The sequence below is a fragment of the Sapajus apella genome, unplaced genomic scaffold (assembly GCF_009761245.1).
Source record: "Sapajus apella isolate SASKATOON/1434 unplaced genomic scaffold, GSC_monkey_1.0 scaffold11, whole genome shotgun sequence".
NCBI classification, from domain to species: domain Eukaryota; kingdom Metazoa; phylum Chordata; class Mammalia; order Primates; family Cebidae; genus Sapajus; species Sapajus apella.
The window spans coordinates 9,599,913-9,742,902 of NW_022436951.1; the positions used below are offsets into that span (position 1 = coordinate 9,599,913).

Genomic DNA, 142,990 nt, shown 5'->3' on the forward strand with positions numbered 1-142,990 from the left:
GTCTCCAAGAGCTGTTCGGACACCCATGTTCATAGAAGCATTATTCACAATAGTCAAGAGGCGAAAACAACCCAGCTGTCTATCAACAGATAAATCAATAAACAAAGTGTGGCATATACATACAGTGGAATATTACTTAGCCTTAAAAAGGAAGGATATACTGTCACATGCTGCAACGTGGATGAATCTTAAGGACATTATACTAAGTGAAATAAGCCAGACACAAAAGGACAAACATGTTATGATTCCACTTATATGAAATCTCTAAAGCAGTCAAATTCATAGAAACAGAAAGTAGAGTGGTGATTACCAGGGGCTAGAGGCAGAAGGAAAAGGCGAGTTATTGAATGGGTATAAAATTCCAGGTTTGCAAAACAAAAAAAGTTCTGGAGATCTGTTTCACAACAATGTAAATATGCTTAACACTACTAAACTATACACTGAAAATGGTTAAGATGGTAAATTTTATGTTATGTATCTATTCCCATAATATAACAGAGAGAGAAAGAAAGAAAAGCATTGCCAATGTTTCTGTTGACAGTTCACTTCAAGAGAGATAGGGTGGGGAACTTCCTCACAAACAACAGAAAAATGGGTAGGAGAAGGAACACAGAGTTTTAAGGGGTCGAGATTGTCTCTCCCAGTAATGTAAGAGCTACTGGGACTTCAGAGTATAAATGCAGATAGAGCTAAAGTGAGAACCTCAGGGTATCAGAGGGACTGAATAGCGTTGTATAAGTCCTCCTTTCTGATAATTTCAAGTCTCCTCAATTCTCAATATCTTGATACAGCCACATCTTTTGGCAACACAGACTTACTCTCTCTTCCTTAGAATATATACTACTTGAACTTTCAAGGCAGAATCTTCATATGATTTGCCCCTGTTTATTTTGGGGAGACACCTAAGAGAAAGTGTTACCCCCCAGGAGCTAACAAACAAGAGTGGATTGGGTCTGGGGCAGGAGGAAACCTGGGTTTCAGGTGAACCGTCTAAAGATGGATATGCACGGTTCTTCAGGTTGGAGCAAGGCGACAGCTCGCAACAATCAGACAGTGAGAAACCGCGTGACAGCAGTGAACCAAAAACAAGGTGAGTCAGTGGGTCTGAGCCTCAGAAACAGAGATCATGAGTGTGGACTCTTGGCATGAATCGGAGCCCAGGTGGGAAGTAAGAGAGGTTTCAGGATTCAGACAGGTGATCCAGGCAGCAGACCCCAGAGCCCTGCAGCAAAATGTCACCTGCTGCCCCCATCAGACGGCTCCTCCCAAGAGTAGCACAGACCACCCCATGCAAAAACTCATAACACTCACAAACCCTGATGCAGGACTGTGGCAATGCCTAACACTTCCTACTAGTGAAGAAAGGAATCTGCTGCGGATCTTGTTCAGATTACATCAGATCACAAAATCTTATTGTCTGGCAGCATGGAGGACATGATTACCTGGACACTGCCCACTACAGAACAGCTAGAAATGCTGGATGAATATAGCAAACATTCTTGTGTTATAATGCATAGCTTTTTATATAATCCATATAAAAATGCATAGCTGAGCTCACAAAAAATTAAGGGAAAGCTCCAGGGGTCCGAAATGCAGAAGGAACTAAATGAACACCAGCATAGTAAGAGCAGGAGCCAAAGGGCTGTTGTTCCAGGTACTGAGCGAGTGGGGAGGTGACCAATCCACATAAATCAATACTTGGGTTTTCACGGCCTTGCGGGAACAGAGAATAAACACTTCGGGGAAAATTTACCATGACTAAGTACCTCTCTTGGGTGTACCTGGGTGACTCTCAGCCTCCCAGTCAGAACCAGCCCCAGATCTTTCTTCCCATTGGCTAGTCCTGAGGAATAACAATATAAACTTACCTCAGTGCTTCTCTGGATACATTTGTCCTTATCAGGAAGCAGAGGACTCTAAAGTCACTTGACTCCAATGACAGATCCTGGAGAATCTTGGGGTCCTCAAGCCTTAGCAGCATTTAGTCCCCTCCAGGTCTTCAGCTACCCCTCTGCTCGCTTAGGTTCACAAAGACTACAAATACATCTTCTACTCTCCCTGCATGCCCCATTCCAAGACTAATGGATTCAGAATCTACAGTCTAGAAGACCCCTAGCCCAAAACCTACCTTACCTTAAAGAGAACAGTCAAGCTCTGAGCGTTCTTTCAAAAATGAAACAGTTCTTCCTTTTAGAGGGAAGGAGTTTACCTTTTTTAAAGCCAAATATGATGTCTTTCCTTTAACAAGTCTCTATGGTGACAGCTTTGGTCATGGCTACCTCAAGTCTGGGACCAGTACCTGGGAGGAGAATTGGAGGTCTTTGGAAACGGCATTGAGCTGTAAAGTCAGGGAACTAGCAGGTACCTGGATGGGGCGTGCAGGTGGAAAAGAGCACATGGTTACAGTAAAAACAGAGCTTCTTGTCAGTAGTGTCCATTTCCCTCAAATAGGGAATTCCACGTTTTCCTCAGAAGGTGAGTACAAAAAGGTCAGCTAGCTCTGCGATGATTCACTGAAATGCACCCAGAGTAGCTGTAGTTCACTGGGAGACCCCCAATGGCATTGCAGGCTGTAAATTATGGTCATTCCTACGAGGTAACAAGAGAGGCTCTGTCAGCTGTGCAATTACTTTGTTTTGGCAGGACATTTTGGAGTCAAGAAAACATTGGCTGGAGTTCAAGGCCAAGATTTTGGATCAGCTGCCACCACAATTTTTCAGAAATGTGATGACTGTTCCTCAAGAAATAGTTTCCTAAGTAGACTGCAGGAATGTCTCCTGTACATACTCGAAAGGGATTTAAAGAATGAAGCCCTTGGGGACCCACCAGTGCAGCTGAGTTACCATGGACTTTTCAAGCAAAGGGTGAGAAGTCCAAGTTGCATCACAAATCCTCTTCACCAAATGTAGTGAAGGAATTAGAGAGTGGCTTTCGATGGAGCTAGGACATGCTGGACTCTGTATCTTCTACATGATAGATGAGCACAATGATATATAATAAAATCTGTCTAGATAACCTATATAGAACTTCTCTTTTCTTCATTGCAAGACCTGTGCTAAACTAAACAGTGTAAGCTCCCTACAATGCCCAGTATCCTGTTTGAATGTAATGATAATGAAGAGAACAGTCATGTGAACCTCTAACCTATGCTCCAACTCTCGAGAGGGCCACTGAAGTCCTGGTTTCTCTCATTTTCTCTTTATTGTCTATTTCCAATCCTTTATTTGTATATCACAAAGCATCACTCATACTTTAAAAATTCAGAGGATCGGCCGGGTGTGGTGGCTTGCTCCCATAATCCCAGCACTTTTGGAGGCCAAGGTGGGTGGATCACGAGGTCAAAAGATCAAGACCATCCTGACCAACATGGTGAAACTCTGTCTCTACTAAAAATACAAAAATTAGCTGGGCGTGGTGGCATGCACCTGTGGTTCCAGCTACTTCGGAATCTGAGGCAGGAGAATCGCTTGAACTTGGGAAGCAGAAGTTACAGTGAGCCGAGATCACACTATTGCACTCCAGCCTGGTGACAGAGCAAGATTCCATCTCACAATAAATAAATAAATAAATAAATAAATAAAATCAGAGGATCATTGCAAGTTGAATATCCAAGTCTATGACTTAGCGTGAAGAACATTCCCTACTCTTTTTTATTTAGTGTAATATTGCAACTAAACACTCTGTAATTAACACCGTATATTGTGGTTGTCAAGGGAAAGATTTACAACGTACCTAACTGAGGTAGAAAAGATAGAAAAGAAGATAAACTTTAGGTAATGGAAGATTGGGTGTGAAATAGAATCTGTGTTGAGTCAGAAATACTATTCTGGAAGTACAGCTATAATGCCTCGGGAGACACTGAGCACGCTCAGCCAATAGGGAGGAAGAGAGAAAACGTTAGTGCTTCGAGGGCAGTAGTTGGGCCATGCAGATCATATCCTGAAAAGATAAGACATTAATTTATTGGGCCAGGTGCAGTGGCTCGTGCCTGTAATCCTAGCACTTTGAGAGTTCAAGGTGGACGGATCATTTGAGGTCAGGAGTTCAAGACCAGCCTGGTTTCATGGTGAAACACCATCTCTACTAAAAATACAAAAAAATTAGCTGGACATGGTGGTGAGCACCTGTAGTCCCAACTACACAGGAGGTTGAGCAGGAGAATCACTTGAACCTGGGAGGTGGAGGTTGCAGTAAGCCAGGATCACACCACTGCACTCCAGCCTGGGAGTTAGAGCAATATTCCATCTCAAAAAAAAAAAAGACATTAATTTATTATCAATTATTACATTCCTTTTAGAAATTGTATAGGAATAAAATTAAGTATATTAAAATACTGCTCTATAGGAGATTTTAAAAGATAGCATCTGATCTCTGAAGGTTTATATAGTTAACACAAATGACTTCCAAAGTGGAAGCTGATGCTGAATTCTTCATTCTATTTAGAAAATTATAATCATTATTCTTGGAGAAGCCTGTATAAATTCCTCTGTTTTAATATAAATGTGCTTAGATTGGTTCTACCTTATAAATATAATATTTTAAATGTCACAAGAGATAATATCATGGAAATCGATATGGACAGAAGTCTTACATGGAAGGCCTACAGTTTCAATTGTTTACAATTGAATTTTTATGTTCCATATATTTTATGTTTCTACCTTCGCCACGTGTGCCATGCATTTGTAAGTGGTGTAGGAGTAGGGGCAGTAAATTTAGGAGGAGGTAAGAGTCCTGGAAGGTTCAATAGCAGAGCTTCCAGTTGTCAGATTCCTAGTGATTCTCTTCCATTTGTGTCCCCTTCCCTTCCCCATACAAATTGTGTCCCCTTCCCCTCTCCAAATTACAATGCACACAAAACCCTCACTAAAATACTTAAGGTTTCTGGTGAGAAAACAATTTGGACTTTCAGCTGAGGCCATAAAAGCATTTTTGTATTTTAAGGATTTCTATTACAGGAATCAAGATCTCTGATCTCTGGGCAGACCTCAGAACAGAACTTTCTTCAGGACCATTATGAAGCTGGAAAGTTCATCCTAAAATTCAAGATACTTTTCAGGGTCAGAGGCGTCCTCAATTCTCTAGCAAAAAAGAGCACTAGTTAGGTTTTTTAAGCTCTGGGTTCTAGTCCTGGGTTGGCCATTTTTCTGCTATGATACTTAACATCACAGAATATCAAATTCCTTATCTCTGAAAGAGAAGCATTATTGATGGGCTGGGTTCTGGGTCTACTTAGTAGGAAGAAGAGAATGGGAGGCAGTGGTGTGCTGGTAAGCACCTAACAACCAAGTCTAAGGAAAATGTGCCATGATTTGTAGCATCTGTTGATTTCCATGATGTAAACACTCGTACCATGGCCGATTTCAAGCTATCGACATGAAATCATGGAACGGAGTTGGAAAGAGATGCACAGAGCCCATTATCACATAGGATTTCCATTGAACAAAAAGGCAAATGTAAATAACCTCAACAACACAGATAACAGTAATATGTAAAGTCATTAGGAAGCGATGTTTTGCATATACAAAAATCAACTCAAGATGGATTAAAGAGTCAAATGTCAAACCCATAACTATTAAAAAAAAAAAAAAAAACTCTGGAAGACAGCCTGGGCAATAGCATTCTGGACAAAGGAACAGACAAAAATTTGATGAGGAAGACGCCAAAAGCAATTGCAACAGAAGCAAAAATTGACAAATAGTATCTAATTAAACTAAATACCTTCTACAGAGCAAAAGAAACTATCAACAGAGTAAAGGGACAACCTACACAACGGAAGAAAATAACCATAAACTACACATCTGACAAAGGTCTAATATCCAGCATCTGTAAGAAACAATAACAAATTTAAAAGAAAAAAAACAAACCCCTTTAAAAAAGGGGCAGAGGACATGAACAGACGTTTTTCAAAAGAAGACATGTATGTGGCCAGCATATAAAAAAAAAAAACTTAACATCATTGATCATTAGAGAAATGCAAATGAAAACTACAGTGAGATACCATCTCACACTTGTCAGAATGGCTATTATAAAAAAGCTAAAAAACAACAGATGCTGGTGAAGTTGCAGAGCAAAAGGAATGTTTATACGTTCCTTTAAGTATATTCAATGAGTTTAAGTTAATTCACCCATTGTGGAAGAAAGTGTGATAATTCCTCAAAGATCTGAAAACAGAAATACCATTTGACCCAGCAATCCCATTACTGGGTATATAACCAAAGGAATATAAATTATTCTACCATAAAGACATATGCATGCATATATTCACTGCAGCACTATTCACAATAGCAAAGACATGGAATCAACCCACATGCCCATCAATGGTAGACTGGATAAAGAAATTGTTCTATATATACACCATGGAATACTATACAGCCATAAAAAAGAATGAGATCATGTAATTTGCAGGGATGTGGATGGGGCTGGAGGCCATTAACTTTAGTAAACTAACATAGGAACAGAAAACCAACTACCACATGATCTTACTCATAAGTGGGAACTGAGCAATGAGATCACATGGACACATAGGGGAGAACAACACACACTGAGTCCTACTGGAGGGCAGAGGGTGACAGAAGGGAGAGGATCAGGACTTAATACCTCAGCAGTGAAATAATCTATACAACAAACCCCCAGGACATGAGTTTACCTATGTAACAAATCCGCACACGAACTTCTGGACTTAAAAGTTTTTTTTAAAAAAAAAGGAAGTGGTGCTTTGAGTATTCATTACCTTTGCTTTTCAGAAAACTTATTTAATTATAAGTTTTTGTAATTTTGTTTTCAAGGATGGCTTATTTCCCAACCAGCTCACAAAATTTCTGACAATTTAATCATTTGTTCTCACAAGCCAGTCAGAGCCCACTCCAGCACACTCCCAATGGGTTGCTTTCTTTTATATGAGAGAGATGAAACAGAGAATGCCAATTCATTCTTAATTAAAATAGAAGAATAGCTCTGAGCCAAGGGTTACTTGAATGAGAAGATACAGGATCTTGGGTGGGTAGAAATGAGAATAAAATGCAAAAAGTATCCCTGATATGCTGTCATTTGGAGTCAGAGGCTTTTCTTGCTTTCTCTCTCAAGTCAAAGCAGCTAAGTTTAGAAAAGTCTTAAAGTTAGAAAAAAAAATATTTTAGTGTCACAGTGTGGAAGGATCCACTAAGTAAATATCTCTAATGGGCTGTCACATTATTATACTCTCATTATTGCTGTTGTTATAATAAGCTGGTGAGTAGTGATCTGTTTCACTATAGAGGCTGTTTGGAAATGCAGCTGAAAGTTCAGCCTTGGGGCCTGGTTTTAAGAAGCAGCTCTGAAAACCTTTCAAGGAAAGAGCAGTGGTCTGATATGTTTGTTTTGCCAACGGTTTTGGTTTAAGGATGACTTGTTCATCACTCAACTATAGGCAGAATGTGAGAGATCTTTCACAGGAGGACAGAGATACACTATTAGGAAGCTGGGCTGGGACACAGGTTTTGTGTGGCCCTTAGAAGAATCAGCCAGCAGGGATTTACTGAACAGCTAGCTCTAAGTCACTGGGATACGAAAAGAGGGGAAAGCTGAATCCTGATGCCCAGAAGACAAGACACAGTCTCATGTTACAATGAGTAAGCAAGCAGACATGATGTCATTGCATGCAGCAAAAACCTGAAGCGATGTTTCTAGATTCATTATTTTATGAATTTCATCCATGTCCAAAAAAAGTAAGTTTGCCAACTTTTTATTTTGTCAAATAAAACATTTTTATTATAAAAGAGAAACCCACTATTATCACTACCATTTTTAACAGAAAGGGTATTTTCATAATTCATACACAAAATCATGAAGTTATAAAGTGAGAAAAAATCTTTACATACTGTTTTGAGTACTGATGTTTAATATTTGATATTTAAGACTGGGTGTGGTGGCTCACCCTGTAATCCCAGCACCTTGGGAGGCTGAGGTGGGAGGGCCACTTGAACCCAGGAGTTTGAGACCAGCCTGGGCAACGTGGCAAAACCCCATCTCCACCCCCTAAAAAAAAAATGCAAAAATTTGCCAGGTATGTGTCATGCACCTGTAGTCCCACCTACTCAGGAAGCTGAGGTGGGAGGATCACTTGAGCCTGGGAAAGACGGAGGTTGCAGTGAGCTGAGATCACACCACTGCACTCCAGTCTGGGCGACAGAGCAAGACTGTCTCAAAAAAAATTATATTTAAATATTGAATCAGTTTATGTTTATGAACACTTCCCTACATCATCTTAATTCATCTTAATTTTTCTTTATTTCAGCACAGACTGGTAAAACTCTGAATTGGTACCAATCTAGGAAGCCCTGAAGTGCGATCCTCAATTCTGCTGTAAAGGCGCTCTTTTCCTCTCATCATGATTGATGTACCATAGGGCAGCAGGCAACAGGGGATGAAAGGCGGCAGGGCCTCCAGAGGGTCCTCCAGTTATTCTTAAGGCATGCGCCATGGAGACCCCCAGTGGTGCCACTGCAGCCGTCAGAGTGGAGGAGCACCTGGGCTCTGCCGCCAGACTCCCTGCCGTCATGTTCTGGCCCTGTCATTTCCTGGCTGGGTGACCAGGGCAAGCTGTTTAACCACTCTGTGTCTCAGAGATGACCACAGTGCCTGCCACAGTGAGGATTGTGTGAGACCTGAGGCTTAGCCCGGTGTGTGGAAGCTCTCATCCTTGCTCCAGAGAGGAGCCTCACACCCACAACCTTGGGTGTGCCTCAGTGTCCTCATCTGTGGAATGAGGATGAGAATGAGAATGTTCCTGCCCTGAGCCACTCACTAAAGAGGCCCCAGGTCCTCTGTTATGGGCCAGTCTTAACACCAGGGATCTGGCAGTTTGGATAATAAGGTTTACCTCACGAAAATATTAATGGCTCCCATCTATTGAGTTTCTGGTGCATATCAGTCACTACTTGAAAACCCTACAAAGAAGTTATTATCCTCCTGATTTATTGTACAAGGGCAGAAACTGAGGCCTAGAAAGGTCTTATGGTTTGCAGAGGCCACAGAGCTAGCAAATAGAAAAGCAGGGATTTACCATCTCTTAGAGTCCTTCTTGTGGGAGGCCACTTAATAATAATCCAGTTTTCGGCCGGGCGCGGTGGCTCACGCCTGTAATCCCAGCACTTTGGGAGGCCGAGGCGGGTGGATCACGAGGTCAAGAGATCGAGACCATCCTGGTCAAAATGGTGAAACCCCGTCTCTACTAAAAATACAAAAAATTAGCTGGGCATGGTGGCGTGTGCCTGTAATCCCAGCTACTCAGGAGGCTGAGGCAGGAGAATTGCCTGAACCCAGGAGGCGGAGGTTGCGGTGAGCCGAGATCGTGCCATTGCACTCCAGCCTGGGTAACAAGAGCGAAACTCCGACTTGCTAAAAAAAAAAAAAAATAAAAAGAATAATCCAGTTTTCAGAAAATCTGATTTCACAGTGCAGACTTATGGAGTGTTAGCATTACAAAAATGCTATGGAGTTTCTCTTCAAGTAATAATTCCCCTGGTACGGCAAATATTTTGTTTTGGAATCACTTATTGCTTGATAAAGAAGCTAAACAGAAAGAAAGACAAATCTACAGTGTCATGGAATTCTCTGAAGACCAGCGACGTGGAAATTATAATGTTGAAAGGATAAAGCCGCAATAAAGAGAAGACTCACCAATTAGCTGTACACACAGGGTTTGCAAAGCCCTAAAATAAGTTGGTGAAGAGAGCTGGGCTTAAGATAATCAGGAGCGTAGGGAGACTGGCAAATCAAAAGCATTTATCCCATCCTAAGACATTCACATTCCGTTTTTTTCTAAAAACTGGTTGACCAAACAAAACACATCTGCCAACCACCCACTCATAGCCCCTGAGACACAAAATAAGGTAGAGTTCAATTGAGGTTAGGGGGAACAGGGAAGCTTACAGAGGAAATAGGATTTTAAACTGTAGATGAGTGGACTCAATTAGAAAGCAAAGGATTTTTCAGGCAGGAGAAACGATGGGAATTGAGAGTGTCAGGCAGGAAAGGGCAGGGAAATAAATCAATTTCAGTTAAGTCAAATGCAGCACAATTTAACTGCATCAAAGCAATCATGAATGATAATAAATCAATGCAGCAAGACTGAGGTTGTAGGGCTTTGGACATCAGGCATAGAATATGGAGCTTGATCTGTGGGAAATGGAGTACTTAAAGGTTTTTGAGCAAGGGAGTGAAACGGCTACATTCTCTGGGATGTGTACTCGGGTTCATTGTCAAGCATTGAGAAAGAATTCAGGACATGGACACGTGGGTGGGTTAAGGAGTGGAAAGTTTAATAGACAGGAGAAAGGAAAGAGGAGAGCAGCTCCTTGCCAAAGAGAAAGAGATGTCCAAAAAGGGGAGAAGCCACAGACTGCAGCAGATTTTATAGGCAGGCTGGAAAAGACAGCGTCTGCTTTACATAGGACTCACAGATTGGTTCAATCAGGTATGACGCCTACATAGTCCGAGAGGAAGGCTGGTCTAAACTTCTTATGCAAATGAATTTTCCAGTTGATTGGCACCTTCTTCTCTGCTCCTTTACAGTACACGTGGCTGGCAGAGAAGGGAAGACGGAGCCACCATCTTGAACATGTATAGTCCTTAGTTCCTGCTGGCATTCACCCGGGCAAGCTCCTAGCTTGCAAGCTGCTCTCTGTTAGAAAATGATTTGGAGTTGCTTTTAATTAAAAAGAAAAGTCTTACCGAGGACTCCCATACCCTTACTATCTGCCTAAGTAATTTCTTCTTAATTCCTCTATCAGGAGTAACATTATCAGTGCAGTATTTCAGGAAGGATGAGACGGCAGTTGTATGAAAGAGAAGAGCTTAGAAGGAGCAGAGATAGGAGGCTGCTTCCTCTCATTTGGAGATAAGGTGATGAGGACCTTGTTTAGGGGCAGTGAAAATGGAGAGGGAAAGATGGATGTGAGGTGATGAAAAGGAAGGGAGGTCACTTATAGAAGACTGAAAGTGACCACTAATGGATTGAGCCATTTGGCGTAGCCACTGCCTACAGCCAGCAGCCTGACTCCAAATCCCAGCTCTGCCACGATGTAACCGTGAGACCTTGGGCAAGTCACTTAACCTCTCTGTGCTTAGTTTACACATTTCTAAGATGAAGAAGATAACCACAGTCCTAGCTCATAGGGGTGCTGTGAGATTGTAATACATGTGCACATCTAAGGTGCTTAAGCCCAACCCTGGCATGCAGAAGGCTGTCAATAAGTAGCGAGTGTCATCAAATTGAGAATGGCATATATTCTGCTGTCTTCATTTTCCTTCTGAATAAAATGCTGAGAATAGTCATAAAGCAGTACACGGTTAAGATGCAGGTGGCGAGTTCTGTTGAGATTCAGCCTCTTGCTGGATATTTGCCTAAAAGCGTATCTTCAGTATCACCGGAGAGGTTCCCACTGGGGGAACTCCAGTCTCTTCATGCATCACTGGTCCTTCTCAAGCATTCCACAGAACCAGTCTATGTGCCACCAGAGTGGACCTAGCAAGGGTCACTGTGCAAGGGATGGAGGGGATGGCAGCCTAGAGTAAGCCTCCCAGATCTGCTTTGTCCCATCCTCATTCTGAACTGAACTGTCAGAGGCCCTTCCAGAAGAGAGGGTGTCATTTCTTTCCTGGTCTCTGTAGCTGCTAGCACTGGGAGGAGGAGGATCCTGTGGGCACCAGGAACTTCACGTCCTCTAGTCCAGAAAGGTCACTTTAATGCAGCATTCTCTGCCAGCCTATGTGACGCCTGGTCTCTCTTGGGCCATTGGAGTAGGAGTGGAATAAAAACCTCCTTTGTCTCCACTGGGAAATCCCCTACCCACCAACACCCTTAATGAGGTGCTACTGTTGCATTTAGGACAAAATGCCAGCATTCTGGGGAAAGCCCTGGGCTGAGGGCAGCGAGGTGGGAGGCTCTTCTTTAGGACACATGAGTCCTCTGTGTCATGGCAGGTATTGCTCTGACCGATCACAGCAGTCGGGGGATGAATTCCAAAGAGCAGTCCCCAGGCCTATCTCCACTGGGGGAGAAAGCAGGGGGTAGAAGGCGGGTACAGCAGGTGTGGCCCACTGCTCCAGAGTTGGTGCCTACACTCTAAGGAGGAAGCTGCGCAGGCCTTCTGAAAGCTTCAGAGGCAATGTGGCCATTGCTGTTCCTTTCCTGGCCCTTGTCAGGACCCTTTGGAGAGGGACGGTGTACAGGAAAGGGACCTCTTGCATTTCATCTCATCCTCCGAGAGGTTGAGGCTACTTGTCATCAAGCCAAAATGAAAAGAAAGAAATGTGGGCTGCCAGGCTTTCAACAGTAGAAATTCCTTTGGCCTTAAAGGCCTCAAAAATTGCCAACTAAGAGGTTTGTCTCCTTATCCAAGGAGACAGGAGAGTGTAGTAGTAATTCCACTGAATGTTTCACCACATGCCAGGTAGAATCCTAAGTGTAAAGTTCTCACAGTAGCCTAGTGAGGCTAGAATTAGTATTATCCTCATTTTCACACAAGGATCAGAGCCGGGCTATGAACCCCAGGAGTCTGACTCCAGAGTGTCCCCAACTATGAAATGGAAATGACTGGAAGGGCATGAGAAAATGGCATGACGGGTTACTACAAAGCACATAGCACATCATGCCCTGCTCACCTTCCTCCTTCTCTCCACTCCTCAAAAACTTCAGCAGCTAATGATCGCCAGGGTTGCACAAGGCCTGCAAAGGGAATTTTTTTCTGAACTCTAGTTTGATGCTAATGGGTGGTTTATAAAATTGCTATTTTTTGGCCAGGCGTGGTCGCTCATGCCTGTAATCCCAGCAGTTTGGGAGGCTGAGGTGGGTAGATCACCTGAGGTCAGGAGTTTAAGACCACCCTGACCAACATGGTGAAACCCCATCTCTACTAAAAATACAAAAATTAGCTGGGTGTGGTGGCACATGCCTGTAATTCCCACCTAGTCAGGAGGCTGAGGCAGGAGAATCGTTTTAACCTGGGAGGCAGAGGTTGCAGTGAGCCGAGATTGCACCATTGCACTCCAGCCTGAGCAATAGAACAAGACTTCATCCCCCCAAAAAAATAACTATTTTTTTTTAAACACATGGCCATTGGTACCTCCCACCATAGTAGTTGCTATTTAAGTCAATGCCAGATGCCCCTGATTTAGGGTTACATCAGAGCTCAAAATCAATGGTGTTTGGAGCTTCCTAGGGCCCCTTCAGTGGGCACAGCCCCAAGAGCCAGTCATGAGGCATCTTTGGCCTATCCTGGGATGTTGGTTATGCATGAAATGAAATTCAGAGGGAACTGGGGAGGTAGCAAGGGGGTGCAGAGATTCAAGGAGGTCAGGTTTCCCAAAACGGAGATGGGAAAGTCACAGCGGGAGAGCTTGTTTTGCAGAGGAGGTGTCCTGGCTCTACCCTTCATTCCTGCCATACCCTCCTACCCTACCCCACCCCACCCCGAGTCAGCAGAATCTCCTCAAACATGGGGAGTTTGAGTGGCATTTGTGGTGTTGTCTGGGGACCTCATTGGTGGTGGCGGCGGCAGTGGCAGCAGGACCAGGGGAACAGTGCTCCAACCATGCACATCGCTACATGTTTCTTGGGCTTAAAATAAATCATGGTGAAGCAGCTTTTTACAACCCAGAGGCAACTGGAGATGCTGGAGGCTGGTTAATCTGCTTAGTATGCTGGAACCTGGGGAGGTCTTTAAAGTGACAAAATTGACTTAGGATCTCTTTAAAGTGGCAAAGGGCTTAATAACATGAGTCGATAAGGTCAACCATGAAGTGCTCTCGGGCTGTACTGACTCGAGATGCAGGTTACTATTCATGAAGATTTCTTCCCTTACCTGCCAATTCAAGGTTTGCTGTCTTTTTAAAATTCTGTAGGTTTGCCTTTACTTGGCAGAAATTCTTGAGTCTTTTCTTGGGTATCCCCCTCAAACATTACAGTTGATCGGACCCACCGATTGCTCTTTTACTTAAACAAGTCCCAGGAGAGCACAAAGACCTCGAAGAATATGGATATGTGCAGTGTATGCTGGTTGAATTATAAACTGGAAAAGGTTTCCGTGGGATGTATTGTTTAATGAGCACACATTGTTATATTCTGAGTATGTGGCATTCTTGCTTAATAGAAACATTTACAAGGACACGTACACATTTATATCCAAACACCAAATGAAGTAGATATTTTAAATGACAAGTTTGCACAAGAAATAAAATATATTATACAAAACAGGGGTTTTATCCACGGTCATTAGTTCTCCTTTCCTACACAAAACAACAATAAATTAAATCACATTATATGCAGATAGTTGTACATTAGAATAATAAACTGTATGTAACTTGTGCAGTTTTTACTTTTACGTTTCTACCAGACTCATGATAGGTTTGTACTGTTTGGCAGTCCTGTATTTAAATGAACAATGAATAATGTGGCCAGAAGACAGAGGTCACAGAATTGATCTGTCACAGGGTCTATCCCAGGTTCTCTTGGTTTCAGTTATCAGCCATGCACAGGAAACAAAACTCAGATTCCCAGGACCCCTCACAAAGGTCTGCAATAAACAAACTCACAACAGTCGCATGCTATTGACAGGCTACTTCATCGCCATCTTAGAAGACACTGAAGATTTTCAGATCTTGGCATTAAACAATAAACAGGACACCCTGTTTCAAAACCTGAATTTGCCTCTTTTTTAGCCATCTTTGTCCAACTCTTACACACTGTGACAGCTTTGTTCTCCTAGCAAAGAAGAAATATTTTGGTGGTAGCCTATGTTGTGATTTACACTTGGTAAGTGGGCCCTTTATTCCCTGTGCATAGAAATGTAGGTCTTTAAACATGAATAAAGCAATGCAGCATTTTTGCTAACACGTAATTCTACTTGCTCAAATCTCTCCCCTACGAATCATCTTGCACCTGATACATCACAGAGCTATTATAAAATGGATTTTTACTCGCGAGACTTGGCTCCCATTGAAACCTCTTCGGTGCGTTTGAAGTAGCTTGAAACGTGACATTAACAGCATCAGCTGGTTTAGAATACTTTGCATTTGGTATGAATTAACATTAGTGGTTAATGAGAAATTTGAACAAGCTCCAATCCAGCACTTTTTGGAGGTTATTTAAATCCTGCAGTCTAGCTGTGGGGTACGCCTGCAAGAGACATTTATGGAATCAGCGTGCTGAACACCAAAGCCAGGCTTGTTGGAGTTTCTGCACATAGCAGGCTCGAACTTCCCCGAGAGCAGGTGTGGTCAAGTTAGCATAAGGGTTCTGATGAAAAGCCAGCTACATTCTTAGAACCAGCACTAGTTTGTCTTTCTTCCCCCGAGGAAGTATGGAGGCCTACTCCCAAATTTCTACCTGCATGGGCAAGATGCTGACGCATCCTTGGAGCAATGCTGGATGTGGATGTGGGGGGCAGAGGGGCAGTAAAGACAGTGGCAGTGGGCAAAGATACCCTCTTCTGTTTCTTTTAGAAGATCAAGCTTCTGATTCTCCTTGCTCAGTATGTCCCAAGCTCCTTGCTGAGTACTGTTGAAGGGGGACTAAATTATTGATTATTCTTCAGTTCTAGAGACAACTGAAAAAGAAGCAGGTCCCTCAGAACAGCATCATCTCATTCTCTCTGCTTTCACAATTGCCCCTAAAACATATCCTGTGTTTTTAGACAGTTTCAGTTTTTTCCACCGAATAAGAAATTCAGCTCGTTACCAGCTTCCTCGTGTAGCCCCAAACCATGGGTTATGATTAAATGAAACCCATGAAATGTACATAGGTCAAGGGGCCTAATTTGGGCTGGCATTTACCCTTGTGTCTGCATCCACTCAGGATCTGAGTGCTTTGTGTCCCAAGAAACACAGGTGCTTGTTCTTTCCAGTCTAAAACCACTCCCAGGGGCATAATACTCTATTTGGTCTCCCAAAGAGACTTCCACGAATAGCCATTGTATACTTGCTTACAAGAAGGTAAAAATGCCACTGGAACCTACTTTCTGAATCCATCACTATCTGCATGAGATCTATGCAATGGCCTTCATCTCATCGCTGACTGCGTATCATACACACAGGCACCCAAAATCCCCCATAACTAAAAGGAAAGTGGTGCATTTGGGGCAAAGAAGGCGCAGGTGCCTTGAGTAAATTAATGATTCTAAAAGCCTGTAAATAGGGAGAAGTGGGGGCATTCCAAGCAAACGTCTTTGAATTTAAGAGAAAGGAGAAAAGGAGGTGTTCTTATTCCATGCATTTCTCTCTTCCCTCCATTAAACACAGGCTCTGAAATGTAAAGAATTACAGTAGGGCCTGTGGAACCATGCCTGTGGTTCAGGAAAAGACAAGTTGATGGTTCTTCAGAGAAATGTGATGTTTTCAGGGGCTTCCTCATGAAACCTGTGGTCAGTCTTGGGAGAGAGATGGACTCTATACAGAAAATTCTTTCCAGATAGTTTTCTGGGGAATGCTTTCATTTCTGAGTCTCCCCCTACCTGGCACCCCTACCCAAAAATCTAAGAAGACGATGATGACCATAAGACAACATCAAAAAGTGTCTACACATGTTGACCTGTACAGTGTCAGCTGAAGTTTGGATGAGAAAATACATTTCGAAATCTGTATTTAAAGTATCACTTTTGAAATCTGAACACCCTAGATTTCAGGGTAAAAATGTATAAGATGACTTAAGAACTAAGACCCTATTTATTTTACTATGTGACAAAGGACTACCAGTAGAGTATAAATCACTAGTTGTCAAAGATGTGGCTTAGCAGTTAGGAACATAAATCCCCAAAACTAATCTTGAGATCTGAAACCAGGATAACCTTGGGCCAAGCACCTGCACTTTTAACCAATGTTTCCAACTTAATGGAATTTTCCAAACTTAACAGAGTTTTTGTAATTCATATGCCGATTTCAAGGAAGAAAAAGTAGATGACTGACATGTAAATAAGCAATCAATCTTAACATGAGAATTGATTTTACATTGGTATGGCATCCAGAAACCTCATGATTTGTTCTGCCATTTTTAGAATACTAAATTCTCACTTATCTTAGACTTTATCTAGAGCTATCATATTAAGTTTAGGACTATTCCTCTACCTGACGTTAAAATGGAATATATTTGTTCTAAAAATGTTAGCGTTAATGGACTTCTATATAAATTTTAAAAAGGTTAGATGTGGTTATACTCAAAGACTGCAACCAGGTAGATTATTTTTCCCCCTGTAATAAGCACACAGACTTGAAGTGTAAGTGTTTTTTTACAAGCACAAGAGAAAATGAATATCTCTAAAATATAAAGAAAACATCATTGAAAAGTAAAAATGAGAGAGAAACAAGCTCTCCAATTCAAGTAACTAAAGTGGATACAGTCCTTCCATGCTTTTTCACTCTGGGGAGTCCCAAGCTGTCCAGTGCTTTGCTTTCCTGGATTTTACTTCTCAAACTCTTCCTGCACTAGAATTTCTGGAGTTTGTGCTTCTTGCCCTCTTCTATCCTTTTTGGAATTCAACACTGTTCCCTTTGCATCCGGCATAGAGAACTACAACAGAGTTGTTTCACTTGCTTATACTTAATTTATCACACCCTCTCAGCTGCCTCCCAGCTCTCATTTTTTAAACAACAGAGGAGAAATGTGCCTCACAGAGAAATAATCTGTTAACTGTGACTCAAGTGGGAGCAACAGAAGCAGACTTCTCCAGGGAAGCACACACACATGGGCCAGCTCTAGGACAGGCAGCTTGCGCTTACCTTTGCCTCCACTGTTACTTGTGTGAACCACCTTCATCACCACCAAGGGATTGCTCAAACTCTCCTGTTTCCTGCATAGACATGGCCTTTAATAGATATTAAGATAATTTTTAAACTATTTTTCAGCTGCTCAAAATGTTATTGAGGAAAGATCCCAGTTATGTAATTCCAAGACAGTGCACTGACATGATAGCTTCCCCTTCCTCCCTCACGGTCTATCTTCTCCATAAAGTATAAGTGAAAGTGGTGACCTGCATTTAAACTCATGTGCAGACTACTGGGTGCAAAGCAGATACCCAGTAAAAACTTACTCAACTTTATCCAAATTCCTTATCTGCACACCTAACCCACTCTTACCGTTATTCATAGACGACTACAAAGTTCTGTGGCGTTAACTGAGAGGGAATAGAGTAGATATTTAGGTTCCCTCTGTTAACCAAAATCGTCACTGGGAATTTTGGCAAATGCCATGTGTAAAAGTTTTACATTTGTCATTTCGGTACTTGCTGTCAAGTTAACTCTCAACAAAGTTGTTCTTGAGAGAAAAGGGCTGCCTTCCTTTATAAAGATCTGTTTAATTCTAATAACTTTTCACTCTTGATCTTGAAACTCATCATTTGGCCAGAATTGGAAGGAGTGGCACCCTAAAATAACTTGCATTTAAAACAGTTAAACAGTAAAAATGCCAAAGACTTAAAATTTTGATGTATTCCTGGAAAGTTTGTCATCTGAATACATTTCCACATCTCTGTAATTAAAGCAGCAATTAGCATTTGGCTGTGGCCAAAGGAAAGAGGGAAACAGGGAGAAAAAGAGAAGTATTTTTCATCATCATTGGTTTGTTGTACGCTTGACCCATGCTTTTAAAATATAAGCAAAAGTTAATCTTCAAAATGAAAAAATAGACAAATTTTTCTAATACCAAAACATAAGATTAAAATACTTGTAAAATAAAATGTTAGTGTGAAATAGGATTTTTTTTACATCGAAAACATTTTAGACTTGCTTTTCATTTGTAAATCCTCCCACCTCTCACTAATATTTACAACTTTCCAGAGTAGCTTTTATGAGACACTGAAAAAGACAGGGAGGAAATCCTTTTTCAAGATATGAAGTCAGAACCTGAATGTAGACATTGGACAGAGAATTCTTCAACCATCTGTCCTCCAGCTCTAGGGAGAGTAAGGCAGTATTTCCAACCTTGAGATTTTTTCATTACATTTTCCCCTTATTGGGCGTTGAATTCTTTCCAAGAATGTTCTACTTGTAAAAATATTTTATTCTAGCTACAAAACATTTCATTTAAGTAAATCGTGTTTTATACCCTTGTGTGAAATGCTCCCAAAAGCCATCAAGATATGGAGACATCAGATTTTAAAAGCATAAACCTAATCATATGCCCTTGAAACAGTATGAACATTTAGCAGAGTGACACGATATCATGATTATATTTGTTTGTCATGAGATGAAAGGCCTGGAGGCAGATGGTGATTAATAATAGTTCCTGAGCTTCTAAAGAAATTTTAAAATGAAATGACTAACAGCTTAAAATAATGAATTCTTCAAGAACGCCCCTTCTATTTCATTGATTTCTTTCCTCCCCTCTATGTCCTTAAAGAATCTCAGGCAGAAAAAAAAGTGTCGGGGGAGGGGGAGCCTTCCCTTAAGCCACTGAAAAATGGGATCTGATGGAATCTTCCCGTAACTCCCGATGTTTTCCAAGATTACTTTCTTCTTGCTGGTTTCGCCTCTCAATGGTTATTCTGTATTTCTTCCTGGGTAAAGAAAAAGTGAATGTCGTAATAAAACTTGGCTACAAAATACCATGGTTTCTCTTACAAAGAGTGCCCTCAAGGGACATCTGGGTTTGAGTTGATAAATGAGAAGTGACAGAATATGAAACCCTGGTTAGAGATTAAAGTAGTGTGCCCCCAGGCGTGATGCCCTGATTCAAGAGAGAAAATTGGCATGCTTTCCCAAATACCACAGAACAAGCCTTCCCCTTCTTCCCTGGGTGCCTTGGGGGTTAAGTCTGTCTATTCGGCCACAAAAGTTCTCCCTGCCTCCCAGGATATGTCCTAGATAAAAATCAAACTACGTGTACTGTGACCAAAGGAACAGTAATACAATTGTTCCCACAAAGGGTCACATACGCCCAGTTACAATTTCATGTAGAAATAAAGAAACCTTGCTCTATCTAATAACTTATGAATAAACCACAAACTCAACCACCAAAGATTACAAAGGAATGGGCCACCCTCTCGGGGCAGAACAATCAGTACCTTGAACACGCGTACATTATTACAAATTTGCAAGCCTTGGGGCTTAACCACAGTGCTGAGTGAGAATGTGAGCTCTCCAAATACTGAGCACAGATCAGCCTGAGAGCACAGGCTCTGCAGAGCTCCCTCCTTGTCTTTAAGGTGGGCCCAGGCACCTATTTCCGAATTGGAGAAAGCCTGAGAAAGGGGAAGTTGATTTCCCTCCTTTATCCAGATTCCCTCCTCACTGCTTCACTTGGTGGGCGGTAGGAATTCTTGTGAGAATATCTGTGATCAAAGGATGGTGGCTCAGACCTATAATCCCAGCACTTTGGGACGCTAAGGCAGATGGATCACTTGAGGTCAAGAGTTCAAGACCAGCCTGGCCAACATGGTAAAACCCTGTCTCTACTAAAAATATAAAAAATTAGCCAGGCATGGTGGCCTGCACCCGTAGCCCCAGTTACTGATGAGGTTGAGGAAGGAGAATCGCTTGAGCCCAGGAGGATCGCTTGAGCCCAGGAGGTGAAATTGCAGTGAGCAGAGATCCTGCCACTGCACTCCAGCCCGGGCAAGACTGAGTGAGACTCCATCTCAAAAAAATAAAAATAAAAATCTGTGATCAAAGTACGGCAGCAGCTCTCTGTCCCACAGTGAGATGTAATCGAAACCGATGACCCGAGCACCCAGTATGTTAACCCACTGACTACCAAACCTGGGGTCACGCCAAAAGAATGGCTTAGATTTTTTAACCACCGTGCTTCTTGGGTAAAAGAAGAATGTGGACAAGTCACAAAGAGAATCATGCAAAAACAAATGACAAAGACAGTAGAGAAGAGTGAATTGTACCTTTACAAATGGTCCTCACCTGAAAAAGTAGAAGGCCATTAGCAAGCCAGCTCCTAGTAAGGCCCCCACAACAATTCCTGTCACTGCTGATTCTTCTAGGCCACCTGCTTGAAAAAGAAGCATAGATAACTAGGGTTCATTTTGAGATACAATTGGAAATGCCTCAAATTTCATTCATTGCAAGATGTTCCTCGATTTCCCACTGGAGGCAACTTTTCCTTTTTTTTCAGGAGTATTTTCTAAGGAACCCTACACTTAGCTTTTTTGGGGGGGGTTGTTGTTGTTGTTTTGGTTTGGTTTGGTTCGGTTTGATTTGCCTAGTGCAAAGCTTAAAAAGCATTTGAGAAAGTGCCAGAGAAACAAGCACACTATTAAGAGAGTGGACACAATGAGAACAGAAGCAAATTCAAGAATCAGAGGAAAACTAGAACAGAAGATTTCAGGTATAGCCACTCTCTTTTGAGCTTAAAGTCAAAGAATTGGGAGGCCAAAGTGGGTGGATCGTCTGAGGTCAGGAGTTCGAGACCAGCCGGCCAACATGGTGAAACCCCATCTCTACTAAAAATACAAAAATTAGCTGGATGTGGTGACAAGCACCTTTAATCCCAGCTACTCAGGAGGCTGAGGCAGGAGAATCACTCGAACCCAAGAGGTAGAGGTTGCAGTGAGCCAAAATCACGCCACTGCACTCCAGCCTGAGTGACATAGTGAGACTCCATCTCAAAAATAAAAAAATAAAGTCAAAGAAGACAACCAGCTGGACCAGGACACTGACCCAGGGCTTCTTATTTTCACAGATGGATGATGGCACTTCAAAATGCTAGAAGATTTGATGAAAAATTCATTGGGTCAATGTTCTGTTTTTAGATATTCTCTCACCAAAGCCAGAGTCTCATGTCAAAATGTGAAAATGTGGATAACAATTTGAAACAATCAAGTTCAGTAGTGTCCCAGTTATATAAATATGATAAATAGTTAACTTGTAACTAGAGTTTAGTATGAGGTTTTCAATGCATCATAGTGTGTAATCCTCAAAACAGCCTTATGCGTTGGGCACATTTCTTTCTCTTTACACTGGAAAACTGAGGGTTAAAATGCTGAAGGAACACTCCTAGGGTCACAAAGTCAGCAAGTGACAACAGTGGGATTTCAAATACAGGCTCAATCTCTCCAGAGTGTTCTTAACACACTTCCTCCTTCATTCCTTCCCATAATTACTGCATAGACATAAATGTCTAACAGTTTAAAAGATGCTTTCAGAAGCACACATATATTAGCCTGAAATGACCAACTGGCCTCCTGAAAGACCTGTATTCGCCTTGTTCTCCCTCATTACCTTATTCTCTGAAACAATGATTTCTAACAACTTTCCCATTTGTAAGCTACATATGAGAACATCCACTTGTTTCTCTACTTACATACAAAGCTGTTCATAACTAATACATTTTATCCTTATTTGCCAATGTGTACATGTTCAGATGTTTAAGGGGTGTTATCTCTTTGGTTCTAAGGAGCTGGAAAGTAACCACAAACTTGGAAAATCAGAACGAGACTTGTTATGAGAGAAGAATAAATGAATGACATTTACTAACTGATATTTTGATTTTCCCTAAAAGTGGAAACATGAACTAGCCAAGAGATTACAGTAAGAGATGTACAAATAGGGAGAAACATTCTCCCATTGTGGAAGAGAAGTCTGGAAGGGAATGAAAACCTGAAAGCCTCTGATAAGGGCAAAATACCAGTTCGTGAACTGTTCCCATGCATTTTACCACATCAGGGAAAGAAATGTGAACTTCCAAAATGTAAGCCCCCAGAAACACTTGGGTTTTAAACTTATATTACGCTGAGCTTAGAGGTGATGGCATGAATAGCAAATTAAGGCTCTGGACTTACATGATTTGCAGGGAGAGCTGTTTGTGTGCTCTACAATCCGGGTTTCATCTATTCTCAGTTTTAAGGGTCCCCAAGGATATTTGACATTCGGCCGCATTTCAAAACGACCTTCTTTTCCAAAGTAATCACCAATAACCTATATAGAAGCAAAAAACAAATATACCAACCGAACGGTCAAAGGAGGCACAAAGCTCACAGCCTTCCACAACTCCTCCCCAAAATGCACAGCCTGATCTAAACCAGCTGCCTCTGTGCCTGTCATCAAATCACTGTCTCCAGCGCAAGGACAGCAGGTGCTTCAGAAAATCGGGATACATTGGGCAGGTTCCTCTGTCTTCCACACTGATGGTCATGGTGTGTGTTCTGGGGACCTTGTAAGTCAACGTTTGAGTTTGCTAATGGTGCTTTCAAGAGGGCATGAAGAGTGGTCATGCCAGAGCAGAAGGATGTGGGAAGCAGGGAGAGTGGTGCCCCTGGGGCCTGCCCTCACTAAAAGCCCAGCCCTGCCAGAGATGCCCCTAGGGTTCTTCAGTCACTACCACCTAGTGGAAAGGGAGGATTTTTTTCCCCTAGGAAAACAACAGTCTCGGAATTCTTGGCTTTTGTTTTGTTCATCGGATAGGGAACCGCCCCACCCATCTGACCCAGAGCAGCCCACCGCCAGCCATTATTGTAAGGCCCAAGTTACTTTCACGGGCATGTGAAGGACAGCCAGGGTCCGCTGTGTACCAGAGTTAAGCATATGACAGGTACCCAGCCTCACGGCCCTCAATTGTTCAACATATAATTAAAGTGCGTCTTTCAGGAACCTCCTGTTTCACCACTTCCAGGGGGCAGACTATTCTTTCAAGAGTTGCACTTTCAGGCCTGTAATCCCAGCACTTTGGGAGGCGGGTGGATCATGAGGTCAGGAGATCAAGACCAGCCTGGCCAACATGGTGAAACCCTGTCTCTACTAAAAATATAAAAATTAGCAGGGCATGGTGGTGGGTGCCTATAATCCCAGCTACTCAGGAGGCTGAGGCAGGAGAATCACTTGAACCCAGGAGGCAGAGGTTGCACTGAGCTGAGATAGTGCCACTGCACTCCAGCCTGGGCGACAAAGTAAAACTCTGTCTCAAAAAAAAAAAAAAAAAGAGTTGCACTCTCCTCTCTGATGAATCCACCCTATTTGCACTCCAATTTCCAGGCCGAATTCTCTCTCTCTTAACTGACTCCTCTGACCCCTGGAAAATCGTTATTCTGTTGTGGTTTAATTCCATGGCCATCCCTCACTTTCTGGTTAAAATAATTGTTTGATCAGCTCCTCAACCCTGATCTAGAAGTGCCTTCCCACCCAGGTTCTCGGGAGTCATTTCTCTTTTGTCTGAAAACAAGCACATGGCTCCAAAGTGGCTGGTGACGTCTCTTCCCCCTCTCCTGGCCGAGGCCCAGCAGGTTCTAGCAGGCCATGTCAGGTCATAGTAAGAGGAAGTCTGGATCACCACCAAAATATAACCATCACTGGTGTATACTGGGCACTTGCCAAGGGCTTTATACACCTTCTCCCCTGCAACCTCACAATGGACTCTACGGAACTGTCTCAACCCACCTTTCCCAGGGGGGAACCAGGAATACAGATGAGACCCAGACCACTCAGTGAGCAAAAAAAAATCATTCATTAAACATAGTAAGGGTGAGTCCCGCTGCTTCAGCACTCCCCACAAGAGCCAGGCATCTATTAGGTTGATGCAAAGTAATTGAGGTTTTGGCCATTAAAAATAAATGATTAAAAATAGTGACAAAAAAGCCATAGTTACTTTTGCAACAACCTGATACACAGGAAAAACAAAGAGGAAAACAGCAAGTCCCATATGCCAGGTCCCATGAAGGGCACTGGAACGATGACCCTGGGAGCTGGCAATCAAGGAAACAGAGGAAGTGGCGTTCTTTGCTGAAGCACTGCACATCTGTATAATTTTATATGCATATTTATAATTTAAAATGTAGATAGTACTTTTCTAGGCTTCATTTGCTCTGAACAGAGGAAGTGGCATTCTTTGCTGAAGTACTGCATATTTGTATAATTTTATAGTATATTTATAATTTAAAATGTAGATAGTACTTTTCTGGGCTTCATTTGATCTGTTCCCATGACAATAATCATTATGATTTGTATGTTACAGCTAAGGAAACTGAAGCAGAGAGTTCACACTCCCAAGCACAGGAGGCTCATCTTTGTGTCCAGGGCACTCTTTTCTCTTCACGATGTTATCCTGAAGCTACATCATCTTTTGAAACATTAACACATGTTAAGTTTGTAACCACCCACGCTCCCACCCTTCCCCCAAAAAAGCTCAAATCTTAAGGGAGAGAATGCAGCTTCACTTTACTGATTTCACCCGATGACCCTCATGCATAAGACTAGGGTGTGATTCTTGGCCACTTGAAAGGTAGGATTTCCTCACTTACAATAAACATGGAACCATCTCCTGAAGTCTTCCTTGATACCCTCAACTAAAAGTTAAGGTTTTTCAACTCATTTTTATTTGGAAGCTGCATGGAGACAGCTCTGTGGCCATGAGAACAAATGCATTCCTCAGAGTACCCACGAGCAGAAAGAGCAACTGGAGAGGAGGTCTCGCGTGCTCACCTCCTGGGTGCCCGCCTCCACGTCAGTCATGGCGATCACAGAGAAATCCCCGTATCGGTCTCCGTTGGCATCTATGGACACCTGCCCGGCGATACCTACAGGACCAGAAGTGAAGAACTCAATGTTGGTTACTTAAAATACCTCTGTCTGCCAACAAAAACAAGAGAATGAATGGAAAGGATTTTTTAAACAAACTCATGCCACAGGGAATCTCATCAGACTCTGAGCATTTTTGTTGGCATTTTGGAAAGACATTGTAATTTCATCTGCGTCTGCATTCCTAAATTCTTAACATTTCTCCATTTAAAAATGAAAAGAAAAAGAAATAAATGATCTTCTTTGGGGTTATGTTTGAAAAAAGATTAAGGCTAATCCTGGAAGCAGCATGCTTATCCCAGAGTTTTGTATTAATTTTTTTTAATTGCAGAGTTAGAAGTGAAGGTGGGGCACATTTATAGATTTGTCATGGGTTTGCATTATCGTTGGATGAATATTATAAAAGAAAAATCATTCCAGGCCTAGGACTCAGGGAATGTGCTTTTCTCCAGGCTGCTTTAATACACAGGAGAGCAACAGGCCTGCTTCGTGGGTCACCGGGGCCAATACCTAAGAAGAGCCATTCTTCTTTTTCCCAGTTGAGCTCTTCACTGATTGTTTATCCAAACGTTCTCTGGACGCTTAGTGCCGAATTAGTGCTGCAGCTGAAGCAAAGATGAATCGAACACATTCTCTGCTCAAGAAAGGGGCAGCCTGGACTGGGAATTTAGCTTGTTCACACCAGAATCTAACCACTTGCATTCAAATCCCAGATTTTACATCTACATAGCTCCATGACCTTGGACAAGGTACTTAGCCCTCTAGGCCTCAGTCTCCACAACTGTAAAATGAGCATAATAGTACCTCCCTACCAAGAGGCCACACAGATTAAATGAGATAAAACAAATACAGCACTTTCAACACTTTTAAGAGAAGTTAATTGTTTTCATCTACTGTTGTTATTACAATCACTATTATTACTACAATTTATTTTATAATTACTCTTGGTAAAGAACACCTGACCATGCCCACATCACTCAGAGGAGTAGCCAGAACATCAATTTGGAGAATCAGGGAGGATTCAGTGAAAGAGCAGGAATTTTATAGGGATGTTGGAGGAAGTCTAAGACTGGGCAAGCAGTAATCAAGAAATGAAAGAGAGGCTGAAAGCCCGTCCTAGGTGTATCTACCAAGGCACAGAGGCCCAAAGAGACCAGAGGAATTGTGAGATTTCTGGGAAGATGGTCCATCAGGATAAAGGGAGTCAGTGATACAGAAGGCCAGAACGCGGTGGCCTGTCTATATCAGCCTGCGCAGTGGCTCATGCCTGTAATCCCAGCACTTTGGAAGGCCGAGGAGGGCAGATCATGAGGTCAGGAGATCGAGACTACCCTGGCCAACATGGTGAAACCCCACCTCTACTAAAGATACAAAACATTAGCTGGAGATGGTGGTGTGCACCTGTAATCCCACCTACTTGGGAGGCTGAGGCAGGAGAATCACTTGAATCAGAGAGGTGGAGGTTGCAGTGAGCTGAGATCACGCCACTGCACACCAGCCTAGGCAACAGGGTGAGACTCCATCTCAAGAAAAAATATATATATGTCTATATCATAATTTTCTTTCACTAAATAAGAGAATGCATACATCAGTCCCATTCTAATTAACTAAAGCTATTTCCTTTTCAACAGGGGAGAGTTCAGTGTAATTTTTAATTGGCCTTTCTATTGATTTGGTTCTCTCTGGAAGTACTGACTCTTCAAGTAAAATGAATGTCTGGGAAAAAGGATCCCAAGGGAAAGTTCCATCCTCCAGTGTGGCTTGGAGAGGGCAGGTATTTGGGTTTACTGTCCTTTGGGTTGTGGTTTGAAGGCCCACTGATTTTTCCAGACTTTGGTTTACTTTGCCGGAAACAGAATGGAAGTTACCATTGACTTTGATTTTTTTGTCTTCTTAATATAGACTGGTTACAAAGGGTCACCGATCATAAACTTGTGCATCCTTGACAGCCTATAAAACTCTTAAGTGATAAATACATTAAAAAAAAAAAAAACTTATTGACCATCCACAACCATATGTCATTCTGTTGAGAGTTGTTTGTGATGTTGTGTCCTGCTAAGTATTTTGCAGAGTATTTTATAAGATGAGATGGTCCTCGTAATTTACGACCTCATTATACCTTTAAGCTATTGCAATTCTGCCAAGAAATGGGGTGAGAATCCTCAGCGTGGCCAATTAGCATAGTGAGACTTCACCTAAGAGTATCATACATACGGTGAGATTGTCAGTCTTACAGCAGAATTTTCCTGCACATAAGTAATGAGACTTTCCACTCTCATTTCTATTTGCCTGTAGTGGGGCTCAAAGTTTAAGCCACAGTCCTATTTACCTTGTCACTCTGACCTCTCACACAGAGGAAATCCAGTCTCTTCGCAGGCCATTTATTGAAATGAGAGTTGATCACAGGTTTCATGGCAATAAAAGCCAAATTTGTCAAATCACAGCCAGAGTATTTTTCCCCTTGACAACTTAATGGTCACTTAAAGGTGACTATTAAAGTTAAAATTGTTTTTAATTTTAGGAAGGTTTGGGTTTTTCTTCATACAGATACCTTAGAGTTCCTTTTAGGCCTACAATCCAATGGACCACTGTTTAGCAAATAAAATGGGCTCTCTAAGCAATTCAAGCCGAAAACTTACTTTAGTCTCAATTATCTTTACATTCGAACAGATGAGATTCTAATTGTAGACTGAACTACACAGTTGATTGGTTCAGGACGAAACTGATCCCTTATACTGATATCCCTAATTCTCTTTATTGCACGTGTAGACCTGGCCATAGAATAGGGACATTAAGATGGCCTATGGGAAAACTAAGCCCAGGCCCTGGCTCTAACTAAAATACATTCCAGCCATCATGGCCATCTACCCTTCCCTTAACGACCTCCCTCAGTGGCGCCCTCCAGCATCCCCCACCTCTGGCTCCTGTCCCTCTGTCAGAAGACCAAGAACAAATGACCACACCATGGAGTGAGTAATAGCTAAGAATGGGATGTGGCCGACCGAGGTTGTGTCCACAGATGCCATGTTCTCAGTGTATTGTGCAAAACTTCTGGGAAATTTGGCTTTGTCCTAATATGACCCCTGAATTTTCCTGTTGGATTCCAGCTCCTCAACTGAAGCAGTCAGAAGTAAAGCGAGATAGTCCTGGAGGCCTACTCACCCATGGACTACAATCTGGCTAACGCTAAGGAAGGTGTCACTCTGGTTTTGAGTAAGACATGGCATCCACTAAAACCACCAGAGAGAAATGAAATCCAATTGCCCAAGGTAGCCATTGCCCAGACAACTCCAGCAGGAGCTCAACCTCTCCCTACTGCCTGTCCTGCCCTCTCTAAGAACTGAGGACAACCTGAGGGAGTGGAGGCCCAGGAGTCCCATCTGAAAAAACACATGCCCCAAATCTAAACTTGGCAGTACTTGCTCCCGCCATTGAAAAACGTCACTAGTTGGATTACAAATAGATACAGGCATACCCCAATGCATGAAAGGGCGCAAAGGAAGAGCGAGCATGATGTAAAACGGAAAGAGCTCTTGTTAGTCATTAACTGGCCTAACCTCCTCATCATACAGGTAAAGAAAGAGAAGCTCAGAGGACAAGGTTACTAGTTAGTGGGGGATGCAGGTTTTTCTGAACCCCAGTTCAGCAATTTTTACTGTTACCACTTCTCAAGTGATACCCATAAGCATATATAGTTTATTTTCCACAGAGCAGCCATAAGAACCCCTTTTAAACATAGAAGGCAGATCATGTCACTCAAAAGCCTCAGGTGACTTTCTGTCTCACTCAGGTAGAGCCCAAAGACGTCAGCGAGGCTCCCAGGTCTGCATGATCTGGCCCCATTACCTCTTGGGCTTTGGCAACGATCACGCTGCCTCTCACACGTGGTGTCCACGCTGGCCATGTTGCTCTATCGGGACACTCCACAGTCTCCCAGATGCACTCATCTTCATGTTTGCCACTCCCTCTGGAATTCTCTCTCCTAAACATCTACAGAGCTTCCCCCTCACTTCCCTTGGGTCTCTTCTCAACTTTGTTCTCACAGAGACCTTCCCCGACCACTCGAAACTAGCAGTCCCACTCCTCCTTGCTGGCACTTTCCAGCTCCCTATCCTACCTTATTTTATAGCCCTGAAAGGTGTACTGTATTCATTGTTTGTTGCTTTTCCCCCTCACTAGCATGTAAGCTCAAATGATTGCATGAAATGTCTTTAGTTCACTGCTGAATCCTCAGCACCTTGAACAGCACCTGGCATATAGTAGGTGCTCAATGAACATTGTTGAATGAATAAATGAATATGAAGTTGATATCTGTGTTATCCCTGCTTTACAGCTGAGAAAAGCAAGATGTTGGAAAGGCCCCACAGCTGCAACAGAAAAAAACAGAACCAGAAAAGAAGCAGCTCAATTGGCCCCATGTCATTGCCTTATAGATGGAATCCCCACCTTCAAAAGTTCTGTTCCATGTCTGCTGGATAATTTTCCCTCCATCCTTCTTGCTGTAACCAGCTCTGAGTACTTCATGTAGAGCCAAGACATAGAGGAGGATGGCATCGTGGAATCCTTCAACAAACATGTTAACCTGTAAAGAAAACCACAGATGGGTGAGCCAAAGCACCACATGACTCATGTCAGAAATAAGATGAGCAATCCAAAGGATTAACGAGTTATACTTGAAGTCTGTTAGCCTTGGCACAGGTGGGCAGAGGGGGCACTAACAAGAATCATGCCATGAATTTCCTGGCATGGCTCAGGGGAGAAACCCTTCCTCAGTTGGGGAATTTGGAGAGCCTATTTCATAAGTCAAGAAAACTGTACCCATTGGCCAGGTCAAGTATTTCAAGTGTGCCCACCTTTGCCAATGGTCCCATTTGGACAAGTCCCCTCCTCCTTCCCTACATCTGCCTCTATCTCAAGCTTATATGAGTTCAGCCTCCCCCTTGAAGTCTACCCCACCTTTAACAGCCCCACAATCTCTCCATTCTCTGAATGTGGAGCATAACTAAGAAACAGTAGGGATCCATTCGCTTATATTTAGCAACTGTTGATACCTACCAGAGTGCTGATGCTTTGGGTGCAAAGAAGAGTGGACGCTGTAACTTCTGCCTGCCTGCCTAGCATTTGTGTGCTGTCTAACATTAGTAATAATGTCTCAGTCTCTCTTTCCAATTTGTGTTTTGGGTACATCTAACCGCTCCCCATCCCTATCTAAGGACAGGAGTGGAAAATAGGCTTGGACTATTGGGTTATCCCACTTGAGCCCTGACTCAAATAATACAGCCCTTGCCCTCAGAAAACCTAAAGTTTTATAATGTAAACACTGGTCATGTGGACTTAGGGAAGTCACTTCATCTCTTTGAGCTTTGCTCTTATCATCTGTATATTGACCATGAGACTAGTACCTTATTTTAAGAGGTAGTTGCAAGAATGCTGTTAAATAAAATGCTTGGTATTATCATGCCTGGCACACATCAAATTCTCAACAAATAGAAGCGAAGGCTATCATGATATTTCATAAGCTCTAAAGTATTGGAGTCTCTGCTGTGCTCGTGGTCTGTTCAGAATATAGTATAAATACCAGAAAGGGAGTGGTCCATCTGACGGGCTGGAGAACAGCAAGAGAGGCTTAAAAGCAGTGACAAAAGCTGAACTGAGTTTTGAAGATGAAGAGATGTTTCTCAGGTGCAGGCAAAGACACAGTCAGGGCACATTTTCACAGCCTGATATATTTGGGGAACTGTAAATGTTTTACTAGGATGGGAGCAGGAGAAATAGGGTCACACCAAGAGACAGGGATGGAGAGGTAAGGAGAGTCAGATCATCGAGAATCCAGAGACCACGCTGAGGAACTTGGACTGTCTTCAGCAGGCACCCAATCACGTTAGTTCACCCCTTACCTACATTAACAGCAGACTTTGGTAAATTCCAGTACCACATTTAAACCCATTATAACATTCATTGGATATGAAATGAGCAAATACAATCTTGAAACACCAAAAGGCTTACAAACAAACTCTATACAAAAAGTACAAAAAATCCAAGACTTCTTATATCAGAAAAAAGTGTCAATAATGAAATGCCAATGATGCAGAATGAACTGGGCATTCTGTAGATGACCACCTGACACGGCTTAGTGGGGAAAACCCACTAACTGCTGCATCTCTAGAAGGAAGCCTTGTGGGAAGAGAGGCGCAACTGACCTTCTGCATCACCTGATTCAGAGGCACAGACATTCACAACAGACAGAGCTCAGCTACTGGATCTACTTGACCTTATCCCACCCCTAGGATGGGGAGTCCTGTTTGCATCACAGAAGCAGGTATTTCAGGTTTGCCAAAACCTAGTGCTGAGAAGCAGTCTAAAATAATGGTTAAAAATCCTGGGCCACCTTTCCAGCTCTGCCACTTCTAGTTGTGTTCTGGTTTCCTCATCTGGAAAATGAGAAAAATAACAGTACCTATCTTATGGGGATGTCATTAGGTTGAAACACATTAATAAATGTAAAAGACTTCAAATAGTGTCTGGCAGAGTCAGCATTCACTGTCGGCTTTCGAAACTAAGCAGGATCTCTAAGGTCTAGAGATAGAGAATTATTCACTTAGAGATCCTGCTCAGTTCCAAATTCTTACCGGCAGTATTCAAAAAACAAGTGGTTTTCTTACAGGTATCACATATGTTATTGGTCCCTTTTACACTCGGTGGGAGAGAAGGCTACTGTTCATGCTGTTTGTACCCTAGACAGTTCTCTTTCTTCCACAACACCAAGCTCTTTATTCCACTCTAGTATGGCAGGTGCAGTTCAAGTGGTCATCTGCTGACCCTCTGCAAGAGGCGGAGGGTGGTGGGAAGGGGAGCTGGTTTGCAAGAGAGCTTGGAGTTAGCTGGCTGGACACACAGTCCAGTCCTAGCCCTGACAGGCTACTTAATCTCTCTAATCTTCAGTTTCCTCATCTGTTAAGTGGGGGTTTAGTACCATCAGAGAGCTCTTCTGAGGATTAAATGAACTAGTGCATGTAAAACACCGAAAATAGTTCCTGGGACCATAGAAGCAACTGATAGATTCTGGCTCTTACTCTTAGCTGTTGAGCTTAAATGTCAGGGTGATTATTTCTTCAGTCAAAGAAAAATAAAGTAGAAATAACATCTACTAGTTAAAGAGTTTTCTGCTCATTTAGCTATGCCACTTTGATTTTCCAGAGGAATATGCAATTTCCACTTAGGCCATGAAGTCGTTATGGCTTGAGAAAGTCTACATGCTGATGAATTCTAATAAGCAAACTTTAGCGGTGTAATTTCATTCTCAGGCCACAGTTCTTTTAAAGTTTAAGGTCTATCTTCTCTTTGATAATTTTATAGCAGCCGGCCTGCTACAGGGGGAAGTCAGAGAATCACAGATTCATGGCCTGTGGGTGATGCCAGGTGCCCTCGAAAAGCTCTGATCAAATCCCCTTCTTACTCTGAAGATTGAAAGAGCATTCATTGCTCTCCTCAGTCTTCCTGCATTCTGCACTTCTTGTACAAAGGTTGTGCCCTGCAAGCTCCTTGTTCCTGGGGTTCTCAAGACAGGCCTTGCTTAAATTCTGAAGCACCAGCCACTGGGCATCACCCATCCACTTCTCATCCTACTCCTTCCGTTCCCTCCTCGAAATTCTAACCCAGGACCAAAGGGTTGATGTTGATCGCCAAAGGACTGACTATGCGCCCAGCACCACATCCTGTCTAGCCCTTCCCCTTCCTTCCTCCTTGACATGCCATCTGAGCTGCCCCCTCTACAATCCAGGATAGGAAGAAAGATTACGTGGTGGAGAACAATGAACTTGAGTTACTTTTGTCCTTACAGGTTTGATAGTAGAAGAAAATAGACAGGCCCTGAATACGTGCCCAGGTCTGAAAACGCATTCTAGCTTCATTTGCAGATGGATCGCAAAATTTACCTTCTTTCTTCTCAGGGTGGCTGAGTGTCTCCCTCTCCTGCCAAAATTAGCAGGAGAGCTGCTGACCCCACTGAGGTTTGCTGGCACCCACCCACTGCGGGGGAGGTTTCATAACACCTACCTCATAGGACCTCAAGCCAGAAGCAAAGCCCAAAAGACTGGTTTTTCTCAAGAAGAACATTCGCATTCTACACGTGATTCTTAGTGGGAGGAAAGCCCATTAACATGTTGTAGACAATGAAAATTAAATGTGCAAATTAAGAAAATATAAGAGAGGGAAAAAAAGTATGAAGTTGCCTTAGGAACACTTTCTATGGAACCTCCAGGCTGAAAGGAGCAAGATCAGCTGATGTGTCCCCTGCCTGTGGACAGAACAACACTTGAACCTCAACGTCCAAGTCCTGACTAACACAGGTCATGCTGTCATTACCTACACAGGTAACAGGTGGGATTCCCACAAGGAGCATCCTGTTCTAGTAATTAGCATCGTTTATTGCCAGGAAGTTTTCCTTACCGTCATCAGCCCTAAGTCCTAATTAAATTCCTACATGCAGCCATTTCCTCTACTAGATGCTCCGAAAACTGGGAGAAGAGAACAATGCAGTTTCCAATCTCCACCAAACAGCACCTCTGTTACCTATGAACACACCGATGGGCTCTGCGCATGCGAGTTGCAAAGTTGTGACATGGGCCTCGCTGGGAGCCAAGCTCCGGGGTAATCATTATTGGTGCCGTTTATCAAACAAAGTAGACTTCCAACGAGATGAAAAGCATTCACCATTTTCCACTCATTCTTGCCAGAACAAGGTAGCATGACAAGAGGGCATTAACTTTCTTTCATTTCTACTTCCTTTTTTTTGAAACAGAGTCTCACTTTGTCACCCAGGCTGGAGTGCAGTGATGCAATCTCAGCTCACTGCAGCCTTGGCCTCCCCTGTTCAAGTGATCCTCCTGCTTCAGCCCCCAAAAGTAGCTGGGATTACAGGCATGCACCAGCAAATCTGGTTAATTTTTGTATTTTTTGTAGAGACGTGGTTTCGCCATGTTGCCCAGGCTGGCCTCAAACTGAAGCTCAAGTGATCCGCACACCTCAGCCTCCCCAAGTGCTGAGATTACAGGCATGAGCCACTGTGCCAGGCCTATCATCTCCATTCTCTTGATTCTGTCCTCTGCAGCTGGTCAGAATGGAAGAACACTGTTTTTGCCCCGGCCTTCCTGTCTGAAAGCACCCGCCAGCCACATCTATTTATTAGTGATTTTTTTAGATCCTCTATCATGAGGACAGCTGAATAGAAATCATGTTGTTGCTGCTTTTATTTTCTAACTGATCATAAAGGGTCGCTGCTCATGGCCTGGCTCCCAACTGTGGCAGCAAGCCATGGTGCTCTCACTTCTCTCTGAAGACACAAATTCATAGTGAGATCAATTCCTCAGTGCCTGTGCTCCAAACAAGTCAGTGTAGAATGCTGCGGGCCTCAGCTGTTCTGTAAAGTGAGAGTGATCCAGCTCTCGCAGATGCCTGGATATCTGAGAAAGCCTGTCGAGCTCTCAGATAGAGGCTGCTGGAAGAAAATCACCACGTTCAAAGCTCAGCGAGGCTATCCTGGCACTTTGCCTGTGGTGTTCACAGGAACTCAAGCATAGCACACAGTAGTTCTACCTTCCCTACCACAGACCAGTGGTTCCCAGGGCAAAGGAGGGAAGCTGAGGGTGCCTGGCAGCATTTCTCAAGAGTCCCTTGGAAAAGACATGCCATCTAACCACCCGTTTGGTTGAAGGGGAGATGGGGAAAAGGGAAATTTGGATGGAAAGTAGGTAAGAGAGGAGATGGGCCCATCACAGGCTTGTCCCCTATCATAGTGAACAATGATCGAACCACCTTCTCTGACTATGAAATGAAACTGGTCCAGCCCGCCTGGACCATTAGAGGTGGTAGATAGCAGAAGGAAGTGGTCTGGGAATGCTGTGTGCATAGCGTAAAGGTTAAAGAATATTCTGCATTTGATGAACACTTTACAAATGCAATACAGTACCTAGACTTCAATTTCCTTTTAAATCATTAAATTAAGTGTACAATTTATGGTCACAGCAGCAACTGCCATAAACCAAGTAGCATCACAACCTCCTCATCACCAAACAGAGGGAGGTCTCTTTCTTACTGACAGTGACCCCAATGTCTGTTCTATAATGCACCTAACTTCGTGGAATTCACACTTGGCCACTTGACTTATTTTAGCCTTGAGGAAAGTTCAGCTGAAAATCTGCACCCTTATCCCAGTGGAACTCTGGGAAAATGCAAAGGGCAGGTGGCTGACAGTCAGGAAGCACAGCAGGGAGAGAACCGGGGTCTTCATCTACAGCTCTGTGCACAGCAGAAGCATCGCTGAACCCCTGGCATACTTCTTGCTCCCCATACTGAAGTTAGAACTTACTTGGGGTGGGGTCTGATGTAAGTTTCCCAAATAACTGTCCCCATCATGGGCTCAGCTCTGCACCAGCAGCAATTCCCTGGGCTGGCAAATTAACATGGACCTTCTTGAAGTGTGGCTGCCTACAGGCTGTTCTCTCTCTCATCGCCTAGAACAGACTGGATCATTAAACAAAAACAGTCTTAGGAAGATCATTAGGTAGAGTTAGGGCCCTCACTCACCTCCTATAATGACAGGGAGAGCAGAGGATCACAGAGCTGGCACATGGAACCTGGAGGCACAAGCACAGCCTCAGCAAGGACCGCTGGTCCTGTTCGTGAGAAGCAATGAGATCTCTGTGGGCACCGATGTTTGGAATTTGTAGGTCTGGAGCACAGGTAAGTGAGAATGACTTTTGAAAACTCTCCCAAGGCTCACGCAGGGAATATGGTCATCTGATATATTTGCCCTTTAGATGTGTCATGCATGCATCTTATACAGATGCTTCTCATCCTATCACCCTCTTGAAGGCTTAGTTGAGAAATGCACACACGTACTGACATAATAGTTCCTGGCCTTCAGATGAGCAAGTGCGTGACGTCTGTCCTAGGCCTGGATGATTCACTGCCAACCAGATATGCCTCTGGAAGGCTGGTGACCCAACCCCCACAAGACCTCTCGGGACACATGCAGGCCTCTCTTCCCAGGGGCTGTGTCCTGTCAAGGCACGAAGTTGAAGTGGGCAAAGGCATAAACCAAAACTCAATAGGAGAAGGGTGGGAGCAGGAGCAGGAGCTGCATCCCACTCACCCTGAAGCTGTGCTGGGCAGAGATGCGGACAGGAAGAGGGGTGACCGGGTCCAAGGAGATGGAGACAGGGAGAAAGGAGAGGGACAATCTCTGGCCTCATTAGTTCTGATAGGCCAAAATCAGAAGGAGCATGTAATTCTAATTTCTCTGACTTGATGATACCCTCTTAAACCAGTCCTGAGAACTTCAGACAGCTTCCCTTGAATTTCTTGGGTCACCTAGAGATATGTTTACAAAGAAGAGATGAACAAAAATACAGGTTTTTATAAGGGTGACTTTTTTTCATTTCTGTTTTATACCCTAAAATGAAACTTCCCTGTTTTTATTTAAGCAATTTCAAGGTGTGGTGAGGACTGAACTAAGATCCAGAGCCCCAACTCCGACAGTTTAATTTTGTCCAATTCTTAATTCAGAGTTTCCCAAGCTGCACTCCACAGGACAGTAGCATTCCCTGAAATGTTAATGAATGGTTCTAGAAATAGCAGTATTTTGGTTAAACAGGTTTACAAAATGCTAAATTAAACAAAGTCAAGCAGTTCTCTTCACTGCTGGGCAATAATTATAATAGCCAACTTTTATTGAACACCTAATATATGCTAGGAGTTATGTAAACATAGATTGAGTTCTGCTGCACCTTACAAAACATTCGTAGATGGGTACTGTTATTCTCCTATGACAGAGACTGTGACTAACATCCTAACAGGAAAAAGAGATCTTGGTCAGTGGACGGGGTCAAAACTCAAGAACACGTTGAGTGGGCAAGTTTTTAGGAGTCTAAAGCTGACTTGCCTGGTTATAACATTCATTCTATTGACACATTTGTTCAGCCAACCAATATGAGAAAACAGTTTTGTGCTCCAGTTTCTATTTTTAATTGGCCAATAATTGGGTGGCTCTGCAAGTGAGCATGTACGCTGGGGGAGACAAATGACACAGGACTAAGACTGACAATGTCCTTCAGTTCCTGTGACTGAGTCGACCTCCAACCCATCATCAGGGTAAGCAAGGGACAGAACCTGCGCCTGGAGAGGGAATGAGAGGGCAGAAAATGGAAGAGAAAGGACAAGACAGGACATGAGACAATAAGCTAATTGTCCCTTGTCTCAACCTGGTCTTTAAGCTAGCAGCTAACAACATCTTGACTCCGGAATCAGCTCAAGTGAATAAGGATTTCTGCTAAGTTGCAAACTCACCAAAGATGCCTTTAAATAAGCCAGATATGAAGGATGAGTGCCCAACCTCACATAGCAGCTAAACACATCAGCAACTCCACCGGGTAATAAAAGATCTACTGATTACATGTTTTCCAACTAGCACTTACTGTGAATAAGATGACTTTGGTTTCGAAGGGTCTTTATTTCAGAGTGATAATCATAATAATAACCTTGATAAATAACAATAATAATAAAGGTAGCGAAACTTCATTTATCCAGCCTCATCCAGAAAAAAAAGATGTTTCATATAAGCAAATTTTCCAGGTTCCTTAATGTCATTTCTCTAAGTATCAAAACTTTTTATACAATCCAAAGACCTTTGATTGGAAATGCTTCTAAAATGAACCACAGACGTTGCTGCCTTGGTAACAGAAATATGCTGCCTGTGATATGTAAGGCCATGATCATGAACGTTCCAGTCGCTTCCATCACTATTGAGGTGGGGACTGTGCTGTCTACACAATGCTGACATCAGACTTGTGTTTTTCAGATATTATTTCTTCGTCCGCGCTGGTGGAACATGAGCTGAGGACCCTCACTCCTTCCTGCCACGCTTTCTCCCCTTGGCTGCTGGTCCCTTTCCTGCTGGGGATCTCTAGGGTTCTCAACAGCTCACAAATCCAGTCTAAATGCTTCAGGAGGGAGAGGAACACTGTCCATTGCTAGCCATCCCCCAGATGAACTCTGTGCTTCACTTCTTACAAAACCACTTGGATTTTCTGAGCGTGTCTTGAAGTACTTCACACCTTAGCCCTGGGGCTTGAACTGCCCTCCCAGAGGGCTACATGTCACCTAAAACAAAATTCTACTCAACTTTGCTGGATATTCTCAGGTTACCCCTCCGGTACACTTCTCACCTGTCTCCAGCCAGCCCTGTGCCCTGGGAAGCTGACATATACACACAGCACCAATGGTGGTCCCCTCTCCGTCCTCTGGCTTCTGGTGGGATTGGCAGGAGGTGAGAGGATATAGGAGACACAGGTGGGATGCCAGGAGCCTGCTCTCCCAGACCAGATGCCACAGGCAGTCCCCCCCAGCGGCCACAGGCCTTGCAGGCTCTGGAAACATTTCCTCCTCTTGCTCCTTCCAGTCTAGGGGTGATAACAGCTTCCTACCATGTTCATAAGCCCTGGGGTTCTTAGCCATCTTTTGTAGATTTTTCTTAACATAGCTTTGTAAATAGTGCCTTTATTTATAGGTTGCATTTGATTTCCTTTCAACATGTCGTCTGTATCCTCCAAAGACCCTTAGGGACAGAGACCAACCGTATGTGAGCCGCTCGAACCCCTCGCTGAAGCCTTCTCTGAACCATCCAGTTCCTCCTTCCTTCCGTAACTGCACTCACTGAAAGTTCGTGATAATCTCACTCACCAGTACATTTTGCACTTTTGCACATCTGTGTACCTTGATACCGCACAAGCTCCTTGATGCACAAGCCAAACCTCAGGTATCTTTGTTAGCCTGGGACCTAGCCCTATGTCAAATACAGAGACTGCACTCACTGAAATTAATGCCACTGTCACCAGTCACTATTCCTGCCACTGTCATTGTGCCTGCCTGTAGCATGCCGTCATCCCCTCTCTGTCGCTCCCTCTAACGTTCTATAAGCTAGGGGAAGAAATCACAAGGCCTCTTATGCTTGTACTTAAAATTGGGGTAAATAGGCTCTGAGTGAGGATTTGAAAGATTCCCCTGTGATAAAATTAATTGATTATGTGTCTATTTTAGCTGCTCAGAGGCTTTTGTCACAGACTTCTTTGCTCTTGACTGTGTCCTGAATACCTGAGATTACCGTAAAACTGGCTCAGCAGCTGCTGTGAAGGGGAAGGCATCCAGGCTTTAATACCGAGACAGGGATGCTCAACCTATAACAATTAGTAATTGCAGTTTTTGCCATTACTTTTAATGGCAAAAACCTACAAAGGATGGTTAAGAACCCCCGGGCCAGTGAACACGGTGGGAAGCTGTTACCACCCCTAGACCATCAAAAGTAATGGCAAAAACTGCAATTACTTCTGCACCAACCTACCTAATAACAATATGCTTCTCAGCCAGTGAATAAGCAAACTCATTTTTTTAGAAGCCTTTCCTATCAAGTTTGCTCTAACAAAAAGAAAAAAGCTAAACTAAATATTATCTCCCTCATGAGAACCTTAATTCTCTACATTTGGAATACTGATTATGGGTGAAATTATTGGCAACTTTTGGGTGTCATTAGTACAAATATTGTTATTTTTAAAAAGAGAGTTCCAGTTGTGGCGGCACCATTTGTATTAGGTTAACTCTTTTCAAATATATTTCTATCTATGTGGAGGCATAGCTTGTATCAGGTTAACTCTTCAAAAATATTTCTATCCTGGAAAAATTCTTTTTTTTTTTTTTTTGATATGGATTCTCCCTCTTGTTCCCAAGGCTGGAGTGCAGTGGCATGATCTTGGCTCACTGCAACCTCCGCCTCCCAGGTTCAAGTGATTTTCCCGCCTCAGCCTCCCGAGTAGCTGGGACTACACGCACCTGCCACCACACCTGGCTAATTTTTGTACTTTTAGTAGAGACCAGGTTTCACCATGTTGGCCATGCTGATCTCAAACTCCTGACCTCAGGTAATCTGCCCTCCTTGGTCTCCCAAAATGCTAGGATTAACAGACATGAACCGCTGGGCCCAGCCAAATTTTTTGAAGAACTAGTTGAAGGCACTAGAAATTGACCAAAGGCAGACAGTAGCTAGCAGAGATTTGACCCTCAAAGTAAGAGATGATACTACTTGGAAACTAAATTGACAGGGCTTTCCCCTGAGGGTAGGGGGCAGCTAACACTCAAGGAGGTCACAAGCTTCTTGGCTTTAAAGATCAGAAGACACAGGTGAGAGCTGATATCAAGGGAGTAAATCCTGGGAAGAATAGAGCCACAGAGAAAGGAGCATCCAAGTCTTTTCATAAACTTCTGTTGTCCGTGGTTAATTCCTAAGCTGTACAAGCACAAAGGGGACATCAGAAGTCCAGGAGACAGGGGGTAGGCTGAGAAGCTGAGGAACATCTGAACTGCTGCCCTCTGCACAGAAGAGAGTTTGGAGTTTGAACCCCACAGAGCTAAAGAAAATTGGGGAATGCCTCAGACTTTCCACTAAAACCCTACAAAAGGACCACACATTAGGAGTCAAGACTATGTCCAAAGACTAACAATTCATCCTAAGACTAAAAGCAAAACCAAAACAGAGCAACCCTAAGAAAGAACAAAACCAAGTTTCCAAAAGTTCAAAGATGTCCATCAGTAATTTATCCACCTGCTAGAACAAAATTTACTCTTCATATAAACACTACGAATACAATCTTTATAACATATCCAGTATAAAATCAAAATATACTGGACATGGGGGGCTGGAGAGGTGACTTATACTCGAGAAAAATATCGTGAATAGAAAGTAGCCTGGAGATGATTTAAATGTTGAAATTAGCAGATAAGAGCTTTAAAGTGGCTATAATAAATATGTTTAGAGACTTTTTAAAAAGATGTCCAAAGAGGCCAGGCACGATGGCTCATGTCGGTAATCCCAGCACTTTGGGAGACCAAGGCAGGTAGGTCACTTGAGGTCAGGAGTTCAAGACCAGCCTGGCCAACATGGTGAAACCCCGTCTCTACTCAAAAAGAAAACAAATACAAAAATTAGCTGGGCAAAGTGGTCATTGCCTGTAATCCCAGCTACTTGGGAAGATGAGTCAGGGTAACTGTTTGAACCCAGGAGGCAGAATTGCAATGAGCTGAAAGTGAGCCATGGAACTCCAGCCTAGGCAACAGAATAAGACTCTGTCTCAAAAAATAAATAAAAGATGGCTAAAGAACAAAGCTGGAGGCATCACGCTACCTGATTTCAAACTATACTACAAGGCTACAGTAACCAAAACAGCATGGTACTGATACCAAAACAGATATATAGATCAATGGAACAGAACAGAGGCCTCAGAAATAATGCCACACATCTACAACCATTTGATCTTTGACAAACCTGATAAAAACAAGCAAAGGGAAAAGGATTCCCTATTTAATAAATGGTGTTGGGAAAACTGGCTAGCCATATGCAGAAAACTGAAACTGGACCTCTTCCTTACATCTTATACAAAAATTTACTCAAGATGGATTTAAGACTTAAATGTTAAGACACAACTCTTTCAAACAACAACAAGACAGCCTAATTTTTAAATGGGCAAAGTATTTCAACAGACAGGTCACAAAAGTGAAGTAGCCAACAAGCACATGAAAAGCAGCTCCAAACCGCTTGTCATCAGGGGAGTACAATTTAAACCACAGCAAGGTAGCATTTCACATCCATCAAAATAACTAAAATTAAAAAGCTGACGACAGCAAATGTAGATAAGGTTGTAGAACAACTGTAACTCCTTAAGTTGCTGGTGGGAATGTAAAATTATACTACTTTGACACCTTCTTACAAAGTTAAACATGCATCTATGCTATGATGCAGCAATTTGATTCCTGGATATTTACTCAACAGAAATGAAAGCATGGATCCACAAAAAGACTTCTACAAGAATGTTCGTTGCAGCTATGGTCACAATAGCTCCAAACTGGAAAAAATCCAAATGTCCATCAACGGAAGAATAAACAAACAAATTGTGGTGTATTTGTACACTGTAGTAGTTCTCAGCAACTTTTTTAAAAAGAATGAACTACTAATATATGCATCACCATGCAAAATCTCAAAAGCAGCATATAAAGTAAAAGAAGCCAGCACAAGAGTATAAACCACATGATACAATATGTGCTGTATGAATTCAAAACTGGACAAAACTAATGCATAGTAATAGAAACAAGAATGGCTGCTTATGGAGATGGTAATTGATTGGAAAGGGACATGAACAAACAGTATATGATCCTGCAAATATCCTATATCTTGATTGGAGTGGTGCTTACAAGGACATATACTTCTATCAAAGTTGATCAAATTTTACAATTAAGATCTACATATTTCATTGCATACAAATTTTGACAAAATAATAAAAAGCCTTATCTTTTAGATATATACCAAAATATTTACAGGTGAAATATGATGCCTTAGATCTGCCTCAAAATTATCAGGATGTGAGAGTACGGGAAAGGTTATAAATCAAATTAGAATTAGACTGAGCCGATAATTGTAGGATCTGAGTGATAGGGGCATGGAGTTTCCCTTTACTGGACTTTCTATTCATGTATATTTGAAATTTGCCATGTTTAAAAGTTTTGTTTATGAATCAATTCCCTAAATGAACAACCCACACCTGGAAAATCATAGATTTTTCACAGTCAGTGCATTTAGAACATATGAAAACCCATTAATAATAAGGTCAACATTTATATTTCTGTTCAGTCCAGTACTGTTTTCTCATCATTTAACCAAAATAATTCTTTTAAAGAAACAAATTAAATAAAAAGACATTTGCTGCTTTTCTAAACTCTTAGAGAAAAAAAAATATGTTTTAAAAAAAAAAGACAGTTGTAGATCTCAAATGTCAACCTAAAAGGGTGGGGCAACACACCAAATGATCAACACTCTCTTATTCTCATTTGCGATCCATCATAATGAACTGATCTAAATCATTCTGGAACCCATTTTAAAAGTCTTTGGAAACTATGGAAATAGTGAATTTAATATGCTTATAAACTATCAGGAAAAATAATAATTCCTTGTAATTATCCTGAAAGTATCTCTTCAGTTTGAGAATTCCATTGTCTTCAAATTTCAAGAAATGCCCCATAGTCTTCACAAGGTTGGATCATGCTATCTCATATATTTTAAAGAGACTGATCTTTTTAGCCTGTTTCATAAGAAAATTGTTTTACTCCTTTGGGCAATTAAAAGGTACTCTATTTCTTTTTTGAAGCCTTTAAGGCTAACATACTCTACTAATGTGGTGAGACTTACTTCTCTTAAGAAATTTACCAAAACCATACAGAGTATTCCAGATGCAGATGTATCATGATTTGGAATCATAAAGATATTCTCAATTTTTTGAAAGGTAGAATGACCAGAGCCCAATAAATACACTGGCCACCATCCAAGAGAGACTCCTGGGTACACGTCTTAGGGGGGTGCATTATCTCAACCTTATCGGCATTTTTAACAGCCTCAGAAAATTACAGATCACAAAATTTTACAACTGGAAGGGAATTTAGACCTCAAACAGTACAGCTAGTAAACTGTAAATGAAAAAAGCCCACAACAGTTGCCTGATTCATCCAACATGATGCAGAGGGAAGGATGGAGCTGCAACTAGAACTGAAGTTACCTAACGCCAAACAAGCACCTTTATCATCAGCGTCCCTGTGTTTATCAAGCAATACATCTCCCTAAACAGCTAACTTACCCCCAGGGATAGAATTCCAAGTATATCAGCCTCTTCTTTAGAAGACTTAATATGACTTCTCTAGCAAGTATAAAGAGTTCCAAGATGTTATCTGCATATCAGTAGGGATTAAAAGAAAGAAAGAAAGTTTGCCCTAGCAAACACAACCTTTAATTAACTGTCAGGAAAATATGAGCCATGAAAAGAACAAAAAAAAAAAGGTAACACTGGATACTAGATTGTTAAAGTCAGTCTTAGGGTTGTTGAAAAGAATTTTGTAAACTGACATAAAGCCAGAAAAGAAGGCTTAATCTCTTTAGATCCACTGCTGATAAAGCCAATTCATCATTATTTAAGGATCTGCTATAACTTTTTAAGACCTGAGATGCAGAATTTAAGGGAAAAAAATCTTAACCAGAGCGTTCTCAAAGAACTGAGTCATCAAAATCTTTTATGTCAAATATCACTCTATTATCTGATGCAAGGGCCCTCCCTCGCTCTCAGGGCATAATGAATACATTACGGAGGTCAGCAGTCAGCTCACATTCTTCCTCTCCATTCATTCAACACCACCGGAGCCTCTTGGTTCCTTGCCTGCCATTATTTTATCTCCATTCAATTTCATCAACTCACTTTTTTGCACATACTCTCTACCAATGTCTCTCTGACTTTAACATGCAAACAGTGCCTCCTGAGGATTTTGTTCAAATGCAGATTATGATTCAGTAGGTCTAAGGAATGGGGGACTAAGATTCATTTCTACAATCTCCCACGTGATGCTAATGCCACTGTTCCATAGATCACCCTTCGAGCAGCAAACCCATAGAAGTTATTATCGCTTGGAATGGCTCGATTTTCAAAATCCTTGGAAAAGATTATGAAATCCCTACTATCCCCTTGCCTTCCTACACTCTTCTCTGGGCAAAATAAGTTCTTTGAACTCAGACTTTTGTCTCCCTTGATTCCTCTTCTAGGCTTGGTCACAGAGCTCTGAATGGAGCAGTCTCCAATATGAGATGCCGTAGATAGACATAGTGCTGTTCAAGCAGAGGTGCCAGTGGGAAACCGGAAGTGGGGGCTGTCACTCAGGAGAGAGGTTGGAGTCAGAGATGGAAAGTTAGGTGTTATCCACATAAAGGTGAACATCCTGCTCAGGCAAGCAGATGTGTTACCCAGAAATGGTGTTTAGAGAAAAGGGCCAAGGGAAAAACCTTGGGAAGCATCAATATTTGTGGAGCAAGTGAAAAAGAGGCGTCATCAAAGAATACTAAGAAGGACACAGCAATGTAGGTAGAGAACTTGGAGATGATGGTGTTTTGGCAGTCAAGGAAGTAACAAATTTCAAAAAGACACAGATCTTTCCAAACTGCTCCTCTAAGAAATCCCTCCACTCAAGCGGGGTTATTTCACTATTCCTTAAATGTGTCTAATGCATCTGTAATTCTAAGCTTGGATTCCCCATATTTGCCTCGCTTAAGAGGCTCATCTCTACTCATTATTTTGACCCACCATGGGCCCCCAACACCGGTGCTAAATTGTCCTCACAGCACATAGTATAATACCTTACCCAGAGGAGAAGTTCAGTGAGTACCGGATGGTGTGTGTACAGGTTCAATCACCAACCATCTTCAGGTTTAACTATAAGCATGCTGATAGAGAGAGTCAAGTGGTCAGCAAAATATATGTGCACTGAAAGGGCAAATAAACCACACCTGAAATCCGTTCAATCCAAGGAATTCTAATTATATGGTTGCCATAAATACGTGTCACCACTGAGTACAGAAAAGGGAAAATAACCTGAGATCGAAATAAACATAACACGTGTGGCAACAGTGGGAAAATTGGTATATCAATCTCACACAGAATTGTTGACTAACAAATAAATTAAATCTCTTTAAGATCTTTAAGATAGGATAGAAACACAACTATCCGACACCAGTGATTTCATAATTATCCCACATAGAGATATCTGCGTAGAAGAAATAATTAATAAAGGTCTTCATCTGAGCTGAAGAGTCAGTTAAAAAAAGAAAACAAAAAAATTAAAAAATAAAAAAGGTCTTCAAATTTAGGCCAATAGTCATATTATTACACAAAAAATAATCTTCTGTGCACCCCCTTCCCCACCTCCAAATCACAGTCTGTGGGGCAAGATTTTCTAAGATCTTTATAGAGGAAGCAATTTCACTCCAGAGGAAAAAGAAAAAATCAGAAGATAAATACTAATCCAAACTAATTTCCTACAGCTTGAGCTCCTTTGAAATTTTATAAACAGTAAGAGGGTTGAATCCCCAACAGTATATTATATTCTATTTCCTCTCTTTTAACAATTAGCTGGACCCCAGGAAGGATATCACTTCAAACTGTTACTGCATGCACTCTGCTTACAGGGACACAGGGGTGTCCTGCACTCGGCTACTGAGGCTGTTTTCTTTGGATACTGTCACTCAAAGTGCTTGAGATTTAAAAAAGAAAAAAAAAAAAAAAAACCTTTACAATCATTTTTCGTAACTCCTAAGAGCAACTCACTGTGGTTTACTTCATTTAACAGATTAGTCTCTGGCACACGAGGCAGCACGGCCTTGGGTCATCAATTGTTTTAATGCCCATCAATTAACATGTATTGAACCACTACCTTGGGCTCCCCCACCACATCTACCCACATGGATGGCATCATCAATGGCCAGGCCTTATGAACCAGAACTCTGCCCTAAGAATTTAAAAATCTGTGGCTGCTGTCAGCATCAAACACCAGAGTCTTTGGTTTGTGCAGTGGCCAAGGAAGCTGGCAGTGGCCTGTCAGCCTCTCTTCTTCCAAGTTGGAAGACTGACTACATGGGTGTGCCTCTCTGGGTCCTGTCAAATGATCTAAAATGCAGAGTAATTTTGCTTCTGCTTTACTAGTGCAACGCAAAACTTCATACAAGGGAGTTTAAGTTGTGAACGTAGCCATCAGGTGGTCTGACTGAAGACATGTCTCATGAGCACAGCTCTCTTAACGCAGGAGTAAATCAACTCCTATAACTGACGGCAAAATCTCACCTTTAAATTCATTTACTTTAAGACCTCCTTTTCCAGGTTCCTCCTTTAAATGCAATGTCCTCGTAAAGCTAATCTACTGAACCTCTAATATTTTGCGCAAAAGAGTTCCTCATCAAGTTGAGAAAAAAAAAAATGTTGAGACCCTGAGGTGCTCAGAGGCATGGGAAGGAGTGAGAAAGGGAGGGAAAAAAAAAAAAAAAGGGAAATCTGAGCTTTTATCCTCTGCAGTTCTGCCTCAGACTCCTTCAGTTACACCGATGGGTACAGCCATGGAGCAGATGCATGTTCCTTCTACAGGCTGAACTGGTAGTGTGTCTGTAGTTCAAATTTTAAGTGATTGGACTATTCTAACAAGAATTTAAATTGTGTTTCGATTGTGAAGAAGTTGGCCAAATTAACTGAAGCGCCCTTCTCCTTCCTACAGGAAAAAAAAATAAAGAAACCAGCATAGCATTTCCATTATGAAGCATATTTCCACACTGTATTGCTACTTTAGCCATGCATATTTAAGTGTATTGTCACCATTATCACAAAACATGTTTCTAACTGAAAGTAATTACATTATCACACACAATAGAAAAAAACAGTGACTGTCTTTCAGAAGGACAAAATGAAGTGCATTGCTTGGAAAAGGCCTTTTTCATAGGTATTGTGGCTCTCCACATTTTCAGACTGTACCACTTCAATAGTATTTTTGCAATTAATAAATCCACACCTGCCAATATGTGCCAACGGAAAGCAAATACTTATTTACAAACAAAAAACACTCTACTCAGGAGATTCCCAAGTTCTTCAAATATTCTAATTTAGGACGACTAAAGCTAATTAAAGATTACAGGAATAAACAAGTTTCCCATTTATTCCAAGAAAATGGGAGTTGTGTATTTTTTTAGATTTTAATACCTCTTTATTTCAATGTGTTCTGAAAGCCAACTAATAGTTCTTTTGGTAGAGAAAACGAATGGCCTTTAATCAGCCATTCCTCGAGCAGCACCTCAATTCACTTGATTACATTTTCCTAATAAAACTAATCTTATTAAACATGTTGCCATGAGAACTCATTATTTTTCTGTTGTTAAAAGCCGATGTGTGGTTTACCTTTATTCTCTCAGATACAATTAGCAAAGCCCTCCAGTGCTTGAAAGGACCTTTTTATCTGGACAAATTATTCCCTGGCTGACTTTAAAGAAAGGGAGGGAGGGCAAAGGACGGGAGGGGCAAGACTCCTTCTATCCAGATGTAGCTTCCCCACAAAAGCCCAGCCTTGCAGTCTCACCGGAAGTGGAGCAAATACAGCTTCATTTTATTTCTCCCACTAGGTTGATTGAATAGTCAACTTAAAAAATTTTCTGTAGGAGTATACAACTCCAATTAAATGACATCATATAAGACAAGAGGATCAGAAGTGTCTGGCCAAGATTTTATTGATGATCTGATAACTTTTCAAATAATGTCACCTCCCATACTGCTTCTGTGCAAAACTAGTGTCAAAATCCAAGTTGGTTTTTGGTTTTTTCACTTTTTGGTGTTTGTTTGTTTGTTTGGAGGCAGAGTCTCGCTCTTGTTGCCTAGGCTGGAGTGCAGTGGCATGATCTTGGCTCACTGCAACCTCAGCCTTCCAGGTTCAAGCAATTCTCCTGCCTCAGCCTCCTGAGTAGCTGCAATTACAGGCTCCCAACACCATGCCAGCTAACTTTTTTGTATTTTTAGTAGAGACGGGGTTTCACCATGTTGGCCTGGCTGGTCTTGAACTCCTGACCTCAGGTGATCCACCCACCTCGGCCTCCCAAGGTGCTGGGATTACAGGCGTGAGCCACCACACTTGGCCCTAAGTTGGTTTAAACAACTTTAATGCTGGGCCTTCTCCCTCATTTAAGGAAATTAAAGCATTGTTTTTCAACATTTTAGACTTTCCAACACATAATGTCTGGGCCATTCTAAACAATTACTTATTAAACCCAGTCCCTTTCAAATACATTGGCTCAATAAACCACCTGCTCCTCAACCTCTTGTTTCATATTTGAGTGTCAGAGGGAGACCTTGAGAGAGGGGATGCCCAAATACACACCCCACCTCCCCAACAATACTGCTGTGCATTGGTTACTACTGGGGTATTTGTTTAATTAGTTAAATTTTCAACTTTAAATAAGGGGAAAAAAAACAAGCTATGGGTGGCCTGCTAACCTCAAATGAGCAAATATCCACGGTTACAAAATCACCCCCTGCTCAGAATACCTGGTTAGAAATAAAAACAGCAGTTACAAAATTCTACCCCAAAACAAGAACAGAGGTCTCATTAAGAAGTATAAAGCTGAATTTGAAAGCCAAAGTACTAAGGATGCAGCATTATTTTATTTTAAATGTACTTTACATGTTCTTTGCAAGTAACACAACTCTCTTTAATGAAATAAAACCCAAAAAAATCCAATCCCTGAAATTCACTGGAGAAATTCTGACCCACATTTAAAAACTAGGCTCTAATTTTATGTTTGCAAAACTACACTTGCAGCTGTATCTTTGCAAACACAAATTGGACACAGAACATTGCAATTACTTAATTTGTGTATACAACGGTGGGTTTTGCATGGAGAGACAGTTACACACCATAGAACAGTGACAGTTTAGAGCTAAAGAAAAGCTAGTCCTTTGTATTTTAAAGCCAGAGTAATGAAAATTTCCAAGAGACATTCCTGATGTAGTGTGACAAGCAGCACAATACTTGATGGTAACAACATTCTCCTCCTCAAATAGGGGATGAGAAGGAGTAGCTGTAATTATAAGGGCTAAGTACATTCCATATCCAGATAATGACAATGAAACTCAGCCTCTGAATTTAGCCTATAGGAAAACACTGTTTGTCTGCATGTAACAACAAAATCCTGAGGAAGGGAAGGCTCCTTATGGTGGGGGTTCAAATCTCTGACTGCACAACAGAGGAAACACCAGGAAGACGAGGGACCTCGCCAAGGGCTTTCTCAGCCCAAGTCTGCTGTGCTTGGCCACAGTCAGGACCCTGCATTTCTCCTTTGGAACTAGAAGGATGCTGTCTGCAACCATGGAGATTACTACAAGGTGGATCCATTTCAGAGGAATTGGTCTCTGCTCTCTAAGGGTACACTGGAAGGTAAGTGGGGCCCTTTCAACAAATTTATATCCTCAAATGTTTTTCAGCTTTTTTCTATCTTATTTTATAACAAAAGAGCTCTAACAGATTCTAGAAAGGGTATAAAATTGCTATATTACATTATGATAAACTACAAATAACCTGCCAGGACACAAATAGCTTCGATTATTTTTATGTAAATATCCCCTTTTTTTTTTCACCTTAAAATTGAGTCAGCTCAATTTTTTAAAATCTACTTAAGACTAAAGTCTAATTACACTGGGAACAGGATCTCCAGATTATGTTCCTGTCCATGTACAAAAGACGCATTTTTAAAAGTCAGCAAAGAGCTATGTTAGAGGAAGAGCCCCAGACATAAAGTAAAATCAACAGTCTTCATATACCAAGATGACAAACCTGCAAGAGACCACCCTTTTTGTTGTTACCTGGCAAAGCAATTGGTATGCATTATTGTTCATGTGTTTTGCTTATGTGTAATAGCTTTTAAAGAATAACAGAAGTCAGGTATGTCCACAAGGGTAAAAGAATGCACTGAGCTAGTAAATCAAGAAAAGCAGCCATTAAAAGGAAACTATAACCAAATGGGAAGTTTTAAAGGAGCTAGAGCATTTTAGACCAAAACATATGTTTACTTGCTCTCTCAAACATATACTCTCAGGCCGGGCGCGGTGGCTCACGCCTGTAATCCCAGCACTTTGGGAGGCCGAGGCGGGTGGATCACAAGGTCAAGAGATCGAGACCATCCTGGTCAACATGGTGAAACCCCGTCTCTACTAAAAACTACAAAAAATTAGCTGGGCATGGTGGCGCATGCCTGTAATCCCAGCTACTCAGGAGGCTGAGGCAGGAGAATTGCCTGAACCCAGGAGGCGGAGGTTGCGGTGAGCCGAGATCGCGCCATTGCACTCCAGCCTGGGTAACAAGAGTGAAACTCCGTCTCAAAAAAAAAAAAAAAAAAAAAAAATATACTCTCTCTTTCCCTTGCTTTGATAAGATTATTTCCCACCCCATCTCCACCCCTCAAAAAATGACACCACCATCTTGGAACACTTGCATGGTACTGAGATTCAACAATACAGAAGAGACTTCCATTAAATCACAGCCGTGATTTAATGATATAAACATAGATTTCCTCTAAAATCCCCACTAAAATTAAATAAATAAAAATTTTAAGGCATAAACCTACAAGTCTAAAGAGTAGAGAAAGGAAATAGCAGATGAGAAATATCAACAAAATGCTGGAAGTTGGGAAGGGGTAACTGACTCAATAGAGCTGAAAAACTGCAACCTACAACTGAAATGTACACAGGAGGGAGGCAGGAACTCCAACAAGAAGCAAAGTCACTCCAGTTCAGAAGCTCTAGAATTGGAGTCACCATTAGCTTTGGAGGTGGGGGGTGCAGTGGCACTGAAAGTAGCAAGATTAGTTGAAAGTCTGTATAAAGAGCTCTCCTAATTATTTTTATGTAAATATCCCATTTTTCACCCTTAAATTGAGTCAGATCTCCTTCCCAACCTTATACAGAGAAGAAAGTGCCCTATCCTATCTAGGTAAAAGGCAGTAGTTTTATTGTATGAAGATGCTGAAGCAAAGATGATCTGAACAGGAAGATACCAGGCACAGCTCAAGATTGGGTGAAGCATAAAACTGAAAATTGTGTTTAAGTAATAAGTCTGAAGTCCTAAAAGTAACACTCTTACTCCCTAGGTCCCCAGAACAGAGGGAAGCCTTACAGCCCTCAAGAAGGTATTTGGAGGAGAAGTTTGAAACGGACCAACCTAACATAAGCAACTTCCAGATATTCAAATTTGGGATAACCTTTTGAAAAACAAGCTTGATACATTATTATAAAGTTCACTACTATAACAAGTTTCACTTATACACAGAGAGCTTCTGGAGAATTCCATAGTGGCTCACACTTAAATACAGACAGCAAAGGATTACCAAAAGTTTAAGAAATGTTTATAATATAAAAGAGAAAGAGATCAAAATTAGTAGAAAAAAAGAAAGACATACACTATGCAGAAAGTAAAAGAAAATTAAAAAAAAACAAACATCTCTTTTTTTCCTTCTGATTTAGTTCTCAGAGAAAAATACTTTATCTCAACAAATGTAATATATCTGCAATTGTAAGAAGCACCATTTTTTCTAAGCTGCCCTTAGAAAGAAAAATTTATACTTATTAAATTATGACAGTCACCAATTATAAAATGAATCTCAACTTTGGATAAGTAAAAATATTTTTTTAAAATGTATTCTACAACTGATGAAAGCATGTACTCAGAAAGATAAAATATTGTATACAGGAAACAAGACAAGGTGCTATGTTTTAAAAGGGGGCATAGAAAACAAAAGAGAGCTCTTGGAAATTAAAAATATGATAGCAAAAATTTAAAATTCAATAAACAGGCTGGAAGATAAAGTTGAGTCAACTTCTCAGAAAATAAAAGAAAAAAGAAGAGTCAGAAAATAGGAGAAAAAAATTAGAGAATCAACTGAAAAGAGCCAACATCTCGTTTTAAAATTCCAGAAAAAGCAAGCAAAAAGTGCCCAGAACAGGGATGTAAAAACACATCATTGTGAAATTTCAAAACACCCATAAGTCCAATTGTCTGCCTATTTCACCCCCTCCAATTCATTCCCCTCCCTTCATCTGCTTTCCTCTTCCCTATATCATATGAAAATGACTCCTCCAGGTGCCTTTCCCTGTCAGCTGACATCTATTTGATTCAGGCAAGTAGAAGCATTGATGGGAAACTAGTGCCAGAAAGAAGAAAAAAGCAAGAATATTTTCCCCACTTTCTCTTTGCCTTGGGCAGCATTTCTAGAAGAAGCTGCATTTACTCCATCATTGTAGCTCCCATGGACAACCCTAACTTTGAGTCTTGGGAAAACTATCTCTTCCTTGGTCTTTCCAGCTCCTCAGGTAGTAATGGCTTTCTGTTGTTGCTAATCTCTGTCTTGCCTTATTCTTCCACTTGTCATCTCAACTCTTTCTACCCCTTAAAGATAATTCCTCATATGAAATCCCTGTTGAATCACCTGGCATAGGCTCTATTTTCCTGACTAGATCCTGACTGATACAGTCAACAATACAGAGAAAATACTAAAAGCTTCTAGACATAGAGAGAAAGAAAGCATGAAAAAGATAAAGGATCAGAATGGTAACACCAAAAACTACATAACAGTACAGTAATAGCATCAAAATATTGAGGGAAAATAATCTTCAAAGAAAATTTTATACCCAGCTAAACTGTCGATTAAATGTAAGACTAAAACAAAATGTTTCTGATACTCAAAGTCGCAAAAGATTTTCCACTGGGTGTCGTGGCATATGCCTGTAGCCCCAGCTACTCGGGAGACTGAGATAGGAGGATCGCTTGAGCCCAGGAGTTCTGGGCTGTAATGCACTATCCCAATCAGGTGTCCACACTAAGTTTGACATCAATATGGTGACTTCCTGGGATCAGGAACCACCAGATTGCCTAAGGAGGGGTGAACCAGCCCAGGTTGGAAATGGAGCAGGTCAAAACTCCTGTGCTGATCAGTAGTGAGATCACACCTGTGAATAGCCAATGCACTCCAGCCTGAGCAACATGGCAAGACCCCATCTCTAAAAAAATAAAAATAAAAGATTTTCCTGCCAGACATAATGGCTCACACCTATAATCCCAGAAATTTGGGATGCCAAGGTGTTTGGATTGCTTGAGCCCAGGAATTTAAGACCAGCTTGGGCAACATGATGAAACTCTGTCTCTACTAAAAATACAAGAAGCTCTCAAGTGTCAGTGGGGCTCTTGTTATGGAGAGCATGCCTATAGTCCTAGCTACACAGAAGGTTGAGGTGGGAGGATCTCTTAGGTCCAGGAGGTGGATGTTGCAGTGAGCCAAGATGGCACCATTGCTCTCCAGCCTGGATGACAGAGTGAGACCCCATCTCAAAAAAACAAAAAATTTGATGTATGCCTCCTATCTTCTTCAAAACCAAGGGTAAATTTAAGAAAGATTTAATACCTAAGAAAAGAGATGTAAGAGAGAACTGAAGAACATTTCCAGGTGGTATTGGAGGAAGAAATTACTCTAGAGCAGGAAGATAAAGGGTTAAAAATTAACATTATCTAAAATGTTTGGCTGAGAGAATGAAAATGAAACAGTAAGAACTACACAGAAGCAAATGAAAAACTAAGACAATTAGTAAGCCCAGAGGAAACAAAAAGCTATACTGGAAAGGATATGTAATTAGAGAATATTATATGGTTCTACTATAAATATTTATGTGGTCCTAATAACAAAAGCTCTGAATTTTTTTAGCTTTTCTTCACATTTTATTTTGTGAATGTATTTTTAACCAGAAACTATGTTATAAAATATTGGGAAGATAGAAGGAAAAGGAAGAACTGGCAGAGAAAGAGTATGTAAAAGAGCTAGCTAAATCTTTTTCCACTTTAAGAATTCAAGAGATAATATCAAAATTTTTACTATCAAAAACAGCAATATGAATAAGCAATTTTACAAACTTGGAGAGAAACAGCAGAATAGCAGATAAAACATTAATGATGATTATCTCTAGCGAAATGGAAGTTAGAAGTAGAGAAGAGCCGAAAAGGAGATTCACGCTCACCTATTACTCTTTAGTACTATGAATATATTTTTTAAATTCAGTGTGGGGTTTTTTAAAAATTCATTATATCAGGCCCTTTCAATCTAGAAATTTGTGTATCATTTTGACTTAAATAACAACAATATGAGGGAAAGAATGTGAACTTCACCCAAAGACAGAACCAACTGTTAAAGGGCCAGTCAGTGAATGGGTCTCAAAAGTTCCAAACACAATCAGGAGAGTGGGTCAAACCAAAAGTGGGATTTACAGGGCAGAAAAGCCAAATAAGCTGACTGAGGGGAAAATGTGTCTCCAACACTGACTCAGTCTAACACAGGAAATAGTAACAGGGACAAATTTAAGTCTACTATTAAAAGCATAATGCGAAAACACTGGGAATTGAAAAGACTGAACAGTCTCCACAGTCCAGAATAAATAAATGAATATGTCTAATGGTTTTTATCATGTAAAATAAGGTAGAATTTGAGCATTTAGGTCTTTCTTTAGTTTCTTCCAAGGGAGTGATTTTTCAGTGCAACCTGACATACACAATGTTGTAGTACCCTATCCATGTGAATAAACAGGGCTCAGAACAGTAACTGGATGAATGGAATTCTGACAAGGCATGGTCTAGTTCAATGATTTTCTACTTTTTGCACTCTGACCCCCATTAACAATCAGATGATGGGTGACGACCCTTCTCTTCAAAAGTATATACATGTGCACTTACACACATTTTGTACATAATTATAAAGAGTTAAAACATCCTACATCAAGAAACCCTCATCTACCTAACAAGCTCATGAAAACATGAATGAACTTGAAAGGTATCTCTTACTAAACAAAGTGAACTCACTGTTTAATTTCAATTCTCCAGAAACGAATATTTTCACATATATACTACATTTGATCTGCTACAAGATAAACTGTCCAGACTCCTGTGATTATCACCAGCATGTCAGAGTGCTTTACGCTAAGGTATGTGGTGTTTTATGTGCATGCTGGCATAGGAATGCAGCTCTCATGGGCCCCTCAAGCTTACAGCCATGGGTATTTATGTACTTGCTCAAGTATTTTTAGGGAGTGAGGATCCCACCCCAGGTGGGACTACTCATTGTCCAGGATCAGGCTCACAGCCATACTTCCTGGAGCTCTCAGTAAACAGCATCTGATGATCAAGGGAATGATGGTTTACGCTACAGAAAAAAATAGGAAAAACAGGTCATTGAGGATGAAACGGAGATGAAGTCCTAGCCAGACTTTGTCAAGTGTCTGAAAGAGGAAAGAGAAACCAGTATCTTACAAATGTGTATTTGGGCAGGTGGGGAGCAGGGAAAGGAAGGAAATATGTCAGCCTGTGTTGCCTTCCAGGCTCATTTGTAGAGCCTGAGACACATAATCTTCAGGTCATGGGTTTGCCCTTTTATGGGATACATTGTTGTTAAAAGGGTCAGACTGATGTAGTGGAAAAAGAAAGTCACTGACCCAGGCAGGAGTCAGGGGATGCAACTAATCTTGGCTTGGCTACCACACAGTGCATTCTAAAACCAAATACCAGTGCTCTGGAATTGGAACCGCTCGTAGGCAGAGGCCAAGCACCTCCATTAAGATGTCCTTGAGTGAGGGCCACTGCACATATGGGCAACCCAAAAGAAACCACCAGAAAAGGCCAGGCAGGCACTTGGCAAAAACTTGTCTGAGCCATATCTAGAGCCCCACTGACACTTGAGAGCCTCTGCAGCTGGGCTTTACTTCTTCAGATTTCAGATGATCTCCAGATGGTCCTCAGAACCCCCACCGTGAAACCCCGTTACTATCCCCACACTATCTCCCATAGTATAAGTGAAACTGAATACTTACTTGGCTTTGTGTGCCCAATAAAGTCTAAGCATAGGACTCCACCACCAGCCAACATCACTGTACTGACTGCAGTATACTGGCTACATTTGGAAAGTCCACCCCACCTTTCTCAGCCTCAGTCTCCGCCACTGTACGGGAAGTTGGTTTGATTTGATGTCCTTTCTATTCAATAATAACAAAACAATAAGCATAATAATAGTAATAGGTACTTTGACCACTTCCTATGCGTCATGTACACAGTAAAGGAATGCAAGAGTGGGCAGAAACGAAAGTAGTTCCTGCTGTCGTAGAGTTTACTAGAGGAGAAAAGGGTTAATCAGAAAATCCCACGTATCAGTGTATAATTACAACCTGAGAGGTGTGCTGTGATGGAAAAGAACAGAGTGCCATGAGATTGTCTGGAGTGTCAGGAAAGTCGTGTTTGAGGAAGTCATGTTTGAGTTACAGTCTGAAGAATGGGTAAGAGTTCTGGGTGCAGTAGGCACACTAGAGTATCATACACATCATCCTGGGATACAAGAAACAAGAGTAAGAGAAATGACAGCTACCATCCGATGAATGCTTACCAAGTATTTAACATGGTAGGTATTCATCGTGAGTAAGCACCAATGAAGGCATACCATCCAATGAATGTGTGGCATTGTGGTGAATATTATCTTTATACAATTCTTGAGTTACTTCAACAACTTTGTCAGTTAAAAATTGTTATCCCCATTTGATAGCCAATAAACTAACACACTAAGTCTCAGAAAGGTGCCCAAGATAAGAATTGTAAGAGGCAGCCAGGTTTATGAAATCCCAAGCCTGCGTTTGTAACCACTGAGCTATACTGCCTCCAGTGGTGGCCATTGGGCCTCATTAAAACATAATGCATCAGAATGGAATAGATTTCCCCTAGGTTCACTAGTAAAAGGGCAAATGCATTTTTTAATATTATATTACCCATAGGAATGGTGGGGACACTGTCATGAGATACACATACTCTCAGCATTTAGATCATAAGAAAAAAAATACACCTATTAATAACTAGACAATTATAGTATATGCAACATTTACAGCCCCAGTGATAGACCAGCCCTAAACAACCCTATTTTCTATCATACCACACACAGGTACCACCCAAGGTGAGGGAAACAGGAATGGACACTGGACCCAGAGAAGCTAATTTACAGGCTGCTAATAGCACTTGAGACAAACCAGCCTGAAAATCTCTGCCAAGGCAGGCATGTGTAAGTTCAACCATAAGTATGTTCTCCAAAATATGAACCGGGAAATAGAACAACTCAGTCTTGAGGTAGAGAGAATCCAAAGTTATTCTAGGAATGCAGAAATGGTTACAATCAGAAACATCTACTAATGCAACTCACATCACAACTTTATAAGAGAATAAAGAAAAACTGAGTATCACAATATGTGTAAGAATAGGCATTCGATAAAATTCACTCAAATTGACACAGATAATAAAATTGCACAGAACTTAATACACACACACACAAAGAGTAAAACTGGGGAAATCTGAGCATAATATTGCATTGTATCCATGTCAACATCCTGGTTGTGATCTTATAATTTTCCAAAATGTCCCCATTGTGGGAAACTGGGGAATGTATACAAGGAATCTCTCTGTATCACATCTTAAAACTGCATGTAAATGTGCAGTTATCTCTATTAGAAAGTCAATTAAAAAGAGAGAGAGCAAGAGATGGAGAGGGAAGAGATCAATTTTACAGAAACAAAATTGCATTAATCCATCAAAATTTAGTAAGTTAAAAATATGGAATGTTAATTTTACTAAAAACATTATTGCTACTCTATTCTCCAAATGCTTTATTATAGTCTGCAGATATTTTAAAGTTTCAAAGTTTTTATTTTCAGAAGATCATAACCTTTCCAAGGATACTGACAACATGGTAATATGATGAATGCAATACTAGCCTATAAGAAATAGAGTCAGGGGTATCATACGATATATGATGCCTAAAGTAAAAAATCCATGTCCAAAGATTTTCCTTACCCTACATTATACCAACCTTGTGCTTGATGTGCTATTTTTGTTCCAGTTATCATATTAGAAGGAATCATTGTGCCGACAAAAAAACCTTCACTAACAAGAGAGAAAGAGAATTTCCACAATCTAATAAGGACTGTCCCCCAAACCCCACAGCAAGCATCATGCTTAAGTGGTGATGTGAGCAGATATGAACTCTGTTATATGCTCTTTACATTAAAGTTAAGATTCCCACTATCACTGCTTATAATTAATACAGTATTGGGATCCCACCCGGGGCCATTTAAAGTTTTAATTTAATTAATTATATTTAATTTTAATTCAGCATACTTAATACTTAAATTAATTAAGTATACACATATCTAATTGTACTTTTTAAAAGTTACTTTATTTACTTATTTTTTTAGAGATGAAGTATTGATATGTTACCCAGTCTGGTCTCGAACTCCTGTACTCAAGGGACCCTCCCACCTCAGCTTCCCAAGTACCTGGGAATATAGGCAAGTAGCACTGGGCCCGGATTCTTAAGTACACTTTCAATTAAGCATACTTAAAAGTAGAAGAATTAAAAAGAGACAAAATTGTCACTATTCCTAGGTCATGTGATTCTTTAGAAAACGCATGGTAAATTTTAGAAAAAATAGGAGTCCACCAAAGTCGCCAGATTCAAGATGGATAGCAGAGAACAAAGAGCTCATGATGGACATCATGAACTGGAGTTTTAAGTAAGCAGATAAGACAACTCATTAGCACAACTAAGAGAAGTGAAAAGACCGAGCCTAGAGAGAAGACTGCAGACCCCTGCAGACTCTCCCACCACACTAGATCAAGGACTAGTCTCTGGGAACCCAGCCACACGGTGCTGGCTCTTTGGCTCCCAGAGTTCCTTCCCGTGATACTTACCAGGACCACCTGTCTAACCTAACCTGATAAACGTCTGCAACTGGTACTCACGAGTGCCCAGCTCAGCCAGGCATGGTGATGTGCACCTATAATCCCACCTACTCCAAAGTCTAAGGCAGGAGGATCACTCGAACCTGGGAGCAACCTGAGCAACATGGGGAGACCTCATCTCAAACAACATCAAAAAAAATATGGCCCCACTAAAACTTACATACATACATACAAAAGATGGACATACATTCAGAATTGGAATAAGTCATAGTTAACTCTAACTTCTACTTAAAATTCTAATTTTTATTTATTTATAAAGTCAGTTTTAACAGGCCCACGATCAGAGAGAAGCAATGTGGTAATCTAGGGCTACAAATAATCTCTAAAGTGCTCTTAATTTGTTTTGAAATGTGCTATAAATCTTTGTAGTAGGTATACCTTTCCAGTGAGATTTTGCTTAGACTACCATTAAAATAAGATTTAACATTATGAACAGAGAGTAACAGATAACCAAGAAGAATTACCCAGTAGTGGGATGTCAACTTTTTCTTTGAGACATGGTCTTACTCTGCCACCCAAGCTGGAATGCAGTGGTACAATCACAGCTCACTGCAGCCTCGACCTTCAGGTGATCCTCCTACCTCAGCCTCCCAAGTAGCTGGGACAAGAAGTGCATGCCACCATGCCTGGCTAATTTTTGTATTTTTTGTAGAGATGAGGTTTCACCATGTTGCCCAAGCTGGTCTTCATCTCCTGAGCTCAAGCAATTTTCCGCCTCAGGCTCCCAGAGTGCTGGGATTACATACGTCAGCCACCACTCCTGGCTGGGATGCCAACTTTTGCCCAATGAGAGGAAACCAGGCAACATAGCACCATTGTTGAGTTTTTGAGCCATGAAGTTAATATGAACCTAATGAAGAAAATTAATATACAAAGGCATATGTAAGAGAGTTTGATGTTTTCAATAATGGCTCAGGCTACCTTTGGTAGCACTACTGAAGAAAGCTCAGTACCTTTTGTGTTCTTTGATATTCCTGAGACAAAGGATTTGGATGACGACAGCAATAACATATGTTTCCTTAAATGTAGGCAAAAACCCCACTTCTTTCCTCATTCAGAACATGCTGTCCAATGTGGTAGCCCCTAGTCATGTGTGGCTGTGGAACACTTGAACAAGGGCTTCACACACTGTAAGTTCAAAATCACACTGGATTTCCAAGACTTAGTATAAGAAATATATTAAAATCTCATTAATAATTTTTAATTGATTACATGTTGAAATGCTATTATGTTTATATTATGTTAATTAGAATATATTATTAAGATTTCACCTGTTTTTTTCACTTTTTCAAATGTGTCTACCAGAACATTTTAAATTATATATGTGGCTCACTTTTTTGGCTCATATGGTATAACTACCAGATAGCACTGATTTAAAAAGTCAAAAGGTATTTTAAATGATGTGAGTATAGTATATGTAACACTTAAAATATTAATAAATATGTTTATAAGACCCTTTGTATGTCATTTGATAACAAATTCCTATAAAGACAGATATAACCTTGCAACAATGGTACAAAAGAGGTACCATGTATTAGGTTCTAACTTTCTGACAGGGATAGTGCTAAATGCTTCAGGTAAATGATCTGAAATTCTCCCAACAAGAAAAAGTAATTTGGATCAGGGAAACTGAGCAATTTTTTCAAGATCACACAACTCAGAATTGCTAGATCTAGGCTCTGAAGGCAGCTCTGAGGCCAATGCCAGTACTCCGTGGTACTTCAAGTAGAGAAACTAGGAGAAATCCTGTTTGGAAGTGGCCATCTCTTATGAAGTTGATTATTATCCAGTTTGGGCAGGGACTATCCAAGCCACATGCCTATCATTAAGAGGGTGGTCCTAATTAGCTGGGCATGGTGGTATGCACCTGTGGTTCCAGCTACTCAGGAGGCTGAACTGGGAGGATCGCATGAGCCCAGGAGTTTGAAACTGCAATGAGCCATGATCACACCACTGCACTTCGGCCTGGGAGACAGGGTGAAATGTTGCCCCCAAAAAAAGAAGAGGAGGCAGAAGGTGCTCCTTTTCAGTTTTGGATGCTGTAGAGTGATTCGTTTTGAAGACCAGCCGCTCATCCTGCTCTGAGAAAGGATTTGCAGGAGTGGCATGTTGGCCATGTGGCAAAACCTGTCAGAGGCAGCCAAAACAATGATGCCAAGTGAGATACGGTCAGCTGCCCGCGGCGCCACCTCATAGATGAATCCCTCTGCTTAATCCTCAGTCTGATCTAAGGTTCTGACTCTTGTCCACTCTTGGAATGCACTAGTAACAACAGCACTTACGGGATTTGAGGCCCTGTAGTATGTGAGTAGGAAGCAACTTCCAGCAGAAAGAGACAACAACACCATCCACAGGCAGACTAGCCAGAAAGCTAAGCCAGGCTGCCAAAAGAAAGAGCCTCCTAAAACCCCAAATATCTGCTGCCACCAAGCTTTGGAAAAATTAGGCACGCAAACCTTTGGCACGCCTTCATCCTTCTTCTCCCCCAAAACCCTCTTAGTCACTTATGTGATGGAAGTCTACAGACATTCTACTTAGCCACCACAAGTGCCCACAAAAAAGCAAATGTCCTTCCTGCAGCAGCTGAAAAGGTGTGAGTGAAGGATAGAATGATCGTGGGTATATTGGGGAAGGAAGGAAGAAAACCACCCAGAAAGAAAGACAAAAAAAAAAAAAAAACCAGAAGGCAACAGTGACATCAGACCTGAACCTAGGAATTTTTGAATGGCTCAGAATGGGACACTCTGTCATCTCTGATTTAATTAGAAGACTGTTTTCAGGATGCTGAAGGTCCAGGCTCATAATCAGGCACTTACATAATCCTCTTCATTGAGCCCTTGTTTCTCAACAGAACTTTTCACCTCCATGGAAAACTTCTCAAACTCAGGCTTCACTGTCCTCAGTAGAGTGACCGTCTGGAGGGATGAGTATGCTTGCTTAGCTTCAAAGTCGTGTTTGTCTCCTCTCTTCCACGAGCCATCTCCTACGGAAGAAATAAAAATATTTATAATTCCAAGCCAGCCACCATAAAGAGGCCGTTCTCCCTTTACAACTGTGACGTGTCCCCTGCTTGTTAGTTTGGCAGCCAGTACGAGAGGTATTGTCATAGTTTTGCACTTAGGTATGATGCGACAATGTCAAGACCACTGAAGGAGAAGGAGGCCCTCTGCACATGTGTTCCTTTGAAATGTGAGCAAGAAAGAAGAGGACTGTTGAGGTCATTGCCCTGTAATAACCCTGTAACTGCAATTTTCAGCCCTGCCCCACCCCCAAAATTACAGCACTGTAGGAGAAATAATTCAGTTTTTATTCCTTGCCATTCACACTTTTTTTTTTTTAAGTTGGAGTCTCGCGCTATCACCAGGCTGGAGTGCAGAGGCGCCATCTCATCTCACCACAACCTCCACCTCCTGGGTTTAAGCTATCCTCCTGCCTCAGCCTCCCAAGTAGCTGGGACGGACGACAGGCATGTGCCCTTACACCCGGCTAATTTTTGTATTTTTAGTAGAGACAGGGTTTCACCATGTGGGCCAGGATGGTCTTGATCTCCTGACCTCATGACCTGCCCGCCTTGGCCTCCCAAAGTGCTGGGATTACAGGCGTGAGCCACCACGCCCGGCCTACACTTCTTTTTTAACACGTACAAGCAACTTGTGAAGGTGAATCAAGTGGCTAGTGTGGTATAATAAACCTGATGTTTTGTGGGTGTGGGGCAGCAGGTCACAGCAACGCATGACAATAGATATGCACAACTATTAGAAAGTTAGTGCTGTTAAAAGAAAGAAGTTTGAGATTACTGATATTTCTTGAATCTTTTCAGGGTGAGTGGTTGCTTAGGTCAACTCAAAGATTTGTATCTCTCTAGTGCTGGCAACATCATAGAAATTATTTCTTAGAAAAGTTCCATTAGTGCATTCGTGGTAATGAAATAAAAAATGCTAACATTTATTAAGCACATATATAATAATAATAAAAGCTCTATTTGTTGAGCACTTTATATGTATAAAAACATTTACTCCTCACAAGGCCCTGTGATACGGGTACTATGATCCTCTCTATTTTACAGATAAGGAAACTGATGCGTAGGGAAGCTGGGTAGCCCGGTGTTTCACAGGTCTCTCTTTTACAACAGCAAAGTCAGATTACATGAATAAGCATAACTATTTTTCTCTTCATTATTTTATTTTCAAGAAAACATGTGGCTTACAGGACCCAAAAGACAAGGCGGGCCTCTGACTTTTGACAATGAGCTATTTTTTTCTATGAATTGTTATTATGATTCCTGGAGCTCTCTGAAAATATAAGGAACTCCACTTGCTGGTGTCCAATGCCAAAGTCATCTGCTTGCCCAGAGCCCCCGCATCCTTGGCAGAGGCCTCGAACCCAACGGCTGAGAATATCTCTGGGGTTCGTGGCTGGGACTCTGTGGCACTCACTCTACTCCTGAAGAAGTTCAACAAAGACCTGGTAGCTTTGGAATTTCTATGACAGCCTGAATCAGACAAGCATGTATGAACTATGCAAGGTCCTGAGATTGGCAGGGTGGGCATTGTAAATACAGTCTCCACCACACTCAAGGGAGAGGCTGACGGTGTGACATGTAAACAACTGAGGTTATCACAGGGAGGACCACAGCTTACTATGGCGGGGTGGTACAAAGAAACAACATAGAGTGTAGAGGAGGACAATCTAACCTGGGGGAAGGCTGCATGTGAGGAAGAAGCATTAGCCCGGTCCTAACTGTGTGAACAGGGTTTTAATAGGTGGAGAGGAGGGCGGAAGGGCATGCTTGGCTGAGCCTACAGCACAGCACAGGCAAAGGTGCAAATGTGCCTGACAGCCAGGAAGCAGCTGGGTGCTTCGTCTAGAGCCCGAAAAAAGGTAGAGACAAAGAAAATGTTTGCAGAGCCATCTGGATAATCATAATCCTAATAATAGCAACCATTTATTAATTGCTTACATGTGTCAGGGAGCTGTTAAAAGATAAGCAAGACACAGCTGAGGACAGAATTCATTAGGAACTAAATCTGTGCTCAATGAGCACAAGATTAAATTTCAGGCCACTGAGCAAAACTTGACAAAGTCTTCCTCCTCTCCCATGAAACCTCCCAGACACTGTGGAGGCCTCAGTGTGAGCCAAGCCATACCCGTGCTCCGGCCAGTGAGCCATCAAGCAGGTAAAACCAGCTGGATGCTCACTCACTAAGATAGCATGGGCTTTGTTAAGGGGCCAAGTCCACTGCCAGGAAGACCCCAAATTCTAAGAATGCTCAGGACATCTTTGTTCAATGGAAGAGCCCATTACTTGCAGGCATGCGATAAATAGTTATTGATTCATTTTTAATTGACTGTAAGTATCAAGACTCAGTAGAGGTTATGTCTCAAGCAAAGTGGGTATGAGTTTCTCAGATCTGGAAAAAAATTCTCTCCAGGGGCCTAAGAAGGGAAATGCTTAACTCTATAGAGTTGTATGCTATGTAATTAGAAAATACAGATAGGAGTAGAAACTGCAACCATCTCAGGGACTGAAATAGGCAAAAACATTTTTTTTAATTTGAAAGAAGTAAAATCCAGTACAATAAATCTGTCTACCACAATCTAAAAGGTAATGGCTTTGGAGTTTTGTTTTCCTATTTTTGTTGCTGTTTTGTTTTTGTTTTTGTTTTTTGAGATAGAGTCTCACTCTGTCACCCAGACTGGAGTGCAGTGGCACAATCTCTGCTTACTGCAAGCTTCGCCTCCAGGGTTCACGCAATTCTGCCTCAACCTACCAAGTTGGGATTACAGACATGCGCCACCACACCCAGCTAATTTTTGTATTTTTAGTAGAGATGGGATTTCACCATTTTGGCCAGGCTGGTTTTGAACTCCTGATCTCAAGTGATCCACCTGCCTCAGCCTCCCAAAATGTTGGGATTACAGGCATGAGCCATTGCGCCCAGCCCAGAGTTTTGCTTCCTAGAAAAAAGAATGGAAATAGTAGTGCTTAATAAATGTAAGCCAAGCTAAATAGATATCTATTCCCAGCCATAACTGATACTGTGCCTTCCTGCTTTTTGTGGGCATTTCTAACAGTGCTGTGTCAGTAACATCTCCCTTATCCAGGCGGTTGAGCATGAGGAAAGCAGAGGTCGGCTTGGCATGACGCCCCATCAGTGGGGACGAACTTAATGCAGTAGACAACTGGGTGCCTCTGGAGATTTATGAGCAGAGCAGAAGAGTGACATGATGAGAATCAGCCTTGGGAAATAGCTGTGGATTAGAGTTGGGGAGATACCAAGCGTTCATAGCCACAGTAACCCAGGCAAGAGGTAGAGAAGGTTATATGTGGGAATTCACACCAAAAATGGCTCTCAGGATGGCTACAATTATGAGCAAGTTTTCTTTTCCTTTTTTTTTCTGAATATAGAAAATTTTCAATAATAACCACTGACTACTTTTATTATCAAAAAAGAGATAGAGCCTTTGAGAACAAAGGTAGAGGGCTGTGCATGAGAAATCTCAAGACTGTACAACAGTTAGAGAGTGAGGGACAACAGAGAAGGAGGCATGTCACACATGACGCCAAGGAGAAAAAGAAAACAGGTTATCATTAAGGAAGCAGCAGAACCAGATGGAGGAGGAGGGAGTTAGGAGGACATGGAAATGATTATTTCAGTTAGGGGTATGGCAAATCCAAGAATGCCCAAGTGACCACCAGGCTAGAGGTGGAAATACTAGTCAAAAGCCAAAAAGAGGAGTGAGGACTAGAGACCATACTGGGTGTCATTTCCACACGGCTCCAAGTTAGAAGCGGGGGGCTGCCTCACCAGACATGAAAGAGAGTGCAGAAAGCAGAGGGAGAAGGGCAGGGCACAGATACTTTGGGGGATGCTATTTTTAGTGGGCAAAAGGACTAAGAAGAGACAGAGAGGAGATAACAGGGAACCAGAAGAATGCTGTGTCACCAAAGCTAAGAGCATAGGGTTACCAGAAAGGGATGGATGGCAACCAGATCGAATGATCTACAGACGTGCTGTCTCACAGAGTAGCCCCTAGCCACACGTGTGACTATTTAAATTTAATTAAAATTAAAATTTCAACTCTTCAGTCACACGTGCGGTATTTAAAGTGCTCAATAGCCACGTGTGGCTGGTAGCCACCATATTGGACAGCACAGACGGGAACGTAGCCGTCACTGCAGGAAGTTCCACTGGGTGGCGCTGCTGTGGAGGCATGGAGGCATGGTCTCAGGAAAGGCTAATGGATTTGGTAATGAGCAGCTCACTGGTGACCTTGAGGAAAGCACTTGCAGAGCAGTGGTGGATACTAATGCTGTATTAAACACCCAAGCTTGCATTGGGTGAGGAATATTTATGAAAGAGGAAGGTAGTCTGCTCAGCACCGAGCCCTGCACTCAGCAATCCTGTGGCTAAAGAGCTGCAGCCAATAATGGGTACCCACGCTGGGGTAGCTGTGCAATCCTGAAGCTCCGAGCACTTACCAAGGACCTAGCACATGGTAAGCTTTCAACATATATTATCTGAATGAGTAGCTGAACCATCACAGAATCTGCCCAAGAAATGAAGGCTTAGCCTTCACCTGGCCTAGCCCCACAGTACTGTGGATCTTCAGCTCTGGTGGTCATTAAGGAGAGAAAATAATTGCCTTCCTTGACTTACGCCCACCTTTTCCAAACGACTCCGAGAGGGGAAAAGACCATCATGGAAGCAAGGAGGACAAAATAAGTGTTTATCTTGCAAGCCTCAAATCTCCAATTTGATCTGCTACAGGAAGCAGTGGCTACTTTTGTTTCATTGGCTTTTCTTTATCTCCATGAAAAGTGTGTTTTATTATCTGTCTATGCACAGTGATGTACTGCTCCAGTAAGCCAGGATGTCAGAGCAGGAAACCCGGGTGTATGTTTTAAGATTTAGATCCTGTCCAACTATATCTCATCAGCAAGAACTAGGAAATGAAGCTCAGTATAAACGTGCCATTTGTGATATACACACTAACACTTCCCCTACAAGTGCTCAGCTCTGAACAGCCAGCGTTTAGTGTTTGAGAAAATGTTCTGTAGCCTTACGCTGTCTGCTTCAGAGAGAGACAAACTACGTTTGGGGGAGAAATGTCTTGTACCTGTTATCTTGATGGCCTCCTTAAACACCCTCCATCATAAGAACCCACAAACTTCCCCAGATTCATTAGAGGGAATTAAATGCTTTCAACCCTGTACATTGGTGGTTCACAACTTCTATATAGGAGTGGTTTAAGGTGCAGTAATCTGGAAGAAAGAGAGGAGGGGGATCAGTGGCTTTCAAATGATTTTTACCTCAATTTGCAGTAGCAGTTATTTTATTTTACACTGTGGCCCATTGCAAACATAGGTGTAGCATGCCCCTATACACACAAATCCACAATAATATTACTAAAGTAAAAGTTTTCTAAAACAATACACATGCTAAGTATGATACACCTTTACCTGTTCAATAGTGTTATGTTCCAGTCTATTCCATTCTATTAAAAGTTCTGCCCAAATCTCACGAACTTATTCTGATCATGATGGTATCATGGTGATAGTAATGTGCAGTTGGAAAAGCACTGGACAAGGGTTCGTTGGGACGTGGATTTATAACCATTTAAAGTGACTACAGGGGTGGGCTACGCTCATACCCAGACAGGTGTCTTGACATCACAGGTACATGGCATTTTTTTGCTCTAATTGAATTGTTGGAGATGAAGCTAATTCAAGAAATTTGAGAAGCTGTAGGAGTGTTCAGAGTCACAAATTTCCAAACTTGCATTTATGGAAATCACATTTATGGACATAATTCAAATTTTTGACTCTTTCTCACAACCCCCCTGTTTTTTGTTTCAGCATTTATTCTAGATACAAGGGGTACATGTGCAGATTTTTTACATGGAAATATTGTGTGATGATTTGGAGTATGGATCCCGTCACCCAGGCAGTGAACATAGTACCCAACAGGGTTTTTTTTAACCCACCTCCATGTCCCCCAGGAGTCCCCAGTGTCTGTTGTTCCCATGTTTATGTCCAAGCTCAGTATTTAGCTCACAATTATAAGTGAGAACATGCAGCGTTTGGTTTTCTGTTCCTGCATTAATTTGTTTGGATCATGGCCTCCAGCTCCATTGCTGTTGCTGCAAAGGACATGATTCCATTCTTTTCTATAGCTGCATAGTATTCCCTGGTGTTTATGTACCACATATTCTTTATCCAACCCACCCTTCATGGGCACCTGACAACCTCTCTTGGAACCTTAGCAGAGGAGGGGAAAATGGAAGTAGAGTTACCATAGGAAGAGCTGTTGAAGAGCTCAATGTTGAAGAAGGCGTAGTCTCCACTGGTCATGCCATGCCTGTGAGCCTCCAGCATGATGTTCCGGATGGTATCACTTCCCGCACACATGATCACCACTAGGGGAGGAACAAACAACACACATCAGGCACTCCTTTGCAGAGCACTTTGAGATCACTGACACCAGTAAGGGACACCTGACAAGGAGCAGGATACTTGCATGGTCCTGAAGTCTCTCCTCACAATCACTTGTTAACTACAAATGGACCATGGAGGAACCTAGCCGACACCTCCATAACCAAGAGATGGAAGCCAACATTACCAACCATGGGAACACAGACTCATGAGACACCTGGAATAACACTCCGAGGACCAAAAACATCCAGATGGGCAGCCTACATCTAATCAGGAGACAGCCATAAATCCAACTTGGAGGACAGTCTGTAGAAAATCGGCCTATGCTCTTTAAAATGCTCAATTTCATGAACAACAAAGTCAGGCTAAAGAAATGTTCTAGACTGAAAGAGACTTAAAGGAATAGGCAACTGACTACAATGTGTGATGCTGGATTGGATTCTGAACCTTAAAATAAATAAATAATGTTTTGCTATAAAGGGCATTATGAAGATGACTGGTGAAATTCGAATAAGTTCCGTACACTAGATAATAGAATTCTATTTCTGTTAAAGTTATTACTTTTCATAATTATACTATGGTTATGTAAGTGAACGTCCTTGTTCTTAGGAAACACACACTTGAATGTTTGGAATAAATAAGCATGATTCTGTACTTTCAAATAGTTCATAAAAAGTATAATCTGTGTGTGTATGTATATGTACACATACATTGATAGATAGAGGATAGGTAGATAGATAGAAAAGAGAAGGAGAATGGATGGGAGGGGAGGGGAGAGTAGGGGAGAGGGCAAGGAAGATACTTGAAATCATAAATCTAATGTGGCAAAATATTACAATTGATGAAATTCTTAAGTGAATCTTGTACAGACCAGTTCTTTATACTTTCTTACATCTTTTCCAAAAATGCAAGATTATTTAAAAATAAAGTTCTTTGTTTAAAAAAATGCATCAAATATATCACCTGATTTGCCCAATATAAGACAGTGCAAATTGTCAACTGTTTTTTATACTTAATAGCATGGTAAACGCATTGTTCTGAAAAAGCAAACTCAATAGTTTTAGAGAGAACATTCACTTGGCAAATCAGAGGGTTCAGGGAGTGGTACAAGCTTTCTGCTGTTTGAATTTTAAAACAGTATTTTCAGGTTGTCTCTACATATATAAGAAACGGTTTATAAGATTCCAGGTGTCTCTCATGTTCTCTCAGTTTATATCCACACTGTTGGATTCAAGAGGCTTCACACAACTCGAAACCTCTCCAGTTGGATATTGTTGCCTACCACATAAGGGCTACACAGGCTGGAGTGAAGTAGGGCTTGACCATTGCCCAGTCAATTTGATCCCTGTTGATATACCCAGGTCTCCATGACCAGGACCACTGTGTTTTGCTGCACACATACTGTGCAGAGGAGAGACCTGGAGAGACCTGGGTGCTATAAACCGCATTATCATGATGCATGCCAGCCCTCCAAGATGTGTATGTTCTTTGTAAAAGCATGGGTGCTGAAAGACGCAAAACAAACTTCAGGCTATGCCAAAGCGGCCTTGGCAACCTGCATGGAGGTTGGGCTCTTGTTGATATTTAGTTTACTGCGTACGTTAATTCAGTGTTAGATCACGACTCTGACATTTCATAGCCCAAAAGGGCTTGGTGTACAGCATAAAAGCTCTAGAGAAAAAGTTTCTAAAACAATACAAACTTCTTAAAGACCTATAACTATGGGAGTAGGTGTTGTTTCTGCCTGAAAGTACAGTTATATATTTGGGATAAATAATCAAATTCCAAGATGCCTCAGTAAGGAACTTTTCAAAGAAACTCCTAATTATTTGTTATGACTTAGACCCTTGTTTTACCTCTGATTTGATTCTAGCCTCCTAAATGAACAAAATGCCAAAATGTCCCATAAAAAATGCAACAAGAGACTGAGGCTGGACAAGTTTAAAGAATGTGGATTCCAAGAGTGGATGTCTCCAGCAGGTTCCAGGAAGCTCTGGCTGACTGGCCACCAAGAAGCCCTCATCATTTTCTGATCAAGTGACCATAGTCCAGGGTCTGGCTCTCAAACCCAAGATGCAGAGCCTGATTCTATCAACATATAGAGAGTAGAGTCATTTCTTAGGGGCAAGTTTCCGATAACGCAACTCAGATATGTTTAGGTAATCTGAAATGCATGCTACTTAAATTGAATGAGGGCCAGAATGGTTAAGAATATACTTGTTTCAACATTCCAACTAACTGGAGAGACAAATTATAAACAGTAGGATGTAGGTAAGTATGAAATCAGAATCAGGGAGGCCAGTGGAGGATTCAGGGTGTCAAAGGCACCAAAATTTGATGATCCTAGGCATCCATCTAAGAGATATATCTGGTCCAGGACCAACCAGGCAGGGTCCAAAGACCAGAGGACAAGCTTTTCTAAACTTTGCCTGAAGTATTCCTAAACACTGGCCTCTGTGGCACTTTTTTTCTATTTTTACATTCCTGGTTCATCTCCTTCTCTCTCTTCCTGCTATGGTTCCGTTGTGCTCCCCCGATTTCATGTGTTGGAAACCTAATGCTCAAAATCAAATGTTGATAGTATTTGGAGATGGGGCCTTTGATAAATACTTAGAATTAGATAAGGTTATCAGGTGGATCCCCAAGTTGGGACTGGCAGTTTAGAAAAGGAAGAGAGACCTAAGCTGGAACACGCTTGCTCTCTCACCATGTGATGCCCTCCATAGTGTTATGACACAGCAAGAAGGCCTTCACAAGATGCCAGCACCATGCTCTTAGACTTCCTAGCCTCTAGAATCATAAGCTAATAAACTTCTTTTTTTTTTTTTTTTTTTTTTTTTTTTTTTGAGATGGAGTTTCACTCTTATCACCCAGGCTGGAGTACAATAGCAAAATCTCAGATCACTGAAAGCTCTGCCTCCTGAATTCAAGGGATTCTCCTGCCTTAGCCTCCCAAGTAGCCTGGATTACAAGTGCCCACCACCATGCCCAGCTAATTTTAGTATTTTTAGTAGAAATGGGGTTTCACCATGTTGGCCAGGATGGTCTCATACACCTGACTTCAGGGAATCCACACACCCCCGCCTCCCAAAGTGCTGGGGTTACAGGCGTGAGCCACTGCACCTGGCCATAAACTTATTTTCTTTATAAATTACCCAGTCTGTGGTATTTTGTCATAGCAACAGAAAACAAATGAAGGCATACCCCACCACCACCAAGTCCTTCTGAAGGACACATTCTTTGTTTTTTGTTGTTGTTTGTTTGGAGACAGACTCTCACTCTGTCACCCAGGCTGGGATGCAGAGGCTTAATCTTGGCTCACTGCAACTTCCATCCCCTGGGCTCAAGCAATCCTCCCACCTCAGTGCCTCCCACGTAGCTGGGACTACAGATGTGTGTTACCACATCAGCTAATTTTTGTATTTTTTGTACAGATAGAGTTTCTCCATGTTGACCAGGCTGGTCTCAAACTCCTGGCCTCAAGTGATCTGCCCACCTTGTCCTCCCAAAGTGCTGGGATTACAGGCATGAGACACCACACCCAGCCTACTTTCTTTTTCTAAATGTTAGTACCCACTTAGACTAAGCAAGTAGAGTGGTACTGTATCTATCTAAGTATATTTTGATTATTTTAGACCTTATCCATTTAGTGTTGGTCATGTGATTTAAGACTCAAAAGGAAGCCCTAATTTCCAAGTTCATGGGCACAGCATTGTCTTTCTTGAATAAACCAAGCCCATAATGCACATCATCATCCAGTTTCAGTTCAAACTGCAGCAAGCACCTAATAATACTGGCCCAGCCGTCAGAGTGCATGATCCTAGATTTCTATGATGCTCCCCAATCTCTTAGCGTTGTCTCATCCATGCCTAATTGAACAGCAAGTATTTTTAGTAACTTGCCTTTATACAATCAAAAGGTTTAGAATAATTTTTTATTAAAGTAGCTTTCTCTTCCTGCTCATGTTTTATTAATTTATATAATAACTAATTAAATTATGGATTTATCATAATGAGCACAACCAGCATCAACAGACTTGGGGACAACTTAGAAAATATATGAAGTTTATATATTCGTACATTTGATGAATAAATAACAATGAGAAGTGTGTAGCATATTCAGAAGAACGATACTAGCTGCCAACACCTACCAAGAGGTGATAAGATATACAGAGAACAAAGAACATCAGTTAATCCTGCGACCTGCATAAATGGAGGTTAATTGAGGAAGTTTTTGTTGTATCACAATATAGTTAAATATATAAATATTAATTTTAGGTCAAATTGTTGAAATTCTAAAAGAGGGGATGATGGTGTAACTCTAACTTTATGTATAGACTTTTTTCAACCGACTCTATTTTCTCCTCCTTGCCAAAGAACTTTCAATGTTCCATGCCACCCCCTATCATCTGGTTCCCACAACGACTTCTGTAAATGGCTTCTCACTATTGCATCATGTTCTTGCAATCACCCTAAGAACAGCAGAGAAAAATGCAAAGAGGTGGCTATAGTAGTCAATTCAGAGTATCAAAAACATTCCACGTAGTATGCCTGAATTGGGGGGATATTTATTTCCCAAATTTCACGTTTCCATTGGAAGAAATTTCTAATGGGCTAACAGTTCTCATCTCTCAATATGCTTTCATTTACCCTCCCCTCACCCACAACAAGAGGAAAAAAAAGTGAAATGTCTGATTGTTGAGCCTAAAACTCAGTATACTGGCTCAATCTTTCCTTCCTTCTTCTTGGGTTGTGGCTCTTTGCAGAGAGCCCACATCATGGGCTTCTTGTGTCACATGGCCAGGAGTTAGCTGCAGCTAAATGGCACTATCTGTGACTTAATAGATATCCCTGCCTAATTCTGGAAGGAAGTAATAGCAAGCAGGCCCTTTTGGAAATGGATCTAAATCCATGTTCTCTAGCTGGTTTTATCAATAATACAGATATTTTCATATTCTCCATTTGGCTCCTGTATCCATCTTCCAGTTAATTCTAAACTTAGAAGGAAAAGAGGGCTATTACTGCATGGAAGCAAAGCAGAGTATGCCATATCCTGCACACTGAAAGTGTGATAACAAAATGAAAAACTCAGCAGTAATTTTGGAAGTGCCCTAGGAAATACCCAAACAAGATGAATTTAAAAAAAAAAAAAAAAAAAAGCAGTAAATAGAAGGTAAGAAAAGTAGAGGATCAATCCAAGAGGTCTAGCATCCAAATAAGAAAAAAAAACCTAGAAAGAGAAAAGAATAAATAAAAAGGATACAATTATCACAGAAATAATTTAAGAAGCATTCCCAGAATTACAAGATATGAGTTTCTGCATAAAAGAGGCCTACTGAGTACACAAGAAAGAGGAGAAGATTTTAAATATTTCCAGGAAAGCAAAACAACAAAACGTTCAGAATCCAAGCTGATTCCTAATAGCAATGTTAGAATTTAGAAGACAGTAAAGCAATGCTGTCACATTTTGAGGAAAATTATTTCCAACTTAGAATACTATAATTATGTATAAAGGTATGATGAAAATGTTCCAGTCGCAAAAGTTCTCAAAATTTAGGTCTTACTCAACCTTTCTCAGAAAGCTCTTGGAGGATGTGCTCCACCAAAACGAAACCATAATCAAAAAAGAGGAACACACAGGGAACTAGTTCAACAGAGAGGTGATGGAAGCCCCAGGAGGATACTGAAGAACCCAGAGTGGCAATTGTGCAAAATACCTGGAAAATAACTAACTGAAACAACTCAGGAGACTTGAAATAAAGAATTAGAAGATTATTTAATTATAAATCCATAGTAAGCCTAGATGACTTAACCTTAAATATCATTTAGAAATTAATGATAATATTTATATTGAATATTGGGCATACTAAAAAAAAAAAAACTGTTCAAGAGATGGGGTCTAGCTATGTTGCCCAGGCTGGAATGCAGTGGCTATTCAAATATTGCAATCCATAGCCTCAAACTCTTGGACTCAAGCAATCCTCCTGCCTCAGCCTCCTGAGAAAAATTTGGAAACACCCATATTGGAAATATGACTCGAAAGAAAGCTTGCATGTGTGGTCAACAAGCAGTAGAATGACCGAGAAGAAAATTTTCTTCCACTGGTATTCCAAGAGATAAGACCTAACACTGAAAAAAAAAAAAAAAAAAAAAAAAAGTAGCATGTTATTAAAAGATAAAGGCCAATACCTACAGAAACAGCTAACAAGAATTGAAAATGGTTGCTTCTAAAAAGTGAAACACAGCGAGTAGGAGACAGGAATCTTTTTCTCCTCATAAGTCTTGCGTAGTTTTCTCACTTTCTATAGCTGTAGAACTAAACTTTGGTAAAAAGAAAATCTAATTTTTTTCAGAAAAGGTTTCTCTATGGCTGTTTCTACCTACATAGCAGTGGATATCATTGCAAAATGGAGATTGCATCTTTATATCTGTTGTTCATAAAGCTCCATCTACTCCAAAGGCCTTTAGAATTTCCACACTGCAGCCTACAAAGCTCTTCTTTTCCCCCCTCCTGTGTTAGTTTACACTTATCATGGGTTCTTTCCCTAAAAATACTGCTGATTGACCACTCAATCATTTACCCCAGACTAATTCTAAAAATAAATGACTCTTGTATTGATTAAATACTGTTATCTCCGCCGTCATTATGCAGGCCCAGATTAATGACATACTAATAACTAAAACTATAAAACTACAGTTCTTGGTATAAACCAGGATACTTTTGGTTCTGCATCATATAAAGTGCATCCACAAAACAACTACTGACTTTTATTGCTTGAAAAAATTATTTCTAAGCCTGTCTCTTTAAAACTAAATTTATTATTAAGTGTGTGGAATATAAGGGCAGTAGCTGGCTGTATAAGTGAATTCATTTTAAATAAAGATTATTGTTTTTAAAAATAATACACGTTCAGTTCTGTTTATTGTAGTGGTATTAGCGAAAGACATGACAGGAAAAAATGACTTTAAATTATTGACTTAGATGGTAAATCTCTAAAACAAAGAAATAATGGATGTACCTTAGTCTTTCTTTCTACAGTATGCCAAGTGAAATCTTAGTGGCATTATTATTTGAGATACTGGCATGGTCAGTTTTTTACTTGTTAAGAAATTCAAACATTTGTGATTTGGTTTTAAAGAGAAACTTAAGTCCAAAAAAAGTAATACCAACATTCTCACCAAAAGAGGGAGGAACTCCCTCTACTTTAATTCATAATGCTTAATAGGGAATTTTCAAAAGCAAAAATACTGTCAGTTGCATTTCACACTTGGGTGAGAATATCAGTTTGAAGAGGCCTGATTCTCACTCCACATAAAAATTCAGATAAGAAGACCAGCCAAATCCAGAGGCATCTGCATCTCAGCCCAACGTTCTTTCCCATAGCCTGGCCTCACCCCTGGGGTAAAGTTGATCATATATAAAATAATAACTACAATGAAACTGCACATTTATTGAGCACTTCGTATTCATCTGGCACTGCTCCCACGCATTCCTGTGTTAGCTACCCTAAGCGTCCCAGCTTCCCAAAGATGTGGGTGCTCTGACTACCCCCATTTTACCTGAGGGGCTTGAGGTACAGGGGTTTCCTAGCAGTCTAGGTTTCCAGTGACTGAGCCACAAACTCCACTGCAACCATATACTGAAGCCCTATTTAATGCATTAATTGCTTATGGTAAAGTAACTGTGATTCATTGTGTTTGTAAAAGGACCCCTAAGAGAGCTTTGTTATCAAGCAACTTTCTCTCCTGAGTGTAAGGAATTTAGGGGTGGAAGGGCGGGGAAGATTAGAGGAGAAACTGTTTTGTTTCATATTTCTAAATATCTGCCAGGTCACTGTTGGAAATATTTATTAGAGTAAGAATTGTAAGATCCTAATCTTATCACTTGTAAAATACACAGGTCAGTTAAGCCAACTTTCACCACTCAATGCAAACTTGGCGGTGAGGGGAGCAAAGAGACCTCGGAACCTCTATGAGCCTTTCGGAATTAAAAAGTAATTCCCAACAGCCGACTGCAGCCTAATCATCTGAAGCCCAGGGCGCACCAGTCCCCAGGCCCGGCAGAACACTGCTGCCCGCCTACTCCCAGGCTTCAGCCGCCACTGTGAGGCTGAGGAGCCCCAGGCAGCGATCTGCCCTCCTCTGGGGTCACACTGCGCTTGGTTCAGTATCCTAGGCCACGTGCGATGAAGCAGCCGCTGACATTGGGACCTACCGGGCAGTGGCATCACGGACCTGTCAGCAAACCACGGATCTCGCCCGTAGGGGGACACACCCCCAGCCCCAGCCCGCCAAGGTAAGTCTCTGATTTCTAGCTCCTTGCCCTCGAAAGCTGAGAACTGAAGAAGCAGGTTCCGGGAGCCATTGCAGCTCGGGGCGCAGACTCCCCCATTGAGGCTGCGGTAACCCGGCAACTGGGAGTTGGGAGCGTAGATGTGGGATCCTTGCCGAGCCGTGGCAAGTCCGCAGCCGTTGGATACAGGTGCCCTTTTTCATAATCAGCGAAGCCTGCGACCCGCCTGCTTGTCTGGCAGGGATTCGGCACAGGCAGCCTGGAGTTCGAGAGCTCAAAACTTGGCCATGCTTTCTCACTGTCAAACACCTCTCGCCTCTTTGCTCTAAAGAGTGAGTCCGAGTGGCCAAGATGGCAAGGCAATGGCTGCAGCGCCATTATCAATGGCTTCTCTGCCCACTCTCATCTATTCGTGGGGCCCTCGGCCTCAGATTGCGCTATGCCCTATGACCGGCGCCCAGGTGCCCGGCCAAGCCAAGTTGTGGACTCGCCCCCCTCCTGGCTCAGCTCCGCTCCCCTTCGGTCTCATCCGCGCGGCCCTGGGGTCTCGGGGAGCTTTGCCGGGATTGCACTGCTCAAATTTCAGGCGCGTGCGCGCCGAGGGGAGCAGAGACCGGATTCCCTCAACGCCGTGCCCCCAATCCCTGACTCAAGGGAGGAGGGAGCTGCGCTATGCTGGGATCTCAACTCGCCTTCCCTCGGATTCTACCCTACAGTAAAATGTGCCACAGGGTCCGCTACACACCCACATCCACCCGCTCCCTGCAGCCATAGCCACATCCTCAGCCTCGAGTTCTTTGTCCAGTTTGAGTTTTATTCCAATACCCAAAGACTCATGGAGAAAACTTGGGAGACAGGTGGAAAGAAGATTCAGCGCCCGTTTCTTCAAAAGGCGCTCCCGCAAAGCTTAGCTCTGGGCGCATTAGAGGCTGCGATGCAGAACGCGCCGGGGGAAGTGCGTGTCGCTGGAGTCCAGACACACAGGGGCATTTTTGGTGGAGGCCACAGAAGATCGTTTATAAGGGGCTGGAAGGGGAATGAAAGGAATGAGAAGAGTGATTCAACAAGCCTTTAAAAGAAACCAGGGGTCTGTGGAAACAGCAGTCAGTGAAACCCCGACAGCGCGCGAGCCAAGTGGCGACGCCTGGCTGCCGGGCGTCAGTGGACGTTTCCGTCCTAAGGGCGGACGCCTGCGGGCAAAGGAGTGGGAAACAAGCTCTTTCCGCCTCCGATGCTTCAGACCCTGGTTGGACCCAGGCACTGGGAGTGCGCCCCCTAATCGCCAGCCGGGCGCTGGCAAAGTGGAAATCGGAAAGAAAACCCGAGTGGTTTCACAGCACCTGTAGGACAGGAGCTGCGGACTCAGATGCCCTCCCCTCCAAACTCTTCACCTCCCTGGGGCTCTCTACAAACACCCCGCGACCGCGATGGGCAGTCGTCAAAGGTCGTCGCAGCCACACAGCGCACACCTGAACGACTGCCCGCGCGCACCCGCCCTTAGCGCCGCAGAGAGGAGTGAGGTCTGCAGAGTGGACGGGTGTGTAGGGAGAGGCAAGGAGAGCTGTTGGGTTAGGGCCTGGGGCCCGGGACGCACTCCTGCTCACCTCTCTCACTGGCCTGGATACTGCGCACGATGTCTTCCAGGTCCAAGTCTTTGGTCTCGTCGAAACTGTAGATGGAAGTGTGCAAATCCTCCTCCTCGAAGACCTTGTGGACCCCTTCGAGGGTGAAGTAGCAGTTCCGCTCCAGCTTGTCGTCGCTGTAGACCAGCACCGCGCTGCTCCAGTGGTGGTGGCGGAACAGGGCGAGCATCATCTCGCCCATCTTGGCGTAGGCGGGCGCCACGCGCGTGAGGTGCGAGTACTCAGAATCCTTGCGCTGGAAGCCGGCGGCCAGCGCCCCGGCCGACAGCATGGGCAGGTCCCAGTGCGACGCAAGCCGGGCCACTGGCGCTGCAGCATACTCGCACACCGGACCCAGGATAAGGTCCGGCTTGGCGCCCCGCGCCGCTGCCACGCGGTCCACCAAGCTGAAGAGCGCACGGTTGCCACAGTCGGAGTCCTCGTAGGCCACCTGGAAGCGAGTGCCGGGCGGCAAAAGCCGCCTCCCGGTCCCGTTGCCCTCCACGTTGCGCAGAGCATACTCGATGGCCGGCCGCACCCGGGTCAGCGAGAACAAGTACGAGTTATCCTGGGGCAGTAACACCAGCACCTCGATCTTCTCCGGCGGCAGCGCCTCTCTCTCCTGGCGTCCGCCGCCTACGCCCGCGCCCCCGCCGCCGCCGCCAAAGCCACCGCCAGCAGTGCCGCCGGCCAGCAACGCCCAGCCGAGGAGGACGCAAGGGGAGAAAGTGAGCACCAGCAGAGACGGCATCGTGCCGCAAGAAAGCGCTTGCGCTCGCCGCCGACTCGCCCTGTGCCCCCCACCCACTCTTTCTCTTTCCTCCCCACTCTTCTCTCCAAGGTCCCTGCGCCCCCTTGGGCTCTTTGAGAAAATAGAATACCCCCTTCACTGGCGCGCCAGAAGATAGAAAGGAAGAGTCCTTCTCTCCAATGTCACTAGTTTTTCTTTAAAAAAAAAAAAAAAAAAAAAGAAGAAGAAGAAGACGAAAAAGAAAAAGTTCACCTGGTGTAAACCTGTGCGTCTGTAATATATATACATATATATATTCGCCCTCCCTTTATACATATACTATTTTGTTTAGAGGTGGCTTCTTATTTGGGCGTTGCTAAGGTTGCTTTTGAAAGCGTTTTTGTAAAAGAAAAAAAAAAGTTAGACTTGTCCAAGTGTTTGTAATTGACGGTGCATCTCCCTCGCGTTTGATCTCATTGATTCGCGCGGGTTCCTGGATCCATAGCCCGCGTTTAAATAGCGTGGCAGCGGCTGAGCGTGTCACCACACACGGCGCGCCGAGGCCGGGCTTGTATTTCCAGCGGGTGGGGTGGGTGGGGGTGGGGAAAGGTGGGGACTGGGCTGGGGGAGTCTCTCATTAACATTCTTACATCAGGGCTCCTCCCCGCACCCCTTCCCTACCCATCGCTCGCCTGTCCCTAACCCCCACTCGCTGCCAGCCCTCTGCCTTTTCCTTAAAGCTAAAATCGCCCACGTCTGCATCGGCGACAGCCCCCATCACGCTGCGCGCCTGAGATCCCCGCCTCTCCCTTGCCACGCTCTCCAGCTCCAGGCTTTGAAGAAGGAAATGTGCTTGAAAGTAGAGAAATGCTCGCGCGCGCACACACACATACACACACACTCCATGCACAACAAAACAACAGGACTCGGGGAGAGGAGTGGTTCTAGAAATTGTGGTTTCGGTGCAAGAATCCTCAGGTGCCGCTTGCTCTCACCTTTCTCATTCCGGCCACATTCCCTCCTGACGCACCGACGCGGGGCTAGCACCTGATCTTCTTGGTCCCTCCGCGCAAGGTCAGGGAACCAGTATCAAGGTCGCAGTGCAGATGGCTCCTTCGCGGACCTGGTTTGCCCGGCTGGCCCGGGCGTCACCCACACCCCGCCTTCCTCAGCCCTGCGCCAGCCCCTCCTGCTGTGCCACGCAGGTTCGCGCTGGAATTGCAGCGGTGCCGGGCCCACGGTGTCCCAGTTCACAGACCCTCTGCAGGCGCACTGAGCGCAGGAAAGCGAAACTTGTTGCTCCCAAAAGCGAGCGAAAGGTTCAACTTCTGGAGGTGTCACAAAGCTCAGAAAGCATCCCCAAAGTGTCCTCGGGGCTTTGTTTGCTAAACCAGGTATCTAAATAAAGAGACTGTCTTTCCCAAAACGTTCCCGGCAGGTCCCCTGGGTCCGATGCACGCTCCCCTCCAACCTGAGCGCTCAGAGATCCAAGCGCTCCTCCTCTGGAGCGCGTGTTGCACTGTGCTGGGGTTCTGCGACGCCAAGAAAGGTCCTGTCTCAGAGACCCAGTCCTACCACTGGCCACAGCCGCAACAGCGGTGGAGAGGGCAGGGAAGCGGCTCTGAAGGAGTCCGTGACCAGAGGAAAATCGCTGGAGTCTGCCGCGGGGCAGGGCGGGTCAGGATGGAACTGGACCGTCTGTGCCTACTGCACCCGAGTCATTTGCAATGTGAACGTGCTACACTGGGCGGGAGAATTCTGACAATTAAGTCCCGCAAATCGAAATCCATTGAAAATGTGTTAAAACGGTCTTTCGTTTGACTAAGCGCCGGTGTCCACACATTTTCTTTTAGTCTCAGACCAACGCCCTCTTTCGGCAGAAACTTGCACCCGACTCAATCCCGGAGCCGCAGTCCCAGACGCTGCATTTTTACTCCGACGCCTCAACGCGCTCTGGTTCTCTGACTTTTGGCGGTGAAAAGGCAAACTGGGGTTTCTGGGGATGTGGCAACTTCTGGCGTCCGCGCTCGCCGCCCTTAACAGCACTCTCCTTGTCGCTCTTTCTGGAACTGTCAGTGTGATTGTGGGTAACGTTTCAGCTTCTGGGTCATTTAGATTTCAGTTTACCCAGTGTGATCCCGAAATCTTCACTGTTATGTAGGAGCTTCTAATTCCTGCGAGAACTTTCATTTATTTGATTAGAGCCACTAACTAGGGAGCAAAAGAGACATCTATACAAAATTTCATTCGACCAACGGGGTAATACACACACACTGGAAATTGAGCTTTAGTTCTTCACAACAATTAATTCTTTCCTGAATTTGCAGAAGGGCGGGGGTTTACATTTATAGCAGCATAGGTTTAAAAAAAAAAAAAAAAAAAAGAACAACAACAAAACAAGGGCTAAATCTCCAATTCCAAGGGTCTTAAAGGATTTCAAAACTGGTTTTTCCAGGAGACATGAAGGAACCAGGGTTTCCTATTACTCCGCAGTGTGCCCTGCGTGTGGGGAACACCAGCCGGTGGCAATTTGATTCTGCTGTGTCTGGTGTGGGTTTACGCGGAGAGTCTGTGGTTTCAGTGGCCCCGGTGTGAACGCCTGTCCCATCCCAGATGCTAGCCAGCCTCGCCTGCAGTTCAACAGGCGCTTACGGTAGGGTGAGTGCCCCGTAGCCTCTCCGTGTGGACATGAGCTGTCGACCTGCAGTTTGTCACACTTAAGAGCACCAAGACCAAGCTGCGGAAGGGAAGAGCCCCAAACCACCCAGAACGAAAAAAAAAAAAAGCCCGTATTATGCTCTATGCTGAGGCTCAAAACACCCCCTTAAAAATTCCAATGAGCAAAAGTTCAAAAATTTTTTAAAGCTTTTCAAATGAAAAGAGTCAGAAGATTATAAGGCGACCCACCAAGTAACATAAATGTATGGATTTTAATGTTATAGGTTTGTTTACTTTCCATCAAATTAGAATTTTTTTAACCAACTGAGAGTTTCTGCAAATATGTAGTTCTAAATCTTCAGGCCAGAAGACTTAAGAAGTCACCCAGCCTGACACCCCTCACTCTCTAGATGAATTAAGGCCCAAAAGGGACGTCTTCATCCCCTGAGAATATTTTTAAATAGGATTGGATTCAAAATAAACCGTGGACCACCAGTGACATCATGTAAAAAGTGTTAGGAACAAAGCTAATTCCTACTCTAAGTAATAACATTTTTATATCAAATTTATATATATATATATATATATATATATATGGCTAAGTTTTGAGGCTAGTACAGCACAATAAACCCAAAAATAATATTTTATGATAGAATTTTTGCAGCACTTTAATCAAAAAAAAAAAAGAAAAAAAGAGAAAAAATAGAAATAACATTTCTTTGATTCATTTTTTAAATACCATTTCTTTCAATTCTGTAAAACACCAAAATGGGGAAAAAATAAGTACTTTTTTAATATTCAAAAGAGTGATAACCTTTTTACTAGCTGCTTCCTTTCTGGATTCAGTTGTTGAAGGAAACAAAGGAAAGATACGAGAAAATGGTGCACAATAAAAGAAAATCAGCCATTTGAAAGAAAGGCAATGTTGGCCCTAAACATGATATTTCAGAAACTAATAGACTTTTCATGAGGCTTAGAAACGTTTTACTTAATATCCACAAGCCATGTTTTGTTGTTTGGGTTTTTTGTGTTTTTTTAAGTTTTCTATAGAGTATTCAACACTTTGTTTTCCAGCTCTACAAAATGAAATTACTGTCTTTATGTTATTTCTCACTACCAGGAAAGACACCACTAATATAGGCAACCTAACGTGTAATTCTGTGAAGTATTGTTAGAAATTCTATCAGAAGTAAGTTTTCTCCACCAACTGTAACAGTCTCTGTAACTCTTGTCACTTGGCATTCTGGCTGCAACCTCTAACGTAAAAGCCCATCCAGATTTTCAAAGGGTGTCTTCTCCCTTGTTGAGCCAGCCCTAATGTTGTATTCAAGAATACCCCTGTGAAGCCTGTGGCCCACAATAAAATACCTTCTAAGGACAGAATTGTTGAAAACACACTCCCCCCTAGAGGCAGAAAAGATGAAAGAACATTACAAATAATTCAAGAACATTTCTGTAATGAGTGTTGAGATTTCATTCTTAACATATAGTTGCTGTTTTAGAGGGAACCATTCAAGAAGTGAGGGAAAAAAATCAATGGATGCCAAAAAATTAAATTAAAACTTTGCCTCTAGGTTCTCAGTTTCCTTAGCAGGGACTTTATTAAATTGTTTTCTTCTGTTATACAAGTCTATGATTTTAATTTGCCAGCACTATAAATAATAATAATTTTATATTTTCTATGATTCCATTTCATCAGAAGCCACAGCTAACTGTGACCTTAAGGGGTTCTTTTGAAAAAGAGTTGTTTCGCTATTATAATCCTCTTAGGTTTCCATCAACTACAATCTTTCACTTCTTTGAAGATGTTCTGAGGCAAAGTGACATTACAAAGACTTCTGAAAAATGTATAACCTAGTCGTGATTTAACCTGAATACTGGCATGAGATTTGCAAACTATGTGAAGAATTTTCATAACATTGATTTATAGACAAGTTACTTGATGTAGAATATTATATTCACAAAAAAGTGAATGTATGGGGGGACTTCAAAAAGCTCATGGAAAATGGAATTAAAAGATAAAAATTTTAAATATGAACTTTATTTCTCAACCATCAAGTTCAAGACACTCTTCTGAGTGGCGATACCAACCATGTAGTTTATCCCTAAAAAAAACTAAGGGTCCTGGAAACTTAACCATGTCAATGCAATCTTTATTAACTGAAGAAAAATGAGTGCTCTTTACAGATTTATTTAAGATCAGGAAACAAAGATAAGTCAGAAGGAGCCAAATTGGGACTATAATGTGGATACTTAATGATTTCCCATCAAAATTCTCACAAAATCACCCTTGTTCGATGAGTGGAATGAGCAGGAGTATTTTCATGGTAGGGAAGAAGTCTCTGGTGAAGCTTTCAGAGATATTTCTCTGCTAAAGTTTTGGCTAACTTGGTCAAAACACTCTCATAATAAACAAAAGTTATCCTCCAGAAAGTCAACAAGCAAAATGCCTTAAGCATTCCAAGAAACCATTGCTATGACCTTTGCCCTCGACCACTTCCACCTCTTAGTAGCCACTACTTTGACTGTGTTTATCTTCAGGATCATGTTGGTAAGGCACAGTTTCATCCCCTGTGTATTACGCCATTCTTGCAGTAACATAAGGAAATACCTGAGACTGGGTAATTTATAAAGAAAAGACGTTGAATTGGCTCATGGTTCTGCGGGATGTACAAGAAGCATGGCACCTCATCTGCTCGGCTTCCGATGAGGGCCTCAGCACTTACAAGCATGGCAGAAGGTGAAGGGGGAGCAGGCATCTCACATGCTGAGACAGGGTTGAGGGTTGTCCGGGAGGTGCCACACAGTTAAATAACCACATCTCATGAGAACTCACTCACTATTGCCAGGGACAGCACCAAGTCATGAGGGATACTCCCCCATGATGCAAACATCTCCCACCAGGCCCCACCACCAGCATTGGTGATTACAATTCAACATGAAATTTGGCAGGGACATAGATTCAAACTATATTGTCCTGTTACAATTCTCCAAACAAATGCTTTCGGATCTTTCACTTGTTTAAAATTTCCATTGAAAGTTCCACTTTTGTCTACAACAAATCTGGTTGCAACAGTTTTGGCACCCATTGGCTGAAATATTTGCTGGGCTTTAATTTTTCCATTGGAAATATGTAAGCTGAACCAATTTAGATATCTATGGTGTTGACTGCTGTTTCTGCTGTTAATCGCTGGTCTTCGTCAATTACAGCATTGATAGAATTTGGATCTGTGTCCCCGACCACATCTCATGTTGAATTGTAATCCTCAATATTTCAGAAGGGGCCTGGTGGGAGGTGATTGGGTGATGGGGGCAGTTTCTCATGGTTTAACACCATCCCCCTTGGTGCTGCCATGGTGATAGAGTTCTCATAAAATCTAGTTGTTTAAAAGTGTGTAGCATCTCCCCTTCCCCATCTCTCTTCCTCTTGCTCCAGCCATGTATGACATGTCTACTTCCCCTTTTCCTTCTGCCATGATTGTAAGTTTCCTGAGGCCTCCCCAGAAGCTGAGCAGATGGCCATCACCTTGCTTCCCGCACAGCCTGCAGAACAGTGAGCCAATAAAACATCTTTTCTTTATAAATCACCCAATCTCAGGTATTTCTTTACAGCAGTGTGAGAATGGACTGATACAAGCAAAAACAAGGTTATTTGTTGTGTTGTTTTGTTTTGTTTTTTCTCAAAACTTGATGTGGATGGTCTGCCACTGTGGGCTTCATTATCAACATCATCTTGTCCCTTCTCAAAATGAGTTATCTACTCACAAACTTCTGATTTCTTTAAGGCATTGTCCTCACAGGCTTTTTGTAAAGCATTTCACCATTTTTCCACCCAAGCGTCACCATAAATTTAATGTTTCTTCTTGCTTCAATTTTGGCAGAATTCATTTTGCTCTGATAGTGCCTCAAACTAAATCCTATTCAGACATATCATAAGAAGTTAGTATAAGTTTATTTTGTTACAAAATAATTTTGAAATTTATGCATAGCTTTTTTCATAATACACATACTCCACAAAATTTTCGAAGACCCCTTATATGCAGTTCAACTTCATGCATACCAATACTGACTGTATTTAATTGGTTTATTTGGTTGTAAATTATTCTTCCAAAAATGACTTGAAAAAGCACATAAATATATACAATCAAATTTTAGGAAACTTTCCTGCACTGGCTGAGGAGTGAAGGAAATGGGCAGGGCCATGTGCAAATGCCAGTGCCTGTTGCAGAGCCATTGGGTCTTACTCTCTCGTGCGGCTCTACTTTCTTCCTCACGCTGTTAGTAATGATCAGACATGATCTCCTCTCCCATCTCCGTTTCCATAACATTCTTCAGCTTTATGATCACAACAAACTTTGTTTCCATTTGCAGGAAAATATGTCTGGCTTGGGATCCAGTCTCTAGAGTGGTATTCATGCATTTAGAAGCCTCATAAATATGCCTGCACATTATCACCTAACTTGTTTAACCTTCATTTTCTCACTTCTCTCAGTTTTCTCACTTCTAAAATAGAGATATCAATTGGGAGACAGAGCAAGCTGGCTAAATAGAAGCCTCCACCAGTTGTCCTCCCCACAGGAACACCAAGTTGAACAACTGTACACACGCACACAAAGAACCAAAAACCTTCACAAGAACCAAAAACCAGATGACAAATCACAGTACATGGTTTTCATTTCATATCACTGAAAGAGGCACTAAAGAGGGTAGGAAACACAGTGTTGAATTGCCAATGCCACCCTTCCTCCATCCCCCAGCAGCAGCCACGTGGTGTGGAGAGAGAAGCTGTGCTCTTGAGAGAGAGAGTGCAATGACTGTGAGACTATGCATTGGGACTCAAAGCTGTCCTTTAACAGCAGAAAGTAACACTGAGCAGAACTCAGCCAGTGCCCATGTAGGGAGGATTTACACTAGCCCTAACCAGAGGGGAACTGTTCATCCTAGTGGTTGGAAGCTAAGATACAACAAGCCTTGCCACAGTGGGCTAAAGTGCTCTGCGTCCTAAATAAACGTGAAAGGAAGTCTAGGCCACAGGGACTGCAATTTGTGGGCAAGCCCTGGTGCTGTGAACGTGGTGCCTGGAGCCAGTGGACATGGGGGACACATGACCTAGTGAGACACCAACCAGGGTAGCCAAAGCAGTGCTTGCAACACCCCTCCCAGCCACAGGCAGTGCAGCTTACAGCTCCATGAGAGACTCCTTCCTTCCACTTGAGAAGAAATGGAAGAGAAAAGAGGCAGTGAGTACTACAGGCCTTGGGTAATACCCAGTGCTGTCTTGCAGCTTGGATACTAGCTCAGCCACAGTAGGATAGGTCACCAGAAGGAGTCCTGAGGCCCCCATTCCAGGCCCAGCTCCCAGATGACATTTCTAGACATACTCTGGGCAAGGAAGGAACTTGCTGCCTTGAGGAGAAGAACCCAGTCCTGGCAGGATTCATCACCTACAGACTAAAGAGCCCTTTGGTCCTGAATAGTCAGCAGTAATAGCCAGGAAGTATTTGCTGTGGGCCTTTGGTGAAACCCAGGGCTATGCTGGCTTTAGGTGTGACCCAGCACATTCCCAGTAATGGTGGCTACTGGGAGAGACTCTTTCTGCTTGAGAAAAGGAAAAGGAATAGTAGAGGGTGCTTTGTCTCAAATCTTAAGTAGCAGCTTGGCCACAGTGGCATAGAACACTAAGTGGGCTCTTGGGGTCCCCAATTCCAGGCCTTGGCTCTTGGAAATGGAGACCCCAAGATGCCATTTGATGGCATTTATGGACATTCACTTGGTCAGAGGGGAGTCCCGTGCCCTCAAGGGAAACTCCCAGGCCTGGCAGCATTTATGACAAGCTGACTGAAGAGGGCTTGGGCCCGGAGTGATCATCAGCAGTGGCCAGGAAGTACTCATCATAATCCCGAAGTACTCATTATAATACTGAAGTGGTGATTACTAGAGTGAAAGATTCCTTTGCTTATGGAAAGGGAAGGGAACAGCAGAACAGAATTTGTCATGTGGCTTGGGTACCAGCTCAGCCGCAGTAGAATAGAGCACCAGGTAGATCCTAAGGTTTCCAACTTTAGGCCCTGGCTCCTGGATGGCACCTCTGGAGCCACCTGGGGCTAGGAGGAGCTCACCAGTCCGAAGAGAACACAGCCTTGCTGGCTTTTCCACCTGCTAATTGTAGAGCCCTAGGGCCTTGAGCAAACCTAACTTTTAGCAAGGCAGTAGTTATATTATTTGCAGGCATCATGGTAACCTCAAATCAAAAAACATATAACAGATACATAAAAAATGAAAAGCAAGAAATTAAAACATACCATCAGAGAAAATCACCTTCACTAAAAGGAAGACAAGAAAGAATGAAAGCAAAGAAGACCACAAAATAACCAGAAAACTAATAACAAACTGGTAGGAGTTAAGTCCTTACTTATCAATGATAACATTGAATGTAAATGGATTAAACTCTCCAATCAAAATACATAAACTGGCTGAATGGATTTGAAAAGATAAGAGTCAACAATCTGTTGTGTATAAGAAATATATTTTGTCTACAAAGACACACAAAGGCTGAAAATAAAGGGATGGAAAAGATATAACATGCAAATAGAAACCAAAAAAGAGCAGGAGTAGCTACACTTACAACATACAAAATAGATTTTAAGATAAAAACTACAAAAAGGGACAAACAAGGTAATTATATAATGATAAAGGGGTCAATTCAGCAAGAGGATATAACAATTGCAAATATATGCACCCAACTCTGGAGAACCAAGAGGTATAAAGTAAAGATTATTAGAGCTAAAGAGAAAGATCCCAATACAATAATAGGAGGAGACTTCAACATCCCACTTTCAGCCTTTGACAAATCATCCAAACAGAATATCAGACAAGAAACATTGACCTTAATCTGCACTACAGACCAAATGGACCTAAAAAATATTTATAGAACATTTCATCCAACGGCTGCAGAATACACATTCTTCTCCTCAGCACATGAATCATTCTTAAGGAAAGACCATATGTTAAGTCACAAAACAAGTCTTTAAAATTTCCAAAAAAAATTGAAATTATCAAGTATCTTCTCTGACCATAATGGAATAAAACTTGAAATCAAAACTAAGGGGAATTTTGAAAACTATATAAGCACATGAAAATTAAACAATATGCTCCTGAATGACCAGTGGGTTAATGAAGAAATTAAGAAGGAAATTTTAGAATTGCTTGAAACAAAGGATAATGGAATACAACATACCAAAACCTTTGGGATACACTGAAAGCAGTACTAAGAGGAAAGTCTATAGCTATAAGCACCTACATAAAAGAAAAGTAAAAAAAAAAACTTCAATTAAACAACCTAATGATGCATCTGAAAGAACTAGAAAAGGAAGAGCAAATCAAACCCAAAATGGGTAGAAAAAAAGAAATAATAATGATCAGAGCAGAAATAAATGAAATGGAAACAAAGAAAACAATACAAAAGATGAACAAAATGAAAAGTTGGTGTTTTGAAAAGATGAAGAAAATCAACAAACCTTTAACAAGACTAAGAAAAAAAACAAGAATACCTGAATAAATAAAATCAGAGATGAAAAAGGAGACATTACCACAGAAATTCAAAGGATCATTAGAGGCCACTATGAGCAGCCATATACCAATAAATTGGAAAATCTAGAAGAAATGGATATATTCCTAGACACATACAATCTACCAAGATTGAATAATGAAGAAATGCAAAACCTGAACAGATCAATAACAAGTAGCAAGATTGAAGCCATAATAAAATGTCTCTCAGCAAAGAAAAGCCCAGGATCCAAAGGTTTCACTGCTGAATTTTACCGAATATTTAAAGAAGAACTAATACCAATTCTACCTAAATTACTCTGAACAATCAAGGAGGAAAGAATACTTCCAAACTCACACTATGAGGCCAGTGTTGCCCCTGAATCAAAACCAGAGAAAGACCAAAAAAAAAAAAACTACAGCAAATATCTCTGATGAACATGGGTACAAAAATCCTCAACATAAGAATAGTAGGACTCAGATCCAAGATGGCTGAATAGGAACAGCTCTGGATTGCAGTTCCCAGCGAAAACGCAGAGGGTGAGTAATCACCGCATTTCCAAACGAATTTTTACTGCCCACTGACCAGGAGATTCCCAGGCGGAAAAGCACCACGAGTTGCCAGTGTGGCTGTTTCAGCTTGCACAGTGGGTCTCCACACAAAAACTCACACAAATCTGGGCACCGTTTCAACTGGTGACTGGAACACCTGGGAGACAGAGTCACCCATTCAACTGAACAGAAGGAGACTGAAACAGGGAGTCAGGTGATCTGGCTCAGCCAGCCCCACCCCCACAAAGACCAGCAATCTGAAATGCTCTGGATTGAGAGATTCACAGCAAGCACAGATGAACCCAGGTAAGTCCAGCTCTGTGGGGGGCAGGGCGTCCGCCATTACCAAGGCAGTCCGCCCTTACTGAGGCAGTCTGCCATTACCGAGGCAGTCCACCATTACCGAGGCAGCCCACCATTACTGAGGCAGTCCACCATTACAAAGGCTGTCCATCATTACAGAGACAGTCCGCCATTACTGAGGCAGACCACCATTACCCAGGCAGTTCTAACTATACCCCTATAAAAAAAAACTGCAAGGAAGTTCACACAGCAGCTGAGCAGAGCCCACAGCAGCTCAGCAATGCCTCTGCTGGCAGACTGTGACTAGGCCACCTCCTCACTGGGCAGGGCTTCTCTGAAAAAAGGCAGCAGCATGACAGGAACTTATAAATAAAGCCCCACCTTCCTGGGACAGAGCACCTGCAGAAAAAAAAAAAAGGCAGTTATGAGTTTCACTGCAGCAGACTTAAATGTACCTGCCCAGCAGCTCTGAATGGAACAACAGAACTCACAGCTCAGTACTTGAGCTCCTATAAGAGACAGGCTCTCTGACCCCCATATATCCAAAGAGTCACGTCATAAAGGAGAGCTCAGGCTGACATCTGGTGGGTATCCTTCTGGGACAAAGATAGCAGAAGAGAAACTGGCAGCAACCCTCACTGTTCTGCAGCCACTGGAGGTGATCCCCAGGCAAGCAGAGTTTGGAGTGGACCTCCAGCAGTACTACAGCATAGGGGCCTGACTGTTAGAAGGAAAACTAAGAAACAGAAAAAAATAACTTTATCATCAACAAACAGGACAACCACTCAGAGACCCTATCTGGAAGTCATCAGCTACAAAGACTACAGACCATAGGTAGATAAATCCAGAGAGATGGGAAGAAACCAGTGCAAAAAGGATGAAAACACCCAAAACCAGAAGGCCTCTCCTCCTCCAAGAGACCACAACTCCTCACCAGCAAGGGAACAAGGCTGGATGGAGAATGAGTCTGATGAATTGACAGAAACAGGATTCAGAAGGTGGGTAATAACAAACTTCTCTGAGCTAAAAGAACATGTTCTAACACAAAGCAAAGAAACTAAGAACCTTGAAAAAAGGTTTGACAAAATGCTAACAAGAATAAACAGCTTAGAGAAGAATACAAATGAATTGATGGAGTTGAAAAACACAACACGAGAACTTCGCAAAGCATAACAAGTTTCAATCGCCGAATCAAACAAGCAGAAGAAAGGATATCAGAGATTGAAGTTCAACTCAATGAAATAAAACGAGGAGGCAAGAATAGAGAAAAAAGAGTGAAAAGAAATGAACAAAGCCTCCAAGAAATATGAGATTATGTGAAAAGACCTAATCTACATTTGATAGGTGTACCTGACTGTGACAGAGAGAATGAATCCAAGCTGGAAAACACTCTTCAGGATATTATCCAGGAGAACTTCCCCAACCTAGCAAGGCAGGCCAGTATTTTAGTCCAGGAAATACAGAGAACATCACAAAGATATTCCTCAAGAAGAGCAACCCCAAGGCACATAATCATCAGATTCACCAGGTTAAAATGAAGGAAAAAATGCTAAGCACAGCCAGAGAGAAAGGTCGGGTTATCCACAAAGGGAATCCCATCAGACTCACAACAGATCTCTTGGCAGAAACCCTACAAGCCAGAACAGAGTGGGGACCAATATTCAACATCCTTAAAGAAAAGAACTTTCAGCCTAGAATTTCATATCCAGCCAAACCAGGCTTAATAAGTGAAGGAGAAAAAAAATCCTTCATGAACAAGCAATTGCTCAGAGATTTCATCACCACCAGGCCTACTTTACAAGAGCTCCTGAAAAAAGCACTAAGCATAGAAAGGAACAACCAGTACCAGCCACTCCAAAAATGTACCAAATGGTAAAGAGCAATGATACAATGAAGAAACTACATCAACTAATGGGCAAAACAACCAATAAGCATCAAAATGGCAGTATCAAATTCACACATAACAATATTGACCTTAAATGTAAATGGGCTAAATGCCCCAATTAAAAGACACAGACTGGCAAATTGGATAAAAAGTCAAAACCCGTCAGTGTGCCATATCCAGGAAACCCATCTCACATGCAAGGATACACATAGGCTCAAAATAAAGGGATGGAGAAAGATTTACCAAGCAAATGGAGAGCAAAAAAAACCAGGAGTTGCAATCTTAGTCTCTGATAAAATAGACTTTAAACCAACAAAGACCAAAAGAGGCAAAGAAGGGCATTATATAATGGTAAAAAGATCAATGCAATGAGAAGAGCTAACAATCCTAAATATATACGCACCCAATACAGGAGCACCCAGATACATAAAGCAAGTTCTTAATGACCTACAAGGAGGCTTAGACTCCCACACAATAATAGTGGGAGATTTTAACAATCCACTGTCAATATTAGACAGATCAACAGGACAGAAAATTTACAAGAATATCCAGGACTTTAACTCAGACCTGGACCAAGCAAACCTAATAGACATTTACAGAACTCTTCACCCCAAATCCACAAAATATACATTCTTCTCCTCAGCATCACATCACACCTACTCTAAAATTGACCACGTAAATGGAAGTAAATCACTCCTCAGCAAATGCAAAAAAACAGAAATCATAACAGTCTCTCAGACCACAGTGCAATCAAATTAGAACTCAGAATTCAGAAACTCAGAACCGCACAATTTCATGGAAACTGAACAACTGGCTCTTGAATGTTGACTGGATAAACAATGAAATGAAGGCAGAAATAAAGATGTTCTTCAAATCCAATGAGAAAGAAGACAAAACATACCAGAACCTCTGGGACACATTTAAAGCAGTGCTTAAAGGAAGATTTATAGCAATAAATGCCCACATGAGAAGCAAGGAAAGATCTAAAATCAACACCTTATCATCAAAATTGAAAGAGCTAGAGGAGCAAGATAAAAAAAACTCAAAAGCTAGCAGAAGACAAGAAATAACTAAGATCACAGCAGAACTGAAGGAGATAGAGACACAAAAAAACCCTTCATAAAAATCAACAAATCCAGGAGCTTGTTTTTCGAGAAGGTCAACAAAACAGACCACTAGCCAGATTAATAAAAAAGAAAAGAGAATAATCAAATAGATGCAATAAAAAATGATAAAGGGGATATCACCACAGATTCCACAGAAATGCAAACCATCATCAGAGATTACTACAAACAACTCTATGCACATAAACCAGTAAGCCTAGAAGAAATGGATAAATTCCTGGACACTTGCACCCTCCAAAGCCTAAACCAGGAAGAAGTTGAAACCTTGAATAGACCAATAATAAGGAATGAAGTTGAGGCAACAATTAATAGCCTTCCAACCAAAAAAAGTCCAGGTCCAGATGGGTTCACAGTTGAATTCTACCAGATGTACAAAAAGGAGCTGGTGCCATTCCTTCTGAAACTATTCCAAATACAAAAAGAGGGAATCCTTCCCAAATCATCTTATGAGACCAACATCATACAGATACCAAAACCCAGCAGAGACTCAACAAGAAAATAAAGCTTCAGGCCAATATCCATGATGAACATTGATGCAAAAATCTTCAATAAAATACTGGCAAACCAATTGCAACAGCACATCAAAAAGCTTATCCACCACGATCAAGTAGGCTTCATCCCGGGGCTGCAAGGCTGGTTCAACATACGCAAGTCTATAAACAAAACATATACAGAACCAAACACAAAAACCACATGATTATCTCAATATATGCAGAGAAGGCCTTCGACAAAATTCAACAGCCCTTTATGCTAAAGACTCTCAATAAACTAGGTGTTGATGAAATATATCTCAAATTAATAAAAGATATTTCCAGCAAACCCACAGCCAATATCATACTCAACGGGCAAAAACTGGAAGCATTTCCTTTGAAATCTGGCACTAGAAAAGGATGCCCTCTCTCACCACTACTATTCAATATAGTATTGAAAGTTCTAGCCAGAGCAATCAGGCAAGAAAAAGAAATAAAGAGTATTCAATTAGGAAAGGAGGAAGTCAAATTGTCTCTATTTGCAGACAACATGATTGTATATTTAGAAGACCCCATCGTCTCAGCCCAAAATCTCCTTAAACTGATAAGCAACTTCAGCAAAGTCTCAGGATACAAAATCAATGTGCAAAAATCACAAGCATTCCTATACACCAATAACAGACAAACAGACAGCCAAATCATGAGTGAACTCCCATTCGCAATTGCTACAAAAAGAATCAAATACTGAGGAATACAACTAACAAGAAATGTGAAGGACCTCTTCAAGGAGAATTACAAACCACTGCTTAAGGAAATAAGAGAGAACACAAACAGATGGAAAAACATTCCATGCTCATGGTTAGGAAGAATCAATATTATGAAAATGGTCATACTGCCCAAAGTAATTTATAGATTCAGTGCTATCCCCATCAAGCTACCAATGCTTTTCTTCACAGACTTGGAAAAACCACCTTAAACTTCATATGGAACCAAAAAAGAGGCTGCATAGCCGAGACAATCCTAAGGAAAAAAAAAAAAAAAACCAAAGCTGGAGGCATCATGCTACCTAACTTCAAACTATATTATGAGGCTACTATAATCAAAACAGCATAGTACTGGTACCAAAACAGAGACATAGACCAACAGAACAGAACAGACTCCTCAGAAAGAACACCACACAACTACAACCATCTGATCTTTGACAAACCTGACAAAAACAAGCAATGGGGAAAGGATTCTCTGTTTAATAAATGGTGTTGGGAAAACCGGCTAGCCATGTGCAGAAAGCTGAAACTGGATCCCTTCCTTACACCTTATACCAAAATTAACTCTAGATGGATTAAAGATTTAAACATGAGGCCTAACATCATAAAAACTCTAGAAGAAAACCTAGGCAATACCATTCAGAACATAGGCATGAGTAAGGACTTCATGAGTAAAACACCAGAAGCAATGGCAACAAAAGCCAAAACAGACAAATGGGATCTAATTCAACTTAAGAGCTTCTGCACAGCAAAAGAAACCAGCAACCAACGGAATGGGAAAAAAATTTCACAATCTACTCATCTGACAAAGGGCTAATATCCATAATCCATGTAGAACTTAAAACAAATTTATAAGAAAAAAAACAAACAACCCCATCAAAAAGTGGGCAAAGGATATGAACAGACACTTCCCAAAAGAAGACATTTATACAACCAACAAATATGAAAAAAAGCTCATCATCATTGATTATTAGAGAAATGCAAATCAAAACCACATTGAGATACCACCTCACGCCAGTCAGAATGGCAATCGTTAAAAAATCTGGAGACAACAGATGCTGGAGAGGATGTGGAGAAATAGGAACACTTTTACACTGTTGATGGGAGTATAAATTAGTTCAACCATTGTGGAAGACAGTGTGGCAATTCCTCAAGGATCTAGAAATAGACATGCCACTTGACCCATCAATCCCATTACTGGGTATATAACAAAGGATTATAAATCATTCAGCTATAAAGACACTTGCACACATATGTTCATTGTGGCACTGTTCACAATAACAAAGACTTGGAACCAACCCAAATAAATGCCCATCAATGGCAGGCTGAATAAAGAAAATGTGGCACATATACACCAGGGAATACGATGCAGCCCTAAAAAAGGATGAGTTCATGTCCTTTGCAGGGACATGGATGAAAGTGGAAACCATTATTCTCAGCAAACTGACACAAGAACAGAAAACCAAACACCACATGTTCTCACTCACAAGTGGATGCTGAACAATGAGAACACAGGAGCACAGCGAAGGAAATATCACACACCAGGGCCTGGGGTGTAGGGGCTAGGGGAGGAATAGCAGGGAGTGGGGGATTGGGGAGGGATAGCATTAGGAGAAATACTTAATGTAGATGAAGGCACGATGGATGCAGCAAACCACCACCAATGCATGTGTATACCTATGTAACAAACCTGCATGGTATGCACATGTACGCCAGAACTTAAAGTATAATAAAAAATTTTTAAAAGTCATTGTCAAAGCTTTTTCATTTTAACTGTTTACCTTTGTTTTGTGTGTGTGTGTGGTTTTTTTTGGTTTTTTTGTTTGTTTGTTTGTTTGTTTTTGAGACAGAGTCTCACTCTGTTGCCCAGACTGGAGTACAATGGCACGATCTCGTCTCACTGCACCTCTGTCTTCCAGGTTCAAACGATTCTCCTCCCTCAGCCTCCCGAGTAGCTGGGATTACAAGTGTGCACCACCACGCTCAGCTACTTTTTGTATTTTTGGTAGAGACAACGCTTCACCACGTTGGCCAGGCTGGTCTCAAACTCCTGACATCAGGTGATCTGCCCACCTCGGCCTTTCAAAGTGCTGGGATTACAGGAGTGACCCATCACCCCCAGCGGAAAATAGTTTGTAATATTCTCTTAGTCTCTTGATTCTATTTGTTTGATTTGTCCTTTCCTAGAGAATCACGTGCTTTCTTAGAAGTCCCTGTGTTTCATAGTCTCACTGTGAGCCTGCATGCCTCTATTTCTCAGTGGAAGTTATTTTTAATCTGCCAGAGCTATGGAGATCAAGTGGAGGTTTGCTTGACACATCTTTTACACGTCTAGTTGCTGGGCCTTGGGGAAAGATTTGCATTGTGTAAAATTTACATTGGAGTGGCTATAGACATATTTTCATCATATAAAATTCAGAAGGCCTCTTGTTTCATGCAGCTATTCAAAGACGGTGAAGCAAAATAATGGATTGCTTTATTCTTTTGAATAAGAAAATGTCATGCAGACAGTTAAAAACCAAGACAAATAAAAACAAATCACAATACCTAAAAGGCTTTCTGTATTATGAAAGAAACTTTGTGCAAACAACGCACAGAGCCTTGAGGCTGGAGCAATCCTTAAACCTCAGATGCATACCAGCCCTGCGTGAATATTGCTATGCACTGGGAAAACACGCTGAGGACTGGCATGGAACTGGGACCCCAGGCAGCTCCAGAATGTTTAGAATTAAGGAAAGAAAGAGGGTGTTCTAAAATGTACCCAGAGCCAGGGCTCATGTGAGGAATCCCAGCACTTTGGGAGGCCAAGACAGGTAGATCATTTGAGGCCAAGAGTTTAAAATCAGCCTAGACAACATAATGAGCCCTCATCTCTAGAAAAAACTAAATTAAAATATTAGCTCTATAGGGTGGGATGTGCCTATAGTTCTAGCTACTCGGAGGCTGAGGCAGGGGGATCACTTGTATCCAGGAGTTCGAGGCTACAGTGAGCTATGGTGGTGCCACTACACCCCAGTGTGGGTGACAGAGTGAGACCCTGTCTCAAATAAAATAATAAAATAAAATAAAATAGGCCAGGCGTGGTGGCTCACGCCAGTAATCCCAGCACTTTGGGAGGCTGAGACAGGCGGATCACCTGAGGTCAGGAATTCAAGACCAGCCTGACCAACATAGAGAAACCCCATCTCTACTAATAACACAAAATTAGCCAGGTGCAGTGGTGCATGCCTGTAATCCCAGCTATTCAGGAGGCTGAGGCAGGAGAATCACTTGAACCGGGGAGGCAGAGATTGATGTCACCTCACATGATTGCACTCCAGCCTTAGCAACAAAAGTGAAACTCCATTCCAAAATAATAATAATAATAAAATGAAATAAAAGAACCTGAGATTTGTTTTAATTAGGTGTGGTTAGGTGACAGATACAGAGATAAATTGCCTTTGAAAGAAGACTTATTACTTACATTTTCCAAGAGCAGGGGGACATGCCATGCCAGGCAGAGTCACACAGGGAAACACTGAGGTCCTCAGAAGGCAAGAGCAAAGGAAAAAACATGACCTGGAGCTTTTATTGTTGTTTCCCTGGAAAGGAATGAATGAGGCAAAGTAGGCATGTTTGAGCAAGTGTAGCGTTGGATAGTTTGAATAATCTCAGAGGGCACTGGGTTATATAGAGTAGGAGGGGCAGTCTTTCCCCAGTCTGCAAGATCCCACGAGATGTCAAAGCACCACAAAATATAGAAAATAAAAAACGTTATTAACACAATCAGCAGGCAAGTTGTTCTTGGCAGAATTAACCAAAACCAAAATTTATGGTAGACCTGCTAGTGGATGTTTGGCAACTCATATGCAAAACACAGGGGAAATGTATGCTATCTGTGGATTTTTCATATGGTTCCGTCCTGGACATTGCCAGGTGCTGATGGGATGTGTTACTGAACTAATTGCCTAACTCACCTAAGTAGAATTAAGCACAGGAAGTTTTACACTGTTGTAAGGACGGATGGGTGTTTTGGGTTTTTTTGTTTTGTTTGTTTGTTTATTTGTTTAAACAGAGTTTCGCTCTTGTTGCCCAGTCTGGAGTGCAATGGTTCAATCTCAGCTCACCGCAACTTCCGCCTCCCCGGTTCAAGAGATTCTCCTGCCTCTGCCTCCCGAATAACTGGGATTACAGGCATGAGCCACCACACCAGGCTAATTTTGTAGTTTTTAGTAGAACCAGGGTTCCTCCATGTTGGTCATGCTGGTCTTGAACTCCTGACCTCAGGTAATCTACCTTCCTTGGCCTCCCAAAGTGCTGGGATTACAGGCACCTGGCCCACCTCCTCAATTTTTTAAAAGGTGTGTGTGTGTGTGTGTGTGTGTGTGTGTGTGTGTGTGTGTGTGGTTCGATATTAATAGTCTTTTATTAAAAGATGTATTACTTTCAGATAAGTTTTCTTCCTTTACTAGGTTTGTAATTTTAAGATAAAACTTTTAAGCCCAGTGCAGTGGCTCACCCCTGTAATCCTAGCACTTGGGGAGGCCAAAATGTGTGGATTGTTTGAGCCCAGGAGTTTAAGACCAGCCTGGGTAATACAGTGAGATCTTGTCTCCACAAAAAGTACAAAAATTAGCTGGGCATAGTGGCATGCACCTGCAGTCCCAGCTTCTGGGGAAGCTTAGGTGGGATGATGGCTTGAGCCTGGGAGGTGGAGTAATGACTGCACCACTGCACTCTAGCTTGAGTGTCAGAGTGAGATCCTGTCTCAAAAAAAGAAGAAAAATAAAATAAAATAATAATAAAAATGTAAATGTGTCAATCAGCAAAATCTGTCCTAGTAGCTAGTCATTAAAAGTAGCCTAAATAGGTCGGGCACAGTGGCTCACACCTGTAATGCCAGCACTTTGGGAGGCCAAGGTGGGTGAATCACGAGGTCAGGAGTTCGAGACCAGCCTGGCCAACATGGTGAAACCCCAACTCTACTAAAAATACATGGTGGCATGTGCCTGTAATCCCAGCTACTCGGGAGGCTAAGGCAGGAGAATTGCTTGAATCCGGGAGGCGGAGGTTGCAGTGAGCTGAGATTGTGCCACAGCACTTCAGCCTGGGCGACAGAGCAAGGCTCTGTCACGAAAAAAAAAAATAGCCTAAATATTCAAAAGTTAAGACAGTAAGTAAATAATGAAATATCCATACAACAAAACACAAAACAGGTGTTTAAAATAATGCTGAAGAATAATGAGTTAATTAACTTACTGTATCAAGTTAATTAAAATTTTAAGTTATGAAATTCCATGTTCTATATGATCTACTTTTCTGAAAGAAAGAATTTACATGCATGTAAAAAGAGGGTGGGGGGAATGGGAGCTCCTAATCAACAGGCAGAAAGTTAGTCAAGCAAAATGAACAAGATCCATAGATCTTCTGTGCAACATTGTACCTAGAGTCAATAAGAATGTTCCCTTAAAAGTGTGTTAGGAGCCTGCTGGAAAGAAGAAGTTGGAAATAGATGCTCAATGCCGCAGAGAAAAATTAGCACTGAGACAAAGGATCTTTCAGCAACGCAATTTTTACTTTCCGGACTGCAGGAAAGGTACCTGAGGGTAATAAAATTATCATTTGCTTTTATTTTACTAGGGTTTCTTTTCCCTAACATGTTTTCTTCTACTGTCAGTTTTGCCAGGTCCCAAAGCTCAAGTGGCCGGACAGCTGGAACCACAGCCTGGACCTGCTGTGGAGCCATTTCTTATTTCAGGCCCCATTCAAAACTGGTAGCCTGTGGGTTGCCCACTAAATGAGTCAAAGCAACCCAAATGGGGTATAAGTACCTCCAAAATTTAAAGAGGCTCACCAAGCTTTACGCCTCATTCTGAGCAAGGGAAGGTACAACAACCTGTCTCTTAATTTAGAAGAAATATCCGTAAATGTCCAGATCACTTTACTCTAGAAACACATCAAGATGGCAAGGCCCTAAATTTTTCTTCCTGTGGCATACACGTGTCTTGCTAAGGCCGCAGAAAAGTTTGCTACTTCCTGACCATGAAGTTCATTAGTATAATTTTAGCAACTATGGGATATCAAAATGATCAAGAATCCTCCAAGCCATATTACAACAGAGAGGAGAACTGGCTTAGCCCTAGGACTACGCATTGGACCTGGATATATATTCCAAATGCAGTACTTTGGAAAATGCAATCTGTCACACCATGGCTGAGTACAGATTTTGATCAACCAATTTAGTACACTATTAATTTGACTCCTAGGAGCTAAAGCCAACACATCAAATCCAGAATCCTGAATGAGTCCTCTTACATTAATAAATTTGAGCAAAAGCATTTTCAATGACATCCTTTTTAGTCTAACACCTTTAAAATCCAGACTCACGTATGCTCCCCAAACTCCCATCAACACAGATCAGCATCGTAACTCTGCGCATAGGCTCTCTCCCCTACCACCAGGCTTTGTACCTCTCCATCTGGTCTCTGTTGGGTTTTAACTCTTGTTATAGTCCTAGAGGTGATGAGTGGTACCATTAGCATGGGAGGCAACTGCCAGGTGTTCCCATTTAAAAGACTTCTTGCAGAGAATGGTTTGTTTCTGTGCTAGCAAGAGAGTTAAGAGGAATTTACAGGTCCCAAGCTCTCAGCTTTGTCCATAACTGCTCAAGTGTCTTCATCCCACGGCTCATGCCTAAATCAAGCCCAACAGTGCCTCTACACTAGGGTAAGAAGTCTGGCGGGTTTTAGCCTTTAATTGGTGCTGAGACATTTCCCCCTTGACCCTTAGCTGCGCAATCCTGCAATTACAAAAGATGTAGGATTCCCTCAAAGCTGCCATGGGGCCGTCTGCTTCCCTATGTGTGTTCTTAATTTTGTATTCATAGCTTTTCATTTCTCTTGTACCATCTAGGTTTGGCAAAAGAAGCCAGGTGACTCCACAATCTTTACAAACACCAGTACATCACCATAGCCACTAAGTCCCATAGCCACTGGATGTTCCCACACCTCTCCCTTCATCTGCACTTCATGGCTTGATAACTCACAGTGATGATCTGTGTAATCATGATGCCACCACGTGCCATGAATTACCCACATCCTGTTTTCCCCTTACCCCTGTGAAGGAAATAATCTCTGTGTTCTTGAACATACATGCAACCTAATCCCAAAATCCTGCTTCGAGTCTGTTTTTGGAACATAAATGAACTAACATAAAAAATAACAGGGTGTTGTCCCTCAGTTCAAATAGTCCCATGTAGCACACCAGAAATATAACAGATGACAGCTGTTCCTTGCATTTTACCTATGCTGGATTTTCCATTCTGTATCCAAGGCAACCAGGGTACAAATCTCATTCTCAGTTTCTATTTTTAAAATCAAACTACAATGATCGTTTTGTGAAATTTTGGTAGTCTTTGATAAATATTGTGAAGTCAATGAACAGGATCACATTATATAACTTTCACCCTAAAATCGCCACTCTGTCATTCCTTGGCTTCCAAACACTGTCTTTTCCCCTACTTTCCCAGCAGGAATTTCTCTTTTCTGCTCCAACTCAGCTGTTAATTAAGCACTCCCTTGGGGATCTTGCATTCCAGTTGAAGCAGAATATGAACATAGTTCTTCCAAACAAATTCAATGTTTTTCCAAGAAAAATATGAGTGATTTATATTTCTTTTATTACTTTTGCATCCTCAGCATATAGCTCAGTGACTGTCAAACATCAAAATTGTAATAACAACAATACTTTATATTTTTGATGTTTGCTATGTGTCTTATGTATAATATCTCATTTAATCTTCACAACAATGCCATTATTATCCTCATGAGGAAATCATGACAAAGCTGAGGCTTAGAGAGTCCAAGTAACATACTCAACGTTATACTCAGCTGGTAAGTGAGACAGCCAGCTCTATTTGATCCTAAAGCCGTAGACACCATAGCTTTCAACAGTGTTGATAGAATGCAGCCAGATGAGTAGCCCCAATAATGACTACACATATTTTTTAATTTTTATGATATCAGTTCCATATATTTGGGTGACCCCAAACAAAATACCCTAGCATTGTCACTAAGCCTTTTTGCCAGATGTCTACTCTTTATGACTCTGCCAAGAGCTGCATGTAACAGAAACCAACTCTGGCTAAATTAACCAAAAATAACAGGATTTGTTGAAAGGTAACCAGTGGCCACAGAAGTAAAGCAACTGCTCATCAGCCAGTCTTGAGAAAGAGACTCCAGTCAAAACCAGAGAATGACATCACAGTAACTAATGGGACAGACTCTCGGGGCCGCCACCATTGGGATGAATCAGCGTCAACTATTTTCAGTTCTTGTGTCACTCCACTTCAAGCCTCAAATTCCAGCGAGAGTCTGGCTGACATCACTTGGATCCCCTGTCCAGCCCTTGGCCAGGGGATAGGGGATGAGGGGGATGGGGCGCTGTGATTGACAGTTCCACCAAGATTGCATTCCAGAAAGAAACACGGAAGGCAAATGGTTTCATGGGCACTGGGCAGGCAAAAAAAGATGTCTGCTGCAGTGGCTTTAACACATCCATGATTGGAGAAGCAAGATTTATCCTTTTGAAAATATTTAAAAAGATGCACTATAGAGACAATTTCTAAAGAAACAGTTCAAAATGTTCAGAGCGCTGTTTCTTAAAAGGATCACTTTTTGTTGTATCAAAAGAATCACTTTTAATTTAAAAAATAAAAATGTTTAAAAGAAAAACTCTTACAAACCATCTAGTGTTATCTTAAAATACTTTTTACTGCCACATTACTTAGGTGTGTACCAACATAAAACCAGGGATAATCATCCTTGGATTTGTAGGACTTATAAAATTATAAATCCACAATAACTTTTAGTGCAATTCAAATGAAATGACAAAACCAATATTATTCAAATTACCTGTATAACTTGAAAGATGATACTTTTTTGAAACTGCTCTGCTACTCCCAATGTGAATATAATACAACTGCTACATTGCAAGTATTTTGGAGTTCAGCACTGCTGTGCTATTGCATATGTTGTGATAACTCAACTCTCCCACCACTTTATCCCTTCAATCTACTAGAAACCCTTGGGATAAGAAGAGCCAAGTCCTTTCTTGTCCTCCCATTTGGTGTGAAAATATCTCTGGTCATTTCTTAGCCCATGATAGAGAAGTAGTATTTGATGGGGAATTGGAAACACAAATGCAAACCGGGGCATAAAAATACTTGCCAATGGCCCAGGTGCCGTGGGCTTACACCCATAATCCCAACACTTTGGAAGGTTGAGGCGGGTGGATCACTAGGTCAGGAGTTCGAGACCAGCCTGACCAACATGGTGAAACCCTGTCTCTACTAAAAATACAAAAATTAGCCGGGTGTGGTGGCCTGTGCCTGTAATCCCGGCTACTCGGGAGACTAAGGCAGGAGAATCACTTGAACCCAGGAGGCAAAGGTTGTAGTGAGCCAAGATCATGCCACTATACTCCAGCCTGGGCAACGCGCAAGACTCAGTTAAAAAAGAAAAAAAAAATCCTTGCCAGTACTCAGTTATGAGATGGTCACCCAGATGATCTATAACATGCTGATATGACATTTTTAAAGATTTCTTTAAAAATATAAATGTAGATTTTAAACATTCATATGGAGAACTCATGGTTATCAGAGAAGATATCCTTAGAATCCAAAGGATCATGACACCCAGTTTAAGAAACAGAGCACTTAACATCATTCTTAGAATGAACGTGTGGCCTCCTAAGATGAACCTTTCAAAGAGTATTATAATCATTCACTTCTATAAATTCCTATATATACATTTGGTGTAAAATTTCCAAAGGTATTCTGATAGTTCTTATGCCCATGCTATTTGCATACTATCATTTTAGAGAGGAAAAATACCTTACAGCCTCTTGATAATTGCCATTAAGTAGGTGAAACCTCTCATTTCTATGAATACATTAACTTACTTAGCTTCATTGTCAAATGGGATCCAAATATGTAAATTGAGTTCATAGGGTAGATGTTGGGATTCAGACCATTTCTCTAATTGAAAATGTGCATCACATATGCATGAGGCAGGTGTTCAGGTAATATTTTGCATTACACTGAGGGAAAACAATTTGAAATTTAGTAGTGACTTGTTTTACCAATTATACATTTAGGTTATAAAATAAATCTTTTAAGATTATGTGTGAACTTAATTTTTTTTAAAAAAATTGTTAATGTGTTAAAATTATTATGCCTTGAATGAAGTGCTATTACGCCACCAACTTTCACCTATCTCACCTTACTCAAGGGAGTAGGTAAAAGATGGTAACAATATACTATCTGGTAACAGAGCTGAATGACATCTCTAGTCTCTTTTTCCAGTGGCTTTAAACAGCAAATAAGTTGAAGAATATTGTTCTCATGTCACAATTTTATTCTTACTTAAATTTTTTTAAAGTTTTTGTGTGTACATAGTAAATATATATATGTTATATGTGGGTTATTTTGATACAGGCACACAATATGTAACCACATCAGAGTAAACGAGTTACTCATCACCTCAAGCATTTATCCTTTGTATTACACACAATGCAATTATATACTTTATTTTTAAATGTACAATTATTTTTTACTACAGGTTATTTTATGATTGTAATAAATGTATCAGAGTGTAATTATAATTCATGCAGGGCACAGTGGCTCACACCTGTAATCCCAAAACTTTAGGAGGCTGAGGCGGGCGGATCATGAGGCCAAGAGATTGAGACCATCCTGGCGAAGATGGTGAAACCCTGACTCTACTAAAATGCAAAAAGCAGCTGGGCGTGGTGGCTCGCGCCTGTAATCCCAGCTGCTTGGGAGGCTGAGGCAGGAGAATCACTTGAACCCAGGAGGTGGAGGTTGCACTGAGCCAAGATCACACCATTGCACTCCAGCCTGGTGCCTGGTGACAGAGCAAGACTCTGCCTCAAAGAAAAAAAAAATTATAATTCACACTAAAAAAGAAAATATGCATCCTACAAATATAAACAATAAAATTAATTGCTAATAATTATCTAAATATTCCTCTAAGTAAAGGCACATATGGAGAAGTTTACTTTCTACTGATTATAAAATGCAGTACTTGATTTTGAAACATTTTTGATCCATAAAGGCTAAGTGAACATTCGATTTATTTAAAAAGATGAACTCAACATAACCAAATTTCACATGCATTGACTTTCTAAATAAATTCTAAAAATTATTCTAAATTTTATGGCTGAGTTAGATTAAGAATTATGACACCTAAAATAAAAGGAAAAAGAACTGATGGTTGAAAAGAAATGCTTTCACATGTGAGATAAGGATAATTCTGAAAGAATGTTTAAATTTTAAATGTATTTTCCTAAAATAATCTCAAAAAATTTAATATTAGCAAGTTATGATTTATCTAGGTGCCCATGTATGTTACAGTAAGAGAGATTTTCATTTTTGCTGGTAGAGTCCATCTCATTCATTCATAATTATTCCTTGATTACAAGTATATTGGAAACAAGAACAAACAGAACTGAGAATATTTCATGAGACAATAGTTCTCATGTCACCCCCATGAGAAAAAGCAGTCTTGTGTGTGCTAGTTCAACAGGTCAAAATGATTCCCACTAAGTAGATTAAAAGAACTAGTTAATGCACTTGGTTTATGAAGAGCGGTTCCCAACGTTCAGTTTCATTTTACACAAACTGTAATCATCCTTAACTTCTACAGTCAGATATTCAAAGAATTTTCCTTTAACAGTAATACATTTAGGATAAAATGTTCTGTCAACATTGTATATTTTTGTATGAAAACTTCTCTGATGAAGTTGGTCATACTCTAAGAATGCAGGGTTGGGCAAGCTAAAGTATTTGCACACGGTTCAAAGTGAGGGAAGAGTTGGGTGATAACACAAAAATGTTTAGAGATTTCTGCATCATCTCTCACTTTTCAATCTCACCTTTTATAGTACCTGAGGCGAAACAAAATAGAAAATTTTAGAAATATCAGGAAATCTATGGATTAACCCTCAGTGTTAAGCTGGGGGTGAGGGGAGTATCTTACAGGAAGTGTCAAGCAGGTCATGGTCTTCATTTTCTAACTCAATGGGGAATAGTAAGACTCACCTGCAGGAGTTGGAGACCTGGGTTTCTTTTTCTAGCTCTTTAATTTACTCTGTCATTTTGGCAAGTCATGTGACCTCTTAGGCCTGCCTATCTTCCAGTGAAAACGAAGGTGTTAGTGATTCTCAACAGGAACAATATTTTCTCCTTTCCCAGGGACATTTGGAAATGTGTGGGGTGTTTTTGGTCATCAAAAAAAATAAGAGAACTGGGAATTGCTACATGCCCTGTGATGGGAGGACAGTCCCATACAACAAAGAATTGTCCCATTGGAAAACAAACATAGCCTTATTAGGAAACTCAACTAGAGCATCTCTAAAGTTCTTTTCACTTTGACGTTAGTTTTTTAGGGTTTTGGGGGGTTTCATTTGTTTGTTTGTTTGTTTTGATACAGGGTCTCGCTCTGTAGCCCGGGCTGGAGTGCAGTAGTGCGATCTCAGCTCACTGCAACCTCTGCCTCCTGGGCCTCCCACCTCAGCCTCCCTAGTAACTGGGATTACAGGTGAGCACCACCATGCCCCACTAATTTTTGCATTTTTTGTAGAGACAAGGTCTTCCCATGTTGCCCAGACTGGTCTTGAACTCCTGGGTTCAAGTGATCCTCCCACCTCGGCCTCCCAAAGTGCTGGGATTCAGGTGTGAGCCACGTTGCCCAGCCCAGTTTGACAGTTCATCATTTTATTTTATGTCATCGTTTCTTTACAACAATTTTGGATGAACCAAGTAGTAAAATGCTGTGAGGCAGCAAGATGTACACGAGCATGCTTATCAAAAAAGAAACATGGAGTCAAGAACAGGCTTTGTTTGATTGGAATGGAGTGCTCGAAGCAAGACGAACAGGCCCAGACGGGCTATCCCACCCGAACCACACAGCCACCTGACGCAGTGTGTCCTGTTTCTCCTATTTCATAGGTGATTAAATCTACCACAGCTTCAGGGTCTTTTTTTTTTCCCGTTCTAGGTGACTAGAATAAAACTGTGTGTGTGTGTGTGTGTGTGTGTGTGTGTGTGTGTGTGTGTGTGTGAGTGTGTGTGTGTATGTTTCTGAAATCACAGAAAAGAAATACAACATAGAGAACACATTAAAATACTGCACCTTGTTCTGAGTCCATTCCCATCTGTCTTAAGGTCACGTGGCCCAGGGCACCCCACCACGGCAGGAGGTTTCTGGAAGGCAGCCCAGCCTACATAACCAGAGGCCTCAGAGAAAGGAGAAAGCTCTTCTTCCAGCCCAGGCTGAGGCCCACCTCCTATGTCCTGACTTCCTCCTCCAAGTCTAGCCTCTTTTCAGGATGACTGGTAGTTGGACTCTCCACACCCTTCAGGGAAAACTCCTCCCTCCACCCACAAAACTGTAGAATTGTTCTTAGGCCCCAAAGACATCAGAACACATTTCTGTGCTCGTACGTTTGCCAAGCGGGTTACTGAGTCTTTAATAACACCATGTGTGGTCAGTCGTAATCCCATCCAGATCCCTTTGCTCCAAGCAGAATTCCTTGGCCCAGTCTGCCCTCCAGCACAAGGAAAGAAAAGATTGTGGCCTGCGTGTGTCTCCAGACTCGAGGTCTGCACTCCTAACCTGGGAGCAAGGATGCCCACTGCTCCAGTGTCCAGTGACGTACAGAACAGCATGGCCTGGATCTGGACCTAAAAAAACCTCTGCTAAAGAAAACAGACACATGGTGACTCTGCCGCAGCGGCCCCCGTGTGCAGTCAGACACGGCGCTTGGCTCACACCTGTCCCTTCCAGAAGAGGGTCTTTGCTCCATGTTTTATTAATAAGGCCAGGGGTGACTAGTTCCCACACACAAAAGGACAAGCTACTCAATCGACTAAAAGTCAGCAGACTGGAATCAACACTTTTTCCAGTTTTAGCTCAGCAGGTGTTCAAACGTGGGGCATAATGCGGGTCAAGGTCACTTGTTATAATTCAACATTCCTAGCCAGGTACAGAGGCTTACGCCTGTAATCCCAGCACTTTGGGAGGCCAAGCCAGGTGGATCATGAGGTCAAGAGATAGAGACCAGCCTGGCCAACATGGTGAAACCCCGTCTCTACTAAAAATACAAAAATTAGCTGGGCGTGGTGGCATGTGTCTATAGTCCCAGCTACTCAGGAGGCTGAAGTAGGAGAATCACTTGAACCCAGGAGGCGGAGGTTGCAGTGAGCCGAGATCACACCACTGCACTCCAGCCTGGGCAACAGAGCGAGGCTCCGTCTCAAAAAAAATTTTTTTCTTCAACATTTTTTGGAGATCATCACTTGCCTATGATGCACCAGGTAGAATGTCAAGTCTTAAAAAAACAAGGCTGGGCATGGTGGCTCAGACCTGTAATCCCAGAATTTTGGGAGGCCAAGGCGGGAGGATCACCTGAGGTCAAGAGTTTGAGACCAGCTTGGCCAACAAGGTGAAACCTCCTCTTTAATAAAAACACAAAAATTAGCTGGGCGTGGTGATGCATGCCTGTAATCCCAGCTACTTGAGAGACTGAGGCAGGAGAATCGATTGAACCCAGAAGGTGGAAGTTGTGGTGAGCTGAGATTGCTCCACTGCACTCCAGCCTGGGCAGCAGAGTGAGACTCTGTCTCAAAAAAAAAAAAAGTGCTTATGAAAAAGCTCCAGACTCGCCGGGTGCGGTGGCTCACGCCTGTAATCCCAGCACTTTGGGAGGCAGAGGCGGGTGGATCACAAGGTCAAGAGATCGAGACCATCCTGGTCAAAATGGTGAAACCCCGTCTCTACTAAAAATACAGAAAATTAGCTGGGCATGGTGGCGCGTGCCTGTAATCCCAGCTACTCAGGAGGCTGAGGCAGGAGAATTGCCTGAACCCAGGAGGTGGAGGTTGCGGTGAGCCGAGATCGCGCCATTGCACTCCAGCCTGGGTAACAAGAGCGAAACTCTGACTCAAAAAAAAAAAAAAAAGCAAAAGCTCCAGACTCAGGGATAAACATGTCTAGAAACTCTCTCACAAGTTCCTGATAAACAAATTCTAGCAACAAACCTTCACTGCAGTCCATCTCCTTGGCAAGCCTGAGAATTGTGATGCCAGTAAACCCAAGTCATTCCTGATAGGCATATTTAGAAAAGGAAGAACATAGTAGAGACGGGAGAGTCGAAAATGGAAAAGGAAGGTGAATCACCGAGCACTTCTGCAGGAAGTCCAGGAAGGTGAAGGAAGCTGAAAGCAACCTATGTCCTGGGGATTACATTGTCCAGAAGGGAGGGAGGGAGACATGAACAGGAGGGTCTAACAGCCAGGGCTCAGCGGTGACACAAAGATGCCCCAGGCGGACAGTTGAGCACGGCTTCAAATTAACGCTATTTTTTCAAACCGCTCAACATTTCTTTAGTGGGGTTAAGGTTTATGTTATTAAAAAGTACACATAGGTTGGGCACAGTGGCTAATGCCTGTAATCCCAGCACTCTGGGAGGCCAATGCCGGAAGGTTGTTTGAGCTCAGGAGTTCAAGACCAGACTGGGAAACACAGAGACACTCCATCTCCATAAAAATAAATACAATTAGCTGGGTGTGGTGGAATGAACCTGCAGTCACTGCTACTAGGAAGGCTGAGACATGAGGATCACTTGAGCCTGGGAGGCTGCAGTGAGCCATGGTTACACCACTGCACTCCAGCCTGGGTGACAGAATGAGACTTTGTCTCTTTTTTTGTTTGTTTTTTGAGACAGGGTCTGGCTCTGTCACCCAGGCTAGAGTACAGTAGCTCAATCTCAGCTCACCACAACCTCTGCCTCCTGGGCACAAACCATCCTCCCACCTCAGCCTCCAGAGTAACTTGGGACTACAGGTGCATGCCACCACACCCAGATAATTTTTATTTATTTATTTATTTATTTATTGTACAGTCAGGGTCTTGCCATGTTGACCTGGCTGGTTTCAAACTCCTGAGCTCCAGCGATCCGCCTGCCTCGGCCTTCCAAAGTGCTGGGATTAAAGGAGAGAGCCACCACATCTGGCCGAGACCCTGTCTCTAAAAATAAAGGTACTTGTAATTGTTCTTCCCCTTCCCTTCTCTTTTCATCTCAAACCATTCAGTCCTAAAGCTACCAGGCAAAGCGGAACAAGACAGGCATCTTCACCAGAAGATGAAAGAGCCCTAATGGCCCGGAGCAGGGAGCTGAGTCCAAGAACAGCGTTCACACACGGGGCAGGCCAGTGGGGTGCGTCAGAGCCCCGGCAGGAGGCGGAGGGATCCCTGCGGGGAGGAGACAGGTGGGACCTTGGGGCAAGAGAAGGTCTTTGTGGAGGGGCCCAGCAAGGGGTGTCAGTACCCTCGGAGCAAGAAGGGCACCTATACAGGGGAAGGCATGGCAGACTGGTTATATGCAGAGGGGTCCATCAAAGGACTGAAGTGAAGTTAGTGGGACCCAGGTTTACCGTGCGGAAGAGAGGTACAAATATGGAAAGGATGAAAGAGCCCCATGGTGTTGGATTGGAATTGGAGGTATTCTTTCTAATCCTAGCCAATGATTGGGGGGCATGTTAAATAATCAAGTAAATCATTTGTGAGGAAGTTGCCTGTGCCTCACTTCACTCGGTTTCAGAATTCCAGTTGCCTGGGGCTGCTGACTGGATGAGACTGCATAAGGAGGTGCTGCAAACGTATTTAGGAGACACGGCTGGGCGCAGTGGCTCATGCCTGTAATCCCAGCACTTTGGGAAGCCAAGGGCAGCGGATCACCTGAGGTCAGAAGTTTGAGACCAGCCTGGGCAACATGGTGAAACCCCATCTTTACTAAAAATAGAAAAAATTAGCCGGGCATGGTGGCACATGTCTGTAATCCCAGCTACTCGGGAGGCTGAGGTGGGAGAATCACTTGAACCCAGAAGGCAGAGGTTGCAGTGAGCCAAGATTACACCACTGCACTCCAGCCTGGGTGACGGAGTGAGACTCCAAATACACACACACACACACACACACACACACACACACACACGTATGTGGAGAGAAAAAGAGAGAGAGAGAGAGAGAGAGAGAGATGCCAGGTTAGTCTCAAACTCCTGGGCTCAAGCGATCCTCCTGCTTTGCCTTCTCAAGCTGCTGGGATTACAGGCCTGAGTCACCACACCCAGCCTCAAGTTATTTATCTCTACTCAAGGCTGTTTTCTATCTGCACAACCAACCTACACTGCACCTCTGTATTCCTGTTGCCTGAGCACCCTATGGATAACTGCCCTGAGCAGACACCTTCTTCCACCTCCACTGCCCAGGCTCTGTTGGGCTGGAAGCATCATATTTGAAACCACGGGTGAGTGTGAGAAATGGCTGTCAACAGTCCTGACTCACAGATCCCATTTGAAGAGACACACGGACCCAGATGAAGTAAAATGCCTCTTGCTGTATATGTTGTTTCATTAAAGCCAGACAAATCTGCATCCATATTAGTGCAAGTGCAGAGGAGAGAAATACTACAACGTTTCAGGCAGGGGGTTGCAAATTTAAACTGTTTGTATCGTACTTATATTACTCTTTTAAGATTTGTAAAATGTTATGAGTAATCCTTCTCAGCCACGCATGCTCAGGCAGGCTGTGCCCTGCAGTAGGGCACCTGTCCAGTTGGGGCTGTAACCACCCAGAGAAAGAGGTGCCTTCTAAATTTCATACAGAGAAGTTGTACGGCCTAACAGCCACCGTGAATGTATTATCTTTATCGCTTTAACTTTGTGAATGACAAAACACATTGTATGACTTTTATTTGTTCACTTCTAATTGCACGCCCTCAACTCCATAAAATCATGTTTTTCATCTACAGATGTTCTTACTCAGCAGCCAGGCACGGTGGCTCACACATGTAATCCCAGCACTTTGGGAGGCTGAGGTGGGCGGAGCAAAAGGTCAGGAGTTCAAGACCAGCCTGGAAAACATAGTGAAACCCCACCTCTACTAAAAAAACACAAAAAATTAGCCAGGCATGGGGGCAGATGCCTATAATCCCAGCTACTCAGGAGGCTGAGGAGGGAGAATTGCTTCAACCCAGGAGGCAGAGGTTGCAGTGAGCCAAGATCATGCCATTGCTTTCCAGCCTGGGCGAAAGAGCCAGACTCCATCTCAAAAAAAAAAAAAAAAAATCTTACTCTACAAGGTGTCAGGAAGTTCATCCTTGCAATTTTGGAAGACTAAAAAAATAATTCAACATGATACTTGCAGTGTAAGTATACAAAGTACGAGGGGGCTACAAAAGAGGGGGCAGGGTATTCGATTAAATTTCTAAATGGCAATTACTTTTAATTTGCCTGTAACATTTTGTATAAGGCAGAAATGTAGAACTGGTAAAGCTGAATTCTCATATCATTATTTGGGTAAAGTTTGATTGATTCAGTATTGCCATAGTGAAGAGATATAACTCTGTATTCATTATAAAATTTTTAACTAACATATTTTTCCATCTAGTTCCATAGAGAAAATTAATGTCTGTTGCATAAGTCTCTGGAGGAAAAAAAAATCTAAAATGCCAACTTTATTCTACTAAAACAAGTTTATGCTGAACTTACATTAGAGAGGTCTGTGGTAAGAATTAGAGTTAGTATAAAATCCCTATTCCTTTTTCAAGTGGATTTTTGCATAAAAAGAGAATGAAGCCGGGTGCAGAGGCTCACGCCTGTAATCCCAGCACTTTGGGAGGCAGAAGCAGTTGGGTCATGAGGTCAGGAGTTGGAGGCCAGCCTGAACAGCATGATGAAACCCCATCTCTACTAAAAATACAAAAAATTAGCCAGGCATGGTGGCAGGTGCCTGTAATCCCAGATGCTGAGAAGGCTGAGGCAGGAGAATTGCTTGAACCCGGCAGGCCAAGACCGCACCACTGCACTCCAGCCTGGGCAACAGAGCAAGACTTCATCTCAAAAAAAAAAGAAAAAGAAAGAAAATGAGAGAATGCATTCTCACTGACTGTGCTGTTTAGAAAGACAAGTAAACCAATTACTAATTGGCTAATTATGTAATTATTAAAGAGCTTAAACTTTGGATGTTAAATCCTTCTTTAAGTCAAAATAGTGTTGAAAAATTATAAATCATTAATTGGCTCTGTATGCAGTCTACTCTATAATGGGAGTTGAAATTCCTTTTTAACATTTTATTATTTTTTTAAGTGTTGCTTTTAAAAATACTTCAAATAGCTAAGGTATGTCTTTTTTTTAGATTTTAAATGAGTTTTTTTTTATTATTAAATATTTCAAACTATACAGAGAATATAGAGAATGCTATAACAAACACATGATGCCTGCCATTAGCCATAACACATATTTTCATTTTGCCATATTCAATTCAGTTTTTTGTTAAAGAAATGAAATGGGTCAGGTGCGGTGGCTCACGCCTGTAATCACAACACTTTGGGAGGCCGAGGCGGGTGGATCACCTGAGGTCAGGAGTTCAAGACCAGCCTGGCCAACATAGTGAAACCCCATCTCTACTAAAAATACAAAAAATTAGCTGGGCATGGTGGTGCATGCCTATAATCCCACCTACTCAGGAGGCTGAGGCAGGAGAATCGCTTGAACCCAGGAGGTGGAGGTTGCAGTGAGCTGAGATCACACCACTGCACTCCAGCCTGGGCAACAGAGCAAGACTCCATCTCAAAAAAAAAAAAAAAAAAGAGAAATGAAATTTAAATTTACCAGTGGGGCTATTGTCCTCTATGTGGCCTTCTCCAATCCCATCTGACCGTCCTGTCCAGTGGGACCCCCTACTCTGAAGTGGGGGGGGTCTTTCCATCCCAGGCATATTTTTACACTTTTACCTCCTACCATAGACAATACAATTGTATAACTTGGGGTTTTTTCACTTAACATTCTATTCCTGATATTTTTCCATATTAACACACGCACTTCTAATTCATTTATGGTGATTACTACAGGTTTATCAGTAGTTTCTTTGTCCTTTCTGCTACTGAGGGAAATTTTAGTTGTCTGTGATTTTTCACCGTTACAAACAAGACTGTGATCATGCATATTTCCTGGAGCACAGGTGTGAGAGTTTTTTCAAAAAGACCTATCAGTCCCATTTGCTTTTCCATAAAATCTGCTTAAGTATAATAGCTACGTAGGACTAGTTCTCAGCAGAAGCTGCGAAGAGATTGTTGCCTTTGTAAAGGAAAATGTAACGGTGGGGGTCTCTGGGTAATGAGGCCTTACCAAATGCAACAACTCTTCCAGAAGCCCGCCTCACTCAGGGACAGCACGTACCTTCTAGCCCCATCCTCCTCCACAAAGAGCAACTAGCACCAGGCACACAAGCTTCCATTCCCCTGGTACCTCTGCAGGTGTTTATAAAACCTGGGACAGGCCAATGGAAACATTGTGGAGATGTGTGCACTGGGAAATGAGGTTTAAAGGTGAAGATGACAACTTTGGTGGACTGATTAATGAACCCCCAAAGATGTCCACATCCTAATCCTTGACACCTGTGAATATGTTTCCTCACATGCCAGAAGGGACTTTGCAGGTACAATCAAGTTAAGAACTTTGAGATGAGGCAATTATCCTGGATTATGGGGGAGGGGACAGTCCAATGTAATCATAAGGTTCCTTACAAGAGGGAGGCAGAGAGTCAGGTCAGAGAGAGACTGGAAGAGGCTGCACTGCTGCCTTCACAGATGGAGGAGGGCGCCACAAGCCAAGGAAGGCAGATGCCTCTAGAAGCTGGAAAGAGCAGGAAGAGGGTCTGGGTACAGTGGCTCACACCTGTAATCCCAGCACTTTGGGAAACTGAGGCAAGAGGATCGCTTGAGCTCAGGAGTTCAAGACAAGTCTGGGCAACACAGAGAGACTCTACCTTAAAAAAAAAAAACAAATCCTGAACTGCTTGTTGTAAAATGGAGGTAAAAAAAAAAAAAAGAGCAGGGAAAGGGTGTCCAGAAGGAACACAGCCTTCCCAGCTCCTTGATGTGAGCCCAGTGAGACCCATTTTTGAGTTCTGATCTCTAGAACTGTTAGATAATAAATGTGCATTGCTTTGAGCCACTAGGTCCATGGTCATTTTTCACAGCAGCAATAGTAGATGCTACAACAGCAAAGGTGGGTGAGGATCTACCTCGTGGATCATCACAGAAAAGAAGGCAGCGCTCCTCACCGATCCTGCGCACAGAGCTGGGTAATGCAAAGCGAAAGGGCGAGGAAACAAGACCGGCCTGAGGAGGGCTGCCCTTCAGAGCTGAAGCTGTCGGCCAGCGAGCACCACGCATGCCCCTCTTTGGGATTCAGAAACCCATTACTGCAAGTGGTCCATGCTGACTTTGGGATATGTGGGTATAGCTGGTAGAAGTAACTCAATGTGTGGTGTATGTTGACTTTCTCTTCTAGGGCTTGGAGGAAATTCTCTCTGGCATCACTTGGCTCCATAGAAAACCCCTGACTTCACTTGGTACACACTTGCTTTATCTTGGAATCTGAGATTCTCTGTCTCCCCGTTCTGCCTCTGACGATGGCTCCCTAACCTCTACCCCAATGGGATCCTGCACTCCAGCCCGAGTGAGTCCCTCCAGACCTTGCTGTGGGCTGGCCGGTCTGCTTGTCTGGACCCCTGCCCACGCCCTCTCACTCAAATTAGACCTCTGAGATTGACCCTGGCCTGTTCCATGAACATGTCTGTGCTTTACGATAAATTTGGATCTTGCCACATGATCCCCTGAACTTGTTTTGTTTGTCTGCCAGCGTGGCCTGACTTCTCAGACCTAGACCTTGACCTGGTTGTCTTTTTTTAACCATGGGACTGGTTTTACAAAGCAGCCTTCCTAGCTAGTTCTTCCGTCTGCTTAATTAAGCATTTGCACATTAAAAAGAAAGTCTTTCTCTTCTGCAACCTGAATAGAAATGTAGCCACGATGAATCAACAGCCTATTGCAGCACCAGGAACCATGCTGGCAGCGACACACACATATCCCATTCGTTTCTAAAACCCCCAGGTATGCCACGGTTCAGAATATCAGTGTCCCTGGCCACCTCCTCTAGAAAACATGCCTTCTTTCTTTCAAAGAACTGCTCCCTATCACCCCGTAATGACCATGCTGATATAGTGGAAGTGGCCATCACAGTTCACTGCTCTCCTGGCCATAATAGTGGTATGTGAGCTGAGCTGAGCTGATGAGAACACCCCACCCACCCCTCTACCCTAGTGAAGGGCCCAAGGTTCGGCACCTGACCTCAAGTCAGGGGCTAATCATAGCTCTTCTCTGGAATGTTTTGTTGCTGTTGTTGTTGTTTTGAGATGCAGTCTAGCTCTGTCGCCCAGGCTGGAGAAGCACAGTGGCACGACAATCTCAGCTTCACTGCAACCTCTGCCTCCAGGATCAAGCAGTTGTGCCACCTCAGCCTCCCAAGTAGCTAAGACCGCAGGCATGCGCCACTACACCCACCTAATTTTTTTTTTTTTTTTTGTATTTTTAGGAGAGGCTGGTCTCTAACTCCTGACCTCAAAAGATCCGTCTGCGTTGGTCTCCCAAAGTGCTGGGATTACAGGCGTGAGCCACCACGCCCAAGCCAGAATGTTTTTAATAGGAGCTGGAAGAGGAAGCCCTTTCCTGGGAAGGAGGTAGGGGGCAGGCTGAGAGGTGGGAGCCAGGTCTCTGTCTTATGGGGAAAGCTGGTTGAAGAGAATTAAATAGACCCAAGGACGCAAGAGTCATGCAGAAAAAATAAACTTTGACAGCCTTTAAGTCCCTGGAGAAGCACAAGGTCAGTGGTTCCAAGTGTGGCTCAGAGTCAGACTGTCTAGGCAACCTTGGGAAACTGAACCTCTTTGAATCCGAGTTTCCTCTTCTGTAAAATATAATAATAGTACTTAACTCATGGACCTGTTGTGAGGATTGAATGAATTAATGCACGAGAAGTACGCTGAACAGAGCCTGGCACATGGTCGCCTCACAATAAATATTAACTATTATCAGCTGCTCCAGTTGTCCAGGAGGCTATCTCCACCCTCGTCCTGCCTTTGATTTGATTTGGTGTGGAGCAAATGGTTTTCTCTTTTTTGCCTGAGCTAGTGTTTGGTCTCATTACTTTCAACCTGAAGTCCAGAGGAACGTAGGATTTCCCTAAATTCATCAATTTCATGAGTGGCTCTACGAAAAAAAAAATGTTCATAGTCAGATAAGTTTGGGAAACTCTTGGGTATTCATTGCATTTTAATTTATATGTTGTTACTTTTTTTTTTTTTAGGTGGACAAGAAGTAAATTTATTGGTTCATATTATGAGGGGGCAGCACAGTGGAAGCCCTCATGAGTGCAGGGCCCGCCACTTGTCCAGAGGGCCATGACTGGGGATGTACTTAACCCCACAGCCATCTGGGATGAGCCGCTTCTCAGCCACCATGTCTTCAAATTCATCGGCATTGAACTTGGTGAAGCCCCACTTCTTTGAGATGTGGATCTTCTGGCGGCCAGGGAACTTGAACTTGGCCCTGCGCAGGGCCTCAATCACATGCTCCTTGTTCTGCAGCTTGGTGTGGATGGACATGATCACTTGTCCAATGTGAACCCTGGCCACAGTGCCCTGGGGCTTTCCAAAGGCACCTCGCATTCCTGTTTGGAGCCTACATTGGGGCAGTGCAAGTTCAGACACATGAACATACATCGGGAAGCCCTGTCTCCAAGGTCCCTTAGAGCAACCCATACAAGAAACAGGCTGCATACACTACCAAGGAAGCTGCTGTTTGCAGCCATTGCATTGTTACTTCTTTGACAGCCACATTGTATTTTAATATTTTAAAGGCTCTGAGTGACCCTATGATTAAACTTCATTTAACCATAGCCAGCTGAACTTCATTTATTTAACTGTGATTTCCTTTTTTTTCTTGTGATCTTTTTTTCCTATTCTGAAAAACTAATATTTCACAGAATAGACGTTGGTGTGATGAACAGAAAATCCATACAAGAAAACTGAAGAATTTGCTGAGTCTCAAGTGGAGCCCAGAGCTGTTTAATCTAAAATGGATGCTCTTTGACAGATGTGCACACATATACGTATACACACCACAGTCACCATCAATCGTTTGAAAGGTGAGTGCTACACACACTGATTCTGAGTTTGCCTTTCCATTGTAAGTGTTACTTCCCTAGAGAGCACAGTTTTAAGTTCTTGCCCCTGCAGATTCACACATCCATACAAAATTAAGTCACAGAATTAAGTTTTTAAAAAACAATTTTTCCCTGGTTGTCTAGTGGTTAGGAAAAATAAACATTTAAATGTAAAAAGAAACAATTTTGAAAAAAAATTATCAGACATGCAATGGCCTCTTTGGTGAAAAATGACATGAAAGATAGCTTTTCTTTTCTGGCAGCAAGAGCCCATTGTGGAAGAAATGCTAGCTTGGGAGACGTTTTCATTCTAATTCACACTATCAGGCATCTTTGTCTTCATTTGTAAGATGGCCAAACTAGTGCACGAGTCACTCATATGTCCCTCTGAGCCAAATTCTCACTTCTGATTATCCAAAGCTACGGGCCTTGAATAGATGAAACATGGGCAATAGATAGCATTATTACTACTATTATTGTTGTTGTTGATGACTGATATTGATTGTTGGGCCCTTAGAATTGTCAGAGGGGACTTTTGGACCAAGGGAGTGACCTAGTTCCCTCTGGCAGCCTTACAGTGTAAATTAGACTGAGTTGTATAACAGTTTTAGGTATCTGATATGGGACTTGCCAAATTTCATGGCTTCAGGCACACGGAATGCACATCTCTCTTCCAGGGAGGCTAAATATTTTTCCAAATCAGTAGATAAAACAAACTCCCTGACCTCAACTTGCTTCCTGGCGCCTGGCGTCCTGAGTAGCTGATGAAGAGTGTCTGTCTGCTATCAAGTGACGGGACACACCCAGACTGGCTCCTGCACTCAGGACCATGTGGTACCTGATCCCATCTCCATCTTCCGAGCTCAGATTTTGGCCACAACTTACAGACCTAAGTCCAGAGGGCAGTGGGCCAGGGTTAGATGCCGTGAAATGCCATTGAATCAGCCTTGAAGGGCAACTGTGGCTTCTTAGTGCATGAGGCAATGTGCTACAGCCAGAGGCCAGGGCAAATCACAGCTCTAACGTCATCTCTGAAATGGAGAGGTGGCTACATCCCTGACTTAAGTAAATACTATGCACAGATTTGAGACCTTACACAGACGACCAAGCAGGGAGCTAATCCATCAGGGAACCTGAAGCTTCTGACCTACCAGCTGGTTGAGTGGACACCTTCACTATTAGACAGTGGCATCTACTGACCGTTACACACTGCCACCTTGCAGATTAGATAAAATTAGCTAAGCCTGAGGACTCAAAGGATTGGTAAATGGGGGATGGGAGGATTCCCATGGATAGTTTAGAAAGAGCTGGAATAAATTAATAGCAGAAGAGAGATCACTGAGATTGGAATGTATTTTAGAGTGTTAAACACACTTAATAAAAATTAATTTGGCCAGGCATGGAGGCTCAAGCCTATAATCCCAGCACTTTGGGAGGCTGAGGTGGGCGGATCATGAGGTCAGGAGTTCAAGACCATATTGGTCAACATGGTGAAACCCCATCTCTACTAAAAAATACAAAAATTAGCCAGGCGTGGTGGCAGATGCCTGTAATCCCAGCTACTTGGGAGGCTGAGGTAGGAGAATTGCTTGAACGGGAACCAGGGAGGCGGAGGTTGCAGTAAGCTGAGATCGTGCCACTGCACCCCAGCCTGGGCTACAGAGCGAGGCTCCATCTCAAAAAAAAACCCTCTGAGTCTTTCCAGGAGAGGTGCTGTAGATTCATCAGGAATCATGTTAGAACTTTTCTGTAATCAGTCCATTCTGATGCATTCGCCTTGAGGTTTTCCCTTTCCAGGCAACCCCATCTGCCTCTCAGATTCATGTGCTTGCACTGACTTGCACATACACGCTTTTCACCCCATTCTCTCCTCTCCTTGCCTCATTCTTCTGTGAATAAGCCACGTTTAGTCAAGAAGCATGGGTCTCCATTTTTCCTTTTTATTGAGTCATCTAAATAACTTGCTTTCTGGCTATTTCCTACAGAAGCCAGGAATCCGCACAGCCATATTGTCCCCTTGGCATACAATTTCATATAGCTGTAAACCACCTGGCAGCTCAGGTCCTGCAGGACACACAACTCCAACTCATTCCAAATGGCTCTAATGCACAGCCGCCCTTCTCCCTACCAAGGCCACTAAGCTAAACCGCCTGCCGTTTAGCTCCTTCAAGGAACCGTTCATCCCAACGGAGGTCCTGACCGTAAACCCTTTGGAGCCAGGAGGGTGTGTTTGCCTCTCCTGTGTCCCTCAGGACCTCTCTGGTGCACTGTGCTCACAGGTGACCCTGGACAAATGTTTGCTGTGTGAAAGAATGATGCAGAGGTTTGTTTTAATTCCGAGTCATCAGTGAATTGAGGAGGTTTGGCTTGCAGCTATCATGCTCAAATACACGAGACTGGAAGCATAGAAATTAAACATTCAAAGAGAAAGTGAGTCTGTCTTCCTGGCCTTTCCTATCATCTGTTAAAAACAACTCCTTTTGAACATTTGCCTCATCTCAAATGAGAACACAGGGCTCTATGTTTCTGTCGTTTTCTCTTTCAGAGAGTGGGTCTGAGTTCTTCAAGGGAATGTCCAAAGCGGATCCTGACCACCGAGCATCAGGAACGGGATTGGAAACTGGCGTTGTCTCCCCAGACCTCAGACTGAGGACCTGCTGTGAAGAGTAACAGCAGGAGGCTGAGTATCATAGCTTCAGTTTGTTTAGAAAAAGTAATAAAACCTTGGTTTTTATTGCTAAGTTTCTCTTTCATGAACACAAACATTTTCTATCCAATTTTTATTTGGTAGATAAAAATGCAAGTATGAAAACGGAATTTTTAAAAATGTCACAAAGATTGAATGCTCATAATGTCTAAGTATAAATATTTTTAGACCTTCATTGTTGCTTGCAACTACAGGTAAGCCTATAGGGGTTTTAGGATAGATTTTCGTGTGTCTAGAGTTGTTTAGTAATTAGGAAAAATAGTTTATCCAAGCAAGTTCTGATCTGTTTTTCAGCCTCATCCCTTTTGATGTCATTATTGGAGGCACTGGACATCTGTCATGTGGGAAGAATGAGGCAAGAGGAAATGGGCTGATGTTGAAAGGGAATATCACCTAGGGCCCGGATAGAAAGATGACACGTGGGCTGGGCGTGGTGGCTCATGCCTGTAATCCCAGTACTTTGGGAGGCCAAGGCAGGTGGATCACAAGGTCAAGAGATCGAGACCATCCTGGCCAACATGGTGAAACCCTGTCTCTGCTGAAAATACAAAAATTAGCTGGGCGTGGTGGTGGGCGCCTGTAATTCCAGCTACATGGGAGGCTGAGGCAGAAGAATTGCTTGAACCCAGGAGTCGGAGGCTTCAGTGAGCTAAGACTGCACCACTGTACTCTAGCCCAGGCGACAGTGTGAGACTCCATCTCAAAAAAAAAAAAAAATGACACATGAACTATATATCCCACAAACAGGGCCTAACATGCTTAATCTCAAACACTGGAAAGACACATGACTCACCCCTTAGCCACATCCAGAGACCAAGGTAGTGATGACTCCTGGAAAGGGGCCATCCTGTTACTAAATGTCGAGGGAGACATTCTGGCATGTTTGTCATGCTGGAGTTCTGCCTCCATGGCCATCTCTGGCCTCCTCTGAGCGGGGCGAGTGGTCACGGCTGAAGTAACCAGTTGCGGGGGAAACGGGAACTAGGGAGACGGAGCTTAGCCATTCTCTCAGGTTAGAACTTGGCAGCTTCAGGTATCTTCAACATCAGGTATCTTCAACAGGAACTGGGGAGCAAGGGAGCTCTCACCAGTGAACCATAAACAGGGAAGATTTATCCAAAGGCTACTGTGCTCCTTGGCACAGTCAGTAAGCCTCTGCCTTTGGTCATGCCACAGCTTTGATGAAAGTGTCTCATGAATGACAGAGCTTTGGCTGGACTGGGCCATAGGGCATGAGTGAAAGGCCCACGCTTCTCTGTTGAAGCCAGCTTTATTAAAAAGGAAATGATAGTCCCCACTCCCATCCCTACTCCACCCAGGGTGAAGGCAGTGGCGGACTACACATGAGACCCTCCACAGGACGGCAAGCCTTGGGGGACCAACACCAGGGCTATGAGATCCAGCTGCTCCTCCCCCCAGGATGTTCTCCTACTAACATTAACTTTAAAGGATCTGGTTATTATTTTCTATAACATTGGGCGTGGGAGATAATGACTTACAGGCACTACTGTTTCCTAAATGAAATCTAATAAGTAATATACAAATAAAAGAAAGCAATTCCCCAGCTCCTGGAGCCATCTTGCCCTGTGCTGAGTGTCCAATAAAACTTAAAATAGTCATGGACTAACGCAAGTGTTCCAAAGACTGACCACCCTGTGAAAAAGGCATCTCAACAAACTCAGTGATGGTTTGAACAAAATACAGCACATGCTCCAAGGTTCCAAGAGGGAAGGGACCCCACGATGGAAAGATGGCAGCATCCCTGTGGCTTCACAGCATTTCCTTTTCCAGAAAACATCAGCATCCTGAAAGAGAATTTAATTCTTGTATTTGCAAACATCTCAGTGGTATCTTACAGTATTAATAAGCTACAGATTCCATTTCTAATCCCATGTTTTGGTTTGTTTGTTTTTGATAGAGTCTCACTCTGCTCACCCAGGCTGGAGTGCAATGGTGCTATCTCTGCTCACTGCAATCTCCGCCTCCCAGGTTCAAGCAATTCTCCTGCCTCAGCCTCCCAAGCAGCTGGGACTACAGTGTCACCATGCCCAGCTAATTTTTGTATTATTAATAGAGACAGGATTTTGCCATGTTGGTCAGGCTGGTCTCAAACTCCTGACCTCAGGTGCCATAATGACTTTCAAATGATTAGTATGTTGCATGGAACACATTAGGCCCTCAGTCATCATCGAACTGAATCAAACTTTAGAAGAAAATATCAACAATGGTATTTCTGAATTTCAGACTTGCCGAGGGCAAGAATGAGAATGCCGAATTTATCCCTATATGCCAACCCAAGGCTACTGAATAGAGAGTATGCAATAGCCACTCAATAATGTTGGAATTAATTTCATGCCATGAAATTCAACAAAACAAAAACCCTGCCTTTTTAAATGTCTGGTGGAAACTGCACGTTTCTTTCTCATTTGGATGCAGTTTGCTCGTGCTTGCCTCAGTTTGACTCAGGCTTCTCAAGCTGTTGCTTTTTTTCTTTTTTTACACAACATTCCTGACATCGTGTCAAAAATACATTACCAAATAGCAGCCTTAAGACAATCAATCAGCAGAACATCCGAATCATAAGTAAGATTTAATTCTAGAATTCGAAATGCAAATTGGCCACTTTTTCTTGAATTATCTGAACCAAAAACACAGAGTAAGTATAATAAAACAAGACGAGGCCAGGCGCGGTGGCTCACGCCTGTAATCCCAGCACTTTGGGAGGCCGAGGTGGGTGGATGACCTGAGGTCAGTAGTTTGAGACCAGCCTGGCCAACATGGTAAAACCCCATCTCTACTAAAAATACAAAATTTAGCCAGGCGTGGTGGTGGGCACCTGTTATCCCAGCTACTCTGGAGGCTGAGGCCGGAGAATCTCTTGAGCCTGGGAGGCAGAGGTTGCAGTGAGCTGAGATTATGCCATTGCACTCCAGCATGGACAACAGACTGAGACTCTGTCTCAAAATATAATAATAATAAATAATTTAAAAACACAGGATGTTACACACTTGAGCTTTAAGATACAGCAAATGTTTACAGTGTTGAATTAATAAAGCAGATACTTTCTGTATAATGATCTTTCCTTTTGAAAGTTGAAAACTGTCTCTAGCTTTTATAGATCACAACAATGGATTGGATATGTAATAACTTTTATCATCTAACAAAAGGATGGTTGTTCATGAAGATAATCGACATCTCTGTAACTAACTAAATAATTTCCCCCTCATCCATTCCTTTTATTGAAATGTTTGTGTTTTTATTTCAAGATGTATTCCTGTGCTATGAGTTTGGGGTCTTACAGTGAAAATTTCAGGAGCAACTAACAACTGTCTGTGCGCTGGAGCACAGAAGCAATTTTCCTCTTCCTTACTTGTGGATGAGTCTGAGCACACCATGAAATGATGACACACTGCAACATAAGACCGCTGGGGAAATCTCTGTACCTGACATCATATTTGGGGGCCTATCCCTACTGTTGCTCTCTATCAGCCTGCGTGCAGACTGAAAACTTCTTGACTTTGACTCCTAAAATAAACATCAAAAAGGATTTTTGGTTTGTTTGTTCATTTGTTTGACCTCTACCACAGTCTACTTGGTCTGCCCATTTCTGAAAACTCAAACCCAGGTTCAAACAGCCAGTATCCTACAATCCCCTCATCTCCATGGAAGCTGATTCCACAGACACAGTTTTAGGTGCAATGATTTGGCCCATCTGCAGAATCTGAACTTCAGTGGCTATATCAGGGCTCCAGTGTGGTTAGGTTTTTAGTTTTTTCATTCTTCTTTGTTAGCCTATATAATGTTAACATTTTAAAAATTCATTATCAATGTCAAAAGAAAGAAGAAAAAGAAAGGAAAGATCTGGCATCCCTGGGCATGCACTTCCGAATGGCCGAGAAGCAAATGCCCCACTAAACAAGGCATGACCTCTTCGGTCTGAGCCAGTCCTGGCCACTCCTACAGCTCACCCAGCCACTACGTGCCTTTTCTTTCCCCATCTGCTTCCTGGAGGCCAAAGAGCCCAAGACCTGTTATCTGCACCAGTGTTACCAGTGGAGGGTATCTGGGTTCTCGGCATCTTGAACAAAGAATTGGACAAGATGCACAAACAAAGCGAGAAAAGAATGAAGCAACAAAGCAGAGATTTACTGAAAATGAAAGTACACTCCGCAGGGTATGAGCGGGCCTGAGCACAGGGGCTCAAGAGCCCCGTTACAGAATTTTCTCTAGAAGTTTCCATTGGTTACTTGGTGTACGCCCTATGTAAATGAAGAAGATGAAGTAAAGTTACAAGTCATTTACTCAGTGGCTGCCCTATGTCAATGGAGAGGATATTTCCTGTCATAGCTGAAGTGTTTCCATTTGATTTAGTTCTAGGCAGTCAGCATGAATCGGCCTTATGTTCCCTGTCCCCAGACTCTATCCTCATACCTCACCCAGACCTTGATTAGTAGATCAAGTGAGCACAGCAGTGCCCATCCCACATTTACACAGTTGTGGTCTAGACCTGCAGTGTCCGGCAGGGTAGCCACTAACCACGCACGGCCACTGAGTGTGTGAAATGTGGCTATTGTGATAACAAAACAGAATTTTTAATTTAAATGTGAAACGATTGCATAAAGTTCTATTGAACAGTTCTGGTCTAGACCATGGGAGATTATAAGACTGAAAGATTTTGTTAATCACATGCAAATGCTGGTCTGTTATTTTCCGTGGGATCAGAACGAGCACCTTCATTCCAGATGCTCTTTAGGGAGCCCCCCTGCATACCACCCGTCTCCATATCTTACTCAGCAGAGAAGCTAATCAGGCCAAACAACTCAAAACTCCCCAAACTCCCTTCCTCACTCTTCTACTCCCAATGCCCAGGGCACAGGACATCACTAGACATCATTTATATGTTGAAATTTAAGAGGACACAAAGAAACATCTTCAGAGCCCTCCTTCTCTACTGGCTTGCCATCTTGCTTTCCAGTCACTGGAGACCAAGGAGGACACCTGTCAAACGCACAGAGGGTGCTGGGAGATGCCTAATACATGGGCTCTTTCTCACTTGTTGGGCTCAACTGCTGATATGTACTCTATGGACCGGCCTAGAAAACAGGGTAAACACCTCAGAGAAAGAGAAAAAGGCATTTCTACGAAGGGGGGTGTAGGTTGATCTTGGGGCTTTTCCTGAGAGAACTGGGGCCCAATTAAAATGCCAGCGGAAGGCAGGGACCCTCAGGGAGCAATGGCAGTAGAGGGAACAGCTCCAAAGGCACAGTGGAGTGCGTAGGGAGGGGCAGAGATCAAAGGCAGATTCAAAGTCCTCCCAGCTCCACGTGAGAAGGGGCTGTGGTCTCCCGCAGCTGCGTGGTGCTTTCGCTTCCATTAAAATGATTGGATCAGAAGCTCTTTCCTTACTGTCCCCTTCTGCTCCCAAAATACAACCGAAACCTCTCCTCTCAACTCCTTCTGGGTGATTTGTAAAACAAATTTCAACGAACGAGGACTTGGAGGATGAGTTCCTAATCTGGTGAATGTGGAAATGTGGCCAGTTAACCCATGTACTGAAGTTGTTTGATTAGCCACTTGTCTTAACTATACTGTCACAGGTTCACTGAGAAGGAGAAAAGCAAGAATAATCCGTTACATAGCATCTTCTATATATGCTCAGACATGATAAAACAGTCACTTCACTTATTTCTTTAATAATACTCTTACTAATATCATCCCTTTTCCACAGATGAGAAAATTGAAGCTCAGAGAAGCTAAGCAACTTGACAATGGCCCCACTGCCAACAGCGGCAGAGCCAAGACATAAACCCAGGTCTCCTGACTCCAGATCCTATGTTTATATCACAGTCAGGACATTATAAGAAGGCAACACTATACAAGTAAACAAAGCCATCTTCGTGTGAAAAATGGAGTCATTTCTGAAAGCAAGCACCAGGAGTACACAATGAAGGCATCTGGATGAATTCTAAGGCCTTCTGAAACACGCCAGCGTCTGTAAAGGTAGGTGTGGTTCACACGAGCCCCTGGAGTGGAGTCTCGGCATCTGTACCAGCCAGTGACACTCCCGCTGCATCCTAAGTCCCTGAGAGCTATCTCCCCATTCCTGACTTCAGGGAGTCCCTGCAACTGTGAAGCAAAGCACATGTAGCTTCCTGAATTTCATTTTCAGAGGCTTTCCTCTTTCCCTTAAAACATTCCAACTGCAGGGCCGAGAATTCAGGTTGACTGAGTTCCTCGACGCAGGGAAGTGTTCTTTCACACTTGGTCATCTGTCCTCACAGCGCACATCCCACACCCTAAGGGAAGCTTGCCCTGTGGACATGCTTGGGGGTGTGCCATGGATTACAGCTGATTTTGCTAGGATTTCCATGAAATGTCCTGACTCTAGGACTTGTGAAACCTTGGAAATTGAACCTCTGTTGCCAGAGGAGTTTGTAGAACTTTGTTCTGTGTAAACAGAATTATAGAATTTTAAAGCTAGGAGAAATCTTCCAAGTCTGCTCCTGCCAAAGGCAGGCTGAAGGCAAACCCTCACTGCGAGATGCCGTGGCTGTAACAGGCTTCCCCTTCCCAGCCTGTAGCTTTCACCTCCAAACAGACACGTGTAAGAAGAAAATTCATAAATATTTTCTTTACCCAATTCTCTTCTTCATCTTTTCAATTTATTATTTATTTTACTTTTGGAAACAGCAACCACACTCAGATTTTCTAACTGGATTTCACCTTGTCTTTGCCAAATCAAGAAAAAGCGCAAACGTAAAAGTAACTACAACGGGACTGAGAAAAGGCGGAGTGGGTGGGCAGGTGAGGACTCGCTCCCTCAGGCTGTGCTGTCTCCTACGGGGAGAACAGAACCCTCAGGTCTGTCAGGGGCCCTAAGCCCAAGAGGAAACGGTGGCCTGAACCTGCAGCACCAGCCTCTCCCTTCGGATGGAGTGATCGCACTACGCTGGCCTCAGCCAGAAGCTGCGAGGGGGATGGGAGCATTGAAAGAGATGTGGGTTTGGAATAAAATCTCTGCACATGCCCTCTTCTTTCTTTGGATGCGTGTGTGATTCAAATGGGCCTGAGACCTCCAAAAAGCAAGCACGAGACTTGGTTGCAAATCACTGTGATTACCAAAATCTTACGAACAGTAGTGGGTCTTGGCTGTGCTGTGGGGCATTAGGGGACATAAGCAAGAGCACTGACATTGGGGTGGGGAGCAGGGGAATATGACTCCCCATAAGGCAAAGGAGACCACGACAGCTGTCATAATAGAAGCGTATAGGGAGAAATGCACTGGCAATGGAGCAACTTAGAAAACAGTTTGACAATTCATCAAAACATTAAGCAGGGAACTACCATGACCAACAACGACCCAACAAGTTCACTCCTAGGCATATACCCAAGAAAACTGAAAGCACACGTGCCAAAAAGCCCCGTATACAAATGTTCATAGCAGAATTATTCCCAACAGCCAAAAAGTGAAAACAAACCAAATGCTCATCAACTTACAGATAAAGAAAATGTGATCTAGCCATACAAAGGGATGTTGTTTGGCAATCAAAAGGAATGGAGTACTAATAAATACCAAACAGAAATGACGCTTGAACTCCTTACGCTAAGTGAAAGAAGTCAGACACGAAAGTTCAGGTATTGTATGATTTCATTTCTCTAAAACAGCAAATCCATAGAAAAAAACCAACATAATTGTTGCCAATGGCTGGGGAAGAGGGGTGATAAGGAGTGACTGCCAACAGACATGGGGGTTTCTTACTAGGGTGATAAGAATATTTTAGTATTAGATAGCAGTGATGGTTTCAAAACCATCAACCAAAAACCAGTAAATTGTCCACTTCAAAAGGGTAACTATATCTCAAATTTGATTTAAAGCTAAACGTCCAGCGGCTTCCCCTAATACTTCAAATCTTATTCTCCTTCTTTGTCACAGCCCACAAGGCCCTGACTGCTAACTCTCCTTACCACACTCTAACCACACCGCCTTTGTATCTGCTCCTCCAAAGCAAGCTTATTCCTGCATCCAGCACCTTGCCACCAGCTGCTCTCTCTCAGCGTTTTTCCCTCCATCTCATCCCATGACTGGCTTCCGTCATTTGTTCTCCTTCCCTGGCCACTGGAACTAACATTGCCTTCCTCCCCATGTTACTATCACATTAATGAAAATGTGGAGGCCGGGCACGGTGGCTCCTGCCTGTATTCCCAGCACTTTGGGAGGCCAAGGCAGGTGGATCACCTGAGGTCAGGAGTTCAAGACCAGCCTGGCCAACATGACGAAACCCTGTCTCTATCAAAAATACAAAAATTAGGTGAGCATGGTGATGTGCGCCTGTAATCCCAGCCACTCAGGAGGCTGAGGCAAGAGAATCACTTGAACCTGGGAGGCAGAAGTTGCAGTGAGCCGAGATCACGCCATTATACTCCAGCCTGGGCAACAAGAGCAAAACTCCATCTCAAAAAAAAAAGAAAATGTGATACACCTCTGAACATCTCAAAGTGAGGACATAGGAAAGTTGGAATTCATGTACATACACTGCTGATATGGATGTAAAATGGTACAGCTACTTAGAAAACAGTTTGACAGTTCCTCAAAATATTGTGCATGGAGTTACCACAACCAGGAATGACCCAATAATTCCACTCCTAGTCTTTGAACTACTTATCATTTTCCAAAATTCTCTAATGTATTTGTTTAGTAGCCTGCTGTCTTTGTCATCCACCAGAACTCATCTGTCCAGGAGAAAGGCCACCAGCCACATTCCAAGTGTTCCACTGCCACATATGGCAGTGGCTACTGGATTGGACAGCGCAGTACAACCATCACTGTCAGACGTCCTGTTGGAATCCAAGCTCCATTAAAGCAGGCTCCTTATTTGTCTTGGTCACTGCTATTTCTCTGGCACCCAGAACAGTGACTGGCATACAGTAGCCTCACTAAAGGGTAGGTAATGAATGAATGAACTGAATGAATTAACTGAAGGGTGCATTGGGTGGACAACACTGGGAAGGGAGGGGAGGGAATGCTGGAAACAACCTGAACAGGAGTGGAAATGGAAGCAAGAAAATAAAATATTTGTTGAGGTTCTTCTCTTCATCTCTTTAATATTTTATAATGTAATCATGATAGCCTCAAGAGAACATTGTAAATATTAGATCATAGTGTCTTTCCCAGTATTCTCCTTTTGGAGAATGTGTTGAATAACATAATTTGACAAATGGCATATCACTGTGAAAATTTATAGAATGTTGTGAATGTTTTGGTTGGCCATTAATTTCATTTCCAATTCCAACAAGGAGTGCCACTGACAAGGTAGAAATTTAGTCTGATTATAGAGCCTCTGACTCCTAAAGAATTTTTTAATAATCATTCATTTTTATCAAACTTCAGAGGTCATACTTAATTTATAGCTTTTTTCTGTAAATAATGCTGATTCTAAAAAGAGAAATTAAAAGATAAAAATTATATATTAAATAAACAGGTGACATTTCACTGTTTTCCTGGTTTGTTCTTGTTTTTTGTTTTCATTGGGTTTGGTTTGTTTATATTGGGTGTTGAGGCTGAAAATTTGTACTCAAGGTCTGATTGTAACTTTGCTACCACCTTCTGGCAAAATAATGAACATCTTAGGATCTTGGCTAGAATGAGTTTCCACAATTTTGTTTATTTCATGTTATAAACTGCTTTCATTTGCATCCAACTGCAGCTAAAAGCAGAAACTATTAAAAGGCAAAGATAGCAGAGAAGAACAAGATCACAGAATCTCCGTTCTCTAATACCTGAAGAAATGAACATTTTTAAATGTTGTTCATACCCAGTATTCAACCATTGGCACCTAAAACAAAATAGCAGCTCGGGGGGGAAAGAAAGCAAAAAATTCAGAAAAAAATTTTGTTTCTTTGTAGAGATGGGATTTCACCATGTTGCCCAGGCTGGTCTCAAACTCCTAGGTTCAAGCAATCCCTCCCACTTTAGCCTCCCAAAGTGCTGGGATTACAGGCATGAGCCTTATGCCTGGCCAGAGGAAAAATTTTCAGGAAAACCCTCAGTGAAAAATTTTCAGGAAACCACCCCCCCACCTGCCCCCACAGCCTTGCCAGAGGCAGAGGACAGAAGTGTTGCCTAGTCTCCTGCAGGGGATGGGGTTAAGTTGAGGGAACAGGTGAAGCCCATGGGGTGGCTAGCATCCAGCAATGGCTGGGTGGAGTCAGTCCCTGCAGGGCATGTCAATGGCTCAGAAGGAAATAAAAACTCAGGACCCCCACCAATGGCTGCACTTGATCCCCAAAGAGCTGATCCTGCCTACTACACCCTGCTCTCCACAAAGAACATGGAGTATGGGTGTACAGAAAATGAAGGAAAAGCAATAACCACCCATCCAACCATCATTCAGAGTTAAGACTAATGGGTCCTAAACAAGATGGGGAAAATGTCCAGGAGAATTTACCCACCCTATGACAGAGGAACTAGGCTTGGACAGAATTGCCCACATTAAACATAATATACAGAGAAATGGTACAATGGAATACTAAAGCAATAAATGCGAGCAATCTATAACCAGGTACAACAGCATGGATGGACCTCACACATAAAATGCTGAATGAAAGAAGTCCAGTGCAAAAGAACTAATCCTAAAAATACTATTTAGATATCATGCTGTGAGGAGTCAGAATCCTGACTCCTCCTGTAGGGGGAGGATGTGAGCACAGCATGTCTGCTTCTAGTGAACAGCACATTACAGCTCTCCCAACGCCTGACAATTTTACCCAAGCTTCTAAATGCCTTCTTATTGACATTCCTTATTTTTTTTAATTCTTGGTGCATATCAATTCTGTAACAAAATCTTTACATATTGAAAATAATACAATATGGTATGCTATCCACAAGTCACTCGCTATAAAAAAAAGGCCACGGGGAAATAGGGGAGGGACAGCGGGGGGCGGGGAGTTGGGGAGAGATAGCATGGGGAGAAAGGCAGCAAATCACACTGCCACGTGTGTACCTATGCAACAATCTTGCATGTTCTTCACATGTACCCCAAAACCTAAAATGCAATTAAAAAAAAAAAGGCCTCATTGTGCAGCAATCACTCCTCAGACGCACATTTGTGGGGGTAGTGACAGCAGTTCAACAGTGGAGTCCAGTGGTCTCCCTCCATGAATTTGCTAGATCCTGTCTCTCAAAATTGCTTTGTTTGAGGTCCCATTAGTGACCCCACAATGAACCAAGGCATACCCCAAGGTTGCTTCCACCTTCATCTAACTGTGGGATATTGCTGTGACTTGCCCACTCTGGTCAAAGTTCTTAGTCATAGACAACAGAATCCAATCCAGATGGTTAAAGTAGAAAGAGATTTGTCAGTGGGTACATAGAAGCTAGCAAGGGCTAAAAGGAAGACTGAGCTTCCAAGACCGAGTGCCACGCCACTGTTCAACTGAACCAACAAGGAAGCTGCTACCTCTCATCAGCAGGAAATGCTCAATCAGACAGCGACTGCTCCTGTTAGCCAAGTGCACAGAATCAGAAAGCTTCTGCAGTCCAGGCGCAGTGGCTCATGCCTGTAATCACAACACTTCGGGAGGTCAAGGTGGGCAGATCACCTAAGATCAGGAGTTCGAGACCAGCCTGGTCAACATTGTGAAATCCCATTTCTACTAAAAATACAAAAATTAGCCAGGCATGGTGGTGCATGCCTGTAGTCCCAGCTACTAGGGAGGCTGAGGCAGGAAAATCACTCGAACCCAGGAGGCAGAAGTTGGAGTGAGCTGAGATCGTGCCACTATACACCAGCCTGGACAACAGAGTGAGACCCTGAAGAAAGAAAGAAAGAAGAGGAGGGGAGAGGAGGGGAAGGAAGGGAAGGGAAGGAGAGGGGAGGGGAGGGGAGGAAAGCTGCCACAGACTGCTTGGCTCACTGGTGCTATACCCACAGCACCGGCGCGTAGGCTGTTGACATCAGTGACGTGTCACTTGCACAGTTACTTCTTAAACTGTTTGCTCACAGTTTTCTTATGACAGTGCTTTTCAAACTTTAAAATGCCTACAAATTACTTGGGCATCTTGTTAAAATCATAGATTCTGCTTCAGGAAGTGTGAGGTAGGGCCTTAATCGCACGTTTCTAATGAGCTCCCAGATAAGGCAGATGCCGCTGCTCTCATACTTTAAGGAATAACGCTGAGACATTGGCCTAATCAAATCAAGCCCCACAACCCCTTTCACCTCAGTCACCACCAGTGCTCCAAGCCCCTGGGGCATCTGTCATTTGGCCTCTTACCCCTCACACTACTCTGGATACCCACTAACTGACCCAATCTCCCACTTTTTCCACTGTGCCCTCTTTCATGAGAGTCTGCACAGGGAAATTGCCTGATATTTTCAACTTCTTCTCTGAATGTTCCCTTTACTTTCCTGCTTCTGCAGAAACTTACTCCCCTGAGGACACGGATCCTGCAGTCTTCATTGAGGCTGATGTTTTTTCTTCATTTGCCATGTACCTTGAACACCAGAGCCATGGCAGAAGTTCTCCTTTTACCAACTTGTGCCCATCATCAGTGTTCCTCCCTTCCCCTTGAAAAACTACACCAGAGAAATCCTGCAGACACCATCTTAGCAAAACTATCTATCAAAGTTGTCACCAGTAATAGGACAAATAAACATCACATACCCCCTGATAAGCTGCACTGAGAAGCCTACATTAGGGCCAGGTGTGGTGGCTCACACCTGTGATCCCAGCACTTGAGGCTAAGGCAGGCAGATCACAAGGTTAGGAGTTCAAGACCAGCCTGGCCAATGTGGTGAAACCCTGTCTCTACTAAAAATACAAAAAAGAAAAAATAGCCAGGCATGGTGGCGGGCACCTGTAATCTCAGCTATTTAAGAGGCTGAGGCAGGAGAATTGCTCAAACCTGGGAGGTGGAGGTTGCAGTGAGCCGAGATCATGCCACTGCACTCCAGCTGGGCAACAGAGGGAGACTCTGTCTCAAAAAAAAAAAAAAAAAAAGAAGAAGCCTACATGGCTTCTGTGGTATCTCTGCCAAAAGTGCATAAGCTAAATTTAATCATCAGCATACATCAGACAACCCAAACTGAGAGACATTCTACAAAATAAATGACAGGTATGTTTCCAAAATGTCAAGGTCAAGAAAGATTAAGTACTTCAATTTAAGAGGAAACAGAGACATGACCAAAAAAATTAAAAAATAAAAACTCAATGGGAGATTCTGGATTGGATCTGAGATCAAAAAAGAGGATTCCAGTGGGACAGTTGTAAAATCTGTGCCATTAGATAACCGTATCAATGCTAGTTTCCTGCATTTGATCATTGTACTGTGGTTATATATTAACATGGTAAGAATTTGAGTGAAGTACTTACAGAAATCCTTTGTGCTGTTTCTACACTGTTCTTTAAAGTCTGAAGTTATCTCAAAGCAAAAGGAACTTGGCCGGGCATGCTGATTCATGCCTGTAATCCCAGCATTTTGGGAGGCTGAGACAGGTGGATTGCTTGAGTCCAGGTGTTTCAGACCAATCTGGCCAACATGGCAAAACCCCATCTCTACTAATGATACAAAACATTAGCCAGGCGTAATGGTGGTGCCTGTAATCCCAGCTACTTAGGGGGCTGAGGCAGGAGAATCGCTTGAACCTGGGAGCTGGAGTTTGCAGTGAACTGAGATCACCCCATTGCACTCCAGTCTGAGTGATAGAGTAAGACTCCATCTTAAAAAAAAAAAAAAGTTAAAAATTAATATCCTGGCTGAGCACGGTGGCTCACACCTGTAATCCTAACGCTTTGGGAGGCCAAGTCTTGAGCCCAGGAGCTCAAAACCAGTCCAGGTAACATAGCAAGACCCCATCTCTACAAAAAGTAAAAAAAAAAATTAGGCATGGTGGCATACATCTGTAGTCCCATCTACTTTGGAGGCTGAGGTGGGAGAATCACTTGAGCCCAGGAGTTGAAGGCTATAGTGAGCTACAATCAAGCCACTGTACTCCAGCCTGGGTGACAGAGCGAGACCTTGTTTCAAAAAATAAAATAAAACAAAATATCTTCCACCATGCCTGCTAATATTTCCCTGTGGGCTGGTTTATTTACTACATATGTTACTAAATAAAACATTATAACATTAGATATACATTACCTCCCCCCCGGCCCCCGTGACTGCCATCAACTTAATCTAGATAAGTTTTAACAAGAAGCAAGTTCATTTATCACATTAAAAACTAAATATTGGTATATATCATGTTGTTCAAAACTATGTCTAGGTGTTTAATGTGGGTATTTCAATGGCAATTTCCACCATTTTATTCTTTGTTTAGTTTTCTTTATACTTGCAATGAACATTGTAGCCTTTACTTTTTGTTTGTTGATTACATTTATCAAAATATCATTCTTCGCTAAATCTAATAATAAAACATTAAGACTTGTATTTTGTACTTTTATATGTTTTCTAATGATTTATTTGTACTTAACAAAAGTATTGGTCTATTTCCGCTTGGAAATAACCACAATTTGAGAAGCACGGCAGTTGCCTTTGAGATTCCCTAGATGGCCACTAGGTGGTGCCCAAGGATCTTCTACCTGGTTGGTTGCGTGAGCCTTTCAATGGCGTGCTCTAGATAAGGCACTTCCCAATCTACAAACATTTCCAGTGTAAACGGGCAGAATTGTCAGGCCTTTCCTATCTATCAAGTTCACAGAGAAGGCAACTCACTCTCCTTTGTAGGGCACATCTATAAATATTGAAGTTGACTTACACGAATGAAGACATTTTCATATGTTTTGCCAATTGTTGGGAGGTTTCCCAGATGAATAGAAGCATCTCTAAACACCAAGCCGTTATAATTGTTGTTATACCAAGAAGACTATTTGAGAGCCTTTGTTCAATAATAGTGACAGGAGCCAACCATATCCAGGCCAAATTATAAAGGAAATCTACAAAGCCTTTCCAATGCCCATATCTCCCAGAATCAGGACGGTAGTGGAATGGCAGAACAGAATTCTGAAAAATATCTGGCTGATACCAATCTATAAACCAGACCTCGAGAGGCAATCCTTGCATGCAGTCCTCATAATAAAAATGAGGTCCACTGCCAGCAGACTCTTCCACATGCAACAGAGAGCCCAGTACTCCCGCTGCTCCCTGGGGAGCCACTCACGGGACACTCCTACTTAAACATATGTTGAATGCTATCAAAAAACACACAGAAATGTATCAGAGCTTTCTATTCAGAGATCTGAGAATCCAACCCTGATGAGCCCTGCCACAGCCACAACCTATGTGAAAGTTCAGCAGAGAAATTGATTCCTTCAGCCTCACTAGAACACTGTTAACAAAGACTGGTTTATCACCAACACATACATTGCTAAAGCCTTTAGCTTTCAATACATTCTTCCCCTGTAAGACTTTTGCACCACTGGGGCAGACAGCAAGAAGAATGCAGACCTGTCTATGGCCAAGAGCAGACTGCAAGAATTGCAGACATGTTGGCCAGGTATGGTGGCTCACGCCTGTAATCCCAGCACTTTGGGAGGTTGAGGCAGGCGGATCATGAGGTCAAGAGATGGAGACCATCCTGCCCAACATGGTTACTAAAAACACATAAATTAGTTGGGTGTGGTGGTGCATGCCTATGGTCCCAGCTACTCAGGAGGCTGAGGCAGGAGAATCACTTGTACCCAGGAGGTGGAGGTTGCAGTGAGCCAAGATCGTGCCACTGCATTCCACCCTGGTGACAGAGCAAGACTCCGTCTCCCAAAAAAAAAAAAAAAAAAAAAGAATGCAGACCTGTCTATGGCCAAGATCAACAGCATTCCTCGAGATGAGTTGTCAAGGTTTCCAGGCCTGCCACTTGTGACTAGAAGTCTGTTTTCCAACTTGTGTACCTGCCTTCGAGGGTTTGTTCTGGCCATTCTTCAAGTCTGTCGACCCAAGTCATCAAACAGTTGTAAATCTCCCCGTCCAGTTCTGACCTTGTTTTGCTTGGGGTTGGACGTGCTGGGAATGAATAACCACTCTATCAGGGAAGAATGCAGCGGAACAGCAGCCACTGGGAATCATCCTGTGTGGAATAGGCAGTAGCCCCAGTTATTGCCAATCATCTCATGTTCCTACTGATACTCTTGATTATCTTTGCTACTGAGACAATACAAAGAGATTATGTAGTCTTGGAATAGATTCACGTTTGGCTATTAAATCGGGGCGGCGGGGGGGGTCAAACCCTGAAGATCCCTTCTTTCTTGGATTTGTTTGCTAGTTGATGATTTTAACAGTTGTTTCTGGTCATTACCATGACCAGAGGCCTCACAGGGCAAGAAAGACCAAACACATTAAAAATAACCAAGTGAAGTTCTTTTGCACAAAATTTGAGACATTTATTTGCCTTTGACTTTAGAGAACTAGGTAACAGAGGATTTTAATCCTGATCCATAATAGTTGTCTCTGCTTATCTTACTTGTCCGTTATTAGTCAAGCTCCCAACCTGAAAAGGCATACTCAAATTACGCCAATTCAAGGAGTAAGATTTATTAAAACATATTTACAAAGGTGTGAGTGAAGGCGTAGGAAAACAAAACAGTAACCCTGAGACCAGCCTGGCCAACATGGTGAAACCCTGTCTCTACTAAAAATACAAAAATTAGCTGGACACGGTGGCAGATGCCTGTAACAGAGGAACTAAACCTCCCACAGTTCAAAGTTGTAGGGACCAAGTAGTTACTGGAACCCATAAGAAACTCACATAGAGGAATTCACCTTGAGGAGTGGTGGTAAGAAACACAGCCAACCTGAGGTGAGTCTACTCCACCAAACTCTCCTTTCACCATGAACCAAACCCAACCAAACATCCCAGCCTCCCAGGACAGAGAGTGGGGTAAGACTGGATCTAGGGGAATAGATGGAGTATCTAGGGGAACACATACAATACATACATATATGGCACCATCCGAGCCTTTTGCCTCCAGCATCATCTCTTGTCCTTCACCTGGTGGAAAGACTGAGAGCCCAACACAGGGCAGGAACAATGTTCCACCAACTGCTACTTCAATACAAGTTGTTCTCATGTTCCTTCACATGAAGCCTAAAACTTTAGCCAACATTAGTGTTACTCATATAACTTATTTCAGAGAAAAGGGAGGGAGAAACAATTAAATGACATCCAACACTGTTGTGACAGTCCTGACTTCTGTGTGGTCTCCAATGGTCGTCTTAGCTGCCTTTGCCCTCTGCCCATTCCGTGTTCCCCTTAGCCTCCCCCAGCACCTTTGCTGCGCCAGGGTTCTTTATCAGATGAGAAATACAAAACCTTCATTCTTACAGTGTCAGAGACTTTGGAGGTCTTCTATTTATGGGTTGTTGAAGTTTTTCCTTCAAGACAAGTGGTTAAGACGGCAGAGTCACCAGTAAACCCCCTGGTTTCCAAACATCACTCTCCTTGCCACCTTTGTGTAGCAACAAGCAGTCCAATTTCCCTGAGACAATCAAGATCAATGAACTCAAACAACACAATCCCCTCCTTTTTTGCCTATTAATCCAACAGCATGAGAAGTCCAAGATGACCAAAAGGCAGTCTCCACTACCAATACGCTGGAACCATCACTCCCTTCCACACTAGGTTCCCAAAACTTACACGCTTTTCAAGGAATTAGATTGAATGCTCCTTGAGCAAAAAATTTTTATTTATGGCCAGAGGCATGGTGGCTCATGCCTGTAATCCCAGCACTTTGGGAGGCCAAGGCAGGTGGATCACTTGAGGCCAGGAGTGCAGGACCAGCCTGGTCAACATGGCAAAACCCCATCTCTACTACAAATGCCAAAATTTAGCCAGGCGTGGTGGCGCACACCTGTCATCCCAGCTATTCGGGAGGCTGAGGCACGACTTGCTTGAACCCAGAAGGCAGATGGTATGGTTAGCTGAGATCACACTATTTCACTCCAGCCTGGGTGACAAAGTGAGACTCTGTCTCAAAAAACTAAATATAATAAACGGATCGTGCAATCATCACCCAAAATAACTTAGTGATCAAAATTCACACAAGCAGCTGTGAAGCAACCTGGCCCCACGTACCTTCTGGTGTGGTGCAGGAAGCACAACAACTCCTACGTAGCATTCTTGCAAAAGACATTTAACCTGAAGTGAGCCATGAGGAAACAGCCAAATCTAGAATATGGGACATTCTACAAGTGGCCTCTTAAAAACAGTCTATGTCATGGAAAACAAAATAGTAGGGAATTATTCTGGATTAAAAGAGACTAATAACCAAATGAAGTGCATGAATTTTGATCAAGACACTACATTGGGAGAAGAACATTTTTGGGAACTGGGAAACATACATGTGGATGGAATAGTTGATGAAATTATTGATGCTTTAAGTTGTGATAATATTGAGGCTAGGTCGAATGTCTTTACTCTTGGGAAATGCACATTGAGGTTCCAAGTCTGTCTCAAGGAAAAGCACCGGCCCAAATGTCTGGAGTGTACCTGAACTAGTGGCACTTTGCATGGAGCACCATTTAACTTACAAGATTGACAAACTGTCATTTTTCAGACTTGTGGATATGGCAGACAATTTCTCAAAAACAAACTGATCCTATCACTTCAAGGAAAACAACTGACAGCATGCGTTGTCAATGATGAAATTCAAGTTTTCAAGGGAAAATTATGTATTACAACTTTTAAGAAACTACCTTAAGTTTTGTGGTTGTTATCAAAAGATACCCACAATTACCTGGAAAGGTTATTAAAGTATTCCTCTGCCGGGTATGGTGGCTCACGCCTGTAATTCCAATATTTTGGGAGACTGAGGCAGGCAGATCACTTGAGCTCAGGAGTTTGAGACCAGCCTGGCCAACATGGTGAAACCCTGTCTCTACTAAAAATATAAAAACTAGCCAGACATGGTGGCAGACACCTGTAATCCCAGCTACTTTGTAGGCTGAGGCAAGAGAACCGCTTGAACCTGGGAGGCAGAGGTTGCAGTGAGCCCAGATGGTGCCACTGCACTCCAGCCTGGGCAACAAGAGCAAAACTCCCTCTAGAAATAAAAATAAAGTATTCCCACCTTTTCCAACTACACATCTCTGTGAGGCCACATTATCTTCACATACCTCAACCCAAACAAAAGACTAACTGCAGAAGCAAACAGGAGAACCCAGCCACTTGTTAGATTGGTAACATGTAAAATAATGTCACTCATAATTTTTTTTTTGTAAAATACTATTTTCAATTAAAAAATGTCTTTCCATTCCTAGAAAATACATACTGAAGTACTTAAAATGAAGTATGTCTAGTTTACTTTGAAATATTCATCCAAAAGAATTGTACAGATGTATACACGTGTAAACATGTATGTATACACATGTGTAAACATGTATGTATAAGTGGCATCATAGATATTTGGTCTTTGTCCCTGGCACAGAGCTCCTGAAACCCAATTTCTTGAGTTAGAAGTGGTAGGAGCATCTTTTGTTCAAATGAGGAACTCTTGGCAGGGCCCCCAGATAGCTTCAGGATGGGGAATGGTTGCTGTAAAGACAAAACTGATTAGAAGCTTAGAATTTTCAGTTCCACCTCCCAACCTCTGGGAATGGGTGAGGAAGTGAGGACTGCATGAATCACCAACGGCTAAAGATGTATTTAATCAATCAAAGGCAATGGGATCTCTATAAAAACACCCTAAAGGATGGGGCTCAGAGACTTAAGTTGGTGACATATTAAGGTGCTGGGAGAGTGGTGCTCCCAGAGAAGACACGGAGCTCCATATCCCTTCCTCATGCCTTCCCTGTGCATTTCTCCCATTTGGCTGTTCCTGAGTTATATCCTTTATAATAAACCTGTAATCATGAACAAAGTACTTTCCTGAGTTCTGTGAATGGTTCCAGTCAATTATCAAACATGAAAAAGGGATAGCTGAAACCCTCTGAATTTACAGGTCAGAAGTACCAGTGACGACCATAGACTTACAGCTGGCATCTGAAGTGGGGGCAGTCTTGGACTAAGCCCTTAACTTGCGGGATCTGACATAACTCCAGGTAGATGGTATCAGATTGAATTGTAGGACACCCAAATGGAGTAAGTGTTGGAAAAAACACACGCACTTGGTGTGTTTTTTCCAACACCACTTCCCGCCACTACAGGGTCTCAGAAGCAAAAACAGCTCAGCCTATGTGTATGTAACTTTCTACCATTTTCTTCCAAAGAGTTCACCAAAAAAAGGAGACAGAATGTTGCAAAATAGTAGGTGAAGTATATGTGTGTTCCTTGTACTATTCATTCAACTTTTCTGTGGCTCTGAAATTTTTCAAAATAAAATACATTGGGGGCCAGGCACAGTGGCTCACGCCTGTAATCCCAGCACTTTGGGAGGCCGAAGCAGGCAGACAGCTTGAGGCCAGGAGTTTGAGACCAGCCTGGCCAACATGGCGAGACCCTGTCTCTACTAAAAATGCAAAAAATTAGCTAGGCATGGTGGCAGGTGCCCGTAATCCCAGCTACTAGGGAGGCTGTGGCAGGAGAATCAGTTGAACTTGGGAGACGGAGTTTGCAGTGAGCCAAGGTCGCACCACTGCACTCCAGCCTGGGTGACAGAGCAAGAATCTCTCAAAAAAATAAAGATAAAATACAGGGGGTGGAATCATGTCCAAGGTCAATGAAATCAGAAGCAAACATTCTTTGAGTTAGAGGGGCCATTTCCATCTGTGCCCCTGTGTCCTAGGAGCCATTCCCCAGGCTCCTCCAATAGATTAAAGAGGTCTTAAACTTACTTCCTTCATTTGTAGGCTCCCCATCCAGAGCAGGCCCTGTGACTCCAACAAGGAATTGAGATCTCATGTGCCTTAAAGACAATAAATGAGAATGGCTCATGGCTAGGCATGACTGGTCCCAGATGCCAAAACCCAAGGTTTGACTAGGCCATGGTCTGAATTTGGGGAGTTTGGCTGTGGAAAAGAGGGGCATAAGAACTAAATGATCAGATTCGTGTTAAAATAAAGTAATTCTTTTT

The 142,990-nt window shown here is 42.5% G+C and overlaps 3 protein-coding genes and 1 pseudogene across 5 annotated transcripts; 1 reads left to right on the forward strand and 3 right to left on the reverse strand.

Annotated features, from left to right (window-relative positions):
- Positions 1-14,058: 14,058 nt before the first annotated feature.
- On the reverse strand, positions 14,059-80,431 carry NPR3 (natriuretic peptide receptor 3). 3 transcript variants are annotated; one of them, XR_004269317.1, is made up of 9 exons: positions 79,108-80,431; positions 69,073-69,195; positions 62,592-62,758; positions 29,929-30,064; positions 25,387-25,481; positions 22,755-22,890; positions 20,878-20,965; positions 17,749-19,523; positions 14,059-17,539 (listed from the first exon to the last, which is right to left on the reverse strand). XR_004269317.1 is itself a non-coding variant. In XM_032279012.1 (8 exons), exons 1-8 carry the CDS (start codon positions 79,874-79,876, stop codon positions 19,412-19,414), a joined length of 1,623 nt encoding a protein of 540 aa, XP_032134903.1. In that variant the 5' UTR covers positions 79,877-80,431; the 3' UTR covers positions 14,059-19,411. The 3 variants fall into 3 exon arrangements, 2 of the variants coding, with proteins under 2 accessions (XP_032134903.1, XP_032134901.1); XM_032279012.1 differs by having other exon boundaries at positions 14,059-19,523; positions 20,878-20,962; XM_032279010.1 differs by having other exon boundaries at positions 14,059-19,523.
- LOC116552304 lies at positions 77,298-79,109 on the forward strand. The gene has a single exon (XM_032279013.1). The coding sequence runs from the start codon at positions 77,943-77,945 to the stop codon at positions 78,576-78,578; it is 636 nt and encodes a 211-aa protein (XP_032134904.1). The 5' UTR covers positions 77,298-77,942; the 3' UTR covers positions 78,579-79,109.
- Positions 80,432-118,410: 37,979 nt separating the features above from the next.
- On the reverse strand, positions 118,411-118,928 carry LOC116552305 (60S ribosomal protein L10-like). Its single transcript, XM_032279014.1, has one exon. It carries the CDS (start codon positions 118,895-118,897, stop codon positions 118,484-118,486), a length of 414 nt encoding a protein of 137 aa, XP_032134905.1. The 5' UTR covers positions 118,898-118,928; the 3' UTR covers positions 118,411-118,483.
- LOC116552494 lies at positions 118,848-118,954 on the reverse strand (annotated as a pseudogene).
- Positions 118,955-142,990: the final 24,036 nt, after the last annotated feature.

Excerpts from the sequence above, each read along its gene's own strand:
- LOC116552304 (XM_032279013.1), top strand. The coding sequence starts at position 77,943 with ATGCCCTATGACCGGCGCCCAGGTGCCCGGCCAAGCCAAGTTGTGGAC.
- LOC116552305 (XM_032279014.1), bottom strand. The coding sequence starts at position 118,897 with ATGCAGCCTGTTTCTTGTATGGGTTGCTCTAAGGGACCTTGGAGACAG.
- NPR3 (XM_032279010.1), bottom strand. The coding sequence starts at position 79,876 with ATGCCGTCTCTGCTGGTGCTCACTTTCTCCCCTTGCGTCCTCCTCGGC. Across the intron at positions 69,196-79,107 it reads TATCCAGGCCAGTGAGAGAG|TGGTGATCATGTGTGCGGGA; the intron begins GTGAGCAGGAGT and ends TTCCTCCCCTAG. Across the intron at positions 25,482-29,928 it reads ATGGAACAGAACTTTTGAAG|GTATCGCCGGGCAGGTGTCC; the intron begins GTGGGGATTCCA and ends CTGGTCCTGTAG.